The following is a 144179-nucleotide window of genomic DNA, read 5'->3' as shown; positions in this document are numbered from 1 at the left end:
GGAGCACGGTCACGAATGTGAGCTGTTTTGTCTTAAAAAAGGGTTTTGTCTTAACACAGCCCTGCCTTCTCACTGCTGCGAAAACTCGGAGAGGGGAAGGAGAAGCAACAATTAAACCCAAAGAGAGAGTTTCTTACCTCCCCTAGGAGGGACAGCAGGGTGGATCCTTGCTGCGTGTATGTCTGCTTCCCTACAGGTTCACAGGTTCGGCCTGGATCAGGGGACTAGCCTGAGTCTTGGTAGATTGCTGTGTCGCCGGGGACCTCGGTCCACCAAGGCCAGCTTGTTGACCACTACCAGCTGTGAGGCTGGGGAGAAATTCAGGAACCGACGGGCTGCCAAGGAGCCCGGGTCTGCGAGGCAAGCAGAAGTTGAAGGCCTCCCCTTGCTTTTTGGAGGCGACAGAACAACTCATTGGGTGTCACTGGGGCATCCAGGAGGAACACTTTGTCTTTGTCTGTTAAGCTGGATAAGCTCAGCCAAAGTGTCCTTTTTGGATGGCACAACAGGAGGCCCGGAGGCTCAGGTCTGTAATCATACAGATCTCCTCCCAAGTATCTGGGTCTTGGGTTTCCGAGTCCAGTTGCTTCCCCACCTTCTCTTGTAACTCAGTCTAATATGCCAACAAGAAAGAGGTCACGTTGAGAGCTCTAATTTCTTGGGCTGTTGCCTTCTGAAAAACAAAGGCAGTAAAGCGCTCCACCTTCCCAGGGAGTGAGGTGCTGGTAATCCAGTGACGGCTCCACCATGGGAGGGTTTCCAAACCGGGATTCCTCCATATTATACATATCCAGGCTTGGGGTACCGTTAACAAGAATCCTTCTAGTTAGTTTTTCACACAAGCTCTTAGCTTCGCTGAGGCAAGCTAGTACTGCAGGGAGCAGTAACTTTAGCGGAGCTGAATGGGACTGCAGTCTCTTCCCATCGTATATGTCCCTTGAAAGGCGCTGAGCCCCTACAGAAGACAGCCACTCAATGTCAAATATTAGCTTGTGTAAATGGCATACCAAAATATATAGTTAGGAGCCTTGTGGCTAACATCTACTGTAACAGTATTGAGCACTGTATAACCCGATAGCAGTGAGGCTAGTGGGGCATTAGCTCGCTAGCTAGAAGCTACCTCTTGGTGAAAGTATGCCATGGCTAGCTCAGTGCCGGCTTAAATAAACCGAATGACTGAGTTAGCTTTCAGAAAGAGTGCTCCCGCGACCAACAGTGCTGTGAAGGAAGAGATGGTCTGTCTAGTTAACACAATAGGTGAAAGTACATGACATGGCCAAAAGTATGAGGACACCCTTTCAAATTAGTGAATTTAGCTATTTTGCCACACCCGTGGCTGACAGGTGTATAATATTGAGCACACAGGCATGAAATCTCCATAGACAAACATTGACAGTAGAATGGCCCATACTGAAGAGCTCAGTGACATTCAATGCGGCACCATCATGGGATGCCACCTTTCCAACAAGTAAGTTCATCAAATTTCTGCCCTGTTAGAACTGCCCTGATCAACTGTAAGTGCTGTCATTGTGAAGTGGAATGCAGACTGCGAGCCAGGCCTAATCGCACAACATCAGTGCCCAACCTCACTAATGCTCTTGTGGCTGAATGGAAGCAAGTCCCCGCAGCAATGTTCCAACATCTAGTGGAAAGCCTTCCTAGAAGAGTGAAAGCTGTTGTAGCAGCAAAGGGGGGACGAACAACATATTAATGCACATGATTTTGGAATGAGATGTTTGACAAGCAGATGTCCACATACTTTTGTGTAGGTTAACTAGACCAGAGAAGGGAGCTAACAATTCTACCATATTGCAGATAGGGTATGGTAGTGAGTTACTTCATTCTGTAGCTAGGAGACTCCTGATATCTCCAGGAGTGATAAGTATATTTGTTGTCTTTATCTGTTGTCTAGTATTGCATTTTTGCTAGCTGGGGCCCATCATCTTTAAGTGCTGCCTGTCTTCCCAGTACATGGTGTGTGAACTGCTGACTGCTCATAACTTGCAGATGATTGCTGACACATCATTCAAGGTTAAGGGGCAGGGCAATCTGCGACTTGTTTTGGTAATCAGTGGCTTAATTGGAGGGGGAGTGGTTTCTTCTCTCCTAGGAAATCAGCAATTAGTACAGTTAGTGCAGGCAATATGCCTAGCAGAGGTTTCTCAGCGACAGCCGTGTTAGTGGCTGTCGAGTTCTTCGAGTAAGGATGGAAAGGAAAGCTCCACATCACTCTCGCACTTGAGTATCTTACCTAGTTATTTTCTGATGATCTAATTAGCTATTTAGTAGCTTTGGCAACTATGTGTTTTCTTTACCTGTTCACTCCTCTCCCTGTAGGCTTTTCAGACACTCCCCACCCCTTGGCTGCAACCCTTCTAATTTAGTGTACCCTGCGTGCACAACCCATGTAGAATTCTGGGTCTTTGGCGGTGTTTGGAACTGCTAATCTGCGGTCAAAATGCAGAGTTCATCTCAGCTGATGCTGCCCTTCCGTGCCTTGACTTTTTGGTCCTGATGTAGACATGGATCACCCCAGAGAACACTGCTACTACAGCTGCTCTCTTTTCATCTGACTACATTTTCTCTGAGTCCAAGAGCATCTGGTAACGGGGGAGGCACAGGGTTGCTCATTTCTCCTAACTGTAGATGTTCTCTTTTCGCCCTCTCTCACCTGTCCATCTCCTAATTTGAATTCCATGCTGCCACTGTCACTTGTCCACTTAAGCTTAACACTGTTGTCATCTTCCGCCAACCAGGTGCCCTTGGAGAGTTCCTCAATGAGCTTGACACCTTGATAAGCTAATTTCCTGACGATGGCTCACTGCTCTTCGTACTTGGTAACCTCAACTGACGTCTGCTTTCAATTAATTTCTTTCCCAATCCCCTCCAACTCACAAGGCAGACAATACGCTTGACCTCATATTTGCTTGTTCAATGAGAGTTACTTTCTGCTTGGACAGTTGCTTTCATTTGTTATGAATTTTTCATTGACTGGACAATGAAGGAGTGGAACTGCTGTCTCCTCTTCTATCATATCTCCCCCTTCTTTTAAATCCTTCTCTCTCCTGATTCTGCATTTTTGACCCTACTCTCCTCCCTTTCCGCATCCTATGACTTGCACTGTCCCCTTTCATCCTGGCCGGCTCGGCCCTCCCTTCTTGCTCTGTGGCTGTGTGACTTGTTGTACTCTTACAGAACAGGGCTGTGGGCAGCTGAGCGAAAATGGAGGAAAACTGAACTTCCGGAGGACCTATCATCCTTTCACTCCTTCCTCTCTACCTTCACTTCCTCTGTATCTGCTGATTTAAAGCAACTTTTATCACTCTAAATGTCAAGCTTCTGCCTCTAACCAGAGGAAACTGTTTTACACCTTCCTCTCCCTTCTTAATCCTCCACCCTCTCCCTCCCCCACTTTGAAAACAAGGTTGACGACATCTGCTCCTCATTCACTCAGCCTATTGAGTCCACTTGTCCCACTCACAAAGAACTACCCTGCGCCTAGACCTCTTTCTCCCCTCTCTCCAGATGAAATCTTGCGACTAGTGAGATCTGGCCGACTGTCAACCTACCCGCTCGGTTCCATCCCCTCCTCCCTTCTCCAGACCATCTCTGGAGACATTTTCCCATTCCTCACTTCCATCATTAACTCAAAAACTATAGACCTGTATCCTTTCCAAAACACTTGTGTGTGCTGTCTCTGATCAACTCTCTCGTTATCTCGATCTTCTTGACCCTAACCAGTCAGACTTCAAGACAGGTCACGCAGGCAAGACTGCTCTCTTCTCTGTGTCATGGAGGCTCACTGCACTGCCAAAGCTGACTCTCTCTCCTCTGTTCTCCCCCCTCTTGTGACACCCAGGTGGTGACATGCATCTCTGCGTGCCTGGCAGATATCTCAGCTTGGATTTTCTCGCACCACCTCAAGCTCAACAAGATGGTGTTGTTCTTCTTCCCGGGGAAGGCCTGCCCGCTCAGAGCTCTCCATCCTGATTGACAACTCCAATGTCACCCTCCCAGAATGCAAAGAACCTTGGCGTGACCCTGGACAACATCTTGTCATTCTCTGCAAACATCAAAGCAGTAACTCGCTCCTGAAGGTTCATGCTCTACAACCTCCATAGTGTACAACCCTACCTCACACAGGAAGTGTCAGAGGTCCTATTCTGGTCTACTGCAACTCGCTGTTGGCAGAGCTAGGTTGTACTACCTAGCGATCTTAAGATGAATGCACTAACTGTAAGTTGCTCTGGATAAGAGCATCTGCTCAATGACTCAAAAAAGTATTGCAGGCCAACTAGGTCTCAATAGCTAGCAGTGACGCTAGCTACCAATGGAGACTGAGAAGTAGGAAAGGAATTTATACTCGAAAACAAAAGCCTTCCGGTTAGTACTCAACCTCTTGACAAGCTCTGAAGACCTACGCTTGACAGCGATATCCTTCACTATTAGATTAAGCAGACAAACAGGTATCTAGTCAATATGAGGAGAGCTAGAGTAGTGACTCTTTGTGAGGAAGAGAAGCGAGAATAACCAGAGGGTGGGAGAGTGGTTCCTGTCTCCAACAGACACTTTTGATAGGTACTTCCGAGAGAGTAGGCAGTCCTAGCGAACCCCCACGTGAGATATCGAAAAAAAAAATTGAAATAGAACCCTGCTCTGTATATTTCCATCTTCTATCAAAGCAGGTGTTACAATAAAATGTATCTCTGAAGGGTTATGAATAAACCCACAATGTTTACTCGAGTCTGAATCAGCTCAAGTCGGAGGTCCACACCGCTCTCATCCTGCTGAAGCAGAACAGGGCTCACATCACCATCCATTGGCCAATGAAATCATCACAAAAACAGCCCAGGACGACTAGCGCACAGTCACTTGTGATGCCCTCACAGCGCAGCAGGCTTAAAAGTAGACGCCACATCCACCCAGGAGGGCTGTAGATTCCCAGGACCATGTGGTCCAGGCTGGGCCGGCGCTACAATGATGAAGGTAAGTAAATGTAGAGAGAGAGCTTCATTAATAGGAATAAAATCTGAATCTGAATGCCCAGTGTTAAGCACACTCTGTCATCCCCAGCTGACTACACACTCAGGGGACCAGGCAGCTGTATACAAACACAACCACGCACACAAGGACAAATGAGTTGTTCTGCATAAACACACACATGCGAACACAAACAATGTAATTGTAATTGTTTGCATCACACCTTGAGTAACGTTCTCCACGACATTCCAATGAATAAAACCAATCAATAAGCAATTCTTTGTTCCCATTTCTATTTGCCCATCTACATTCTGTATGTGTCTGAGATGGAGAGAATGAGAGGAATTGAACATGTGAGCAGGGGTGAAGGGGGAATAGATAGACATGACAGAAGAGAAGCAGAGATATCTGCTCTGCTTGATGGTTAATTTGTTCCATGTGAGAGACTTATTTGTGGTTCAGGTGTAGTTGTACCTGAAGGGGTTGTTAAATTGGACTAGACAGAATGAAGAACATCTAAGTGAACTTTCCATACTCTACTGAGCATTTTTAATAAAACCAAGAGCTTAGCAAAAAATGGAGAGGCTCACGCATTGTTTTTGGATTTCCGAGCAAAGTTTTAAGTCTCATATGACTCCAGGAGCACAATAGTTTATTGTTGACCTGTGCTACAAGATCCCTTTTATGCCAAATAAATTCACATCATATTCTTTAAGGTTAATGTACGCTGTCAAATATCAGTATATTCACTTCCATCTATACTTTAATGCATTAAGGGCAGGGAGTATAGCTCCACAATGGGCAACATTAAGGATCTCACTCTGATGGATGTCTCCGTCCCCCTACATGACCTCCATACCAAATACAGTACTAGCTACCACCCAGAGGGTGGCTGACCCTGCACTGGAAAGCCTCTGGGTATGAAGGCTTTTGCTCCAGCACCGCACAAAATAAGGTGTGTTAGAGCAGGGTTGGAGGAAGATCCTGCACGCCAGTAGCTCTCCAGGAGGAAGGTTGGAGGAAAGTTGTCCACCCCCTGCTAGTTAAGATGGAAATAAACTTCCATTGGCCTGGTGGTTGTCTCCTCTCCCCCAGGCAGCGCAGCTTCACAGGGCACCAGGCAGAGGGGAGGATTAGTATGAATTTCCTTTTGAATTACTCAGATTCAATTATGCAAGATAATGCAAATACAAGGCCTTTCAGGTCTGTTTTTCTTCTCAGAAATACGCCTCTTTAAATAGCATCCCCTGGATAACTGACACAGCTGCTCATCCTTTAGTCCCACACTTTTCTCTTTGTACTTCGTGTGACATGGGAACGAATGGGCTTCTCTGAAGTGTCTCACTAAAGGGGGGCTAGCATCTTAGGGGTATTACCGGTGCTAATGCTACATAATACAACGAATATCTGGCACTGGCTTCTAACAGAACTCAATATCAAACATTCTGCTGCCATCAAGGCTCGTCCCACTGAGTGTCCTGTTCAGATGAGTCCACTTCCCTGTGTATTGCTTCTGAGACTCAAGAGTGCCCCGAGATATGTTTCTGACTGTCAGCCCCTCTGAAGTCAGTAGAACCTCAGCTATTTCATACAGTCAAGCTAGTAGCTGGGCCTTCAGATGTGGTGTACTGGCAGTCAATCAGAAACATCTCCAAAACATGCAGGGTAAATTAAGCAGACAGTGGAAAATGGAGGAGAGAGGACCGAGTTGAGAAGGGATCAAGAGACAAAGCTTACAGAGAGACAGACATTGATTGAGAAATGGAGACAGAGTGAAACAAATAGCATAAGCAAAGAGTAAAATAATACTGAGTAGAGAGAGAGAAAGATCTAGACCACAGTCTGCACTCTGGTCCCTGTATGGTATTGTTCAGTACATGAGGCTTTATGTCTCAGATTATTCCATGTTCCCACACATACTGTCATAAGAATTATAAAGTCTCTCACCTCCCTTAAAACCCTATCCACACGCTTAACCTCTGTCCAGGGAGACGAGTGTCAGGGTCAACTAGGATTATATCAGAGAGGAACGGAAAGTCTGTGTATTTAACATGTACAGTGCATTCGGAAAGTATTCAGACCCCTTGACTTTTTCCACATTTTGTTACGTTACAGCCTTATTCATATATATTTTTTAATTAATCGTATCAATATTCACACAATAACCCATATAGACAAAGCAAAAACAGGTTTTTAGAAATGTTTGCTAATTTTTTTTTTTTTAATATTTTAAAAATAATAACATTTACATAAGTACTCAGATCATTTACTCAACACTTTGTTGAAGCACCTTGCGCAGCGATTACAGGCTCAAATTTTCTTGGGTATGATGTTACATGGCACATCTGCATTTGGGGAGTTTCTCCCATTTCTTCTCTGCAGAGCCTCTCAAGCTCTGTCAGGGTGGATAGGGAGTGTTGCTGCACAGCTATCTTGGCTGTGTCTTTGTCCTGTTGGAAGGTGAACCTTCACCCCAGTCTGAGGTCCTGAGCACTCTGGAGCAGATTTTTATCAATGATCTTTCTGTACTTTGCTCCGTTCATCTTTTCCTCGATCCTGACTAGTCTCCCAGTCCCGGACTCTGAAAAACATCCCCACAGCATGATGCTGACACCACCATGCTTCACCGTAGGGATGGTGCCAGGTTTCTTCCAGATGTGACGGTTGGCATTCAGGCCAAAGAGTTCAATCTTGGTTTCATCAGACCAGAGAATCTTGTTTCTCGTGTTCTGGGAGTTTTTAGGTACCTTTTGGCAAACTACAAGCGGGCTGTTATGTGCCTTTTACTGAGGAGTGACTTCCGTCTGCCCACTCTACCATAAAGGCCTGATTGGTGGAGTGCTACAGAGATTGTTGTCCTTCTGGAAGGTTCTCCAATCTCCACAAAGGAACTCTAGAGCGCTGTCAGAGTGACCATCGGGTTCTTGATGACCTCCCTGACCAAGGCCCTTCTTCCCCGATTGTTCAGTTTGGCCAGGCAGGCCAGCTATAGGAAGAGTCTTGGTGGTTTCAAACTTGTTCCATTTAAGAATTATGGAGGCGACTGTGTTCTTGGGGACCTTCTATGCTGCTGACATTTTTTTTAGTACCCTTCTCCAGATCTGTGCCTCAACACAATCCTGTCTCGGAGCTCTCTGGACAATTCCCTTCGACCTTATGGTTGGTTTTTGCTCTGACATGCACTGTCAACTGTGGGACCTTATATAGACAGGTGTGTGCCTTTCCAAATCATGTCCAATCAATTGAATTTACCTCCGGTGAACTCCAATCAAGTTGTAGAAACATCTCAAGGAATATCAATGGAAACAAGATACACCCGAGCTCAATTTTGAGTCTCATAGCAAACGGTCTGAATATTTATGTAAAGGTATTTATTTTTTATTTTTAATACATTTACTAAAATTTCAAAATCTGTTTTTGCTTTGTCATTATGGGGTGTTGTATGTAGATTTATGAGATTATAAAAATTAAAAAAACATTTTTAGAATAAGGCTGTAATGTAACAAATTGTGGTCTGAAGGCTGAAGTGTTCCTTTTTACAATGCATTGCAACTACGTGTGTTCAATCCCACAGATAATCTGCTGAGGCTGAACCAAGACACTCCATTGGGTTGACCATCCCACATCAACACTCTTATACTGTACATGAATGCAAACACACATACACGCACATCCCTCTTCTTCTCCTCCTCACTCAATTAAGACTGACTCACCTCTGGTTTGAGAAATGTGTTAACTAACCTCCAGACGAGCTTCAATTCCATACAACACTCCTTCCGTGGCCTCCAACTGCTCTTAAATGCAAGTAAAATAGCAGCACTCACCCGTAGCACGCGCTCCAGCAGGTATATTTCACTGGTCACCCCCAAAGCCAATTCCGCCTTTGGCCGCCTTTCCTTCCAGTTCTCTGCTGCAGATGACTGGAACGAATTGCATAAATCACTGAAGCTGGAGACTCATATCTCCTTCACTAACTTTTAAGCATCAGCTGTCAGAGCAGCTTACAGATCATTGCACCTATACATAGCCCATCTGTAAATAGCCCATCCAACTACCTCATCCCCATATTATTATTATTATTTTTTGCTCCTTTGCACGCCAGTATCTCTACTTGCACATTCATCTTCTGCACATTTATCACTCTACGGCCTATTTACTGCCATACCTCCCTAATCTTACCTCATTTGCACACACTGTACAGACTTTTCTATTGTGTTATTGACTGTACTGTTTGGTTGTGTAACTCTGTGTTGCACTGCTTTGCATTATCTTGTAAATGAGAACTTGTTCTCAACTAGCCTACCTGGTGAAATAAAAAATTGAAAAGTAGAAACAACCCTAGCATGGCTCATATCTACCTTGCCTTCAATAAGTCATCTGGCTGGTCTGAAGACATGAAAGTCATCCATTACGGTGCAGGTCATACACACTCAGGAATACAGACGGGCTATTGACTCTGCTGTGCCAGTCAATAATTTAAGGTGCAAGATTAAAGAGCCCCCAAGTGTGTGTGTTTGTGCATTAATGACAGTCATGGGAAAGTGTACATTTTTCCCTGGTTCCTAGAGTGTGTACTTCTGCCTCGGTCTTCTTCATTTGGTGTTTTCGGCCTGTGAGAGAAAAGGCAGGCAGCACCACTGATGAGGAGGCTGCTGCGTGTGTGAAGGCACAAATGAGAAACTCAAGTCTTCCAGTGTAAGATCAAATCTAGAGGGTGTCTCTCAAATCTAGAGGGTGTCTCTCTACCTGTTCACCGGTATATTGAGGCACATATGGTCAGTGCTTTAGTGCTCTCGCCACCTGGTGGCCATTCTGCCCAATTGAAAACCACTCAGAGATGAACGGAGAATAACGGGCTGATTGGGAGAGACAGGAGAGAGGATGATTTTCCTTTCTCCCCCCCCATCCTTCCAGCAGGATCTCGATGCTCATTGAGGGAATTAACATCAATCCAATTAGCCTCTGGGTAAAACCAGAGACAGAAGAGGAAGCGAGACATCTCACTCGCTCCTTTTTTTCTGGTTCATATACGGTCACTGAACTAACCAGACCAGACCCCGCTGCAATCACATTGGTGTCTATGGTAAACAGCCTGAGTAAGACATCTTAATTTATCTGCCATCTTTGGTAATACTACCTCTCCATTCATATTCATCCACATTTTCTACACTTAAGTATCCAGCATCCATCACTTCTGACATTGATTACATTTGAATTGAGAATAGATCTCTCTCTTGCCTGCCTGGAATTCAAACACAATAATGAGCTATGAAAAAAAAGAGAACACATGGAACTCCTGTCTATCCCTTCCATTGACATACTGTCGCCATCGAGAAGTTACACTCCATGATCTCACATTGGCCTCGTACATTAAGTCAAGGTAGTTGTGCTGCATGGCTACATTTTCACAGCTTATGTTGCCATGTCTTGTCAGGTTCAGGCATAATCATGTGTATTTGTCTGTCAGGTTACCAGATATTCAAATAATTCCCAGAAGGCTTCCTTTAGCATTTTGTTGGTTTAAGAGAATGGGGTATTAACACATACCAGCATATGTCTCGATTAAACAGCTGCCAGTCAAGCAGAAGGCCAACTGTCAATATGTGGTGCTTTGTTAAGTATAAAACGCTTGTTTCTATTGTGTAACTCACTCGGTCTGTGTACAGTCAAAGTCAGCTCTGAGTCTGTCAGGGTGAATGAACACACACAGAGACACAGAGAGAGGGCGAGTGAGAAGAGAAGCATCACACACGCACACTGCCCAAAAAAACAGAGTCATGGCCTCATAGGGGTGAGAAAATAAGGATAAACAAGATAGAATACAGTCATGCATATGGTCTCTTCTTCACACGAATACCAATATCAAGTTCTATTACATATATTTTTTAAAGTGTCTGCCTCCTGAGGCTAAGCACATCAGTATGGTAATGGCAGAATGCATACACAAGTATTTCTCAAAAAATACATGAGAAAGATACAGTAGTATACTGAAAGTAGCAACTTTTTATTTGAGTTACAATTCTTTACATGTAGCCAAAGAATGTCCTCAAAACCAGTACAAACATTTTTTGCCTTGCAGTTGTCTTTTTTTATACATTTTTTGTTTTTTACTTCAAATGACAACTGAGAAATGTTGTATAAAATAAAAATATCAGCTTCAGAAAAGTAGTCTAGCATTCTAACATCCATTAACCACTATTTACAGATGTTTTTATTTACATTCTGAAATTCCATCCATGACCAGATTTGCAAATCAACTCGCAAGAAACATGTCTGTTCGACTGCAGCTCTACAAATCAGAGGGAAATTACATGAAACGGCTATCAGTATAGCTGTCAGTCAAACACTATCTTCTTGGAGGACAAGGACTAGTTATAGTATAGCTGGAAGGATGTTAAGGGGATTCACCACTCAGAGTAGGAAGGTCAGGTCCAACTACACATAAGACACAAAGCCAACCACTGCCACCACTTGTGTAGAGCCGAAAGGATATGCATAAAAAGATATGGTAGCAACTTCACTTTTCCCTCTGTTAGGCTAGGTAGAATTTTACCATCCAGTCCTCAGACCTCCACAAGTACCTAGGGGGTTGGGGCTAGGACAGGGGTCACCAACACAGGGTACTAGGTATATAGGCTTGCAATCCAGCCTTGCAGTAACAATTGATTAGATTTGATCTTTATTATATATATATATATTAATCAGGTGTGTTATTGCAGGACTGGATGGACCCTGCAGCTCTCCAGGACCAGGTGTTCGTTCCGGATAGGCACTACTTGAAGTGGTTAGATACAATGCCCACAGAACAAATGTTACAATATAATAGGCAAAGAACAATCCTTTTCAGTGAGGATTATGCCAGTTGGCTGAGGTTTGGTTATTATTAATGTCAGGCCGGTTTACCAAGGACTCTCTGAGTCTAATAAAACCGTATATACAGCAGTTATTATACCCAGCCACTTCAAGTGACATGTTCAGTGGAACATGTAAAAGGTAAAGAAGTGCACAGAGACTTGAAACATCTTAAGCAGCATCAGATCTGGATCATTAATGGTAAAATAAATACATTAAAACCACAATCATTAAAATCATCTGAACTGCTATTTTAAAAACAAACAAAACTCAATTTCTTTACTGTAAAGTCAAATTGGGAAAGGCAGGAAGGAAAACAATGCCAAGTGCCATTATTTAAAAACAAAGATTTAAATAACATTAACAGTCATCCAGAGCTGCTGAGCTCTTTTAAATCTATTTAGATTGTTAAATGACATGCCATTCTAAGAACTTAAACAAGCATGATGCACTGAAGAAAAAAATATTTCAACAGAGGTGAATTTCGACGTGACAGTAAGCTTATACAGATAATGGACATATTCAGAGCTGAAGCTTAGCTTAGATAGAACTACAGGGGTCTTCCACAATGACCTTCCCTTTGCTACAACCGTCAGAGGCAAACATGTAAATGGCTACACTGATCTTTTGCATTCAACCATTCCACACAACTTAACAGACATTGTTGACACGTGTCCATGAGTGCTATTTTCAAGCTAATCAATGATTACATCCTTGATTCAATATATATATATTTTTTAATACAAAAACTCACTCCACATGCCAGCAGTCTCAAGCTGTCCTCTGCAACTAGGAATCTTACCAGTAGTTGGATGGTGTGAAGATTTAAAACAGCATTGATTAATATCAATGGTACATGTTTACGTGGCTTTGGTTCAGAAAGTGCTGAGTTTGTGTGTCTTGCTCTTCAGAATGAGGACGCAGGTTGAAGCGTTGCCCTGGAACACTGTTGACCTCTGGTGGATTCTCTGTACAGCCCCTCCTGCTGGGGTTGCCAGATCTAGCAGGACCGTTATGTGCAGTCAGAGTGCAAAGAAGGATTAGCTAACAGTGCTCCAGGTAGTCTATGACACGAGAGATGGATTTATGCCCTGTGGTTCCAAATGCACACTGTTGAAAAAGAGAGGGCGGAAAGCAAGTTAGCTTGTATTGTGTTTGTGTGTCTGGTATATATTCTTTTAAGTCATGTGAGACGCTAGGCCATTATCAAAAAGACATTTCCCACTTACAGTGAGGTTCATGAAATTCAAGAACTTCTTCAGCATTTCTGTCATGATGGAGAAATCTCCCTTGGGTAGGTTTCCCCGCACATTAATCACATTAACCTGAGGAGAGATGAGCAAATACACATCAAGTGGCAATCTGCAACATTTTCCTCTCGCCGAAAATATATGTGCAACCAGCTACAAAACCTGAGCAATAACAAGTTTGGTTTTTGAGTCCGGAGACCTCTTGATCAACCCTGCACCGATGTAGGTGGAGCAGAATATCAGTGTCACAATGAGATGTTTAAGGGAGTAGGATACTAGCTTTTCCCACAGATTTCCATTTAGCAATAGGCTACAACGAGACACTTCAGCTTCAAACTAAGTTTTTTTAATGTGAATGTATTGTTTCATTATGTTCTGTTTAATAGCTCACTATTAACACAAGTGAATTCTGAAACAGCATTATGCATCAGTGATCAGGTTCACTTTTATTTTGTAATGTTTCCTTCTAAAGTCCCACTCCTCTTGTACTTGTGTTTGTTCATTGGACAGGACAGAGGTAAAGAGGAAAGAGAGAGTTGCTGAAATAAAAGTGGGCCGGATCCGAACACATGCTGCAGCGGTATATGGAAGCAGCGTCTTAGACCACGATCATGTCCTCTTTAATTCACCATGAACAAAGTACCGCACTGCAGCTGCCTTACCGTTTCACTTATTTGTTAATATGTATACTTTATTTATTTTGTAACTAATATTGTAATAGCCTTTCGCTACACCCGCAATAACATCTGCTAAACACGTGGACATATGTGACCAATACATTTGATTTGACAAGCTTCAACTTCACGCACAAGTGTGAAGCACACTAAGAGATCTGTGATCAAGACAGAAGAATGGCACTGGTTTGAAGAAGCCTATACTTCAATCCTGCAAGCTCAGAAATCAAGCCCTTAATTGATTCATAGAATCAGGTGTGTGGGTGCTGAGATGGAACAAAAGCCTGCACCCCCAATGGCAGGATCGAGGAACAGGGTTATAGGGTATAGCTAATTTGCCGGAAGCTTACCTGACTGCCCTGACACAGACAGCCCAGGAGCAGAGCTGTGTAGGAGGCCACGATGCTGTCCTCCATGTGCTTCCCAGCATGCTGTAGAGCTACAACACCAGAGCGAGAACAACACTCAACATGGAGCAATGATAGCATTGAAAATTGCTGTTGCAAAAATGGGATTTTACACACAGAGACACACATCTTTACCTTTGTTGAGGTCCAGCTCTTCCTCTTCCTCCTCTTTCTTTGTGTCCTTCTCCTTGTCATTTTCACTGTCGTTAGTTTCCGTGGCGACCCACTGGATCTCGCCCGACGTCTCCTGCCACTCCCCGCTCTGGTCCTGGGGTTTGGGCGCCTCACTGATGAGGTTATCAGTCTGCGCCTCGGCCAATATGGCCGCTCGCTCCCGCTCCAGGAAGAACTGTGGACGGAGGAAAAGACAGACACAAAGTCACAAGAGTAACTCAATTTCCTGTGTTATTTGGCCTCATTTCTCTGTAAGTTATTCTGAAGTCGTGATGTAGTTGTAACAAAACTCTTACCTGCACCAGAGCAGCCAGGGCCCCCGAGGAAGAGTCCTTGGTCTTCTCCTCAGCACACTCTGAAGGGGCTTCTGTAGGTGGCTCTGCCCCGTTCTCGATCTCTGTAGAGGCTGGAACTGGTTCAGGGGTCTGGGTTTCATCTCCTCCTGCCTCTCCCTGGCTGCATTCAGGGCTGGTTGTGCTGAACTCCATGTCCACCACACTGTGGCGGTTCTTTGCACTGTACTCCACCAGGTTAATCAGCAGCCCCAAGCCCTGTACCAGCACACACACCGGACGAGAGATGCTGTTAAAAAAAGCACTCAAGGACATACACTTCAATAAGATCCGTAACAAAACATTGTGAGTACAAACAACCCTGAAATTAATACATTGAAGCTTCGGTTTTAATAACTACTTAGTCATTCATTAAGATTAGAGGACTGACAAAATATTTTTGCATTCAAGCTATTGTCAGCGTTCAAGGTCTCCTCAACCTGTGGGCACTTCAAATAAAGTGGGTACAAAGGACCCACATTTTTCAGAGATCGTACAGGTAATTGGATTTGTGTAATCATTTACATAAAGGCCTCTCACACACACACGCTCACCAGGACTCGGATGTCAAAGCGTTGTTCCTGAGGTATGTAGCGTGGGACCCGTAGGACGCAGTTGAGTGCTGTGATGATAAGCTGGTCCTGCTCTCCAGTCTTAGTGCTTCCCCACTCTAAAAACCACAGTACAGTCCATAGTTACCACAGTCCCTCCACCCTGCAGTAGTCAGCTGTGGCCTGAGACCAGTCAGGCTTAAGTACTACAGCCCGAACACACCAAGAAGGTGTGTGTTATGGGGACTCTAGCACAGTTGTGATGAGGTCCGTGGGACAACGGAGAGCAGAGAGCACAAGGCACTAGCTAGGGACCGCAATGCGCTAGCTACAGTGTTGCCGAATGTAGAAGTCGTGCTGATGCAGTGATATTACCATTGTCGTGGGTGAGGTTGAGCAGAACCCCTATGACAGCCCTCATGCAGTCCTCCACGGCCTTGCCCACGTTACTAAAGCTGGAGTGGGGCAGCGCTGTGCCTGACGAACACAAAGAGCTGTTCACCTCCCGGCTGTAGCGCTGGATCATGTCCACACAGTACCGCAAACCTCTGAGTGAGAAATGAGATCATACAAATTAAATGGGACTTCCTTGGCCACCTAAGGGTGTCAAAGCTTCTGAGTCCCAGAAAAACTGAAGGCACAGAGATTTAACACAGGGTCCTTTACAGGGACTGGTCTCTATACTAGTATACTAGAGGTGGGGACTGGGCAGAGCGAGAAGAGGTGGAGTGAAAGATCAGGGCTCAGTCACCAAAAGATGAGCATGTGTTCCAGTCGCGCTCACCTGGCAGAGGACATTATGAGCTGAGAGTCCTTGTAGGCGATCAGGTAGCCCTGGTTCTCTGGGTTCTGGACAGTCACCTGCAATGGAAGGACAGGAAGACATTGAAATGCCTTTTAAAATGGTCAAATAAAAAGTGGTTAGATGAGGCTGAGAGTGCAGTCTATTTACTTTCCCATTTTGTACTCAATGAATGGATTTAAAACATCTGAGCCTACTAACACTCCTTGATGTTGTACTTACACTCTCTAGTACTCTTAGACACCTCTCTGCCCCCCATAGCGACGACACCAGCTTCTCCTTGTCATCCTCTTGGCTCAGGTTCTGGACACATTCTTTTACTGCAGGAGACACACACAATGAATGAATGACTGAATGAATGAACATACATACAGTTGAAGTCAGAAGTTTACATACACTTCGGTTTGAGTCATTATTAATAGAGTCAGATTATTTCACTGCATCACAATTCCGGTGGGTCAGAAGTTGACTGTGCCTTTAAACAGCTTGGGAAATTCCAGAAAATAATGTCATGGCTTTAGAAGCTTCTGATTGACTCAAATGATGCCAATTAACCTATTGGAAGTGTACCTGTGGATGTATTTCAAGGCCTACCTTCAAACTCAGTGCCTCTTTGCTTGACATCATGGGAAAATCAAATGAAATCAGCCAAGACCTCAGAAAATAAATGTAGACCTCCACAAGTCTGGTTCATCCTTGGGAGAAATTTCCAAACGCCCGAAGATACCATGTTCATCTGTACAAACAATAGTACGCAAGTATAAACACCATGGCACCACACAGCCGTCATACCGCTCAGGAAGGAGACGCGGTCCGTCTCCTGGAGATGAACGTAATTTGGTGCGAAAAGTGCAAATCAATCCCAGAACAACAGCAAAGGACCTTGTGAAGATGCTGGAGGAAATGGGCACAAAAGTACCTATATCCACAGTAAAACAAGTCCTACATTGACATAACCTGAAAGGCTGCTCAGCAAGGAAGAAGCCACTGTTCCAAAACAGCCATAAAAATGCCAGACTACAGTTTGCAACAGCACATGGGGACAAAGATTGCACATTTGGAGAAATGTTCTCTGGTCTGATGAAACAAAAATAGAACTGCTTGGCCAAATGACCATCGTTGTGTTTGGGGGAAAAAGGGAGAGCCTTGCAAGCCGAAGAACACCATCCAATCGTGAAGCATGATGTAAACTTCTGACCCATTGGGAATGTGATGGAAGTAATAAAAGCCTAAATAAATCACTCATTACTATTATTCTGATATTTCACATTAAAATAAAGTGGTTTTTACTCGGATTAAATGTCAGAAATTGTGAAACTGAGTTGATATGTATTAGGCTAAGGTGTATGTAAACGTCCGACTTCAACTGTATGTATGTCAGAATAATAGTAGAGAGTGATTTATTTCAGCTTTAATTTCTTTAATTACATTCCCAGTGGGTCAGAAGTTTATATTCACTCAATTAGTATTTGGTAGCATTGCCTTTAAATTGTTTAACTTGGGTAAAATGTTTCAAAAAGTTAGGTAAAAAGTTAGGTGAATTATGGCCCATCCCTCCTGACAGATCTGGTGTAACTGAGTCAGGTTTGTAGGCCTCTTTGCTCGCACATGTTTTTCCAGTTCAGCCCACAAATTCTCTATAGGATTGAGGTAAGGGCTTTGTGATGGCCACTCCAATACCTTGACTTTGTTGTCCTTAAGCCAACTTGCCACAACTTTGGAAGTATGCTTGGGGTCATTGTCCATTTGGAAGACCCATTTGCGACCAAGCTTTAACTTCCTGACTGATGTCTTGAGATGTTGCTTCAATATATCCACATCATTTTCATTCCCCATGAAGCCATCTATTTTGTGAAGTGCACCAGTCCCTCCTGCAGCAAAGCACCCCCACAACATGATGCTGCCACCCCCATGCTTCACAGTTGGGATGGCGTTCTTCAGCTTGCAAGCCTCCCCCTTTTCCCCCAAAACATAACGATGGTCATTTGGCCAAGCAGTTCTGTTTCATCAGACCAGAGGACATTTCTACAAAAAGTACAAATTTGTTTTACAGTGGATTTAGATTTAGACTTTTGTACCCGTTTCCTCCAGCATCTTCACAAGGTTATTTGCTGTTGTTCTGGGATTGATTTGCACTTTTCACACCAAAGTACGTTCATCTCCAGGAGACAGAACGAGTCTCCTTCCTGAGCAGTATGACAGCTAAGTGGTCCCATGGTGTTTATACTTGCATACTACTGTTTGTACAGACGAACGTGGTACCTTCAGGCACTTGGAAATTGATCCCACGGATGAACCAGACAACTGGAGGTAATAAAAAAAAAATCTGAGGTCTTGGCTGATTTCTTTTGATTTTCCCATGATGTCAAGCAAAGAGGCACGGAGTTGGAAGGTAGACCTTGAAATACATCCACAGGTACACCTCCAATTGACTCAAATTATGTCAATTAGCCTATCAGAAGCTTCTAAAGCCATGACATAATTTTCTGTAATTTTCCAAACTGTTTAAAGGCACAGTCAACTTAGTGTATGTAAACTTCTGACCCACTGGAATTGTCTGTAAACAATTGTTGGAAAAATTACTTTTGTCATGTACAAAGTAGATGTCCTAACTGACTCCCCAACTCTACAGTTTGCTAACAAGACATTTGCGGAGTGGTTGAAAAACAAGTTTTAATGACTCCAACCTAACTGTACATATACACACCTACTCCTACAAGGATTTTTCTTTAGTTTTACTATTTTCTACATTGTAGAATAATACTGAAGACATCAAAACTATGAAATAACACATAAGGAATCATGTAGTAGCCAAAAATGTGTTATACAAATCCAAATTTATTTGAGATTCTTCAAATAGCCACCCTTTGCCACTCTTGGCATTCTCTCAAACAGCTTCACCTGGAATGCTTTTCCAACAGTCTTGAAGGAGTTCCCACATATGCTGAGCACTTCTTGGCTGCTTTTTAAAATTATAAACTTGGATTAGCTAACAACATGCCATTGGCACCATCACAGGCATGATGGTTGCTGATAATGGGCCTCTGTACGCCTATGTAGATATTTCATACATTTATAAAAGTAATCTACCGTTTCCAGCTACAATAGTCATTTACAACATTAACAATGTATACATTGTATTTCTGATCAATTTTATGTTATTTTAATGGACAAAAAAGGATTTTCTTTCAAAACAAGGGCATTTCTAAGTGACCCTAAACTTTTGAACGGTAGTGTATATGCCAATGAATATAGCCTAACAAAGTGAGTTGAACTTGATAAGATGCAACTGTCAAATAAAGGAACTAGGACAACTAGAAAAAGTATGCTTCTGGCGCAGAAAGCTGCTCCGACAGTTCAACAGAACATGCACGCACACAAACACCCACCTTTGTCTACAATGTGGTCCAAGCCTCCCAGTAAGCGCAGCTCCTCTTTGAACCAGTCGCCGGCTCTCTTTGAGGTCAGCGACAACAGGGTCTCCATTGCCAAGTGACACGACTGCAAAACAAACAAAATAAAGTGCTGTAGAACTCCAACCCACAATCATCATCAATATAAATATTAAACATAATCATTATTCTGATTGTCCCTGCATACCGTGATGTTCTCCAGGTCCAGGTGCTTGTTGTGGACCGTCTCACACAACTTGCGAATCTTCTCCTTGACCTTGGTCATCTCCTTGGCAGTCAGCTGGTCCTGGTGGTGGCCCGAGTGGTCATGCTCCAGCTCCAACAGTCTGATCATCAACTCCAGACTGGCCCGGTCCAGGTCCATGTTCAACCGGTCTCTGCTTAGAATGTACATTAGAGAGGCCGTACACAGGGCAAGGTTCTGGAGACGAGTGAAGGGAGAGCAGGTAGGGGCAACAATGAGTTCAGAAGCAACTGGTGGCAGGGGAAGTCCTTGAAATCTTTCCCTTATATATTCAAATAGCAAACTTTTAAGTATCTACAGGACAAATAGTAGGTCATGCTGCCACCACAAATAAGCAGAGGGAGGTTAATTGTAACCCTACTGAAGCCCTTTATTTTGGGTCAATTGTGGTTGATTCCTACCGGATGCTGCGGGGCATCATTCAACATCTTGAAGACCTGAGCCACCTTCCCTCTGGCCCGTAGGTGCATCCGGAAACTGGGCATTGCACACCTTGCAGCTAGACTGATTATACTAGACAGAGAGCAAGAGAGGGGGAGGTTGTTTAAAGAAGTTCAGAGGAGAAGAGTACATAGAAGATTAAGTGGACAAGTATAAATAATACTAAATCTGCTCATGTCTTCTAGACTTGAGCATATAGCTGGAAATGTATTGAACGGATGTTAAGTCAGGTAAGATCCTTCCGAGGTGAACAATTTTGAGTGGATTTGTCTTACCTAAGGCACCGTGTGTTGAGTGGCTGGCTGCTCTTCAGGCCAGTCTCCAGGTACTCAAAGTCGTCAGTAAACTCCTGGTTCTCACCAAACTCTACCACATCGTTGAAGTGCTTCACATTATGCACAACAGTGTACAGCTGCAAGGGGGAGCAATAATGACATGATGAGTGACATTTACACAAGCAAATGGTACCGAGCATAGAGCAACAATAACCACATATTTCTTTTTTTGGGGCTGCCTATGTCCAAACAGTAAAATACTTTTAAAAAAAATGTTATATTTACATTTCAGGGATGGAAAAATGTTTGGTGTAATCTTAAACAAGATATAAAGTATGAAGAAAAGATAATCAAATCTATATATTTTGAAAAAACATCCTATTTGAGAATAAAAGTTTAGTCAATAAGAATAAGAATCTAAAATTCAAAAATGATGCATTCAGGAGGATTTTTGCCATGGCATGGGCTCCCATTGATTTTGTTATAATGACAGCATAAGTTATGGCAAAATGTGTAGAATTGCAGGAAATTAGCTTAAAAACGGCTATATTTTGTCATTGCTCCAACAGGAGGGCCTCTACAATGTCCGGTCGGCGACGCCCCCCTCATGCCTTCTGCCACGTCCAACCACCTAAGACTCGTTTTGATCCAGAAAAAAACCCGATATTTAAAATAGAAGGAATATTATCCAATGCAAGTTCCAAAATGTTTCTCTGTGTATTCATGTGTGTCCAGAGAAGGAAAGAAAAGTCACCCAGCATGCAAAGCAGCTCCACTCCATCAGTTCTATTAGCTGACTGGGATAATACCCCCTCATCAAGAACACCGCTGGGAGTAGAAGTGTCTGATCAGGTGTGTGTTTGCTTGCTAGAGATTAGACCATGTCTGTGTTTACTGGCAAGTGATTGGACCTAGCCACGCGATTGTGTGTGTGGCCAAGGAACTGCCCAACGAGATAGCTTAGCTTGAGTCCCAATTGGCAAGGGGGATGTGCAGCTAACCGTCTGGTCAAGAACCAGAAGGCAGATCTGCTAGCTATAGCTAGGCCTTAAAGGGGGGCTGAACTTCCCGATTCGGCTTGGTTATTAAGAAATGCAGCCGCTTGATGAATACTTAGGTGATGCCAGCTGTGGTCAGGATTGAAATAAACCCAACCCAAGGAAAACTGTTACAGTACCCTTCATTTCGTGACATAACATTTTTTCCTATCATCTCGCAAATCTCTGTTTAGGACGAGATTGACTTCATGACCAAAGTTATCCTATTTACACTTTGTCGTACACTCATAACGATGCCACATAGGCCATTTTTTAAACAAGAAGTTGCTTTGTAGTGGCAGTGGTGCTTTAATAAAACAAGATGCTCCTCAGGCCATGGCCAGCCCATGCTGTGTTTTAAATGAACAAAGACAAGCTTTACACTGCGCTCCAAATGGACATTAACAGGCTAAACTGTGTCTGAAATGAATAATGAGACTAATAAATCTCGAACAGCATGCAAACAAGTTGTGAAAATAGCAGATGAGTGTTTGGGGCATGTTTACAGTGAAAAGATAATGTTAACTGTCTTGAGGGCGTGAAGTATCCCCCAGCATGGCTGGCTCACCTCCTTGTGTTCTTTTCTGCATTTGAGGGCCGTGACAATGTCCTGGTAAGGCTGAGTGGGGATGGTCACAGACTTGATGACTTTGGGCGGTGGGGGAGGAGCTTTGAACAGACCGTCATCCTTGTGGGAGTTGGTGTCCTTGCTGCTTCCGCTCAATACGCTGGCCTGGAGAGTCAAAAAGCAGAAAACATTTGAAAAAGTTAAAAAGACAAACAACTTTCATTCCAGTTGCCCTTATCTGAATTGTTTTCAGGTCTTGACTAAACAGAATATGGTTAATATTGATTTAGATTTCCTCCTCTGAAATTTAATTTAGGTGAGGCTGCTATTGGGTTAATGTAGGGCTGCACGATTATTCCAATTTTAATAAACATTGCGATATTGACATGTGCAATATCCATATCGCAAGAGGCTGTGATATTTTGAAGGGAGTGGCTCCTAATCCGTGACCAGATTTTATACACATGAGCACGCAAATTCTCGCAGTATCTAGTGGGAATTTGGGACTTCAAAATGAGATGCAAGGTTCTAATAAGTGCCATTGTGTAGAAATGGCAAAGAAAATACTGTTTGATGAGCTAAGTTAGCTAGCAAGTTATACCAGTTATCAAATAGGTTCTAGCTAGCTTTGCATGCATGGCAGGACCAGTGTTGTCAAAGAAGTTAGACCATCTCTGTTGTCATGTCAACATTACAACTAGAGGTCGACCAATTATGATTTTTATTATGATTATGATTTTTCAACGCTGATACCGATACCGATTACTGGAGGACCAAAAAAGCCGATGCCGATTACGTCGGCCGATTTTTATTTATTTGTAATAATGACAATTACAACAATATTGAATTAACACTTATTTTAACTTCATATAATACATCAATAAAATCAATTTAGCCTCAAGTAGATAATGAAACGTTCAATTTGGTTTAAATAATGCAAAAACAAAGTGTTAGAGAAGAAAGTAAAAGTGCAATATGTGCTATGTAAGAAAGCTAACGTTTCAGTTCCTTGCTCAGAACATGAGAACATATGAAAGCTGGTGGTTCCTTTTAACATGAGTCTTCAATATTCCCAGGTAAGAAGTTTTAGGTTGTAGTTATTATAGGAATTATAGGACTATTTCCCTCAAAACCATTTGTATTTCATTAACCTTTGACTATTGGATGTTCTTATATGCACTTTAGTACTGCCAGTGTAACAGTATAGCTTCCGTCCCTCCTCTCGCTCCAGCAACACAATGACAACAATCACCATCGAAGCAGTGTTACCCATATAGAGCAAGGGGAACAACTACTAGAAGGCTCAGAGCGAGTGACGTTTGAAACGCTATTAGCGCGTGCTAACTAGCTAGCCATTTCACTTCGGTTACACATCTCGGGAGTTGATAGGCTTGAAGTCATAAACAGGGCAATGCTTGACGCACAACGAAGAGCTGCTGGCAAAACGCACGAAAGTGCTGCTTGAATGAATGTTTACGCGCCTGCTTCTGCCTACCACCGCTCAGTCAGATACTTGTATGCTCAGTCAGATTATATGCAACGCAGGACACGTTAGATAATATCTAGTAAGATCATCAACCATGTGTAGTTAACTAGTGATTATGATTGATTGTTTTTTTATAAGATAAGTTTAATGCTAGCTAGCAACTTACCTTGGCTTACAGCATTCGCGTAACAGGCAGTCTCCTTGTGGAGTGCAACGAGAGAGAGGCAGGTCGTTATTGCATTGGACTAGTTAACTAAGGTTGCAAGATTGAATCCGAGCTGACAAGGTGAAAATCGGTCGTTCTGCCCCTGAACGAGGCAGTTAACCCACCGTTCCTAGGCCGTCATTGAAAATAAGAATGTGTTTTTAACTGACTTGCCTAGTTAAATAAAGATATAAAAAATAAAACATTTATATATATATATTTTTTAAATCTGCAAATCGGCGTCCAAAAATACAGATTTCCGATTGTTATGAAAACTTGAAATTGGCCCTAATTAAATCGCCCATTCCGATTAATCGGTCGACCTCTAATTACAACCAGGACGGACTGTCCAATGGGAAGCTAAAATGCCGGCACAGACACAGCTCTCATGCAATGCAAAGACCTTTTATTATCTTTAGTTAATAATAGTCAGTACACATAAATTCACATAGCCATGAGCGAGCATGTCGTAAACTGTAAAGTAGCTAGCTAGATGTGTCATCTCCATTAGCTATACATCTAGCCATCACATAATAAAATGCATACAACAAAATGTCTCAATACACAGCATTTTTTGTCCACAATCTCTCAGAGATTTGGCTCGTAGTTCTTGCACAGGAAAGAAGTGGACAGTTTTCAGGGGCCTACCAGAACACAACAAACAGTAAACAGCGTTGGTAGATAAAAATGGTTAGGGAGAAATCAACCATACGACCACTACAAAGTGTCATCGTATACCCACAGATCAAATTGATTTTAACAGTATTGATAGAGTCCACTAGTTTACTGCAACATGTCACTATTGCATATGACTTGTATATATTAACATATCTGGGAAATCTATGAATCTGTTAGACAGACAGACATTCTCTGTAAGCTGATTTGACAACTGATTTGCATTTCTGGGGTGAGGTGGGGCTAACTAACATAAGAAATGGCAATACAGTATTGAAATAGAACATACTTTGTGAAATCAAATGTCTTCTTACACGAAGATGGGAGAATGCAACCCATCTTACATAAAACCAGTCATTAAAAAAATTATCTGAAGTACACCCCTACCTACTGATCATAAAAAAATGAAGATAATTATACCCCAAAATAGATTGAATGGGCATGTCATTTACACAGTACTGATGAAAAATCTAGAACATTGACCTAAATATGGGTATACGAAAACTACTAGTGGTCACCGGGTTTTTCATTCTTGGTCACTAGCCATCATAAATGTGTATCCCCTCTTCACAAACTTGATGTTGGATGGGTCCCCTTTCCTATGCCCAAAAAAACCCAACTACAGATTTTATGCACTAGCATGCAATGAGATATAGTTTAAGCGGGTATTTACTTTGCAACATGTTTGTCATTGACAAACAAAATATAATTGTATGAGCTATACATCTGTGTACTGCTGTTTTTGTACCCCTCTACTAGCTAGCTAGATGGGGAGGTCCAGTTCCAGAGGCTGTCCGTTCTGCATGCCTTCTTGATTTCGATACAATGTGTCGTCATACGTTTGTGCATGCACACTGGTAGCCTAACTGTCATAGCCATCTTTCTAACCAACTTAGCTCATCAACAAGTATTTTCTTTGCTATTTCTGCACGATGGCACTTATTAAAGCCTTGAATCTTATATGGACCCCACTGTCACCACTGGCCATCTAGCTAGCCACGTAGCCAGCAGGGTTGCATCAGTTTCCATTGGAGTAGAGCTTGCTAGGCTGGCTAGCTAACCGAGCTGATGATCATGTAGAAGCCTATGATGACTAGCTAGCTAATGTCTATATACCATAGTCATGGATTTGCAAAATCAAGAAAATGGTACTGAACGCATGTCAAAATCAAGTTTCTTGCTTAGTGACATTGTGAATATCATATTTTTGGCATTTAATTACTGGTATGTATCTAATCTGGTTTGGGCATGAGGAAATGAGTCCATTTCCAAATTCCCACTAGATACTGCAAGAATTTGCACACTTGGATACAGAGCCTCAGAAATATAAGATCTGGATTATAAGATCCCTCCCTATTTTGAAATGACACTTAGCTGTCTAACATCCGTTTGTTTGGTTTTACTTTATTGCTCGAGTTCCCACTCATTGCTCCTCTTTTTTCTGCTTCCCAGTCCCACACACCAAGCCCCACCCACTGTCACTCTAGCAGGCAGTCGCTCGTGCTCAAGATTCACTCCGCATACATTGAGCAAAGATAAGCATGCAGTCAAGATTTTTTCAAACCAAGAATGGCGCAGCTTTTCACTTTGCTTATTCTGCAAAACGCTAGTTAGTTGATTTTAGCAAGCTGCAGATGTTGCCAAAAATTGTGATAGCTAATGATTAGTATTAGGGGCTAACTAGCTGGCTCGCTAAATCCACTGAGAAACTTTTGCTATAATATACATTGCTATAATATACAGTATCTGTGGGAGTATATCAGCATTGTTTGTGCAACAACTTGTTCTTAGAGAGGAAAAGGCAAAGAATATTCTAAAGAATATGTCTGAATGTACCTATTTAAATCTAATTAGGTTCCCCTTGGAAACACTGACCAACACTTTGCTTCCTACTCTGTCACAACTATAGAATTAAAATACTAGAATAGACATGAACCTTATGATAGTCAAAAGGTCATCCCTTTGGTCAACCATGGTTTTCCAAAGCTGTGAGACATGTAAAATAATGCATTTTAAGAAAGTATCTGCACTATATGTTAGTTAGCTAGCTAGCCAGCCAGTTTAAGAGGAATGATTCCATTAATGTTTCAAATGAACTGCCAATGTGCCAACATTCCATTTAAACAATGCCATCAATCCACAGCCATACACTGGCTGAAATCAGTTGATGGTAGGACATAAAACAAGTTGTAAATGCAACAAGTACTGATATTGTATCAGCAAATAGCACTCAACTTTCCAAGAAAACAAAAAATGAGACATTTATGGTCAGTTTACATATATTTGAAAAAGGCTATTTATACAGAACATTTATATGACCATATTTTAGGTTGACAATTCTATTACACAATTTGATATATCACATGCCTTACTATTATTTTCCTGCATAAGAAAAAAAAACTGGATTATGCCTCTACTGCCATTCATTCCAATTAGACTGGTTGGGATTTATCCCTGAACTTTTAAGGTTTATGACATAGTCCCTCTAGTAATTTAATAGACCAAATCAGAATATCTTTTAACAAAGCCGTTCTGGTAGTTTTGGGTTCCGCCTGTCAAAGCATAGGAAATCATATGCAGACCACCGCCGGACTAGCTAGATTATCTAATGCATAATGAATCTAGTCAGTTTTCTAGCATTTATATACAATCATCAACACTACTCTTGTTATCAAGTGTCCATTTTTCTGGAGGTCAGCCAGAATGCTAGCCAGGGACATGTATTTATATGCATACATTTTTTAAATAATAAATAAACAAACACATAGCCATCCAGCTAGCTCTAATTACAATGTTGGATAGCTAAAATCGGTTCCATCTATCTCACCATATTTTAACTTACCCAATCTTCAGCCACTGGCACTTTGCAGCATCCATTACTCAAAAACAGTAACGTTAGCTAGTTAATGTTAGCTAGCCCATCTGTAGCCCTCAACTACCTAGCTAGTTAGCTAGCTAGCCAAGTTCCAGTTATTGTCGTTATTTTTCAGCCATCTTGTTGGAACACCGAATGACCACAAGCTGCCTGCCAGTGGGTGCAGTAGCTAGCTAGTCCTGCCTTGCCATTACATTGGGTATCTTGCCAGCATGCATGGATGAATGCAGATGTTAGTCATGTAAAGTTAGCAAGCAAAGACAACCTTCGTTTTCAATTAATAAGGTAGCTACATCAGCACACAAATATATCCTTACCCAGTGTCGATGATGGTTCCATAGCCTGCCATTCGCTGAGCTGGGGCTACGAGGTTATCAGGAAGTGTACTAACTAGCTACTTGTCTGGCATAAGCCTACATGTTGACCTATAATCATTGCAATTTGACTGTTTTGCTCTGCTAGCCATCTAGCTACCAGGTTTGGACTAGTTGCCTGCTTAATTGCTAGTAACTGAATGTTATACATAGAAAATAACCTCTGTTTAAAATATTATTATTTCTTGACTGTAATATCCATCTATGAATGAGTGAACAGGAAGGCTACCATTGTTCGTTGTTTATTGAAAACAAACTGGTTTTGGACTTAGTCAACTAATGTGAGGCTGTGTGTCCCGAGTGGCACAGTGGTCTAAGTTGAATGACCATTCTATTCCAGCTTACCCAAGCTGTTTTGATCTAAAATTGCAAGTAAAAATGTAATTACCTTCCAATATCGTGCAGCTCTAGGTCAATGCATTATTCTAGGACAACACATTGTTATCTTCGTGCTAGAGATAGCAAATTCAATAGAGAGAGGGAGAGAGAGAGAGAGAGAATGTGTGTGCCTTGCTAGTGTCCTAGAGTAGTTCTCACCGGAGCAGTGTGCGCGCGGGCCAGGGGTGGCATGGGCATCTCTTCAGGCTCGGGCTGGTTCCAGTGGCGGGCATTGTACACAGCTTTAGCAGGGGACTGCACACAACAAAAACAACCACAGATCCAGGGTAAGTACAGTAGCAGTAGAAATGATGACAGAGGTTTCAGTAGCAGTGGATAGGATTCAACATGAATGCCTAAAACCAAAGACATACTTGACCTGTGTCCTCAGTTTTGGGAACAGTGAGCAAGACACACATCTGACGTGTTGTTATTATTAGCATCATAATCACCATACGAGCGGAATGGTGGAGACTGCTGAACGCAACTTCATAACGTCTACACTTATGACCCTGCATGGCTCGTCTACACTTATGACCCTGCATGGCTCGTCTACACTTATGACCCTGCATGGCTCGTTTCATCAACAAGTTGCTTTCAGAATCAGACTCCAGGACAAAAATGGTCAACTAGACCTAGGTCACTTCTTTAAACATTTACCAGAAACTAGACTACTTCCAAAATAAATACATAAATCCCCTATATTTCCACTCTGAGACATTTATGTTCATCCAATCTTATCATTCTAGCCTATCCAGGTCTGAGGAAGCTCACTTCGTCATTATCAAAACATTAGATCTGATAGAGTGGTGAGTTGGTGATGGAAGGAATACAAAAATCAGAGCTACTTGTATGTCTAAATTATCTTAATTTCCTAGGTAGACCTTTCAGTATGTTCTAACATTGCATTCTAATGAAAAACCATAAATAGATAATGTGACAAATGACATTGGAAATGCTTTTTTGCGCAATTGTTGGTAAAATAACATAGGGTCGGGACAATACCAGTATTGCGATACTCGTTAGTATCGTGACAAGGAAAAAAAACATGATTCAGATTTAACTTTTTGGGAAAACAGCACTAATGTTTGAAACAAACATCTGTTGTCATTCAGATTCATATTCACTATTTATTTATTTTCTAAGCTTATAGCACAATATTTTGCATACAGCAGGTTTTTAAAGAACCAAATAGTTTGGTGAGCTTTGTGTTTCCATGGAAAAAAATATTGCGATACTGGTATCGACCCGGCCCTAGAACAACCCTAACGTCGAAGTAAACTGCAGTCACACAATGCTATGTTGTGTGGTCCACTAGGACATGGAAAAGCATGCACAGTTTATTACTTAGGCTACATATGAAATAAATGGATGTTGAACTTAACAGGGTGGTGAAAGTGCACAGCAATGAACTTGGTGCTCATTTCCCAGAAATATAATTATGTATAAAAGTCTTAATTTGTATAATGGTGACATGATTATCGGTGCTTGTCTGCCAAATAGAATTATTGCGCTCTGATCCATAGTCTCATCATGTACAGTTGAAGTTGGAAGTTCACATACACCTTAGCCAAATACATTTAAACTCAGTTTTTTACAATTCCTGACATTTAATCCTTGTAAACATTCCCTGTCTTAGGTCAGTTAGGATCACAGCTTTATTTTAAGAATGTGAAATGTCAGAATAATAGTAGAGAGTAGAGGTCGACCGATTATGATTTTTCAACGCCGATACCGATTATTGGAGGATCAAAAAAAGCTGATACCGATTAATCTGACTATTTTTTTTGACGTATTTGTAATAATGACAATTACAACAATACTGAATGAACACTATTTTAACTTAAAATAATACATCAATAAAATCAATTTAGCTTAAAATAATTAATGAAACATGTTCAATTTGGTTTAAAAAATGCAAAAGCAAAGAGCTGGAGAAGAAAGTAAAAGTGCAATATGTGTCACGTAAGAAAGCTAACGTTTCAGTACCTTTCTCAGAACAGGAGAACATATGAAAGCTGGTAGCTCCTTTTAACATGAAACTTCAATATTCCCAGGTAAGAAGTTTTAGGTTGTAGTTATTATAGGAATTATAGGACTATTTCCATACCATTTGTATTTCATTAACCTTTGACTATTGGATGTTCTTATAGGCACTTTAGTATTGCAGGTGTAACAGTATAGCTTCCGTCCCTCTCCTCGCTCCTACCTGGGCTCGAACCAGGAACACATCGACAACAGCCACCCTCGAAGCAGCGTTACCCATCGCACCACAAAAGCCGCGGCCCTTGCAGAGCAAAGGGAACAACCACTCCAAGTCTCAGAGCGAGTGACGTTTGAAATGCTATTAGCGCACACCCCGTTAATTAGCTAGTCATTTCACATCGGTTACACCAGCCTAACCTCGGGAGTTGATAGGCTTAAAGTCATAAACAGGTGCTGGCAAACGCACGAAAGTGCTGTTTGAATGAAAGCTTACAAGCCTGCTGGTGCCTACCATCGCTCAGTCAGACTGCTCTATCAAATCATAGACTTAGTTGTAACATGATAGCACATAGAAATACGAGCATTAGGTCATTAATATGGTTGAATCTGGAAACTATCATCTTGAATACAAGACGTTTATTCTTTCAGTTATTTAACTAGGCAAGTCAGTTAAGAACAAAAGTGGGTTAACTGCCTGTTCAGGAGCAGAATGACAGATTTGTACCTTGTCAGCTCAGGGGTTTGAACTTGCAACCTTACGGTTACGAGTCCAACGCTCTAACCACTAGGCTACCCTACCACCCCACTCTAACGGGTGGCATCCTTAACTCTAAATATTCCAATATTCCTGTTACATTGCACAACCTTCAATGTTATGTCATAATTACGTAGCATTCTGCCAAATTAGGTGGCCCAAACTGTTGCAAAAACACTGACTCTGCGTGCAATGAACGCAAGAGAAGTGACACAATTTCACCTGGTTAATATTGCCTGCTAACCTGGATTTCTTTTAGCTAAATATGCAGATTTAAAAATGTATACTTCTGTGTATTGATTTTAAGAAAGGCATTGATGTTTATGGTTAGATACACATTGGAGCAACCATACGCACCGCATCGATTATATGCAACGCAGGACACGCTAGACAAACTAGAAAATATCGTCAACCATGTGCAGTTAACTAGTGATTTTGATTGATTGTTTTTTTATAAGATAAGTTTAATGCTAGCTAGCAACTTACTTAGTTTACTGCATTCGCGTAACAGCAGACTCCTCGTGGAGTGCAATGAGAGGCATTGCCAAGTTACTTGCCAAGTTAAATGAAGATTAAATAAAAAAAGGTGTAAAAGAAATCTGACAAATCGGTGTCCAAAAATACAGATTTCGAGTGTTATGAAAACTTGAAATATGCCCTAATTAATCGGCCATTCCGATTAATCAATTGACCTCTCGTAGATAAATCATTCTATTTAATCTTTTACTTCTTTCATCACATTCACAGAAGTTTACATACACTCAACTAGTATTTGGTAGCCTTCCACGAGCATCCCACAATAAATTGGGTGAATTTTGGCCCATTCCTCCTGACAGAGCTGGTGTAACTGAGTCAGGTTTGTAGGCCTCCTTGCTCGCACACACCTTTTCAGTTCTGCCCACAAATTTTCTATGGGATTGAGGTAAAGGCTTTGTGATGGCCACTCCAATACCATGACTTTGTTGTCCTTAGGCCGTTTTGCCACAACTTTGGAAGTATGCTTGGGGTCATTGTCAATTTGGAAGACCCATTTGCGACCAAGCTTTAACTTCCTGACTGATGTCTTAAGATGTTGCTTCAATATATCCACATAATTTTCCTTTCTCATGAAGCCATCTATTTTGTGAAGTGCACCAGTACCTCCTGCAGCAAAGCACCCCCACAACATGATGCTGCCACCCCCATGCTTCACGGTTGGGATGGTGTTCTTCGGCTTGCAAGCCTCCCCCATATTCCTCCAAACATAACGATGGTCAATATGGCCAAACAGAATGCGTCTCCTTCCTGCTACGTGGTCCCATGGTGTTTATACTTTCATACTATTGTCTTTACAGATGAACGTGGTACCTTCAGGCATTTAGAAATTGCTCCCAAGGATGAACCAGACTTGTGGAGGTCTACATTTTTTTTCTGAGGTCATGGCTGATTTCTTTTGATTTTCCCATGATGTCAACCAAAGAGGCACGGAGTTGGAAGGTAGGGCTTGAAATACATCCACAGGTACACCTCCAATTGCCTCAAATGATGTCAATTAGCCTATCAAAGGTCTAAAGCCATGACATCATTTTCTGGAATTTTCCAAACTGTTTAAAGGCACAATCAACTTAAACTTCTGACTCACTGTTATTGTGATACAGTGAATTGTAACTGAAATAATCTGTCTGTAAACAATTGTTGGAACAATTACTTGTGTCATGCACAAAGTAGATGTCCTAACCGACTTGCCAAAACTATAGTTTGTTAACTTTGTGGAGTCGTTGAAAAACGAGTTTTAATGACTCCATCCTAAGTGTGTGTAAACTTCCGACTTCAACTGTAGCCCATCTCTGCACTGCATCTGCAAGCTGTTGGCTAGAGCGCACTGCCAAGACCAGAGTGGACACATTTACTGTGTTTGTGTGTGTGTGTGCCAAAACCATTGTTCCTGAAAAACTCTACTGTGGGGAGTGCAGTTAATACTTATTATTGGAATTAAAACAAATCTAGTGGTCCTCATTCAAGGCTTAAAATCACTATTTTTGATGGTCAGTCTAGACATGTGTGCTATGACAATAGTGTGACTTTGCGCTTGATTTGGTCAAATGCTTGAGTTGAGGCGAGAGGTTCTTGTGATGTTTCTGAAGATGCATGTAATTAGGCCTATCCCATTCATCTGCCTTGCAAAAAAAGCAGTGTTCTATATCCAGAGACGCAAAGGAGAAGGAATCAATAACAATATCACAGCACAGAAATCCCTTTATTGGGAACGTTCTCCCACTGCTCACCCGTGACTGCTTGAAACATTATTGAACATGTACTCACTCCCCTTAGTGACAGCAATTACATCTGGGTTACCTCATAAGCACCGCTACAAATACACTGTGAATCAAACAACTCTTTCCATACACACACTCCATCTCACACACACATTAAAAAAAAAATCAGACTTCATAGATCCCTCACCTTTTTGGGCCCACTGAAGATCTTCCTGCCAGCCTCCATGGATTTGTCCCCCTGTTTTCCTGAGCGACCCTTCTGCCCTTCAGACCCACCAGGGATCGAGTCATCAGAAAACTCCAGAATATCTGAGGGGGAAACAGCACAATAAGGTGGAATCAACATGATGGAAATACATGTACAATAGAAATCCTGTTACATGTTGAAGGAAAACTGACTAAGTAACGCATCCTATTTAGACTGTATATGACATAGCTTATCAAATCACCTGTGTTTTTCATAGAGCTAAACTCTTTATTGCCTTTAGACAAACACAAACATCAACAGTATATGTCACCTGTACTGCTGCTGCCCTGGCTGTCCTGAGAGTCGCTGGGCTGGGGGCTGTCCACAATAGCTGCCATTGCAGCTGCTGCAGCCTTCTTGGCCTTCCTCTTCTCTTTGGCCTGGGAGCCCTCCTCTTCATCACTGTCGCTCTCGCTGAGGTCGTCAAAGCCAAAGTACTTGATCTTGTAGCTGCTGCTTCCGCCGGCCGCGTGGTCCGCTCCCTCCTCCCCCTCCTGGTCACCTTTATCCTCGAAGCCAAAGAACTCCAGCTTGGTCTCCTTCTTGGTCTTATTCTGGGTGGTTCGGGACCTGACGGTTACAAGAGGAGAATCGATTAATTTCAAATCAGCAGCTGACATTAAAAACACGAAAACAATAGTCAAAGGTTAATTGTCTTCTTAAACAGAACAGGTGCTTAAATCGAGAAAACAGATTCACCTAGGTTTAGATATAGTGGAAACATTTGGTAAACCACATATGAGGGCAAGCCGAGTGTGTATAAGAAGGGACGTTATGCGCTTACCTGTAAATATACAGTTGTACAATATTAAGCAGTATCAAGCATGTCATGAAGGACCAGTGGGAGGCAACTACGGCAAGAGTCTTGAGTGTACGGTCTGGGCCACAGCCAGTGGTGTCGTTTACCTGGTGGGTTTGGCTGGAGGTATGTCTGCCTTCTTCCTCAGCCGTCCCGCCTCCCCCAGGTCAGCAGGGGGTGCGCTGGTGATGAGCTCGTCCATGCTGCGCTCTATGGAGTCCTGGATGGTGACGTTACACACCGACAGGCAGGATGGGTGCAGCACCGTATAGTCCCGTACCCGACCCCTGCCAGCAGGTTTAGTCGCCGGTTTGGCCACTGTTGTGATAGCATTAGTGCAACCCCTGGCAGTGGACACACTTTTGGGAATCAGTGCAGCCGGACTGCTGGTGGCTACGGGCAGTTTGCTGTCGCTAGTAGCAGAAGCATCTAGAACATTGGAGGCCTTGTTTGGCTTGGGCCTGATGTATTTCCTAGTATTGGACGGCCTGAGGAGGAACGGGGAGGGAGGGATGTTGTCAACAACCGGCTCGGCCGGAGACTCGTGTTCAGCACTTTTCATCCCACCTGAGGAGAGCCCATCCTTGGAAGATGAGGACTGGGAGTCCCCACTAAACCCTGGTGCCTCAGCTGAGTCTTTTTCCTGGAGAGGATCCATGCTAGGGGAGGAGGTAGAAAACTCCTGGGTTCCTATTAGGCTCCATTCCACATAGGGGTCCTTGGGCACAGTCTTTGAAACAGAGGACTGAGCAATAGGCTTCTGGTTACTCTCTGATTTATTTCTGAACAAGGACTGTCTACTCTTTTCTGCACCCTCATTGGACAATGTTTGCTTGCCTGTGAGCACAAAAGAGACAAAAAGAGCATGTTAACAAAAAGGAAGCATTATAAGACAAGCATTATATTGTAAATTACGGTTTCAGATTTTGTTCAACACGGTTGTTTGGTTTGTGTCATTTCTAATCAGTAATCTAATTCTAAATGAAAGGGGTACAGGCCTATTGAGACGATGGCGTTGCAGTAAAGCCCGATTTATCTTTAGTGAGCCGTCAGGGACAGATAGAGACGAGATAAGCTGACACAGAAGCTGGCAGCAGAGACTAAAAGCCCACAGGGGAGCCCATCACTTTATCTTCTCCAGAAACATCCACACACCACAGCTATCATCCCCATTATCACAGACACACAGTTTTCCTTCCATAATAATAAAAAAAATGTTTTAAATCGCAATAAATAAAGTGAAATACAAGAGACAGGCAGGTGTTCTTTAGCTACTGTATACACACACACATACACACACACACACAATTATTCTACAAGCACCTGTGGAAACAAAACCAGGTTTCCATCCAACCTTTTAATTCAAGTATAGTACATGTCGGATAATTGTTGTTGTCTTCACAACAGGCCTGATGGAAACACCAAATTTGTCAGTAAACTGATCATCGCTAGACTTCCATGTTCAGGTATTACCATACAAGTCAAAACTAACTCGGCCACTCAGGAACGTTCACTGTCTTATTGGTGAGCAACTCTAGTATAGATTTGGCCTTGTTTTAGAAGGTTATTGTCCTTCTGAAAGGTGAATTAATCTCCCAGTGTCTGGTGGAAAACAGGCTAAACCCAAGATTTCCTCTAGGATTCCCCAGTCCTTAATGATTACAAGCATATCCATAACATGATGCAACCACCACTATGCTTGAAAATATTGAGAGTGGTACTCAGGGACAGAGTACCACTCAGTAGTGTGTTGTATTTGCCCCAAACATAACACTTTGTATTCAAGACAAAAAGTGAACTGCTTTGACACATTTTTGGCAGTATGATTTAAATGCCTTGTTGCAAACAGGATGCATGTTATAGAATATTTTTATTCTGTACAGGCTTCCTTCTTTTCACTCGTTCAATTTTTGAATGACTACCTCATCTCTGTACCCCACACACAATTATCGGTCGAATAGTGATTCAACCACAATAACAGATTCAACCACAAAGACCAGGGAGGTTTTCCAATGCCTCGGAAAGAAGGGCACCTATTGGTAGATGGGTAAAAAAGAAGACATTGAATATCCCTGCACATGATGAAGTTATTAATTACACTTATTGTGGAGAAACTAGAATGTTTTCTACCACAACAATTCAACTCTGTAACTGTTTAAGTCACCATTGGCCACATGGTGAAATCCCTGAATACACCTGTATCTTTGTAGTGACTGCAGGTATTGATACACCATCCAAAGTGTAATTAATAACTGCAGGGTTTTTCATGCTCAACAGTTTACCCTGTGTATCATGAATGGTCCACCATCCAAAGGATATCCAGACAATTTGACAACTGTGTGAAGCATTGGATTCAACATTGGCCAGCATCGCTGTGGAACACTTTTGACACCTTGTAGAGTTCATTCCCTGACGAATTGAGGCTGTTCTGAAGTGGGGACAAGTCAATATTAGGTAGGTGTTTCTAATGTTTGGTATACTCAGTATTTATTGGGACTATATGAATTCTAGCTACTTCTGAAGCACATGTGCCCTAGAAAGTAATATGTAACACTGTAAAAGACATTTCTTTATTATAAAATCTAAAATGTTGATACGAATACCTGTCATTGAAATTACAAAGTAATTTGTGGAAAATTTGGTGTCCACATTGTGTTAAAAAAAAAGATAAAACATTTTAATAAATAAAAAAAGCACAATTTTCCTATTGCGATGCATTACATTTAAAATTGTAGTCTCTTTAAAAACGTCAAGTTTGTGGTGACGACATGCAAGAGATCTGTCATTCATTCATTGATCTCCTGAAGAAGCTATCCTTTCTATTTTCTTTTTGTGCCCCCAAATGCTTGGATATAATGGTAAGGTTACCAGGTTGCCAGCTAGCTAGCCAATGAGGTAATGTGATCAAAGTGTAAACAAATGGTTAACGACACACGAGTCGTTTGAGAACAGCCCACGGCATGGTTAAGATTTTTTTTAAAGCAAGCAATTTTCGCTCTAGTAATGGTGCAAACATGAAGCTATTAAATATGCACTCACCTTTTTTTTCTAAAAACAACAATACAGCGAAGCCTTATCAGTACAACAATTATTGAGATATTTTTGAGATATTATTGAGATATTTTTCCTAGTCGCTCAGTGCTCCCAAAATAAAACTCCTGATCGCACAGCAAAATATTTTGTTGCATATGCAACCAAATTGGTCGCACTTTAGAGCCCTGAAAAAAAGCCACTTTTTTTTTGTAACAAAACCCCAGTAGAGCTGAAAAAGCAATGGAAACCCATTTAACTTGGATTTTTTTTTACGGTACATGGGAATTTAATAGCAAAAGTTATTTTTATGTGCACTACGGCATCAAGCACATCCTTTTATCCACAACAACTCAATTTGACGGAAACATCTCTGGAAAAGCCACATATTGTTTTTATTCAGATTTTAGAATGTTCTCATGAAACTCTGTTGCTAATTGGATGGAAATCTAGCTCGTGACAAAGTGCACACAACATCTCATTCTAAACTTCCGAGAGCATCCTCTCGAATGAACATATCCAACATGTTTATGGCCAACAGTCAGTTATCTGCCATCCAGTTCTTACCTGTAGATGTGCTGTTGGAGTTCCTACTGGTATCCACTGGTACTGTGGCTGTAGCAGAAGGCAGGATACTGGCCTCACCCTCAGCCAGTTTAGACTGGGGCACACCGAAGGAGGTGACAGGCTTGGACTCATCGTCGCTGTCAAAACCAAAAGGATCTTCTGAGCTGTCATCATCCTCAATCCGGGGCCTCTTGAGTAACTCGACTACTTCAGGCTTCAGAGTGGGCCGCTTAGAGCCCAGTTGGGCCTTGTAAGTGGTCTCTCCCCATTTGGTGCTAAGTGTGGCCTTGTTGGAGAAGACCTCTTCAAATTTGGAGTTTGCCTCCCCTCCCTTACGGCTGTAGGTTTTACCAAATCTGGATGTCATGGTGATTGATGTTACATATTCTCTGTAACACCAGAAAACAATATTAGTTTATCAATATTTATCTCACACAAAGCTGGGGGAGGGTGTGTAGGTCTACAGGCAAAATAGGTTGAATGTTTTTCCCTGACTATTTGTGATCAGACAATTAGCATACCTACAGATAGCTAATAAACTGGAGGGGGTCACATACTGCATTTATCTAGCCAACAGATCCGACCCGCTTGCATACAACTGCACTAGGGTCGGAACGTCTTCCAGTGTAGATTAAGGCACAGCGGAGCCGATGAGAAATGCTAAATAGTCTACCTCCCTACCTACAACTGAAAAAAAAAAAGCTATCATGATTGTGCTGCTCAGTCTCCTCTCACTCACGTGACTCTGCTGCCCGCTGCACTGCTCACTCAACACACACACCCTCTCCCCCCCACCACCACCACTCACGCAACAGCCTGCTTCGCTGCCTGAGTCAGCAACAGCAGGTAACAGTAAAATACGAAACAAATATTAATAATGAGAAAGGCACATTATCCTTAGTGTTAAACCAAGAAGATGGAACGACTGCTAGTTTTTCTCAGAAACTGCCATTTTAGTCCTCATGTTAGCTAGCAGTATACACAGCAGCCATTATGAAATGGCACCAAATTGAACAACAAAGGAGCTGGTTGGCTGACACTGCCATTCCAAAATGGCTGCTGTGACTTCCATAACCTAGCATGAGGACGAAAAGGACAATTTCAGGTCATGTGAGTGAGAGGAGACAGAGCAGCAAGCGTGCACATCGTGACAGCTTTTTACCAGTTGTAAGTAGGTAGGCTAATTAGCTTGTCATTAGAGATGCCCATGTCCAATGGTCAGTGCTATCCGGGATCCTTGGGACGCCTCTACCCTAAACTAGAGGTCGACCGATTAATCGGAATGGTTGCATTTCTGCATTTTTGGACACCGATTGTGGCTGATTTAAAAAATAAAAAATAAAACATTTAAACCTTTTATTTAACCAGGCAAGTCAGTTCAGAACACATTCTTATTTTCAATGACGGCCTAGGAACGGTGGGTTAACTGCCTTGTTCAGGGGCAGAACGACAGATTTTTACCTTGTCAGTGCTGAGATTTGATCTTGCAACCTTCCGGTTACTAGTCCAACGCTCTAACCACCTGCCTTACATTGCACTCCACGAGGAGCCTGCGTGGCAGGCTGACTACCTGTTACACGAGTGCAGCAAGAAGCCAAGGTAAGTTGCTAGCTAGCATTAAACTTATAAATAACTATCAATCTTCACATAATCACTAGTTAACTACACATGGTTGATGATATTACTAGTTTATCTAGCTTGTCCTGCGTTGCATATAATCCATTCGGTGCCTGTTAATTTCTCATCTAATCACAGCCTACTTCGCCAAACAGGTGATGTTCGTGAAAAAAGCCCTGTCGTTGCACCAATGTGTACCTACCCATAACATCAATGCCTTTATTTAAAATCAATACACAAGTATATATTTTTAAACCTGCATATTTAGTTAATATTGCCTGCAAACATTACATTAATTTTAACTAGGGAAATAAGGTCACTTCTCTTGCGTTCCGTGCAAGAAGCCAGGGTATATGCAGCAGTTTGGGTCGCCTGGCTCGTTGCGAACTGTGTGAAGACCATTTATTCCTAACAAAGACCGTAATTAATTTGCCAGAACTGTACATAATTATGACATAACATTGAAGGTTGTACAATGTAAGAGCAATATTTAGACTTTGGGATGCCACCTGTTAGATAAAATACGGAACGGTTCCGTATTTCACTGAAAGGATAAATATTTTGTTTTAGAAATTATAGTTTCCCGATTTGACCATATTAATGACCTAAGGCTCGTATTTCTGTGTGTTATTATGTTGTAATTAAGTCTATGATTTGATAGAGCAGTCTGACTGAGCAGTGGTAGGCAGCAGCAGGCTCGTAAGCATTCATTCAAACATCACTTTCGTGTGTTTTCCAGAAGCTCTTCGCTGTGCTTCAAGCATTGAGCTGTTTATGACTTCAAGCCTATCAACTCCCGAGATTAGGCTGGTGTAACCGATGTGAAATGGCTAGCTAGTTAGCGGGGTGACGTCACTCGCTCTGAGACCTTGAAGTAATTGTTCCCCTTGCTCTGCAAGGGCCGCGGCTTTTGTGGAGCAATGGATAACGATGCTTTGAGGGTGGCTGTTGTCGATGTGTTCCTTGTTCGAGTCCTGGAAGCTATACTGTTACACTGGCAATACTAAAGTGCCTATAAAAACATCCAATAGTCAAAAGGTATATGAAATTCAAATGGTATAGAGAGAAATAGTCCTATAATAACTACAACCTAAAACTTCTTACCTGGGAATATTGAAGACTCATGTTAAAAAGGAACCACCAGCTTTCATATGTTCTCATGTTCTGAGCAAGGAACTTAAACGTTAGCTTTTTTTACATGGCACATATTGCACTTTTACTTTCTTCTCCAACACTTTGTTTTTGCATTATTTAAACCAAATTGAACATGTTTAATTATTTATTTGAGGCTAAATTGATTTTTATGTATTATAGTAAGTTAAAATAAGTGTTCATTCAGTATTGTTGTAATTGTCATTATTACAAATAAAAAAATATAAAAAATAATTAAATAAATAAAATGAGTCCTATTAATCGGTATCTGTCTTTTTTGGGCCTCCAATAATCGGTATCGGTGCTGAAAAAAAAACATAATCGGTAGACCTCTAATGTAGACCAATCAGGGGCTAGTCTAACTGAATCTAGCTAAGCAAACCATCAAAGTTGAATTACAATCATAAACCCACTTTTGTCATTTCATTGGCATAAGCTACTGACAAGTCAATCCCGCAAACGGGACATTTACAACAATTTGTACTTTGTAGTCTCAACATCTGGCACATAATAACGGCACAATTACCAGAAAACAGCAGGCGGGAGCGACACTGTGTGCTAGCTAGTTAACTAGCATGCTAGCTAGCATATGGTGTCCCTAACTAGCTAACATACGGGTTGTGTTAGCGGGAGGACTCCGGGAGGCAGGGGCAGAAAAAAAGTCAGATAATACTTTTATTTCCCTTTTGAACCACATTCAAAAGTTTCACAAGCATGAGGATGCCATGTTCGAGGCGAGGGGTGGTTCATGCAGGAACCAATAGGTTGCACCCCAAATTGCACACTATTGGGTCCTTGGGATATACATTTGTGCTAGACCTGGCAACCCTGCTCTACAGTGTCTTTAATCTACACACCCACTTAAGCTTCATGTCCACCAGACTCGTCAAATTCTTTGCATTCTGGCAGAAGTCATTCAGTGTCAATGGAGCCGTCCGCAAAGCTACGTTTGGGATGCCACATTAGGCTGCAGTGTGTTCTGTGGAGTGCTCAATATTTTCAACTCGTGCGCTGCATTTCCATGCAGTGGTACAAACAGAAGTTCATAAAAGTTCCATGGTCGGGATGGAACCATACAGAGGCCAAATGATGATGACTATTGTGTAGTTAGAGAGGAGAAGATACATACACTGGCTGAATGACTGGAAATGTGTCTGGTAAGAATGACACAATTCAACATTACTACACTTGGGTAGTGTGCCCTGTTGGCTAGTTTTCACAAAACCATCCAACAGAATGGTGTGCAAAATGAATATGCACAGAACTGTTCTGTGTGTAATTTAGCATGCCATCATGCCGGGCAAGCTAGTGATTTGAAAAAAAAAAAATTACTATCTTTGGGAACAACCAGTTTAATGTATTGATGTTGCTAGAGATGAGTGACAGATGAATAGAAACAAACTAGATTAATTGTTGTAAATGTGCCCTTGTGCACGCCGTCTGTTTGTAGCTCTGTCAGCCTATGAAACCAGTAGGTCGATAGGAAAATAACTTCATCCATTCTAATTATTAGCTATGGTCGAAAATGATCTTTTACATGCTGCATGCAACCCGTTCTGCATCAAGTACGGGAAACACGGTCTAGACATCCAGCAAAAACACAAGGCATTAGTCTGTTCGACCCTAATGCAGCTGTAAGCAAACGGGTCTGATCTGCTGGCTACATACTTAACGGTGTGAGTTAGTTAACGTTAGCCTTTTAACACTATATTTAGCATTTATCACTAACAGTTATAGCTATTTAGCTAGTTCTAAATTTCCTCATTGATGTAGCATAGCCAGCTAACTGGCTAGTTAGCTAACTACACAACTTTGACTGAGTTAGTAATTGCAAACCATGGCACGACTGGCTGGTTGATTGGGCCAATGCAAGGATAAGCTAGGCAGTTGTGAAGAAGAGCGACATAACAGCCATTAGCAAGATGGTTTAGAAACGCTGTCATTAGTTAGTTAACGTTAGTTAGCCATGTTTACATTTTAGCCTAGTTAGCTACATTTTCTAACGTTAGCTAGCCAGTAAACGCAGCCTTGAAGATGATTGGTTATTTTCTGTAACAAAACGTGTGGAAATGTATTTCTCAAAATTAGCAATGTTACACATTAAAACAAGACATGGTGCGATATCGCTAACACCGGAAAAACACTCAACTCAGACAGTGGGACCGCTTCTTCTGCACCCGGCTAGGCCTCTTCTTAGACTTCGGCGTAATCACACAAAACAAGCGTTAACTCCGTGCAAAGATAGCCACAGTTTACAAACACGATACAGGATGTACCAATGGGGAAAACTGCGCTTATAGCGGTACATAGATGACCGGCATTGTTTTAAATTCTTTCCGGATTCTGGACTTTATTTATTTTGTAGTGCCAATGACTCCCATTCTTCTGCTTCTTCTTCGTGTGGTTTTCCAGCAGACTAGACGCTTTCTTCTTCGATGAGGTTTAACTGCAGTTGGCATCCAATAAATGTTGCATTACAGCCACCTATTAGACTGGAGTACTCCCTTATACTTTGCTTGAATAAAGAAATACCCTACCATCAAACACGACACTCACAAAAAATGAATAATAATACAAAATAACACCACCCTACTCCACTATTTAAATCTACTACTTCAGGCCAACAGCCTGAAAGGATGGGAAACCACCACTTAACACACCCTGTAAGTCTTCTGACATCAAGTCTCACACACTCAAATACCACTCTGCAGCTGCCACCACAAACTCAATTTTCTGCGACTCATATTCCATCCCTGCAGTACAGGTGATAACCATTCCTATAAATGCTAAAATGCCAATTTTACTGAAACATACAATACCAGTCATTCAAGGGTTTTTATTTATTTTTTACTGTTTTCTACATTGTAGAATAATAGTGAAGACGTCAAACTATGAAATAACACATATCATGTAGTAACCAAAAAAGTGTTAAACATATATTTGAGATTCTTCAAAGTAGCCACCTTTTGCCTTGATGTCAGCTTTGCACACTCTTGGCATTCTCTCAACCAGCTTCATGTGGAATGCTTTTCCAACAGTCTTGAAGGAGTTCCCACATATGCTGAGCACTTGTTGGCTGCTTTTCCTTCAATCTGTGGTCCAACTCATCCCAAACTATCTCAATTGGGTTGAGGTCGGGTGATTGTGGAGGCCAGGTCATCTGATGCAGCACTCCATCACTCTCCTTCTTGGTCAAATAGCCCTTACACAGCCTGGAGGTGTGTTGGGTCATTGCCCTGTTGAAAAACAAATGATAGTCCCACTAAGCGCAAACCAGATAAGATGGTGTGTCGATGCAGAATGCTGTGGTAGCCATGTCATGCTGGTTAAGTGTGCCTTGAATTCTAAATAAATCACCAACAGTGTTACCAGCTAAGAACCATCACACCTCCTGCTCAATGCATCACGGTGGTAACCACGCATGCAGAGATCATCCGTTCACCTACTCTGCATCTCACAAAGACACGGTGGTTGAAACCAAAATTCTCACATTTGGACTCATCAGACCAAAGGACAGATTTCCGCCAGTCTAATGTCCATTGCTCATGTTTTTTGGCCCAGGCAAGTCTCTTCTTATTATTGGTGTTTTTTAGTAGTGGTTTCTTTGCAGCAATTCGATAATGAAGGCCTAATTCACGCAGTCTTCTCTGAACAGTTGATGTTGAGATGTGTCTGTTACTTGAACTCTGTGAAGCATTTATTTGGGCTGCAATTTCTGAGGCTGGTATCTGTAACTCTAATGAACTTTTTCTCTGCTGCAGAGGGAACTCTGGGTTTTCCTTTCCTGTGGCGGTTCTCATGAGAGCCAGTTTCATCATAGCGCTTGATTGTTTGTTCAAGTGCAGTCACAAAAACCTTCAAAGTTCTTGAAATGTTCCAGATTGACTGACCTTCATGTCTTAAAGTAATGATGGACTGTCATTTCTCTTTGTTTATTTGAGCTGTTCTTGCCATAATATGGACTTGGCTTTTTACCAAATAGGGCTATCTTCTGTGTACCACCCCTACCTTGTCACAACACAACTGATTGGCTCAAACGCATTAAAAAGGAAAGAAATTCCACAAATTAACTTTTAACATGGCACACCTGTTAATTGAAATGCATTCCAGGGGACTACCTCATGAAGCTGGTTGAGAGAATGCCAAGAGTGTGCAAAGCTGCCATCAAGGAAAATGGTGGCTACTTTGAAGAATCTCAAATTTTAAATATATTTTGATTTGTTTAACACTTTTTTGGTTACTATGTGATTCAATTCATGTTATTTCAAGGTGTTGATGTCTTCACTGTTATTCTACAATGTAGGAAATAGTAAAAAAAAAAAAATAAATAAAAACCTTGAATGAGTAGGTGTGTCCAAACTTTTGACTGGTAGTGTATATCACTTGTTGGTTGATCTCTCTGTACTGGTATAGATCTACTACTCACACCACTCCTCACAGGATCCCTCCGTCTTGACCAATTTTCCTCTTCACTGCCTCAGCGATGACAACTTCCATACTACTCCAACCCTGGAAACCTCAACCTGCCTCTCTCACACGGGACATTTCTGATCCCCAGCCCCATGGGTACCTTTACAATTAACACATACCAATACTTTCCCCAATGCTACACATTCCTTTGTCTCATGCCCTTCTGCACACTTCTCATACCTAGGAACCTCCCTCCCACACACTGCTGCCACATGCCCATAAGCTCGACACCTGTAACAACATAATGTATTTGGCACAAAAGCTTGTACATGACAACTTATATAGCTTAACATCACTTGGTCGGGCAAACACTCAACATCAAAACTCAAAAGAACAGACAACGACTCTTCTGTTTCACCACTCATGCCACCCTGTCTGCGTCGCACTAAACGACGAGCATCACAAACACCGGGAATCTTCCCCTTCAGCTGGTCAACTTTTACATTTATCACTACCCCAGTAATCACTCCTTTCAATTACGCGCCCTTTTCTTGAGAGCAAAACAATTCACATCTCTTGCACCCACTTGTTAACATGGGGGGCCTGCTCCCTCTGATCAGCAGAAACACAAACAATTATCACAAGACTACTTCTGGTTACCCTCACCGATTCCACAGCACCCAACTCTGTTTTCACACACACTGAAACTACAAATGGATCAGTCAAAAGGCAAGGGTCCACTTTTTCCAAAAACTTCAGTCCTAGGGCTCCCGAGTGGCACAGCAATCTAAGGCACTGCATCTCAGTGCTAGAGGCATCAGTACAGACCCTGGTTCAATTCCAGGCTGAATCACAACCGGCTGTGATTGGGAGTCCCATAGGGCGGCACACCATTGGCCCAGTGTTGTCCGGGTTAGGTATTGGATGGGGTAGACCGTAATTGTAAATAAGAATTTGTTCTTAACTGACTTGCCTAGTTAAATAAAAGTCAAATAAATGTTTTTTTTGTCACAGACTCATCTTTATCCCGACCCTCGGGCTCCGGGAACTTCACCACACCTACCACCTCCGAAACTTTGCCCTCATTCACTTCCATTTCTCCTCCTGTCTTCAGCTCACTCTGCTTACACTTTCTATTATTCTTATTTAACAAACCACCTCCTTTTCCCCCGCAATTTTTAACTGACTCAAGCTCGCCCTCTTCCTCCCTCCCTCTCTTAGACCATCTCTGCCTCTCTTTTTCCCTCCATTCCTCCTCCGTCTCCTTATGATAATATTGCACTTCTCCTGAAATACATCTTGTTCTTGCCTTCTGAAGGGACGCAATTTAATCGGCTGTCACAATCTCCGTACAATCAGCACAAACCCCTCGGGATGTATCGCTCGCCAGTGCATCCCACTTATAAAGCAGCTGCCTTGTGTTGATGTTCTTCTTTATCAATAGCTACCGCGACGCATTAATATTTTAAACAACCACGCTCTTCCAACCGCCATCCACTGTCTCGCTTCCTTCAGCCTCCCTTTCCTTGACCCAACACCTTCATCTTCTTCTTTGTAGGGGTTTTACAGCGAACTACATCCAAAAGTTGTATTGCTGCCTCCTACTGTGTGGGATGAAAATAAAAGACCCCAAAAGACAACAATTGCAGCATGTGGATAAAAATACTCATACTGACAACCAGAAAGTCACTCAATATGCTCTATCAGTCCGCTAATACAGGACTTGTAAAAGCTCGGTGCACTACTTCTGGGGGGGTGGGAGGAGGGGGGTACTTAGGAGCCTGGGATGGGGACACATCTTCTGTTGCTAATAACCCTTGCAACTCTTCCACTGAATTCATGAAGCCCCAAATACTTTCCCGCCGCAGCCACAATGATGTCCAATTTCTTCGACTTCCATGCTTACTTGAGCCTTGCAGTTTATCACAGTTGCAATGAATGCCACAAAATCCACTTTCTTTACATACAGCATGTCTGGTTTTCTTAGTTGACAAACATTCACTATGGGCTATGGTGCATTCACAACCATCTCTTAAACACTAGTGTCACTTTCTCTCTCAATACTTTTGATTGCCTCCACATAGGAGATCCAATTGACCACCCTAACTTTAGCCACCTTAACTTCCTTCACCCTTAGAGAGCACTCCATGAACACTGGGTCATGATCCCCACCACAATTGCAACATGGCCGTTCTTCACTTCGATCTCTCCATATACTCCTTCCATCTGCACACATTTGAAACAATTTTGCATTGTTGTGGTTTTGACACAAAAGATCTTACTCCTTACCTCTTATATTCTAGCTTTACATGCGTAGGGGTGTATTCACTATAAAAAACAAATGGTCCCTCGGACATACTGCTGCAAGGTCACCCCAGTTATCACTCCTTTTAGCTTTGCTTTGCTGCAGAGAGCAAAGCAGGACAAAACTCTCATCTCGAGTCGCGAAACGCATTGGCCCTCTCCCTCTGGGCAGCAGACACAAAAAATAACCACAAGTCCACTTCTGGATACTTTGACGAATTGATATAACCTTCTTCACCCAGTCTGATACCACAAACAGATTGGCCAAAATGCCTCTCTATCATGGTTGACAACTCCACGGTGTTCGCCTCCCAGAGCGAAAAGAACCTTGGTGTGACCCTGGACAACACCCTTTTGTTCTCTGAAAACCATCAAAGTAGTGGCTCGATCCTGCAGGTTCATGCTCTACAACATCTGTACCCCTGCAAGTTATCCAGAATGCTGCAGCCCGCCTGGTGTTCAACCTTCCTAAATTCTCCCATGTCACCCCGCTCTTCCGCACACTCCATTGGCTTCCAGTCGAAGCTCGCATCCACTACAAGACCGTGGTACTTGCCCATGGAGCAGCAAGAGGAACTGCCCCTCTTTACCTTCAGGGTCTGTTCAAACTTTACACCCCAACCCAGAGGTTCTGCCACCTCTGGTCTCTTGGCACTCCCATACCTATGGGAGGGCAACTACCGCTCTGCCCAGTCCAAGCTCTTCTCTGTCCTGGCACCCCAGTGATATGTGGTTGTCTCACTTAGCTATCTTAAGATGAATGCACTAACTGTACATTGCTGTGGATAAGAGTGTCTGCTAAATGACTCAAATGTAAATGTCCTGGATTCAGTTTCTCCACGAATCATACTCCCACTGGGCCATCTCAGGTATTTTCCTTATCATTGGGGTGTGGCTTGGAAGTCTTCACCTCACCTGTCGGCGCAAGTTCCTCGTCTTCACTTCTGTCAGGTTCAATTTCTGAGAGTTCACTCTCCGTTGACTGTTCAGGGTTTTCAGGAGCGTAACACACTTCCGGCTCCGACAGAGGTGGCCGCCTCGCTTCGCGTTCCTAGGAAACTATGCAGTTTTTTGTTTTTTTACGTTTTATTTCTTACATTAGTACCCCAGGTCATCTTAGGTTTCATTACATACAGTCGAGAAGAACTACTGAATATAAGATCAGCGTCAACTCACCATCAGTACGACCAAGAATATGATTTTCACGAAGCGGATCCTGTGTTCTGCCTTTCAACCAGGACAACGGAATGGATCCCATGCGGCGACCCAAAAAATCGACTCCGTAAAAGAGGGAAACGAGGCGGTCTTCTGGTCAGACTCCGGAGACGGGCACATCGTGCACCACTCCCTAGCATTCTTCTCGCCAATGTCCAGTCTCTTGACAACAAGGTTGATGAAATCCGAGCAAGGGTAGCATTCCAGAGGGATGTCAGAGACTAACGTTCTTTGCTTCACGGAAACATGGCTCACTGGAGAGACGCTATCGGAGGCGGTGCAGCCAGCGGGTTTCTCCACGCATCGCGCCGACAGAAACAAACATCTTTCTGGTAAGAAGAGGGGCGGGGGCGTATGCCTTATGGCTAACGAGACATGGTGTGATGAAAGAAACATACAGGAACTCAAATCCTCCTGCTGACCTGATTTAGAATTCCTCACAATCAAATGTCGACCACATTATCTACCAAGAGAATTCTCTTCAATTATAATCACAGCCGTATATATCCCCCCCAAGCAGACACATCTATGGCTCTGAACGAACTTTATTTGACTCTTTGCAAACTGGAATCCATTTATGCGGAGGCTGCATTCATTGTAGCTGGGGATTTTAACAAGGCTAATCTGAAAACAAGACCCCCTAAATTTTATCAGCATATCGGTTGCGCAACCAGGGGTGGAAAAACCTTGGATTATTGTTACTCTAACTTCCGCGACGCATATAAGGCCCTGCCCCGCCCTCCTTTCGGAAAAGCTGAACACGACTCCATTTTGTCGATCCCTGCCTACAGACAGAAACTAAAAAAAGAAGCTCCCACGCTGAGGTCTGTTCAACGCTGGTCTGACCAAGCTGACTCCACACTCCAAGACTGCTTCCATCACGTGGACTGGGAGATGTTTCGTATTGCGTCAGATAACAACATTGACGAATAAGCTGATTCGGTGTGCGATTTCATTAGAACGTGCGTTGAAGATGTCGTTCCCATAGCAACGATTAAAACATTCCCTAACCAGAAACCGTGGATTGATGGCAGCATTCGCGTGAAACTGAAAGTGCGAACCACTGCTTTTAATCAGGGCAAGGTGACTGGTAACATGACCGAATACAAACAGTGCAGCTATTCCTCCGCAAGGCTATCAAACAAGCTAAGCGCCAGTACAGAGACAAAGTAGAATCTCAATTCAACGGCTCAGACACAAGAGGTATGTGGCAGGGTCTACAGTCAATCACGGACTACAAGAAGAAAACCAGCCCAGTCACGGACCAGGATGTCTTGCTCCCAGGCAGACTAAATAACTTTTTGCCCGCTTTGAGGACAATACAGTGCCACTGACACGGCCTGCAACGAAAACATGCGGACTCTCCTTCACTGCAGCCGAGGTGAGTAAGACATTTAAACGTGTTAACCCTCGCAAGGCTGCAGGCCCAGACGGCATCCCCAGCCGCGCCCAGAGCATGCGCAGACCAGCTGGCCGGTGTGTTTACGGACATATTCAATCAATCCCTATACCAGTCTGCTGTTCCCACATGCTTCAAGAGGGCCACCATAGTTCCTGTTCCCAAGAAAGCTAAGGTACCTGAGCTAAACGACTACCGCCCGTAGCACTCACTTCCGTCATCATGAAGTGCTTTGAGAGACTAGTCAAGGACCATATCACCTCCACCCTACCTGACACCCTAGACCCACTCCAATTTGCTTAACGCCCAAATAGGTCCACAGACGATGCAATCCAACCACACTGCACACTGCCCTAACCCATCTGGACAAGAGGAATACCTATGTGAGAATGCTGTTCATCGACTACAGCTTGGCATTCAACACCATAGTACCCTCCAAGCTCGTCATCGCCCTGTGCAACTGGGTACTGGACTTCCTGACGGGCCGCCCCCAGGTGGTGAGGGTAGGCAACAACATCTCCACCCCGCTGATCCTCAACACTGGGGCCCCACAAGGGTGCGTTCTGAGCCCTCTCCTGTACTCCCTGTTCACCCACGACTGCGTGGCCACGCACGCCTCCAACTCAATCATCAAGTTTGCGGACGACACAACAGTGGTAGGCTTGATTACCAACAACGAAGAGACGGCCTACAGGGAGGAGGTGAGGGCCCTCGGAGTGTGGTGTCAGAAAAATAACCTCACACTCAACGTCAACAAAACTAAGGAGATGATTGTGGACTTGAAACAGGAGGGAACACCCCCCTATCCACATCGATGGAACAGTAGTGGAGAGGGTAGCAAGTTTTAAGTTCCTCGGCATACACATCACAGACAAACTGAATTGGCCCACTCACACAGACAGCATCGTGAAGAAGGCGCAGCAGCGCCTCTTCAACCTCAGGAGGCTGAAGAAATTTGGCTTGTCACCAAAAGCACTCACAAACTTCTACAGATGCACAATCGAGAGCATCCTGGCGGTCTGCATCACCGCCTGGTACGGCAACTGCTCCCCCACAACCGTAAGGCTCTCCAGAGGGTAGTGAGGTCTGCACAACGCATCACCGGGGGCAAACTACCTGCCCTCCAGGACACCTACACCACCCGTTGTTACAGGAAGGCCATAAAGATCATCAAGGACAACAACCACCCGAGCCACTGCCTGTTCACCCCGCTATCATCCAGAAGGCGAGGTCAGTACAGGTGCATCAAAGCTGGGACCGAGAGACTGAAAAACAGCTTCTATCTCATTGGCATCAGACTGTTAAACAGCCACCACTAACATTGAGTGGCTGCTGCCAACACACTGACACTGACACTGACTCAACTCCAGCCACTTTAATAATGGGAATTGATGGGAAATTATGTAAAATATATCACTAGCCACTTTAAACAATGCTACCTAATATAATGTTACATACCCCACATTATTCATCTCATATGCATATGTATATACTGTACTCTATATCATCTACTGCATCCTTATGTAATACATGTATCACTAGCCACTTTAACTATGCCACTTTGTTTACATACTCATCTCATATGTATATACTGTACTCGATACCATCTACTGTATCTTGCCTATGCTGCTCTGTACCATCACTCATTCATATATCTTTATGTACATATTCTTTATCCCCTTACACTGTGTATAAGACAGTAGTTTTGGAATTGTTAGTTAGATTACTTGTTGGTTATTACTGCATTGTCGGAACTAGAAGCACAAGCATTTCGCTACACTCGCATTAACATCTGCTAACCATGTGTATGTGACAAATAAAATTTGATTTGATTTGTAATTATCTCAAAATGACAATGTCCTTGGCTTGTATTTCGCAGATGTTGCTTTGGGTTTTGAACATCGTGCCTTTATTTTTGCTTTGCGTCTTCTCGCCATCCACCATCTTCTTCCTTTCTGGCCTCGGCCTCCTCCGATGCAGTTTTCATCACCTAAGGACTGCAATTAAAATGTACACTCCTGTTTCCTTCGGACACAGCCAAGAAAATCAGTCACTTCACCGCAAGATAACAGTTGACCAACCATCAAATGGAATGTTTTCTAGTACCCCAACGACTTTGATGCGTTGTGATAGTAAACGTGTGTGATTGCATAAAAACGGACAGAAAACCCACAGTTCTGCTGAAGTCTACTGCCCACAGTGTGGAATGAGCACACAACTACGGTAACATTACCAGAAATTTGAGATGTTTGTCAAATGTAAATCTTAAAGTTCTTCTTTGACATTAAAAGAAAAAATAGCCCCTGTTGTCTTCGTAGACCATGTGCATTTCAAACTTGTCTTTAAAAAAAATTCTGGCAAATTACTGATACTGATTTGTACAGTATACCCCCTTTTATAATAAATAAACAGCACCACTATCTTCAGCCAAAGAAACAAGAAAAAGAAGAATGGATAATCCACAAACTCACATGATATGATCAATTACTGACACAATTAACAAACTGGCTGAAAATGAATAAACTTCATGGCAGGTTGTGTAATTATACCAACTGTAACCTAGGGCCTATATGTCAGGGTTCCCCAACTGGCGTCCCAAGGGTCGAATTGTGGTTTTATTAGCCCTCCAAGTTTTCTGAGCAAAAAAATTACTTTTTATAGAATTTTTTTATTGTTGGACATAAAATAATTTAAAAACAAGTGATTTCAATTGAATAAATCAGTTCCCAAGCATTCCCACTCTTAATAGAGAGACATGTGATTGGATACAAATGTAAGCAGGGTTTGAAATGACTATGTTTTAGTCAACCATTTATATCTATTTGGACTTCTTGCGGTTCATTTGCAGCCTACAAATTATTTGTAATTATGTTCCGGCCCCCGACCATCCGCTAGAGAAGAAATTGCCCCGTGGCTGAATCTAGTTGATGATCTGTGCGCTGAGTAGAAGTTGGAAAAAAAATTGTGGCATGTGTAAGAAAGTACAAGCATTGGCACTGAACTGGGACCCAGAGGTTTTTAAATGAACACTGCTTCATGAACATCTCTGAGGCAAGTTGTACCAACTGTATCAACACTGAAATTACTAGTTATTAGTCAGACTTTAATTACATGGAACAATTTTATGGCATGTAGGCCTACATCTGAACAACGAGAGGACAGCTTTTTGTTAATGACTACACAATAACAAAAACAGAGGGGAGCTCATGTGGAACATGACTCATTGTGACTGGTAGAGATTCCCACGGGACTAATTTTAAACACAGGTCTCATAACCCCTAGAATTCAGTTTAGCTCAGCTATGTGCATGACATCACATAGCGAAGGTTGACCCTAAGTTATTTCAAACTCCAAAGCAAAGTATTTGGATCAGTACCTCTGACCTATGGGCCCCTACATCAGGCTAACAAGGTCTATATGATCAACTGAAACCATTTCTGAGTTAAACATGGACAATGGTTAGTGATGTTACGTTTGATACGGAGCTCCGAGGCATGCGTCGAAATCGCTAAGCAGTATACTTCAAAGCAGAGTGTCGATGCCTTTATCACTTTATCAGAAGCACGTGATCAATGACGTCCGAAGCTTCATTTAGTTGAACCTGATTGGTTTGGTGTTGGTTTTGGTAGAAGACAAAAAGGCTACGCTGCACAAGTGCTACGGCATGTGGGATGTTATGTTGAAAAATGTGTCTGTTCTAAATGATTTTGACCAGCAGGTGCCACTACTGTACACTGTTGATCAAAGCCTAGAGTAATGAACCTATTTTTGACACAATTGACTGGAAAGCCACAATGCTTCAGGAAGCTTTGTTTCCCCATCACTAACAATTCTGAGTCTAGGTAGCTACATTTAAAAGGCTCCATTTTACACTAGAAGGTCTGAGCCATTTTTGTATCTAGATCCATCTCTGAGTTTGAAACACAATTTACCAATGTAAGGCAATTAACTCATATTGACACAGCTGAGGGGTAGCCTAAGAAGCATGCTAGATCTACGAAGGGTTCTCTAAAACTAACCAGCTTCAGATTCCAGCTCAGACTTCACCCGAATTATGACGGTGGATATTGCTTGTCTGACCGTCCCTTCGCCCATGATTATAAGGGCCATTCTGATCCAACCATAAATTCATACACATTTTACCCCTGGATGGAGAGGATAGAAATTCAATATGTAGCTAGATGTAGAAGGCTAATGTTAACTAGCTGGCTAATCGCTAACGTTGCCCATGAAAGGAAGTTAGGCTAGCGAGCAAGTATTTTAGACAGGTAGCCTATGACAACAAGAGACAACATGTTTTTTACTACTTGCACACACACACACACACACAAATCAAAACCATGGACACCAATATCATATTTAGCTAGCAATCGTTTTTAGTATATTTTAGTTGTCATTGTATTAGATTAAGCATAGCTAGGTGATTTGATGATGTTGTAGTTTGTAGAAGTGGAAATGGTGCTGTAATAGGAGGCAGCTGCTGTTTTCTTTGCGACTTGTGGTTTCTAAATTAGTTGTTTAGTAATCTAAACATTAACTTGATGGACCATGTTGTAGGTCATGTAACTATCTGTTACACGCAATAGATGTTGCTCTCCAGTTCAAATCAAATCAAATCAAATTTATTTATATAGCCCTTCGTACATCAGCTGATATCTCAAAGTGCTGTACAGAAACCCAGCCTAAAACCCCAAACAGTAAGCAATGCAGGTGTAGAAGCACGGTGGCTAGGAAAAACTCCCTAGAAAGGCCAAAACCTAGGAAGAAACCTAGAGAGGAACCAGGCTATGTGGGGTGGCCAGTCCTCTTCTGGCTGTGCCGGGTGGAGATTATAACAGAACATGGCCAAGATGTTCAAATGTTCATAAATGACCAGCATGGTCGAATAATAATAAGGCAGAACAGTTGAAACTGGAGCAGCAGCACAGTCAGGTGGAAGTTGAAACTGGAGCAGCAGCATGGCCAGGTGGACTGGGGACAGCAAGGAGTCATCATGTCAGGTAGTCCTGGGGCATGGTCCTAGGGCTCAGGTCAGTTGAAACTGGAACAGCAGCATGGCCAGGTGGACTGGGGACAGCAAGGAGTCATCATGTCAGGTAGTCCTGGGGCATGGTCCTAGGGCTCAGGTCCTCCGAGAGAGAGAAAGAGAGAAGGAGAGAATTAGAGAACGCACACTTAGATTCACACAGGACACCGAATAGGACAGGAGAAGTACTCCAGATATAACAAACTAACCCCAGCCCCGCGACACATAAACTACTGCAGCATAAATACTGGAGGCTGAGACAGGAGGGGTCAGGAGACACTGTGGCCCCATCCGAGGACACCCCCGGACAGGGCCAAACAGGAAGGATATAACCCCACCCACTTTGCCAAAGCACAGCCCCCACACCACTAGAGGGATATCTTCAACCACCAACTTACCATCCTGAGACAAGGCTGAGTATAGCCCACAAAGATCTCCGCCACGGCACAACCCAAGGGGGGCGCGCCAACCCAGACAGGATGACCACAACAGTGAATCAACCCACTCAGGTGACGCACCCCCTCCAGGGACGGCATGAGAGAGCCGCAGTAAGCCAGTGACTCAGCCCCTGTAATAGGGTTAGAGGCAGAGAATCCCAGTGGAAAGAGAAGAACCGGCCAGGCAGAGACAGCAAGGGAGGTTCGTTGCTCCAGAGCCTTTCCGTTCACCTTCCCACTCCTGGGCCAGACTACACTCAATCATATGACCCACTGAAGAGATGAGTCTTCAGTAAAGACTTAAAGGTTGAGACCGAGTTTGCGTCTCTGACATGGGTAGGCAGACCGTTCCATAAAAATGGAGCTCTATAGGAGAAAGCCCTGCCTCCAGCTGTTTGCTTAGAAATTCTAGGGACAATTAGGAGGCCTGCGTCTTGTGACCGTAGCGTACGTGTAGGTATGTACGGCAGGACCAAATCAGAGAGATAGATAGGAGCAAGCCCATGTAATGCTTTGTAGGTTAGCAGTAAAACCTTGAAATAAGCCCTTGCTTTGACAGGAAGCCAGAGTAGAGAGGCTAGCACTGGAGTAATATGATCAAATTTTTTGGTTCTAGTCAGGATTCTAGCAGCCGTATTTAGCACTAACTGAAGTTTATTTAGTGCTTTATCCGGGTAGCCGGAAAATAGAGCATTGCAGTAGTCTAACCTAGAAGTGACAAAAGCATGGATTAATTTTTCTGCATCATTTTTGGACAGAAAGTTTCTGATTTTTGCAATGTTACGTAGATGGAAAAAAGCTGTCCTTGAAATGGTCTTGATATGTTCTTCAAAAGAGAGATCAGGGTCCAGAGTAACGCCGAGGTCCTTCACAGTTTTATTTGAGATGACTGTACAACCATTAAGATTAATTGTCAGATTCAACAGAAGATCTCTTTGTTTCTTGGGACCTAGAACAAGCATCTCTGTTTTGTCCGAGTTTAATAGTAGAAAGTTTGCAGCCATCCACTTCCTTATGTCTGAAACACATGCTTCTAGCGAGGGCAATTTTGGGGCTTCACCATGTTTCATTGAAATGTACAGCTGTGTGTCATCTGCATAGCAGTGAAAGTCTACATTATGTTTTCGAATAACATCCCCAAGAGGTAAAATATATAGTGAAAACAATAGTGGTCCTAAACCGGAACCTTGAGGAACACCGAAATTTACAGTTGATTTGTCAGAGGACAAACCATTCACAGAGACAAACTGATATCTTTCCGACAGATAAGATCTAAACCAGGCCAGAACATGTCCGTGTAGACCAATTTGGGTTTCCAATATCTCCAAATGAATGTGGTGATCGATGGTATCAAAAGCAGCACTAAGGTCTAGGAGCACGAGGACAGATGCAGAGCCTCGGTCCGATGCCATTAAAATGTCATTTACCACCTTCGCAAGTGCCGTCTCAGTGCTATGATGGGGTCTAAAACCAGACTGAAGCATTTCGTATACATTGTTTGTCTTCAGGAAGGCAGTGAGTTGCTGAGCAACAGCCTTCTCTAAAATTTTTGAGAGGAATGGAAGATTCGATATAGGCCGATAGTTTTTATATTTTCTGGGTCAAGGTTTGGCTTTTTCAAGAGAGGCTTTATTACTGCCACTTTTAGTGAGTTTGGTACACATCCAGTGGATAGAGAGCCGTTTATTATGTTCAACATAGGAGGGCCAAGCACAGGAAGCAGCTCTTTCAGTAGTTTAGTTGGAATAGGGTCCAGTATGCAGCTTGAAGGTTTAGAGGCCATGATTATTTTCATCATTGTGTCAAGAGATATAGTACTAAAACACTTGAGCGTCTCTCTTGATCCTAGGTCCTGGCAGAGTTGTGCAGACTCAGGACAACTGAGGTTTGGAGGAATACGCAGGTTTAAAGAGAATTCCGTAATTTGCTTTCTAATAATCATAATCTTTTCCTCAAAGAAGTTCATGAATTTATCACTGCTAAAGTGAAAGTCATCCTCTCTTGGGGAATGCTGCTTTTTAGTTAGCTTTGCGACAGTATCAAAAAAAGGAATTTCGGATTGTTCTTATTTTCCTCAATTAAGTTAGAAAAATAGGATGATCGAGCAGCAGTAAGGGCTCTTCGGTACTGCACGGTACCGTCCTTCCAAGCTAGTCGGAAGACTTCCAGTTTGGTGTGGCGCCATTTCCGTTCCAATTTTCTGGAAGCTTGCTTCAGAGCTCGGGTATTTTCTGTGTACCAGGGAGCTAGTTTCTTATGAGAATTTTTTTTAGTTTTTAGGGGTGCAACTGCATCTAGGGTATTGCACAAGGTTAAATTGAGATCCTCAGTTAGGTGGTTAACTGATTTTTGTCCTCTGGCGTCCTTGGGTAGGCAGAGGGAGTCTGGAAGGGCATCAAGGAATCTTTGTGTTGTCTGTGAATTTATAGCACGACTTTTGATGTTCCTTGGTTGGGGTCTGAGCAGATTATTTGTTGCAATTGCAAATGTAATAAAATGGTGGTTTTAAATAAATAAAACAGTTTTGTGATGAAACAAAAGTGTGGTTGAATATATTCTGCTACTGTGTCTCCTTATTGTCTCGGCCTTAGGCCTATATACAGTATCAATGTTGGAAGGCATGTGAACAAACAGGTTATAGAGCAAACAAAGCAATTATCACAACACATAAACTCAGCAAAAAAATAAACATCCTCTCACTGTCAACTGTCTTTATTGTCAGCAATCTTAACATGTGTAAATATTTGTATGAACATAAGATTCAACAACTGAGATTTAAACTGAACAAGTTCCACAGACATGTGACTAACAGAAATGGAATAATGTGTCCCTGAACAAAGGTAGGGTCAAAATGAAAAGTAACAGTCAGTATATGGTGTGGCCACCAGCTGCATTAAGTACTGCAGTGCATCTCCTCCTCATGGACTGCACCAGATTTGCCAGCTCTTGCTGTGAGATGTTACCCCACTCTTCCACCAAGGCACCTGCAAGTTCCCGGACATTTCTGGGGGGAATGGCCCTAGCCCTCACCCTCCGATCCAACAGGTCCCAGAACGGGCAGTATGGCTGGTGGCATTGTCATGCTGGAGGGTCATGTCAGGATGAGCCTGCAGGAACAATACCGCATGAGGGAGGAGGATGTCTTCCCTGTTATGCACAGCTTTGAGTTTTCCTGCAATGACAACAAGCTCAGTCCGATGATGTGGTGACACACCGCCCCAGACCATGACCGACCCTCCACCTCCAAATCTATCCCGCTCCAGTGTACAGGCCTCAGTGTCACACTCATTCCTTTGACGATAAACGTGAATCCGACCGCTGGCAAGACAAAACCGTGAGTGAAGAGCACTTTTTGCCTGTCCTGTCTGGTCCAGCGACGGTGGGTTGCTGCCCATAGGCGACGTTGTTGCCGGTGATGTCTGGTGAGGACCTGCCTTACAACAGGCCTACAAGCCCTCAGTCCAGCCTCTCTCAGCCTATTGCGGGCAGTCAGAGCACTGATGGAGGGATTGTGCATAACTGGTGTAACTCGGGCAGTTGTTGTTGCCATCCTGTACCTGTCCAGCTGTGTGATGTTTGGATGTACCGATCCTGTGCAGGTGTTACACGTGGTGTGCCACTGCAAGCACGATCAGCTGTCCATCCTGTCTCCTCGTTGCGCTGTCTTAGGCGTCTCACAGTAAGGACATTGCAATTTATTGCCCTGGCCACATCTGCAGTCCTCATGCCTCCTTGCAGCATGCCTAAGGCACGTTCACGCAGAGTCAGTAGAAAGGCCTCTTTAGTGTCCTAAGTTTTCATAACTGTGACCCTAATTGCCTACCGTCTGTAAGCTGTTAGTGTCTTAACGACCGTTCCACAGGTGCATGTTCATTGATTGTTTATGGTTCATTGAACAAACATGGGAAACAGTGTTTAAACCCTTTACAATGAAGATCTGTGAAGTTAATAGGGTTTTTATGAATTATCTTTGAAAGACAGGGTCCTGAAGAAGGGACGTTTCTTTTTTTGCTGAGTTTAGGTTGTAGTAAGACTTTTTTTCTGGCTTGGCTTTCCCAGTGATTTTACCCACACACTGGCAGTTTTAGGAAATGTTTTTCTTCCTGTAAGCATTACATGGCAAGGCAGGTATTTTGATAGCGTACAGGACTGCAGGCCAGAAGGTTGTGGGACAACCGTGAACAAGAGTAGGCGTGGAAAGATCTCCTTTAAAGTAAAAGCATTGCATGGGTATCTCATCATATTTGCAGATCAGAGAAAAAATGGCACTTTATAAAAATGTCATGCAATTCTATCAAGAAAAACTTATACCACACAAGTTACTGAAATTACAGGCTAAGAATGGGTAGAGAGATAGAGATGTGTACATCTTATCATACTTCTCCAATGCCAAATGTCTTGTTAGTAATGAAACTGTCCCTGTTTGCAAATAATTAAATCTACAACATCATTAGGAATCTGAACATGGGTGTCAAGTAGCCTAGGTTGCGGGATCAATTCCCTGAGTTGACATGGTAAAAATCTGTTATTCTGTCCTTGAGCTAACTCACTGTTCCCTGGGTGCTGTGGATGTTGATTAAGGTAGCCCCTTGCATCTCTTTGATTCAGAGGGGTTGGGTTAAATGTGGAAGACATAATCCAAATGTTCAACTGACTAGGTATCCTACTTTCAAAAGTTAGGCCTATCTTTGCACCCAAGACAGGCAATGCCTACAGATGAATGTGAGTTTTAACTGCTGGCTACTCTTCCATAGCTTAACCCAATGAGAGAAGGTCACACGTGTTTCCCTAAAAGCTGTCTCAGTTTAAACATCTGTTTGTCATTGTACAGAATTTGTCATTGTACAGAAATAGGCTCCAACACAAATCCCTCTTGTTGTTTGTAAGTCTAATTAAAATGAAGCCAGTTTAAATGAATTATGACTACTTGAATTTGCCTACTTTCAGCACCATGAGCTGTCCATTTCTGATTGAATGTGCCATGTCTGCTGCTTCAAGTTTCAGCAGCACAATGTAGGTTACTCAAATATGTCTTATTTTCAGGTCAATAACTATGATAAATAGGCTTACATCATTGGCAAAAAACATATTGTTTTTAATAAAAATCAATATAGGAGTAGCACGTTATCAAAGTTGACCTCTGGTCGTTATCTTCGCGCTCTCCTTCTCAAACTGAACAGAACATAAACTGCGTCCTAGATTATTTTCAAGATTATTTCCCCTACTAAAATACTTAATCAGTCGTCTTCATCACATGAAGGGGATGATGACACCATCTTTGTGAGAGGGAGGCTTTCTGATTTCATTGGTACTCAACTCGTGGCTCAGACACTTCATTCAGGATAAATGGAGTTAGCCCAAAGTTAGCCTGCCCCGGTGCAGGTTAGTTCTGAAGCAGGTTATTTTATTCATTGTCATAGAAATTGACTTGGCTAAAAGGTGAGCCACTTTCGTATGATCAGTTATCCCGAGTTGAACTCAGAGTTGATCAAAGTTACCTCGCTAACTCCTCAATTCTGCTTCGTAGGATACCCCTCAGGGCTAGTAGACAAAGCTTACAAAAAAAGGGTTCCAAAAGGGTTCTTCGGCTGTCCCCATAGGAGAACCCTTTTTTGGCTCCAGGTAGAAACTTTTTGGTTCAAGGTGAAACACTTTTGGGTTCCATCTAGAACCCTCTGTGGAAAGGGCTATGCATGGAACCTAAAAGGGTTCTACCTGGAACCAAATAACATTATTCAAAGGCATCTATGGGGACAGCCTAAGAACCCATTTAGGTTCTAGATGGTAGAGAAATTAGTTAATGCCCTCATGAATCATGACCCTTATGACTGATGGTTTGGGCACAAACCCTGGCAGAGCATTAGTAGACTTCATACATAGGCACACCCTTCCCTTCACAGCTGAATCCACAACTACACTCATGGAGTGACATATGCATGATGTTTTCACTGTCTCTGGGTCAGTTAGCAACCCCACTGGAACAATGTTTTTGCAGAGTGAAGGCTATCAATGCAACACTTTGAAACATCTGTGTGACCGAGACAGAAAAAGTGAAGTGTTTTGATTCTGTGTACCAGGATGTAGTGTTTCATAGAACCGTGAGATGGCAGCAGTTGCTTAACATGTTTCCTTTTTACTGTACTTGAAAATGCACTACAACATCTAATGTATCATGTTATATAAGCTCTCCTCTTCATGTTACTCTGATGTGTAGCATGTGAATACTAAATTGGGAAGATTAAAATCCTGAGCCTCACCCTCTGCACTATCTCCTCTAGGTGTGATTAAGTGGTCTTGGTCATGTTATTCATCCACTGAAATCAGTTAGAATCTAGGCCTACACCAACTGAACTCCAGCATTTTTGGGATACTATAGGGCTATTTTTTTCACCTTAATTTATTCAACATAAAAACTATGAATATTAATTTCTCAAGTCTTATTTTTTTACATGTTGTTTGGAACAATATACTCTTCAAACACATCAAATTTCCAGAGTGGGCTCTCTGGTACTTTTAATTATATTACCAATTTCACACATAGAAATGTACATTACAGGTTATTAACCAATCACAGTCCTCTTTTAGGATTGCATATTCTGAAAATCACCAGCAGAGGGAGGTCTCTTTGAATCCATTTTCCCATTCACTCTATTGGTGCTCATAAAATTCATCAGAGCTTCAGAATTAGCAGAGAGCCCACTCTGTGAATTTGATGTACTTGTAGAGTATATTGTTGCAAACAGTAAGTCTTAAAATGAACTAAATCTAAATCTACTTTTGAGATATTAATATTAATATTTTTAATGTTGAATATGAATAAATCAATGGGAAATGTGTCGATTCTGAACTAAAATACTTGATATGTTACAACACACTATAAGGAGTATAATGACACTAAGATGTTGTCTGTATCATTTACGGTGTGTTCATGTGAGTGTCTCATCTGTAGGACCTTGTCTGGATTACGTGTATGACCATTATCCTCTCTGTGAGGTCAGCCCAACTGCCACAGCAGGCCAGTATCAAACCCTTATGGGGGCAGTAAAACTAAATATAAAACAGCCCCACATCAATTTTATGTCCTCCTTGTGAGTGTGTGTGTGTGTGTGTGTGTGTGTGTCATGGCTAAGCTCATACACATGCAAAGAAAATATTGTAAGTCTAATCTCAGTCAGGGAGCAGTCCATCACAGTGTGTGTGTGTGTGTATGTGTGTGTGTGAGTGAGTGAGTGAGTGAGTGAGTGAGTGAGTGAGTGAGTGAGTGAGTGAGTGAGTGAGTGAGTGAGTGAGTGAGTGAGTGAGTGAGTGAGTGAGTGCGATACAGAAAGAGAGGTGGGGAGAGAAAGTGCTTGAAAAAGATTGTGATACGTGAGCTCTTCAGATTGATCCTTTCAACTCCAACATCAAAGTTACCATCATAAAACACTTAAGACTTTATTCTCTTCTCTGTAAATGTCATCAACAAATACACCATAAAACTACAGTACTTAGAATAGGAATTTAGAAAAAAATAATTGCACAACTCGCTCAGAGCTGCTCTCTACATTGTTTTACATTGCCACGGTGGGCCTCCATCTGAAAAATCAGTCAGTATAAAAAAAACACAGAACAAACAAGTCAAAACAGGTCAACTAGCTAGTGTTTAACAGTTAACAGTACTAGAAGCGTACAATAATAAAAGTGTAATACACATGGATGAGGAAGTACAACTCTGCTGAGATGCTCTATACAATCGTTCCTTTTCAAGGCGGAGTCCAGGTGCATGATGCCACAAAGCCCTAAAGGCCACAGATTGGGGCGCGATTAAACACACATGTCCATATAAGATCCATTGGTGATGCTAATGAGCATCAGCTCATGGGTGGGGCTGGGGAGTCAGGGGTCGATCTCCATGGGAACGATGGTGATGATGACATCCTCGTTACTACGGCGCACCACCACCTGCAGCGTGGCATCCTTCTTGATGATGTTGCTCACGTCGGTTGCAGAGGAAATCCGCTGGGCGTTGATGGAGATGATGACATCATGCTCCTTCAGACCGCCACTAAGAGAGGAGGAACACAGCAGAATGAGAACTACAGGAACAAACATGCTTGATAGAACGGTTAGCTATAATAATAAGATTGTTATTTCAAGGTATTGATTGCTCTTTATTGCACCTACATTCAGAATGGATTCCATTGGCCGGGTTGCCTTTATATTTCTTGTTAGAAGGTAAATATAGTTCACACATTATTTGATGCTTTAATCTGTAGAAGAGGACAAATGTGTTGGAATGAACTGAAATCTGCGGCAGGTAGCCAAGCGGTTAAGAGCGTTTGGCCAGTAACCGTAAAGGTCGCTGGTTCGAATCCCCGAGCCGACTAGGCGAAAATAAAAATCGGCCGATGTGCCCTTGAGCAAGGCATTTAACCCTAATTGTTCCTGTAAGTGGCTCTGGATAAGAGTCTAAATGACAACATATATGTATCCTTCATCAGGACCACAATAATTAGTCAGGGGAAAGTGCTTTGCGCAACACACTCCCACAGACCAAACACACCCGGAATAGAAATCTAGTAAAACCAAATTACACAAAGAATGGAGTGGTTCCCAGAAGTGATATCAAAGCCTCCACTTTCACACAACTACTCTCCCACCACCACTGATAATACTTCCACATTCCCCTCATTGTATTCAGGCTAACAGGACTAACACTTACACCACCAATGAGACACAGAAGGCCTAATATAAGAACTAGGGCAGGGTGAGAGGGACCAGGAAAACCACAGCAAACCCCTTGCTACTTGAGGGATGAATGGAATAGCTGACCTCAGCGTCTCTGCAACCACAACCCTTCTCTGGTAGAACTGTGGTCACCAGAGATGATCACACTGAATGTGCTGCTGAGGATGTGGGAGGAGGATGATTTTTGAGTGGGTGAACAAGCAATGTTTTACTAAGGGGGGTTGTGTGTGTGTGTGCATTTGCACGTGAAAATGGGAGAGAGAGTGTGTGAATGTAAGTGGGTTTTTGTGGGGAGAGTTGGGCGTTGAAGGTCTATATACATTTTAAACGTGTACATACAGTGGAAAGAACCAAAGACAATACCCCTGAGCACATAAAATGTCAGACAACTTGTCCTCACACTCATAAGAAACTCATATTACTGGTGAGATGGAGTGTGTTTGTACTTTCTTTCCCTGTTAGTTTGTACTTACGCTGCGGCCGGCGTTTTGGAGATCACCTCCATGACGTACGCTCCAGAGGTGATATCAGGGAAGTCTTTGTGTCGCACCTTTAGCTCCTTGGTCAACCTAGAGAGTGAAGGGGAAGAAATTAAGTAACCCATTAGGGAAAAGTGCTTAGTTGTCTGTTTCCAACTGAAATGCAGTTTACCAGGCCCAGTTCAAATATGTTATTTTTGACAGCTTTGGATAACTACATTCTCCAGTTTAGTGCACACTTTCACAGTCTCAAGTCTTTCATTGTATTTATCAGGAGTTGACAAAAGAAAACGTCCCATCCTTTTCATGACAAATATTAGGATCTACTTACGCTGGAGTGAGTGTCATCATCCTCACACCAATGTATCTCTTCTTTGCCCCAGCTCTTCCTAAGGGAACACAATAAGAAGGAGAAAAACAATCAGGAAGAGGGCAGCTCTTTAATCATATGCAAAAGGGGTTTCCTTTTGACTCGAAGAATATCTGGGTGATTCTGAGGCTGGGTCAAATCAAATGTTATTTGTCACATGCTTTGTAAACCACAGGTGTGGACTAACAGTGAAATGTTTACTTCTGGGCCCTTTCCAACAATGCAGAGAGAAAGAAAATAGAGAAATAATAGAAAAGAAAAACACATCATACTAAAAGTAACAATAGATACACAATCCATAATGATAACTTGGCTATATTCAAGGGGTACCAGTACAGAGTCGATTTGCAGGGGTACGAGGTAATTGAGGTAGACATGTACATATAACTAGGAATAAAGTGACAGATAGTAAACAGTAGCAGCAGCGTATGTGATGAGTCAAAAACGTTAGTGCAAAAAAGGTCAATGCAGATAGTCTGTGTAGCTATTTGGTTAACTATTTAACTAACTATTTAGCAGTCTTATGACTTGGGAGTAGAAGCTGTTCAAGGCCCTGTTGGTTCCAGACATGGTGCATCGGTACCACTTGCCGTGCGGTAGCAGAGAGAACAGTATGACTTGGGTGGCTGGAGTCTGAACATTTTTAGGGCCTTCCTCTGACACCGCCTGGTATATATAGGTCCTGGATGGCAGGGAGCTCGGCCCCAGTAATGTACAAGCAGTTGCCATACCTCCCTATAGGCTGTCTCATCGTTGTTGGTGATCAGGCCTACTGTACCACCGTTGTGTCGTCTGCAAACTTAATGATGGTGTTGGCGTGGCCACCCACGACTGCGTGTGTGGTCACGCAGTCGTGGGTGAACAAGGAGTACAGGAGGGACTATGCATGCACCCCTGAGGGGCCCCCGTGTTGAGGGTCAGCGCAGCAGATGTGTTGTTGCCTACCCTTACCACCTGGTAGCATCCTGTCAGAAACTCCAGGATCCAGTTGCAGAGGGAGGCATTCAGTCCCAGGGTCCTTAGTGATGAGCTAGGTGGGCACTATGATGATGTTGAAAACTGTTCCTTTTGTCCAAGTGAGAAAGGGCTGTGTGGAGCAGTGTTGTCATTAGGCCTGGACTGCTGGGGCTTCAGCCCCAGATGTTTTTGGTCCAAAAAACATATTTTTCACAAAATGTTTTTCACATTTCAGTCTATGAGATTCCTATAACTACACATCACTTGTGAGATGCAGTATACTGGCAATTTTTTATGACAAAAATAAACAATACAATATACTGCACTAGGCAGTAGGCACTGCAATAAGCCTTTTGTGTCACAATGCCTGCTGTGATTGGTCAAGATTTCACAAGACAGTGGACTGCTCATGTCCCTTGACCCCTTGCCCACCCTTACAGCACTAGTTAGATAGATGTCAATGTCATCACTCAGCAAAACGCATGTCACTCAGTCAGAGTTTTCAGCATAGCACAGAGCGAATATGGATATTTTGAACTTCTTCCGAAAGAGAGGCAAAAAAGTAAGCCGGTTGAAATCAGCAATGAATGAGGTGGAGCGGACTGAACAGTCAAACTGCAGCTAAGCAGCAGCAGATTTAGCCACATGTTTGTGCAGGGTTGGTGGTAGCTAACTAGCTAATCTCCTTTAGCGTAAGGGCTGGCTAATGCTAATGAGCTAGCCTTTAGCGCTCAGCATCCTAAAGCTATTGAGTGTCATTCAGAGTTATTTAACAGTATATTTAGTGAATGGGCAAGCAAAGAATGTTGATATAAGTCGTATTAGGACAAGTGTTTATTTACTGCGAGTGTATTTAATGGGTTTCGTATCTGTAGCTAGCTTGGATGGCTAGCCACTTCGGTAGCTACTGACTGGCTAGCTAGCTGAGACCTAAGACATTTTTCTGACTGAAGCACATACAGTATCTGTGGACTGAAGCTCAACTTTACTACAACATTATATTTAACCTTTTATTGCAGTGGGCTAAATCAGGGTCGCACAGAGTGTTTCTTGGTAGTCTTAAACTAATCTACTTTGAAACAAAAGTATATACCTCACACACATGGTTATGGGCTTCAAAAAAGAAGACACCTGTACCATGTCAGATATAGAATTGAAATGTATTCAATTTTGAGTTTGCATCCTAATATTACACTTTATACACATAGCAGAAGAATGAAATATAACAAAACCATTTGACATAGAAACACCGGATTTTGGTCCGTTAAAAAAATATATGTTCATTAATTATGAAATTATGAAAAATATTAAGAAAATCCCACTCATGAGGCCACTAGAGGGCACTTTGGTTATCCGACTGCAGGAAAGGCTACCCCTGTTGAAAATGATCAATGTTGAGTTGGTAGAACTGACTAAATTAAATGAATCACAGAGGTCTTATAACCTATTCCATTCTAAAGGTAAACATGCTTGGCTCATGTCTGTTATTTCCATATAGGCTAAGTAACTATTTGTAAAAAAAACCTGCCCATTAGTAACTTTAAAGACAACTACACCTATAAACCAAGTTCTCATTTATAAAACAGCTTATGTGGCATTGATATGAGTCAGAAACATGTATTGTACTGTCAAAATTGACTAAAAACAGTAAATAGGATAATTTTGGGAATAAAGTCAGTCTCATCCAAAACAGAGTTTTGTGAGACTTGAGGTCGTGACTTCATAAATTATGGTTGGGTTTGTTTCAATCCCTCCTACATGCCCACAGCACACAAGTAGGCAGCACACAAGTAATCATCAATTCGGAGTGCAGCTGCACGCGGCATGATCTTAAATCCTGTGGTAAATTTGGGTTGACTTTGAATATCCCTATGGTGCTAGTTAGGGACAATCGGTTAATTACAAAATGTAATGGGACAACATGTTAAAATTCCAATAGCTCCAAATATCAATTACTTAAAAACCTCAAACCAACTATACATTTCAAAAATGCATACATAAATATGGAAATGAGAAAAAATGAAAAGGTGTGCAACATGAAAATATTGTCTCATTTACATTCATTTATTGATGGTCCCTAACTTGCCCGAGAGATAGGATATCCAAATTCAGTCAGGTTGTACACCAGCTGGCTGAAGCTAATTGGCTAAATAATTTGGCTAACTCTTCCCACCAGCGAACACACACAGGAGACACCCACATCAAACCACACCCCGAAACCAACTCACATTTGAATTCAGTCATGGACGCTAGCATTTCTTAATAAACTAAATCTATAATGCAGTCACCCTTTAAAACTAACTAATGACATGCTGCACCTCTACCTTGAGACCTTTCTGATGAGGCAGACAAGAAAAAAAGCGATGTAAAGAAAGCGATGTAGAGAGGCAGAGGAGGGGTGAGCACACAGTAGACAGTATCACTTAAAGCTGCTCTATGGATTCTAATTACGAAACAGTTTGTATGTGTGCGTGTGTCCCTCTCAGTTTGTGTTTGAAGTTGTTGAGTGGTTTTTGGCAATACACTGTAGATGTATGTGTTCCAGAGTAGAGGCCCCCACAGTAGCAACTGTAATTGAGTACTGGCAGTGTCTGCTGTGGCAGGTAGGAAGGTAGAATTTACCTGAACATTTCCTAAGCTCTAAATGTTCTAATCTCTGTGTTCGTGTCAAAATGCGCCAAATTCAAGCATTTAGCTGTTGAAATTCTTCTTTGGGGGCCAGGGAAAAATGCCCCTGGACGACCCTACTGGCTTTGGGCCCGAATGTCTTCAAATCCAAGAAATGCCCCTGGTGTAAGAGTGCAATAGAGATTGGTGATCTGTGTATCTTTCTTTACAAATTGGATTGGGTCCAGGGTGTCTGGGATGATGGTGTTGATGCGAGCCATGGAATATGCTTAGTTATAATGGGGTCTGAATCAAAATGTCTGTAAGTGTTTATGGTTATCCTCAAAACATGGCTAACATGCTGACCAGACCGGACACGTCGTGTGCGCGAGCGTCGCAAAATAAATGTAGAAATCCATGTTATTCAATTATTGCACACACACTGCTCGCGCGCGGCAACGAGCGCCTGCGATGCCCAGGGCTAAAATATAACTCCTTTCTATTTCTGACGCAGATCGCGCTGCAAGTCCTGCCTCTCCCATCTCCTCATTGGTTTATAGAAGCAGGTACCCATGTGCCATCTCCTCATTGGTTATACCCATGTGGGTGATTGAAAGACAAAATGTTTTGCAGGTTGTCGTGGAAATACTGTGTAGGTGCCAATCACCATTTAAATTCAAAGAGGAAAAAGCCTGGAAGGAGGAAAGGTGACTAAACTATTTGGTTGTCCATTTTATGTGTGGATTCATTGTCGGAGTAGAGGACCTTGTGCATTTCAGGTAAAATAACAACTCAATGTTTATATTCCAGGACAAATTAGCTAGCAACAGCAAGCTAGCTAAATAGGACAAATTAGCTAGCGAAATAGGACAAATTAGCTAGCAAGTGCAAGCTAACTAGCTAAATTGCCAGACATATTTAATGCTTTTTGACCTGTCCCCAAATTCATGTCGTTGGTTCAGAGTTTGTTTTGATATTTTAACCTGTGTGTCGTGATTGCGTTTGGTGTAGGGGGACAAAATACATTTATGCACGATAGCGCACGATGGCTCAAGCGCAGCCGGTTTAGGTTCCGTGTAAACAGGACCATACACTAGGGGGACATATTTAGATGTTATACCCAGGATGATTATAGGGATTCAACGTCCTACCTCGGGACTGTCTGTCGTAGGATTCAGTCAGGAACTCTCTGATCTTATCGGAGGGAATGGCGAAAGAAATACCAGCTGTCACTTTCAGAGTGTTGATCCCGATCACTTCACCATCCTACAATAACGCCGTCAATAATGAAGTCAATAATACAATCATCCAACAACAATATACAATAGTCAATTTAGTGTCTGAAAACCACACAGTGACACACTAATAACACTAACACAATCACACATTTGCATTTTCAAACTAGAATGTGCCATCATGCAGACACAGTGTCTGCCTTCTATTAGACATGTAGAACTACTGTTTAACTGTCAATAAACAAAGAGTATTCTCACCAGATTCACCAGAGGGCCTCCTGAATTACCATACTGTCAACAAAAAAAGGACATCACTTCAGTTCTCAGTTCACAATCCTTTGGGATGTGTGTGTATGTGTGTGCATGTGTTCACAGACTCACATTGATAATAGCGTCAGTCTGAATGTATTCCATTTCAGAGTTGCGTAGGCCCAGCTCCTTGCCCCCTCGTTGGGTTGTGCTGACTATCCCTGTGGTAACTGTGTTCTGGAGGGAGAAGGGGCTTCCGATGGCCACCACAAACTCCCCAGGCCTCAGGTCTGACGAAAGCCCCAACATCAGCACAGGAAGCTTGATCTGTAGGGGGGACAAGTTAGGGAGGGCATATTTATTTACAGCATTAATATTTACAGTGAAGCTAAAGTCCTTCAAGCACAATTCCATAGACCCTTCCAATTCTTCTCACTCTATGGTCAGTCCACCCCCTCAACAGTGCATCTATTTTATAAGTGACTACTGGCCGGTACCTCATGAAACAGTACAAATCCATTTATGTTAAACTCAGGGACCACAGACTCCATGGCTAGGCAACCATGACAAGCCAGAGACAGTGCCTAGACAGACAGACAGAGGGTATATTTATCCAGCCACAGTTTCTCTCTGCATGAAATAATTTCCATTCCGTCCAGTCATAGCCAATGAGTGAATGGTCCTAGCCAAAGCGTCACTGCATCACGTTGAGCCGATAGTGCCCACCATGAATTCCCTGACAACAGCACCATCTTGAGACCTTTCCCATGTGTTCCTTGTATCCATTTTGTTTACCCTGGGTTATAAATAGAGTCACCGTGTGGGAAGCTAAGGTAACTGAGACTGACTGGCCAACAAGCCAAAGATCTACACAGCCAAAAGTCTCTGTATGCAAACACCAAAACACGCCCTGTCGTCAACTACCCAGGCGTATTCATATTGCCATCATGAAATATGATAACGCTACATTCCCCTTTCCAATATAGTGTATACACATGTTGATTGGCATCCCTACACAACATTAGAGTCATGTTTTACTGCTGACTGTTGCCTACAATAGCTGAATAGGCCTACAAATAGTATTAATCCATAAAAATGGATGTAAATTATAAGACGCCATTTTAGCTTGCAGGAACTCGATGTGAACTCGGCCCGAGTTGTAGCGCGTAACTGAGTGCGTAACTGAGGGGAACTTTTCACATCCCCCAATCCCACCTTCTCTTCCTCCCCCCTCTCAGTCCCTTCATCCAGACATGACACCGGAATAGCAGTCTGAACTGCTATTCAGTCTGTGACTCCCCACCCTCACACTCACTCACACACACACACATACACACACGCGAACAAAGACACACACACGTTTGTTTTACTATCCTTGTGGGGACCAAACAATTGATTACCATTCAAAATCCTATTTTGCCTAAACCCTAACCCTAACCTTAACCTCAAACACTAAACCGAACCATAATTCGAACCCTTACCCTAATTGTAACCCTAAACCTAACCCCTAAGCCTAAAATAGCATGTTTCCTTGTGGGGACCGGCGAAATGTCCCCACTTGTCTGAATTTTCTTTGTTTTGTTATCTTTGTGAGGAAATACACACACACACCGCCCCTACCCCGACCTGACCAGGGTGAGGGGATAACCAGATAGAAAAGGCACACGGTGGCAAGAGGAGTTCAGGTGAGTCTTAGTCACTGAGACCGTCAGGACTGGTTGTCTGCCAGCTGCTTGCTGTGGTGATAGTGGTAATAACAGCGTGATTGTTATACAATCGACTGGTGCTTATTGAAATGTCTCGGCCTAGTGAATGATGAAAACACATCTTGACACACACCTGCACATATCCATCTGCTTACACACAATGCTGCCACTGTCTTGAGGGCGGTACAGTCATGCTTACACATATTCACTCATAAACTGTGAATGCCTAGACTAGCTGATATGAGCCCTTTGACAGTGGGAGTGTCTGTGTGTCAATAGGCACAAAGGAAACATTAAATGCAGTGACTCTTCATGTGTGATGACTGTTAGTCTAGCTATCACCTACTAACCACTTGGAGCTACTTTTTTGTCTTTGTGGATTCCGTGTCATATACTGTATATGTAATTTTTGGTGGTTCTGACCTTCACTTGACCATAAGTGACTCACCAGGTTATTTTGAACTATGGGCTGGTCTTAATGCCTTAACACTCATCCCCAACATTTACCACACTACAGTGTGCGGTGATGAAGATAATAAAAGTCCTGGACTGTGAGAAGCTTCCGTACTGTTCTTGCCGGACTGCCTGTAGTGAGTCAGAACCAAGTATATCAGCATTAAGTCACTAGTGGGTGAGAGGGCGCAAAAGCCAACTGCACAGACAGTTTTTTTTCCTTCATGGTCCTAGATCTTACCGGATTTATCTACCAACAGTTTTTACACATTAAGAAGAGGTGGTTGAAGGTAGAAGACGAGGAGCAGGAAACCCTCTCCTGCATTGGCCGCCCCCCCGACATCATGCGAGATGCTTTCAGTTAAAGGCACTAATACCTGGTCCTCAGTCTCAAGTTAAAACTTTTTAATTGAAATTTCAACCACTCTATTCTTAAACAATGAATGTTTTCCAAGCTCTTGATAGCTTCATACATAACTGAGAATGGCACAATTTCAGATTTTAATAGAGGCTGAGATAGTGACAGAGACAGTATACTTCAACAGCCAACCAGAAAAAGTATTGCATGACAGGGGCACCTAGAAGTGGTGGTATCATTCCAGATATTCATATATTCATCATCTCTAGAAAATTGTACAGTACATCTAGAGTGTCTGCTATGGCAGTGGGTGGAAGGACAGGGAAAATGCCTCCTTTGTTGCCATAGACGAGCCTTTGTTTCATATTACAGCTTTGGCAGTTTGGAATCGCTTTTAAAACCTACTACATTAACTATTTTATGACTTGAGCCTAGGTGCAAACTTGTTTTGTCAAGCTTCATGCTGTGATGGACTGTCACTAATAGTTTAAAAGGCACACGCAAATATATGAAAACGGGTTAATTTGACTTAACTCAACAAATTCACAACTGTAAACTGACACCAACACAGCTGGCACCCGTTAGTTCAAAGAGACATGCTAGTGAAATACATACACCCTTTGTTTGGTGATTAAACCTATTACAACTTCTGCGGTCTTTACTGTGGTCACTACTGTGTTCTTCCTATAGGGGAAATCAAGGCAGTGGGTATTATGTTATCTTTGTAGCACTGTGCTACCATGCAGAGATCATACTGTAGGTATCATGGGGAGGACTAGCAAGTGGTGTGACTGTTGGTGGGTGTACAGTACTTTGGCTACACGTGAACTTTTAGCCCAAGTGTTGTGCCACAATGAATAAAGAGGAGCGTGATCCGACATGCTCACACCTGTAGAACCATCAGCTCTGGGGATCGGCATTGGCTGAGGGGTGGCAGGAAACGTATGTGTGTGAGCTCAACATAACAGCTAGTTTCAGGGAAAGAGTTACGCGCGGACCCTAACTATATCACAGGGGCTGGGGAAAATCTATGTCATAAGAAAAAGAAATGTCCCTTCCCTCACGGATTGCTAGCCATCTGAACAATATTTAATAGCATAGGCTAGTTAATATAAACACCTTTCAACCATACTGGCTAACCTAACCTTCACTGATATCGGACAGAAAAACAATATGCGCACATTGTTGTAAATATCCCAGCCAACACGTGGTCAAAAGCTCCCTCTGTGTTTCCTTCAGGTTTACAGACACCCTGGATGACATCTCACTGACGGCGGCTAGACGCCACACACTTTTGATTTCTGGGCCATGCGGACCAGACGAGATGCGGTTGGGATGTTTGGGTCTCTCTTCCCTGCATCGCTGGCTTGGAAAACAACCACCTACAAACTAGGCCAAGTCTGCAGCATGGAATAGAAGAGCAAGGCCAGTTGGCTTTCCTTGGCCCTCGTCCGCACACGCTGCATCCAAATGGATGAGAACGATTGTGGGAGAGCGAGTGAAATGGAGGATGAGACGAGGATGTGATTCATTTACCCTCTGCTTCTTTCTAGAAGAACACCACTTTTTCCACAAGATGAGGAGCAGAGCATGTCCTGGATGACTGCTAAACCAATAAGAGCTAATGCATTTAGTGATGATGATTTGGCGTCCTCTTTTGGCCAGGTATGTTTAATCGCAATCAGTCTGTCGACATGACTTCCTCAGTTTTTATTGGCACTGCCCAAATTGAGGACATCGTCAGTGAACTATTGTGTATGAGAGACAAGTTAGGCAGTGAGTTGATAGGGTTAACAAGCTGCTCCTTCCCCTACATGATGACCTCTCTCAATATCTTCCTAGCGCCACATCACACAGAGAACTCATTAGCCTATTAGCACACTTAGCTTTCCAGACATATGGAACTGTTTCCCTCTCTTCCTATCCCACTCTCTTTCTGTCAGAAAGGAGTGTAGCACTTTTTCCCTTCCCATCCTCTGAAGTCCCAGCTGCTGCAGACAGACTAATGTCTTCCCCAGAGACGGGGGTATACCACACCACACCACAACCCAGGAACGGACCAACCCAGCCACCAATAAACTCTGCTTCTCATGGAGCACCGAGGGGGAAGAAAGGGTATTCTACATCCAAAAAGTACATTTTCAAAGCTCACATGTGTGATTGATTCTTTCTTAGTGGGCTTATATGCACTACAAAGTTTGACAATAGTAACCTCTACTCATAATGACTCCCAATTGAAGCAAGAGAGATACAGAGAAGGAGGGAGAGTGAGGAAAAGATGGAAAGAGATGAATACTTAAGAGTACAGACCTGAAGCACTGAGGACAAAACTGTGACGACTGACTATATTTTCCCTTACATTTCAAATTAAGAAATTCCAACTTTCCCTTTATTTTTCCGTCTAATTATCTCCCTCCCTCTCTCATCCTCTAATTTCTCTTTCACTGACTCTTTCCCTCACAAACACCCTCCCCTACCCCCTGTATCATTAGCATTAGGGATGTGCTGTCCCCCATGGAACTGGGTAGACACTGTCTCACATAGAAGGGACAACTGGGGCAAAGATTTCAGCAGCTGGCTCAACAAATTGAGCCATTTTGTGACTAAACATAAAAAAATAAGAAATGATATTCCCAAACAAAGATAAATGGCATAAAACACAATGGGAAAAATACTTTGGAGTACCTTAAATGATGTCATGGGCAGAAAACCCAATTAATCTCCATTGAAGGTAATGGGTTATCGATAACAAACCTTTCGATATTGCCAATCATTTTAACGATTATTTCACTCGTAAAGTGGAAAAACTCAGAAGTGAAATGACAACATTGAACAGTGAACAATCTTTTTTTTTTTTTTATCAAATATCTAATAATGAAAGAGAAGGATGGCTGTTTTGAATTTGGTCAAGTTAGTGTGGGAGAGGTGGGGAAAGTATTGTAATCCATCACTAATGATAAGCCACCAGATATGGGAAACTATTGAGAATGGTAGCAGACTGGATGTGCCAATCCTATTCTCTATATCTTTAACCAAAGCCTAAAGGAGTGTGGGTGCCCACAGGCGTGGAAGGAAGCGAAAGTAATTCACTGCCTAAAAATAGTAAAGCACCCTTTGCTGGCTCTAACAGCCGACCAGTCAGTTTTCTGCCTGTTCTTAGTAAACTGATGGAGAGGATTGTTTGACCAATAATATTTTTTCAACTACTGACTTTCAGCATGCCTACAGAGAAGGGTATTCAACTTGTACTGCACTGACTCAGATGACAGATGATTAAAATAAATGGATATTAAGATAATAGTTGGAACTGTATTGTTAGATTTCAGTGCAGCCTTTGATGTTATTGATCCTAAATTGTTATTGAAAAAAACTCACTTGCTATAGCTTTGCATCACCCGCCATCACATGTTTGGTGAGTTATTTATTCAATAGAACCCACAGTGTGTTCCTCAATGGAAGCTTCTCTAACATCAGATATCTACAGTGCCAAATCCCTCAGGGCAGTTGCCTTGGGCCATTACTATTCTCTATTTTTACAAATGATTTGCGACTGATCTGAAGCTAGAATGACTATGTATGCTGATGATTCCACACTCTACATGTCAGTAGCCAAAACCAGTGAGCTCACTGAGATTCTAATAAGGAGCTACAGTCCGTATCAGAATAGGTAAACTGGTTTTAAATAGATCTAAAACTAGAAGCATTGTATTCGTGTTACGTTCTGACCTTTATTTCCTTTGTTTTGTATTTATTTAGTTGGTCAGGGCGTGAGTTGGGTGGGCAGTCTATGTTTGATTTTCTATGATTTGGGATTTCTATGTTTCGGCCTAGTATGGTTCTCAATCAGAGGCAGGTGTCATTAGTTAGTCTCTGATTGAGAATCATACTTAGGTAGCCTGGGTTGCACTGTTTGTTGGTGGGTGATTGTCTATGTTGATTGCTTGTTTCAGCGCAGTTTGCATTAGCTTCACGGTTGTTATTTCGTTTATTGTTTTTGTATAGGGTTTCAGTGTTTTCTGTCTTAAAATGAATGATGAACACATACCACGCCGCATTTTGGTCCTCCGATCCATCTCGCCTCTCCTCTTCAGATGAAGAGGAGGACGACCGTGACAATTCAGTTCAAAACATTCTCTAACACCTAAACTGGAGTTGTACATAAAGGGTGTGACCATTGCGCAAGTTGAGGAAGCTAAAACCCTAGGTATAACATTGGATTGTCAATTGTTACATTTTTTTAATTTAACCTTTAAGTAGGGAAGTCAATTGTGCGCCACCCTATGGGACTACCAACCACGGTCAGTTGTGATACAGCCTGGATTTGAACCAGGGTGTCTAGTGACGCCTCTAGCACTGCCTTAGACTGCTGCGCCACTCGGGAGCCCAAATTATCATGTTCAAGTCATATTGAAAAAGTTGATCTGAAGAAGGGGAGGGATATATGTCTGTTATTAAAAATAAGTCCTGTGTTTTTGACACACAAATCAACTGTACTAGCTATTAAGGTTCTGGTCCCATCTTGATTATTGGCTGGTAATATGGTCCAGTGCAGCAAAGAGAGACATTGCAAAGCTGCAGCTGGCTCAAAACAGAGCAGCAGGCCTTTCCATTAACTGCACATACAGAACTAACATCAACAACATGCATGCAAGTCTTTCCTGGTTGAGGGTTGACGAGAGATTAACGGCTTCTCTTCTAGATTTCATGAGAAATATTACTGTGACTTAAATTCCAGATTGTCTGCATAATCAAACAACATACATAGCATACAACACCCATACATACTCCACAAAACATGCCACCAGGGGTCTCTTCACAGTCCCCATGTTCAAAACGAGTTCATGGCATGATACAGAGCTATCATCGCATGGAACTCCCTTCCACCTCCAATTACTCAAGCAAACCGCAAAATTACCTTTAAAAACAGATTAAATAACTCCTGGGACTGTGATGGGGACACAAACAAACACAGACACACTCTAACACACAAATATATATATATTTGTATTGTTTGTATTATTTTTGTTGTTGTATTGTTTGTATATCAATGGTGTGACTGTCCTTGATTATCAGTGTATCAGTGTTTTGTTACTTGTCACGTTTTGTGTTTTTTGTGGACCCCAGGAAGAGTAGCTGCTACTTATGCAAAAGATAATGGGGATCCAAATCAACTAAATATAAAGAAGTCTTAGCTATGGAGCCACAATGGGGCCCCGGGTGTATGGTCAATCCACAATCAGCGCTGGGCTGTCATGGTCCACCAGTCGTTGGGTGGTAGGTAGTCTTTACCACCATGGAACAAAGCATTTGACTTTTCAGTGTCTTGCAACTGGTCCTGTTTTGAGAACTATAATATTTATGCTGGTTTTCATTACAACAACTATTTCCATCCATAATCTTTTCTTCAGACATTGATGGATCACTGCCTTGGGTCTGATATCACCTGACTGTTGTCTAGCATAGGTCTTGAATGTAGACCTGAGAATATAGCACAGTGGTCTTCCAGGGCCAGTATGGGGAACCAATGTAGGCTGCATAAAAGAAAACAGAACCTTGTGCTTGTCTTGACATTTTGGGCTGATGCAGTGTGTAGCCCTGTTCTTGTCGTGAGTGTCTTTTCAGCTGTGCATTGAAGCAAGGGAAAGCTTGGTGAGGCATTCTGCTGTGCAGTTACTCCTAGCCCGTGGCTTTGACTAGGTGCCAGGCATTCCTTCATATGGTTGTCGACTAGGATTCATGTGGGATGTGTATCCCGCTGGTCCACAAAGCAACAGCCTCTAAATATTACTGTACTTTCCCGTGGCAAACACCTTACATGGCCTGTAAGGCCATTTATGAGCAAAACTTTTGCAATCCAAACTATTTTCTCATTGGAGCATAACATGGGTTTTCATCTGCTGTTAATGAGTCTTTGCGGTATATTTCTGAGAATCGTTGTGTAATGACTGCTGTTTTATTAAGTATTTTTCTTCTGAATGCCATTTGCCAAAAGCATTTACAAGGACCATTTGGTTGCATCACTCAAACAATCACCTCTCTATGTTATCAAGCTGAACAACACTTTTCTATCAATAACATCTTGCAATTCTGACTCCCCTGCTGTTTTATAGGGAATAATATTGAGTAATTGTTGTTCAATTGTTGCTCACGTTGCCAACGGTGTCTCGATATGCAGTTGTAAAATATAGGAAAGTACGGCACCAAGATGGCTGCTGTTGACCTGGAAGGCTGTATTTAAAATCCAATCTGCTTCCCGGGTGTTGAAACTGTCAATGTCATTCCCACACACTCTCATAGGCAGGAATGAAAAAGGACTGAAGCGTGGGAGCTACTGTGTAAAGTCACACTCCTCAAACCCACTATTTATGCTGCTTATACTATTCCATAAAGTTTCCATTTGAAGAAATAATGTGACAATCTTTGTGAAGGAGTGGGTGGCACACACAGGCAAACTAACATGTTGCAAATGTTTCTAACTGCAAACCCATTCCTTATGCCTCTGTTTGGCTCCTATGTTAACTATTGATGTGGTAGGTTGTTTGAATAAAGTTATTTCAATTTGATTTGTAACTATGACCTCTAGTGACCACTCTTACTGGTGAGTCGATCTTGAGGAGTGCGATGTCGGACTTCTCATCCACGTCTTTGATCTTGGCGTCGTAGGTGGCGCCGCTCTTCAGCTCCACCTTTACTCTATGCTTATTGGCCACAACGTGGGCGTTGGTCACGATCTGTCCATCCTCCGACACCACGAACCCTGAGCCACTGGCCACCGCCACCTCCCTCTTAGAATATGCCATCCTGAGCGAGAGGGAGGGGAAGATAGATAGAGAGAGAGAGAGAGGTAGAAAGGGAAAGAGATACAGAGAAAGGGAAAGAAAGAGATGCAGAGAGAGAGAGATACATTTATAGAGAAAGGGAGGAATAGAAATAGGGAGAAGGGTGATGGAGAGACAGGGGATATGGAGAAAGAGAATGAGAGGCAGAGATAATGAAAAAGGATAAGTACTTAAGTGTTGTCCCAACTAGTGTATTCTTACATCCAGGTGGGTCGTAAAGCTCTGGTATTTGTCTACAGATATTCAAGGACCTACACACACACACACACACACAGCTCTTACTTGCGGTAGAGTTCGATGTGAACCACGGCCGGAGCGATCATCTCCACCACGTCAGCGATGAAGTTGTATTTGTGTCTCAGACTGTTAGGGTTGTCCTGGGCTAGAAATACAACAAAGACAGGATGTTGCAATAAGAATTTACTCACCAGAAACACAAATACAATGACAAAATGTAACAGCAGTGCAAGAATAAGTCCAGCATATGAAACTGGTAATTATCTGAAGAGAAAGGGAACGATGACAGTTTGTGGCATAGACACTATCCTGTGTTTGTGTCTGTAAGTGCCTTTTGAAGTCTTCTGTAAGAAGACAAGTCAGGAAATGTTGATGATATACCGTGTAATTATATCATGCTGTCTTTTTCCAGGTTGTGAATTAAGCCTTTTCTGAAGATTATCATAGACATTTTTGCTTTTTAAATCGGCAATCTGTGATTGTAACATACATTATTTATATTTTTTACTTTTGAATTAATATACACTCTGTGGCCAGTTTATTAGGTAAACCCATCCCAGGTTGGACACCCCTTTACCTCCAGAACAGCCAGAATTCTTTGTGGCATGGAAACATTGCGCAATAGGTATCGAGATGTAAGGTGTGCCAGGAAAACATTTCTCACACCCTTACACCACCAGCCTGTACCATTGACACCAGGCACGATGGGGCCATGGACTCATGCTGCTTACGCCAAATCCTGACTCTGCCATCAGCATGACGTAACAGGAAACGGGATTCATCGGAACAGGCAATGTTTTTTCACTCCTCAATTGCACAGTGTTGGTGATCGTGTGCCCACTGGAGCCACTTCTTGTTTTTAGCTGGTAGGAGTGGAAGCCGGTGTGGTCGTCTGCTGCAATAGCCCATCCATGACAAGGACTTACTAGTTGTGCGTTCCGAGATGCCGCTCTGCATATTACTGTTGTACTGCGCCGTTATTTGCTTCTTTGTGGTTCGCCTTTTAGCTTGCACGATTCTTGCCATTCTCCTTCAACCTCTCATTAATGAGCTGTTTTTCGCCCACAGGACTGCCGCTGACTGGATGTTTTTGTTTGTCGCACCATTCTCTGTAAATCCTAGACACTGTTGTGTGTGAAAAGCCCAGGAGGCCGGCCGTTTCTGAGATACTGGAACCGGTGCGCTTGGCACCAATGATCATACCATGCTCAAAGCTGCTTAGGTCACTCGTTTTTCCCATTTTAACGTTCAATCGAACAGTAACTGAATGCCTCTATGCCTGTCTGCCTGCTTTACCTAGAAAGCCACAACCACGCAAACCTTTTTCGTGAATGGGGTGATTCTTGAAGAATATAACTTAAAAATGCCTCATGAGCTTAGTTCAACTGTTGTACCCGATCAGAAACCCCAAATATAAGATTGTTTACAAACTGGAGTAAAACAATGTAATTGTAAACAAACATTGACTATGTAACCTCAAAACATGGTTAAAACTATAATTTTGACATCATGGATGGTCATTCCTTGCTTTCATAGCTCTAGTCTATGAATGTGAGAGAGGTTACATTTCTCCAACCCAATTCCTGAGCTGTTGACCAAAACCGAGGTGGGGTGTCCGCTTTGTTATTATTTGAACTGCAGATTGCCCATTTAAGTAAATACAACAATCATGCTTTTAACAACTCTTATCTTTCCACATCCTCTTCAAATAATTATGTTAAAAACATGGAAAGAGAGCACAAAATATGTTTTGTCGTACAACCCCACACCTTGCTGTAGTGGACTTATAAAGGTTGTTAAATTCAATTATATTATGTGCCATCCAATGCAAAGTGGTGTGCATTAACATAGAAGAATAGGTCTACCAATGATTAGAAGTTACTCCGAAATCTTTTTTAGTCAAACTTTAAAGTTACTAAAAAAAAACGTTCTACTTGAGGCCCAAGACAGGTGTAGAATGAGCCTGACATACTGCACTTAATTATACGTTCAGAATACCCTATTTCTTTCCTGTTCAAGAGGGGAAATTCCTAAATGGAATTCATATTTCATATCGTCAGCATAGCTGTAATTTCCCCCCAAAATAAGGGGGTCATATAGCATGATAACTTCAGGCAACTTGTTTCATTTTAGTCTAACAAAAGCCAATATTAAAACTTCATCCATGAATGACTGGGTTTGTTACTCCCAATAGTATCTTAAATCAAATCAAATTGTATTAGCCACATGCGCCGAATACAACAGGTGTCGACCTTACAGTGAAAATACTTACCTACGAGCCCCCAACCAACAATGCAGATTCAAAAAATATAAGAAAATATAAGAATAAGATATAAAAGTAACAAGTAATTAAAGAGCAGCAGTAAAAACAACAATAGTGTGACTACATACAGGGGGTACCGGAGTCAATGTGTGGGGGCACCGGTTAGTTGAGGTAGTATGTACATGTAGGTAGTTATTGAAGTGAACATGCATTGAAGTGACAATGCAAATAGTCTGGGTAGCCATTTGATTAGATGTTCAGCAGTCTTATGGCTTGGGGGTAGAAGCTGTTTAGAAGCCTCTTGGACCTAGACTTGGCACTCCGGTAACGCTTGCTGTGCGGTAGCAGAGAGAACAGTCTATTACTAGGGTGGCTGGAGTCTTTGACAATTTTTAGGGCCTTCCTCTGACATCGCCTGGTATAGAGGTCCTGGATGGCAGCAAGCTTGGCCCCAGTGATGTACAGGGCCGTTCGCACTATCCTCTGTAGTGCCTTGCGGTCGGAGGCTGATGTGATGCAACCAGTCAGGATGCTCTCGATGGTGCAGCTGTAGAACCTGTTGAGGATCTGAGGACCCATGCCAAATCTTTTCAGTCTCCTGAGGGGGAGTAGGTTTTGTCGTGCCCTCTTCACGACTGTCTTGGTGTGCTTTGACCATGTTAGTTTGTTGGTGATGTGGACACCAAGGAACTTGAAGCTCTCAACCTGCTCCACTGCAGTCCTGTCGATGAGAATGGGGGCGTGCTCGGTCCTCTTTTTCCTGTAGTCCACAATTATCTCCTTTGTCTTGATCACGTTGAGGGAGAGGTTGTTGTCCTAGCACCACATGGCCAGGTCTCTGACCTCCTCCCTATAGGTTGTCTCATCGTTGTCGGTGATCAGGCCCACCGCTGTTGTGTTATCGGCAAATTGGATTGGGTCTAGGGTTTCTGGGATAATGGTGTTGATGTGAGCCATGACCAGCCTTTCAAAGCACTTCATGGCTACAGATGTGAGTGCTACGGATCGGTAGTCATTTAGGCAGGTTACCTTAATGTTCTTGGGCACAGGCACAATGGTGTTTTGCTTGAAACATGTTAGTATTACAGACTCGGACAGGGAGAGGTTGAAAATGTTAGTGAAGACACTTGCCAGTTGGTCAGCGCATGCTTGTTGTACAGGTTCTGGTAATCCATCTGGCCCTGAGGCCTTGTGAATGTTGACCTGTTTAAAGGTCTTACTTACATCGGATGCGGAGAGCATGATCTTACACAGTCTTACGGAACAGCTGGTGCTCTCATGCATATTTCAGTGTTATTTGCCTCGAAGCGAGCATAGAAGTAGTTTAGCTCATCTGGTAGGCTTGTGTCACTGGGCAGCTCTCGGCTGTGCTTCCCTTTGTAGTCTGTAATCGTTTGCAAGCCCTGCCACATCCGACGAGCATTTGAGCTAAGCTGGTGTAGTACAATTCGAGTAGATCTGCAATGAAGGTCAGGGTCTGAAGTATTCTCCTTAAAGTTTAAAACAAGAAAATCACGGAATGGAAAAGAACATAGCTCAAACACAATGGGATTGGACAGTAGGGATAAGTCTCACATCTAGACCTAAGATCAGTCTGAAGTCTCTCTAGAGAGGTCATAATTTACAACCTGTCTTCTTCACTTCTCAACGTTATGATGATACCTGGCTCTCCCTCTTGACAGACATACCTGATTTGTTTCCACAGACACATCATTGCAGTGGAAATGAAGGAGAGTGGGTTTGTGCCAGTTGATGACGAAACCTTTCTTGCGGACTTGGGAAAATCACAAACCAGATGTAGTCAGTGTGCGCTCCTTCCATAGCAGTGTAAGGTACTGTTGCCTTGTACGTAGACCGTGACAGGTTATTTATTAATGAGACACTGTCGGAGGAGCTGGGGTTCAGATCAGGTCAACGCCAGATGGAATGAAGTCGACCACGAGACAAATCAAAAAGCATATGGACCAAGGATGGAGAGCATCTACTTAAACCTGGGCGGCAGGTAGCCAAGTAGTTAGAGCATTGGGCCAGTAACCAAAAGGTTGGTGAATCGAATCCCCGAGCTGCCAAGGTCAAAATCTGTCATTCTGCCCCTGAACAAGGCAGTTAACCCACTATCCCTAGGCTGTCATTGTAAAGGAGGAATTTGTTCTTAACTGACTTGCATAGTTAAATAATGGTTAAAAAAAAAAAAATTAACTCCAAAATCGTGAATATCATTGGAATGCCTATGAAAAACGACTATCAGTTTTTACTGTTCTGAAATAGAGGACATCTGCATAAGCTTCCTTACAGAATTATATACTGTATAAGTTTAGTCGACCCACATTCACTGGCAATATTTATTTCAATGTTGAATTGTGTCAAATAAAATATACTTAAAAAGGTCCTACAAACAAATAGTTAAACTGAGACAAATGGCTTTTTGATTTGAGTGCTCAATCCCCAGGCAGGCATGATTTACTACAGACTGAGACAGAGGAAGAGAGAGGGGTACCATCAGAAGCAAAGAAAAGCCTATCGTCATCTAAGGATGAAAGGGGGGGATACCTAGTCAGTTGTACAACAATGCATTCAACTGAAATGTGTCTTCCGCACTGAACCCAACCCCTCTGAATCAGAGAGGTGTGGGGAGATGTCTTAAACAGCATCCATGGCACCCATGAAACATTTGGTTAAATGCCTTGCTCGGGGACAGAACAACAGATTTTTACCTTTCGGTTACTGGCAAAACACTCCTACCCTGCAGGCTACATGTTAGTCATGTCTTTTCTGGCTCCCTGAATGGTGGTCCACATTGTCTTATCAGTTACCTTCATCTGGCCTGGCTGTCTGGCAGAGTGGCCGTGCCCTCAACTTTGTGCCCTCAACTTTACCTCTTCAGAAGTGGGGGAACTGGGGGAAAGAGTAGAGGAGGATGGAGCCACATTTTCTCTCTACATGTCTCGTTATGTCTATGCAACATGTAGCAACACACAAAACCACTCAAATGCTCATGAAACAATGAGCTTCTTTAGATAGTCATGATCTCCAAGGGCCAGCTCAGTAACCTCCTCTCAAAGAGACATTCCACCCAGGTATGTATCTCTCCCTCTAATTAGACACACTCCAACTCACTAACCTCATCAAGAAACCAAACTTCACTCTTGTATCAAGCACTCCCCAACACACACCAGTCTGCGTGTTACTTTATGAGAGTTTCCCTAAGGAAGCTGCTCTTCCTTATCCCCATCCTACATGCAGAGGGATTGGGTTGCAGTGTCAGATGGATTGCATTCCTTCTGCAGTATTACTGTAATTCGCGAAGGCTGTGATGCAGCAAATGCATTGTCTGCACTGAATACACATTCACTAAGCCTTCGAGAGAGTCCCTAAGTCAAAGGAAACATAGTCACTGAGCTCTGTGAACATACACAGAAAAGCACAATCCCAATTCAATCCCCGGTCACTGTCCCTAGGGCCTAGACCCTTGCTGATGAACTGAAAGTGTGAAACTAGAAAGGGTATAGTCTAGAGGACTGGGTAGTGAACTACAGTCTGGGAATGTGCCTTATATTTGGGATCAGAGACTGGGAAAGGAATGGGGAAAGAAATATGGAGAATGATAAAGCAGAGGAAGGAGTAAACTAGGTTCTCTTCAAATTGCCGACATATTTTCATGAGTATATTCTAGACTCCACATAAAGAAAATATGCACATTTTCTCCACCAATGGTACAGTATGTTTCCACCAAATGGACTTGTTGCAGATAAAAATCACTGCGTGATGATGTAGTGAACACAAAATATATTTTTCCGCTTAATTTCTCATGTACCGAATACAAATCTAAAGTTCAATGTGTTTCCATTGCATTTTCAACTCTACCCATAGTTTTGTCACAAAAACTGTTGCGTTAAATACCAAATGGCCTCCTCCGGTCTTGGTACATGCGCTCTAGCAAACAGCTCGCAGACAGTACCGGTAGGCTGGGCAGGTTGGCTAGTCTACAAGACGAGATTCACCTATTATGAATAACAGCAAGAATATTCGTATTTGTGAAACGGCAGTCAAGCATCGATCATCATGTCACCAGAATGGGACCTTCAACATTTATTAGAAAGGAGCATCATGCTCATACGTCACCCTGTGAAGTTCATCATCATTTATTTAATCTATAGCCTGAAAACTGCATGGTTTCCCGAGTCATAGTGGGAGGACCACACACCATATCATCGCATGACTCCAAATGTACTTTCGATATGATAGTTATTATATCAATATTTGCACATAAAGGGGTTTCCAATGCCATTTCCTGCATAATTCATTTTAACAACACAAAAAGATCCCACCATACAGAACAAACACATTATCTGTAGGCATTTATAAAATTACACCAAAACCTCCTGTTTCCATCACAACTGTCGTGATTTAAACTTTTTTTTTAATACAATATGACTTGACTCCCTGAAACTGTGGATGGAAACATGGTTATAGAGAAAGAAAGAAAGAAACAGGGGAAGAGTGGCAAAAGCGAGGCAGAGACGAGGAGGCTGGGAGGAAAAATGTGCACAGTCAGCATACTGTATATGAGCCACCAAGCATAATCAAAGACAATTCACATTCCCCATTGAACGCGACCAATTAACTTTCATTTGATTTGAAAGCACATCAACACAGCTTGCCATTGTAAAAGCAGCAATCCCCAATCACTCACCAGAGATATGCATAATGTTGCTGTTCCTTTGGGTGTGAATTTAAATGAATGAAAAGGTTGTTCTCAACATCCTAAAGTCAACATTTGTATTATCTTACCTCTTGGAAAATACAAATAAATCTAAAACTAGTTTTTGCAGGTCATATATGCCAGTCTGTGACTAAATGAGTTGAGAAAACACAAGAGGGGCCCATGGGACAGCAACATTTTACCTAAATCATGTGCCACTTCAAACAACTTGCATTAATCAACAACTTCAGAAACTAGATGCAAATTACATCATGTACCAAGTGTAATTTCATGTGTTTGCTTTAAGTGAGGCCAGTAGTCTGGAGCCTCTCTTTACTTGGCCAGAGGCCTTCATGTAGCTTGGCACAGAGCTGCACTTTGCTTTTTTAGGCTGACTGGAGCTGGAGAAGAGCTGGATCAAGTATTTGCATCCCAAATGTTTGCTCAATCACGGAGGAGACACTCTCAGACATAACTTTGGCCTGCCTTGTGTGTCCTCATGTTGGAAAAGGTATACACATGGAGACTTTCAAAAAGCTTCAGATAGCCTTCTGCACACTTACATTAACTGTCTGACAATGAAGCAGCATTTTGAAAACAAATACTGTGATATGCACTGGGCACATGCACACACACAGCAGCTGGCGCAGTGAAAGTGTCCTCGCCTAGAGGTGGATTCTGCTACAGGTGTTGCGGCGTGGTCCAACTATAAGAACTAAACACATCAGACATACACACAGTTAAAGAACACAGTTAAATAACCATTGATCTCTCTAGCACCAGTGGGTGAGGTGTGAGCGTAAAGGTCGTCTCTGCATCATCCTCCTCAGAGTCATTCACATTTTGAAAATGTTAGGAACAGATGCAGTGCCAATATTTGTACATGAATTTCTACAACTTATAGTTGGTATGACATTAAGTCATTAATATTGTGTGCCTTTGACATTTAAAAATATTGTCCCATTTACATTATGTAATGTAAATGGGACCTTTTATATTTATTTGATTTAACCAGGCAAGTCAGTTAAGAACAAATTCTTATTTTCAATGACAGCCTAGGAACAGTGGGTTAACTGCCTGTTCAGGGGCAGAACGACAGATTTGTACCTTGTCAGCACGGGGGTTTGAACTTGCAACCTTCCGGTTACTAGTCCAACGCTCTAACCACTAGGCTACCCTGCCGCACCATAGAGATATTGAATGTCAACACAAATTGACCACTGCATTATGATTGGGTCGTGTGAAGCTGTAATCCGAATGGATGATTACTTGGGTGCTGCCAGAAAAACTGATATGGTAACCTTCATACCTTGACATATCATTTTTTCCTATCAGCTCGCAAATCTCAGTTTTGGACGAGGCCGACTTTATGACCAAAATGATCCTATTTATACTTAGTAGTCAATTTTGACACTAGAATATTCTGACTCATATCGATGCCACATAGAACATTTTCAAAATGAGAAGTTGCTTTTTATGGTCTGTTGCTCTTTAATGATATCTGGGTGAGAGTGACTTACTTACTGCACTGTTGGAGATAGCAAAATGTTTGTGTTTCTACACCCGCAATAACATCTGATAAACATGTGTATATGACAAATAAACATTTTAAATCAATGGGGGCCCACTGTATTACTACAAGTTTAGATTGCTAAAAATTGCTAGCTGACATGGCTAATTGAGTGACTGTCAGTGATTGACATTACAAGAGAAAAACTGCTGATGCACAACCAAATGTTGAAATTTCTACTATTCTAATGTTGCTTATGCCCAGACAAACCTTGTAAAAATATGTTGAAATTATACTTTTGAAACAACGTCAGATGCTCAACGTTATAGCCAGTAGCAGAAGAAAAAAACATCTGGGCAGCACCTCCCACTGGAGAGTTGATCTATCAACAGCTCTTCATTTGATCTCCCATCCAGGGTTTTAACCAAGCCCAGCCCTGATAATCCACTAGGCTATATGACAAGCCCAGCCCTGATAATCCACTAGGCTATATGACACAAGCCCAGCCCTGATAATCCACTAGGCTATAAAACACAAGCCCAGCCATGATAATCCACTAGGCTATATGACACAAACCCAGCCCTGATAATCCACTAGGCTATATGACAAGCCCAGCCCTGATAATCCACTAGGCTATATGACAAGCCCAGCCATGATAATCCACTAGGCTATATGACAAGCCCAGCCCTGATAATCCACTAGGCTATATGACACAAACCCAGCCATGATAATCCACTAGGCTATATGACACAAGCCCAGCCCTGATAATCCACTAGGCTATATGACACAAACCCAGCCATGATAATCCACTAGGCTATATGACACAAGCCCAGCCCTGATAATCCACTAGGCTATATGACACAAGCCCGGCCCTGATAATCCACTAGGCTATATGACACAAGCCCAGCCCTGATAATCCACTAGGCTATATGACACAAACCCAGCCCTGATAATCCACTAGGCTATATGACAAGCCCAGCCCTGATAATCCACTAGGCTATATGACACAAGCCCGGCCCTGATAATCCACTAGGCTATATGACACAAGCCCAGCCCTGATAATCCACTAGGCTATATGACAAACCCAGCCATGATAATTCACAAGGCTATATGACACAATGCTCTAGCAATGACAAAGTTGAGGAGGGAAATAGCAACCCCTTAAAAGGTTGCCACAAATTGTTAATGTTATATTTCATAACAAAAACATATCTGGGATGGATAGACGGTCTGGTTTATGTTGAGTCACACTGATTCTGATTACAAGCGTCTTAGATTGCAGCTCAAATCAAATCAAATTTTATTTGTCACATACACATGGTTAGCAGATGTTAATGCGAGTGTAACGAAATGCTTGTGCTTCTAGTTCCGACAATGCAGTAATAACCAACAAGTAATCTAACTAACAATTTCAAAACTACTGTCTTATACACAGTGTAAGGGGATAAAGAATATGTACATAAAGATATATGAATGAGTGATGGTACAGAGCAGCATAGGCAAGATACAGTAGATGGTATCGAGTACAGTATATACATATGAGATGAGTATGTAAACAAAGTGGCATAGTTAAAGTGGCTAGTGATACATGTATTACATAAGGATGCAGTAGATGATATAGAGTACAGTATATACGTATGCAAATGAGAGGAATAATGTAGGGTATGTAACATTATATTAGGTAGCATTGTTTAAAGTGGCTAGTGATATATTTTACATCATTTCCCATCAATTCCCATTATTAAAGTGGCTGGAGTTGAGTCAGTGTCAGTGTCAGTGTGTTGGCAGCAGCCACTCAATGTTAGTGGTGGCTGTTTAACAGTCTGATGGCCTTGAGATAGAAGCTGTTTTTTAGTCTCGGTCCCAGCTTTGATGCACCTGTACTGACCTCGCCTTCTGGATGATAGCGGGGTGAACAGGCAGTGGCTCGGGTGGTTGTTGTCCTTGATGATCTTTATGTCCTTCCTGTAACATCGGGTGGTGTAGGTGTCCTGGAGGGCAGGTAGTTTGCCCCCGGTGATGCGTTGTGCAGACCTCACTACCCTCTGGAGAGCCTTACGGTTGTGGGCGGAGCAGTTGCCGTACCAGGCGGTGATGCAGCCCGCCAGGATGCTCTCGATTGTGCATCTGTAGAAGTTTGTGAGTGCTTTTGGTGACAAGCCAAATTTCTTCAGCCTCCTGAGGTTGAAGAGGCGCTGCTGCGCCTTCTTCACGATGCTGTCTGTGTGAGTGGACCAATTCAGTTTGTCTGTGATGTGTATGCCGAGGAACTTAAAACTTGCTACCCTCTCCACTACTGTTCCATCGATGTGGATAGGGGGGTGTTCCCTCTGCTGTTTCCTGAAGTCCACAATCATCTCCTTAGTTTTGTTGACGTTGAGTGTGAGGTTATTTTCCTGACACCACACTCCGAGGGCCCTCACCTCCTCCCTGTAGGCCGTCTCGTCGTTGTTGGTAATCAAGCCTACACTGTTGTGTCGTCCACAAACTTGATGATTGAGTTGGAGGCGTGCGTGGCCACGCAGTTGTGGGTGAACAGGGAGTACAGGAGAGGGCTCAGAACGCACCCTTGTGGGGCCCCAGTGTTGAGGATCAGCGGGGTGGAGATGTTGTTGCCTACCCTCACCACCTGGGGGCGGCCCGTCAGGAAGTCCAGTACCCAGTTGCACAGGGCGGGGTCGAGACCCAGGGTCTCGAGCTTGATGACGAGCTTGGAGGGTACTATGGTGTTGAATGCCGAGCTGTAGTCGATGAACAGCATTCTCACATAGGTATTCCTCTTGTCCAGATGGGTTAGGGCAGTGTGCAGTGTGGTTGAGATTGCATCGTCTGTGGACCTATTTGGGCGGTAAGCAAATTGGAGTGGGTCTAGGGTGTCAGGTAGGGTGGAGGTGATATGGTCCTTGACTAGTCTCTCAAAGCACTTCATGATGACGGAAGTGAGTGCTACGGGGCGGTAGTCGTTTAGCTCAGTTACCTTAGCTTTCTTGGGAACAGGAACAATGGTGGCCCTCTTGAAGCATGTGGGAACAGCAGACTGGTATAGGGATTGATTGAATATGTCCGTAAACACACCGGCCAGCTGGTCTGCGCATGCTCTAAGGGCGCGGCTGGGGATGCCGTCTGGGCCTGCAGCCTTGCGTGGGTTAACACATTTAAATGTCTTACTCACCTCGGCTGCAGTGAAGGAGAGTCCGCATGTTTTCGTTGCAGGCCGTGTCAGTGGCACTGTATTGTCCTCAAAGCGGGCAAAAAGTTATTTAGTCTGCCTGGGAGCAAGACATCCTGGTCCATGACTGGGCTGGTTTTCTTCTTGTAGTCCGTGATTGACTGTAGACCCTGCCACATACCTCTTGTGTCTGAGCCGTTGAATTGAGATTCTACTTTGTCTCTGTACTGGCGCTTAGCTTGTTTGATAGCCTTGCGGAGGGAATAGCTGCACTGTTTGTATTCGGTCATGTTACCAGTCACCTTGCCCTGATTAAAAGCAGTGGTTCGTGCTTTCAGTTTCACACGAATGCTGCCATCAATCCACGGTTTCTGGTTAGGGAATGTTTTAATTGTTGCTATGGGAATGACATCTTCAACGCACGTTCTAATGAACTCGCACACCGAATCAGCGTATTCGTCAATGTTGTTATCTGACGCAATACGAAACATCTCCCAGTCCACGTGATGGAAGCAGTCTTGGAGTGTGGAGTCAGCTTGGTCAGACCAGCGTTGAACAGACCTCAGCGTGGGAGCTTCTTTTTTTAGTTTCTGTCTGTAGGCAGGGATCAACAAAATGGAGTCGTGGTCAGCTTTTCCGAAAGGAGGGCGGGGCAGGGCCTTATATGCCTCGCGGAAGTTAGAGTAACAATGATCCAAGGTTTTTCCACCCCTGGGTGCGCAATCGATATGCTGATAAAATTTAGGGAGCTGCACTGGCTGAAACTGAGGACTCACAGAGTAGAGTCCATCCAAAAGGTAGTGTTTTTATACTAAAAGGAAGCTACAAAGTTTTAATGCAAGCAAACACACACTGACCATGGTGTACAGATCACTTACAGAGTGTTTTAACCTTCAACATCTTCTGGTATGAGAATGTTTCAGTAAGAAACAGGAGTAAACTGGCACAAGTTGTCTATCAGGCCAGCAAAATAGTCGGCGGCAAATCAGCCACAACTCCAAAAACTGTACACACAGAACTTTACAAGGAAAGCACTTCAGGTCACCCACAAGTGGCATGCCTTCATCCAAATGATGCCGTCCGTTCGAAGAACAAAAGGTGCCACTTGCAAGGAAGAATGGCATTAAAGGCCCATATACATTTCCACACCATGAGGTTGGAATAATACTATGAAATTGTGAAAATTATGATAATACCATTTTAGTGTAAAAGCTGCTTGAAAAGGCCTGACATTTTAGCCTATTTTAGTGGGATGGATTTGTGGCCAATGGTGACATCACCAATAAGAAAGAGTTCCAAACCTCTCTGCAAATAATAGCTAAATTCTTGCTTGAGAAATTGCCCTTTGCTGAGAAGCTATTTTTGTTTCTCATTGACCATTTCATTGAAAACAATCACAGTAAGATACTTCATTGTTACCCAGAAATGATTAGCATTGGACCTTTAAGAAATAATTTATCCCCTCCGCAGAGACAATCCTAAATAAGATTCTGATGAACTGACGTGAGTTAATGCTCAATGTGTGTAATGTGTATGTTTTATGTCTGTTTTTATATTTTTTATGTAAGTGAGAGCGCCAAAGACAATTTTCCATTCTGTGTAACTTAATGGACAATTTTTCTAATCTAATCCTGGAAATTAATATAGGCAACAAGTCAGCAACAATGACCTACTGCAATAAATGCAACGTTGTTCATCCATCCTCAGTTTTCTGACATCACAACAATTCAACTCCGGAACTGTTTTAAAATCACCATTGGCCTCATGTTGAAATCCCTGAGCAGTTTCCTTCCTCTCCGACAACTGAGTTAGGAAAAACGCCTGTATCTTTGTAGCGACTGGGTGTATTGATACACCATCTTAAGCCTAATTAATAATTTCACCATGCTCAAAGGGATATTCAGCTTCTGCTTTATTTATTTTTGCATACTGTATCTACAACCAGTGTCTATCTTTGCAAGGCATTGAAAAACCTCCCTGGTCTGTGCTTTAAATTCAGTAGTCGATTGAGGTACCCTAATAGGGTAGGGTGCCATTATCAAATCATGTTAACCACTATTATTGAAAATGGAATGAGTCCATGCAACTTAATATGCAATTTGTTGAGCACATTTTAATTTCTACAAACCAAATTTCCAAATAATTTAACATTATTGGGTATTGTGTGTAGATCAGTGACATAAAATCTTGATTTAATCAATTTCAAATTCAGACTAACACAATCAATTGTTGTTTTGAGGGCGCCCCAAACAAAAGAGTATACTTGGCTTGACATTCATTCAGAATAGCCGTAATTCTTCATTTCTCAAAGGAAAAACATCAACCAATTTCCAATAACTGTTGATATCTAGTGGAAGCCATAGGAACTGGCTTCCACTAGTTTTGTTATACTCACATACATTCTTCAAACAATTTTAGAAACTTCAGAGTGTTTTCTATCCAAATCTACTAATAATATGCATATCATAGCTTCTGGGCCTGAGTAGCAGGCAGTTTACTTTGGGCACACTTTTCATCCGGATGTCAAAATATCACCCCCTATCCCAAAGAAGATTTATAGCCAGCATGAGAAGAAGAAGAAAACAGCCTGGGGAGCACCTCCTACTGGAGAGTTAATCTATAAACAGCTATTCATTTGATCTCCCATCCAGGGTTTTAACCAAGCCCAGCTCTGCTTAGCTTTGAAGTTTGTCACTGACTACAACCAATGTGGTATCATGAGAACGATTATTGACAGTTATTTTAATAGCTAAATATATTCACTAATGCTATCAGTCATTTCATAGGGTAGATTTAACAGGGGAAATTAAACTTAACCATACTTTATAAATCATACAGTATAACAACAACGATACTATTTTGGACTATATAGCATTTTCAACGTCATCAACAGCTGGTGTTTCAATTCAACCCAGGGTTCAACTTAAAATAGACAATACATATAGGGGGCCTAGGTTTTTAAGCTTAGGTTGATTTCAAAAGTAATCTGCAAGTTAATCATTGTGTTGGATTCACATCTCCATCTCAACCAAAAATCAAAGTTAAAGAATAGGAATAAATCAAACTTTATTTAAAGTGCATTTCAAGTTTAATTAGATTTAGTCCTATTCTTTAACACACAGTTGAAGTCGAAAATATACATACACCTTAGCCAAATACATTTAAAAACTCAGGTTTTCACAATTCCTGACATTTAATCCCAGTAAAAAGTCCCTGTCTTAGGTCAGTTAGGATCAACACTTTATTTTAAGAATGTGAAATGTCAGAATAATAGTAGAGAGAATGATTTATTTCAGCTATTATTTCTTTCATCACATTCCCAGTGGGTCAGAAGTTTACATACACTCAATTAGTATTTTGTTGCATTGCCTGTAAATTGTTTAACTTGGGTCAAACGTTTTGGGTAGCCTTCCACAAGCTTCCCACAAAAAAAGTTGGGTGAATTTTGGCCCATTCCTCCTGACATAGCTGACGTAACTGAGTCAGGTTTGTAGGCCTCCTTGCTCGCACACGCTTTTTCAGTTCTGCCCACATATTTTCTATAGGATTGAGGTCAGGGATTTGTGATGACCAATCCAATAACTTGACTTTGTTGTCCTTAAGCCATTTTGCCACAACTTTGGAAGTATGCTTGGGGTCATTGCCCATTTGGAAGACTCATTTGCCACCAAGCTTTACCTTCCTGACTGATGTCTTGAGATGTTGCTTCAATATATCCACGTAATTTTACTCCTCATGATGCCATCTATTTTATGAAGTTCACCAGTCCCTCCTGCAGCAAAGCACCCCCGCAACATGATGCTGCCACCCCCGTGCTTTACGGTTGGGATGGTGTTCTTCGTCTTGCAAACCTTCCCCTTTCCCTCCAAACATAACGATGGTCATTATGGCCAAACAGTTCTATTTTTGTTTCATCAGACCAGAGGACATTTCTCCAAAAAGTATGATATTTGTCCCCATGTGGAGTTGCAAACCGTAGTCTGGCTTTTTTATGGCGGTTTAGGAGCAGTGGCTTCTTCCTTACTGAGCGGCCTTTCAGGTTATGTCGATATAGGACTCGTTTTACTGTGGATATAGATACTTTTGTACCTGTTTCCTCCAGCATCTTCACAAGGTCCTTTGCTTTTGTTCTGGGATTGATTTGCACTTTTCGCACCAAAGAACGTCTAGGAGACAGAACGTGTCTTCTTCCTGAGTGGTATGATGGCTGCGTGGTCCCATGGGGTTTATACTTACGTTCATCTGTACAAACAATAGTACGCGGTACCTTCAGGCATTTGGAAATTGCTCCCAAGGATGAACCAGACTTGTGGAGGTCTACAATTGTTTTCTGAGGTCTTGGCTGACTTCTTTTGATTTTCCCATGATGTCAAGCAAAGAGGCACTGAGTTTGAAGGTAGGCCTTGAAATACATCCACAGGTACTTCTCCAAATGACTCAAATGATGTCAAATAGCCTTTCAGAAGCTTCTAAAGCCATGACATCATTTTGCAGAATTTTGTGGAGTGGTTGAAAAAACGTGCTTTAATGACTCCAACTTAAGGGTATGTAAACTTCCGACTTCAACTGTAGATGTTTGGTTGAGATGGAGACGTGAATCCAACATACAGTAAGTATCAATCACTAATTTGTCGACAAACTGGAATCAAAGCAAGACTAAGTCAGTGACATAGAATATACATCTTCAAATGTTGATATTTGGTTGCGTTGAGAACCAAACACAATTCAATATCACTTTTGCAATACAGTAAATAACTTGTCGACAAGTTAATAGGCTAACAAATTCTATGTTGGATTCATGTCTTCAACTAAATAAATAAAAAAGTTTTAAAAAAAGATTAAGCCAGTGGCTCAGATGTAACTATCCCAGCATTAAATGTTGATATTTGTTTGTGTTGTCCACCAAACAATTCAATATTACTTTTGTAATACAGTTAAAAGCCTGAAACTAAGGCTCTCTTACCTAACAGTATTTATCCAACCTTCAAATGAGTAACATCCACAGCCACATTTTGAGGCTAGCCTACTGTAGTCTAGCTATAAATCTTTTCTTATGTAATAATAGAAAGTGTGCATGTTCAAGATAGCATGCAAAGGTCGCAGGTCTGTGGAGATCTTCTCAATTGCTTTAATAATTTGTGAAGAGTCTTGAACAGCATTGATCACTTGCACTATATACTTTCAATGTAAGTACTCAACCCCTTTGTTATGGCAAGCCTAAATAAATTCAGGAGTAAAAATGTGCTAAACAAATTGCATGGACTCATTTGGTGTTCAACAATAGGGTGTCATTAATAAATCATAAAAAAATAAAAATAAACACCATCTTTGTACCCCACACATACAGTACAATTATCTGTATGGTCCCTCAATCAAGTAGTGAATTTCAAGCACATATTACACCAAAGACCAGGAAGGTTTTTCAATGCCTCAAAGAGACACCGGATGCTAGATACAGTATGTAAAAAAAATAAAAAGCAGACGCTGAATATCCCTTGGTGCATGGGGAAGTTATTAATTAGGCTTTAGACGGTGTATCAATACACCCAGTCACTACAAAGATACAGGCATCCTTCCCAACTCATTTGCCGGAGAGGAAGGACACTGCTCATGGATTTCACCGTAAGGACAATGGTGATTTTAACAGTTACAGAGTTCAATGGTTGTGATATAAGAAAACAGAGGATGGTCAACAAGATCGTAGTTACTCCACAACACTAACCTAAATGGCAGAGTGAATATAAGGAAGCCTGTAGAGAATAAAATATTGCAAAATATGCATACTGTTTGCAACAAGGCACTTAAGAAATACTGCAAAAAATGTGGCAAAGAAATTAAGTTTTTGTCCTGAATATAAAATGTTATGTTTGGGACAAATCCAACACAACACATCACTGAGTATGACTTCATATTTTCAAGCATGGTGGTGGCTGCATCATGTTATGGGTATGCTTGTCATCTGCAAGGACTAGGGAGGTTTTTTTAGGATAAAAAGAAACCAAATAGCACGGACAAAATCCTAGAGGAAAACCTGATTCATTCTGCTTTCCAGCAGACACTGGGATGACAAATTCACCTTTCAGCAGGACAATAACCTAAAACACAAGTCCAAATCTACACTGGAGTTTCTTACCAAGATGACATTGAATGTTCCTGAGTGGCTGAGTTACAGTTGACTTAAATTGGCTTGAAAATAAATGGCTGTCTAGCAATGATCAACTTGACAGAGCTTAAAGAATTTAGAAAAGAATGGGCAAATATTGTACTATCCTCATGTGCAAAGCTCTTAGAAACGTACCCAAAGAGACTCACAGCTGTAATCACCGCCAAAAGTGCTTTTACAAAGTATTAACTCAGGGGTGTGAATACTAATGTAAATGTGATATTTCTGTATTTCAATACATTTGTAAACATTTCTAAAAACGTGTTTTCACTTTTTCATTGTGGGGTATTGTGTGTAGATGGATGAAAAAAATATATTTTCAATTCAGGCTGTAACACAACAAAATGTGGAGTAAGTCAAGGGGTATAAATACTTTCTAAAGACATTGTATTTGCGTCTATAGCTGAGTTACACTAGCACTGATTTAAAGTTAGGAACCCACCAAAAGGACTGATAAAACAATTAGCACATTCAAGTGGTGGAATGAAAGAATATGCCTAATAAATAAGTTACCTTTTCCACAAGCTCCCCGTTGAATGAACAGAACAGGTGGCTGCTGAAGTTTCAGCGCCCGGTTGCTGACTCTCTTGAGCTCGCAGATGTTACGATATGATACACCGTCGCTGCCACATACAGGGTCGGTAGTTTTGCAGGCGCAAACGCCGCTCTTCCCTCTTCTTCTGACGGTGGCAGAGTAGCTCACTCCGCCCGATACCGAACACTCCAACCCCTCTGCACACACCGGGTCTCCAAGCTTCCCATTGCCGCCGCACGCTTCGCCCTCTCCAGAGGCGCACACCGGGCAGCAGTTGCAGTGGTCGAGGATTTTTCCTGCTAAGCACTCAACTGGCATACGTGGGCACATCGCCTTGTCACAACGACTGGGACAGCCGATAACGTACCTATTTGAGATCTGTGCTTCGGCAGGTAGGGATGCCAAGCAAACGGTTACGCACAATAGTGACCAAAACATGGTGGATTACTGTGAAACGGACTGTTGCCCAAAAATTGTGAAGTAAACAAAAAGTGTCAGAGTTACTCTAAAACTTGCATTACGTTTGAATATGTTAGCTGAAAATTGTAGAGCAGAGCAGCCACTGCAGATACAGCGGGATTTGGAAAGCTCCACTTCCACTGCGCACCAATATGAGATTTAGCGTTTTTTTAGCTGGCACTGCATTTTTAAAGCCTATTCAATTCCACATGACCCGGCACACTTTCCAGACAATAAGACGCATTGCAATTGGTGTATGAGTGTGACGCCCTAACGCTTCGGTATTTATTTATTTTTCATTTAGGCCTATTTGAATTAATTATAGGCTTAACTTGGAATATGTTACACTTATAGAATATACAGTGGATCGAAGTACTGGACTGGCCTGAATGACTAGACCCTTTGAACAGGCTGGACGAACCCACGATGGTAGTTAGATACAGTGCATTCGGAAAGTATTCAAACCCCTTGACTTTTTCCACATTTTGTTAGCTATAGCCTGACTCAAAATGGATTACAACGTTTTGGATTACAACGATATTTTGGCAAATCTCTAAACAAATAAAACTCAAATTTAAGTATTTCTCAGTACTTTGTTGAAGCACCTTTGGCAGCGATTACAGCCTCAGGTCTTCTTGGGTATGATGCTACAAGCTTGGTACACCTGTATTTGGGGAGTTTCTCCCATTCTTCTATGCAGATCCTATCAAGCTCTGTCACTGGACAGCTATTTTCAGGTCTCTCCAGAGATGTTTGATCGGGTTCATGTCCGGGCCACTCAAGGACATTCAGAGACTTGTCCCGAAGCCACTCCTGCATTGTCTTGGCTGTGCGCTTAGGGTAGTTGTCCTGTTAGAAAGTGAATCTTCACCCCAGTCTGAGGTCCTGAGCGCTCTGGAGCAGGTTTTCATCAAGGATATCTCTGTACTTTGCTCCGTTCATCTCGATCCTGACTAGTGTCCTAGTCCCTGCCGCTAAAAAACATCTCCACAGCTTGATGCTGCCACCACCATACATCACCATAGGGATGGTGACAGATTTCCTCCAGACGTAACTCTTGGCATTTAGGACAGTGTTAAATCTTGGTTTCATCAGACTAGAGAATCTTGTTTCTCATGGTCTGAGAATCCTTTAGGTGCCTTTTGTCAAACTCCAAGCGGGCTGTCATGTGCCTTTCACTGAGGAATGGCTTCAGTCTAGCCACTCTACCAAAAAGGCCTGATTGGTAGAGTACTGCAGAGAAGGTTGCCCTTCTGGAAGGTTCTCCCATCTCCATAGAGGAGAGGACCTTCTCCTCTGATTGCTCAGTTTGGCCGGGTGGCCAGTTCTAGGAAGAGTCTTTGTGGTTTCAAACTTCTTCCATTTAAGAATGATGGAGGGCACTGTGTTTTGGGGGACCTTCAATGCTGCAGAAATGTTTTGGTACTCTTCCCCAGATCTATGCCTCGATAAAATCCTGTCTTGACGCTCTACAGACAATTATTTTGACCTCATGGCTTGGTTTCTGCTCTGACATGCACTGTCAACTGAGTGACCTTATATAGACAGTTGTGTGACTTTCCAAATCATGTCCAGTCAATTGAATTTACTACAGGTGGACTCCAATTAAGCTGTAGAAACGTCTCAAGGATGATCAATGGAAAAAGGATGCACCTGAGCTCAATTTCGAGTCTCATAGCAGGGTCTGTATTATGTAAATAAGGTATGTTTTTTTTATTTTGAATACATTTGCAAAAAAAAATCTAAAAACTTGTTTTCACTTTGTCATTGTGGGGGTTAGAGACAGCAGGTGCGGTAGAGAGAAAGTCCAAAACAGGAGGTCCGGGACAAGGTAGCACGTCCAGTGAATAGGTCAGGGTTCCATAGCCGCAGGCAGAACAGTTGAAACTGGAGCAGCAGCATGCCCAGGTGGACTGGGGACAGCAAGGAGTCATCGGGCCAGATAGTCCTGAGGCATGGTCCTTGGGCTCAGGTCCTCAGAGAGATGAGAGTAAGAGAGAATTAGAGGGATCATACTTAAATTCACACAGGACACCGGATAAAACATGAGAAATACTCCAGATATAACAGACTGACCCTAGCCCCCCAACATAAACTATTGCAGCACAAATACTGGAGGCTGAGACAGGAGGGGTCGGGAGACACTGTGGCCCTGTCCAACGATACCCCCAGACAGGGCCAAACAGGCAGGATATAACCCCACCCACTTTGCCAAGGCACAGCCCCCACACCACTAGAGGGATATCTTCAACCACCAACCTACTACCCTGAGACAAGGCTGGGTATAGCCCACGAAGACCTCCCCCACGGCACGAACCCGAGGGGGGAGCCAACCCAAACAGGAAGATCAACCCAATCAAGTGACGCACCCCTCCTAGGGATGGCATGGAAGAGCACCAGTAAGCCAGTGACTCAGCCCCCGTAATAGGGTTAGAGTCAGAGAAACCCGGTAGAGAGAGGGGAACCGGCCAGGCAGAGACAGCAAGGGTGGTTCGTCGCTCCAGTGCCTTTCCGTTCACCTTCACACCCCTGGGGCAGACTACACTCAATCATAGGCCCTACTGAAGAGATGTCTTCAATAAAGACTTAAAGGTCGAGACAGAGTCTGCGTCTCTCCGATGGATAGGCAGACCATTCCATAAAAATGGAGCTCTATAGGAGAAAGCCCTGCCTCCAGCTGTTTGTTTAGAAATTCTAGGGACAGTAAGGAGGCCTGCATCTTGTGACCGTAACTTTCAAGGGTAAAAGTAAAAGTACTTGGTTTTAAATATACTTAAGTATCAAAAGTAAAAGTATAAATCATTTCAAATTCCTTATTTAAAAACCAGACGGGCAACATTTTCTTGTGTTTTAAATGTTTTATTTACAGATAGCCAGGGGCACACTCAGAAATTACTAATAAACAAAGAATGTTTGTTTAGTGAGTCCGCCAGATCAGAGGCAGAATTGGATGATTTTCCTGTCCTGCTAAGCATTCAAAATGTAATGAGTACTTTTGGGTGTCAAGGAAAATGTATGGAGTAAAAAGTACATTTTACATTTACTCTATACATTTTCCCTGACACCCAAAAGTACTCATTACATTTTGAATGCTAATAATTAAGATAAGATAATTGTCTTTACTATTTAGATATTTGTATTACTTTTACTTCACTACATTCTAAAAATCTAAATAGTAAAGTACATATACCCCAAAAAAACAACTTAGTAGTACTTTAAAGTATTTTTACTTAATTACTTTACACCCCTGGTCATTAAGCATGTATATAGGTCTGCCAGGGAGATTATGGAGTTTCAGCCCTAAACATCCAGTTCTTTACTGTTCCCTATACGAACTAGTCACTCTTAGCAACTTACTCAACTCATGTAATTAGGCTACAAAAACAACATCGAGTGATGGTGTGAGGGGTTTTATGGTGGCTGTGGGTTATAAGCAAGTTATAAAATCATTATTGCTCAATCTTATTAAAAAAATACACAATTTCTTCATTAATTAATTATGCCATGTGTGGTCAGAAATGAACAAAACTAAACAGAAACCAATGAGGGGAACTTGGGTGGGGATGAATCATAATCAATTTTGTAAGCAAAGCTAACATTCAAAGCTTTTCATTTCAACAAACATTGATCCTATGATAATTAGCAAACTGTTCTTCGTGGTATTCTAACAGAAATCCAAACAGTTTTCTGAAGTTGCACATATTGAAGATTAAATAAATTGTTATTGGAGGAAATATAGGCCAATTGCATGTGTGAGAAGCGGAAATTCCTATGTTATAGCTAGTGGCTTATATAGTGTAGTGAACAACACAGCTCTGTTACGTTAGATGCCTGTGGTGGGCTGTAAAAGATCCAGCAAACAATGGACCAATGAATCACGGTCATAAACCGCTCTCACATACGATTGGTTATGGGATATTTTAATGACTACGGTTTAATGAGGTGGTTGGACCAATACTCATGGCCCAGGCATTGGGATGGAGGTTGCCTAGGGCCCCCGTGTGGTGCTATGGGGCTTGCCTACCATCCTCCTCCGTCCCAATGGAGAGGGTCCTGTTTTCATAATGGTTCACTTTGCCCTTGCATTGCTAAGAAGAGGGGAGTTCATGACATTTGGTGTTGTAAACACTCTTGCCATTTGAATGTATTTTGTGAAAATGACATGGCAACCTATAGGGTCAATATCAACCCAATAAAACACCTTTGGATGAAATCGACTTTAGGTTACACCCTAATAAGTCAAAATAAAGCAAGACAAATCTCAACTTGGACACATTGTTGGTGTGATGTATCATTCTGCATGAGTACATGCAAAGGTCTCTTAGGGCCAACTGCAGCTTTATTTGTCTCTCAGAAGCCCCACAAAAGCCCGTTGTAGGCCAATAAAGGCAGAGAGACTGAGCTACTCCAGGCGCTGAGAGCCGTACCGGCCCACAGTCTATCCAGATGTTGTTTTTGTTGTCCACAAGCAACTGTATGACATCACTGTAACCGTGGGCCTCCATTCAACCACACACAACTTATATCACACACTGCTCACACAGAACACCAAACAATGTTGACTGCTAACTGACTATTACAAAAGGTCAGTCTGTTATAGGAGCGAGTTGTAGTGACAGTTCTACTCTGGGAAGAAAGCTAAATGTTAATATTTCACCACCAGGGGGCAGAGTAGTCATACAATTAACTATTAGGCTGAGTAACAGAGGTAGAACCATTTCTTAGTATTTAGCCAGGTTTATGATTTCATAGAATTGAAATTGTCTGGGTCATCTGGATTTAGTCCTTGATTTTATTTGTGTAAATGGCAAGTGGGAAAGTTGGATGAGCAGATCATGAGCCGCTGCTCATCTAGGTTGAACAGAATTGCAATAATTCAAATCAACACATGAGCATTTTCTAAGTGTTTATTTCTTTCAAGTCATTCACATAATAAATAGTGACAATTAAAATCTAGTACACAAGACAAAATGGATTAGAACAGCTTTGTTTTTTAATAGAATTTATGCAGGCACTTGAGCAGCTGTATGGTTTTGCAGAACCACTAATGAAATCTATTGAAATACGACCATTGAGTAGCATGGTTGGGTTGACCTTCACTACCTTGCAATACAGGCACAGGGAAGTTCAAACGGAAATATACATCTAAACACATATTACAACATAAAATAAAATAATCCCAACAAACTGTCACCAAAGAAAACCATGTTTTCACACACGCAGAACAAAGCAGTCAGTGTCAATTTTGTCATAACTAAACAAAATCGGGCAGCAGTCACTAAAAAAAAAGTTGTTAAAGCCACTGTTCAGTATACAGGTATGAAGAGGTCAGGGGTCAAGCATGTTGGTGGCCAGTAGGAGTATTAATTTAAACATCTCTGCAAGACAATGACCATCCTTACCCTAGAAGTAACTGCTTTTCACTTTGGTCCCTTAATGAAGCCACCCCGCTCTGTTGCACAACTCACTCTCTCACCGAAGTCCTATTGGTACAAATCCAAACCCCATTACAGTACCCAGCAGGATTAGGATTAGGCAAATGTACATGGCTTGGTTTAGAACTGGACAGTCCTCTCGTACCAGTCCAGTGTTTACCAACAACTTTCTAACTGTAATAATATGGTGTGGGGAGAGTGGGATTGTTGTAGGTTTTAAAGTCAGATAAAGAAAATGTATGTTAGAATAATGTGGTCATACACCATAAATTAAAGTAAATAACTAAAGACAACATTAGTTCAATAAAAACAACAGTGACTGCATGAAATGAACAGGTGTGATTAGTTCTATGTTACTTGACAACTATTCAGTCATTAGAGAATATAGCTTGCTGCCTTAAAGACGCAGTGCAGTCAAAAACATGATTTTTCTGTGTTTTGTATATATTTCCACACTATGAGGTTGGAATAATACTTTGAAATTGGGAAGCTAATGCAAGTTGGTGGGATGAGATTGGCTTGCCTGGTGATGGTATAAATGAATAAACTACAAACAAAAAGGAGTTTCAAACTTCTGCCAGTAACAGATGGTTTTCAGGTTAGATATCCCTCCCATTAGGGTCTTCCAATTATGCCCCTCACTCAGACCACTCCCAGAAAGACTAAGCAAAAATCTTGATTGAGAAATAGCCCTTTGCTAAGAAGCTATTTTTGTAATTTTAACAGTAATGCACTTAATTGTTACCCAGAAATTCGTTGATATTGAGATAAATGTTGCATTGGACCTTTAAAAATATCCACTTACTAGCTTGCTTGGCACAGAGTGGTATAACATATTAGCCTCACAAATGTCTGAATTAATCTGTGTGAGTCCACGTAGTCATGAGCTGCAGGTATACACTGAGTGCACAAAACAATAGGAACACCTGCTCTTTCCATGACAGACTGACCAGGTGAATCCAGGTAAAAGCTATGATCCCTTATTGATGTCACATGTTAAGTCCACGTCAGACAGTGTAGATGAAGGGATTTTTAAGCCTTGAGACAATTGAGACATGGGTTGTGTATGTGTGCCATTCAGAGGGAGAATGGGCAAGACAAAAGATTGAAGTGCCTTTGAATAGGGTATGGTCGGTGCCAGGTGCACCAGTTTGAGTGGGTAAGAACTACAACGCTGTTGGGTTTCTCGTGTGTATCAAGAATGTTCCATCACCCAAAGGACATCCAGCCAACTGAACAACTGTGGGAAGCATTGGAGTAAACATGGGTTAGAATCCCTGTGGAACACTTTCGACACCTTCGACTCCATGCACTGACCAATTGAGGCTGTTTTGAGGGCAAAAGGGGATGAAACTTAATATCAGGAAGGTGTTCCTCATGTTTCGTACACTCGGTGTGTATATTTTAAATCAACATAAAAAGTTTTCTAAACTGAATTAACCCTATTAAATAAATAAGAACAGAGCAAGCAGGTGGGAGACAATGGCAAATAGCGCAGAATTTTTGGTGTAGAGTTCAGTGTGAATCTCACCCTCCCAGCCCACACAGAGACAGCGGATTCCAGGACTTCATGTGAGTGTCCACATGCCTTGACCACTGAGTAGATGCCTAACAATGATGAAAATGAGAGAACAGAACCACCCTGTCTCATTGTCTGAGTGACCTCCAACTCTAATGTGACTAGGGTTGACTAGCTGGGGTAGATTAACAGCTTCACGAACAGGGGGTTGAGATGGTTAGAAGTCAGACACATTATACAGACCAAATTTGGCTTGGAATTCAGTGCCTGCTTTCTGTCATTTCCATCCAGATTACTTCTGTTCAGTTTTGTGGAAATGAGACAAGCGGCCCAATGTTCAGCTACTCTCAGATATTCAAAAGCATTCTTCTCATTTCCCCCGTTGTCATACAGCCTCTACTCTGTAGCCCACCCCCTCTGCCAGGTTATGGGGTAGTGTGGGGGTAGTTCATGGGTCAGACTTCGCTGACCGGCAAGTCGTCAGCGTCCAGGTCAAGGGGGGGTTCAGGTGGGTAGGGCTCGAAGCTGCTGCGCCGTCTCCATGGCGACTCGAGGGCAGTGTCGGCAGTCACTTGGACAGGCGTGTCTCCTGCAGGGACAGTCGGGCGTGGTTGGGTCGCGGCAGGAGGCTCATGAAGTGCTCGCTGTCCCACGCAAGGCTCCGAGCGTGCACTGCCCGCGACAGAAGGGCACCCTGGGTAGGGTGGCACTGCAGATATGGGCGAGCGAGGGACGGGGGGCCCCGGTTGGCTGCGGTAGAATGTGGAAGGGGAGGAACGGCCACAGTGCTCCTGCTGAGAGAGGAGGGAGGGGTGTGTCCCACAGAATCACAGTCAGATGGGAAACATGGTGAGTTGTGAATAGAGCCCGTGCCAGACTTTTGGTGTAGCGGCTGATGCAGCAGCAGTGGTAGTAGTAGAAGTAGTGGTAGTAGTAGAAGTAGTGGTAGCCGCAGTTGCAGACCGTAGAAGTGCTAGCAGAGCAGTGACGGGTGCAGTGGTAGTGAAAAGCAGAAGAAGTGGTAGTGCTCATTTTTTTAAAGCTAGTATTTCACTGTCAGATTTCAATCTCTGTAAAAAAAAAAAAACAAGAGGGGGTGGGGAATAAAGTAAGTAAAAAAGAAAAACATGTCAGTGACCAGTTGGTGTTGTTATTGGGAGGCAACATACGCAGCTGCACCTACTTACCCAATCCATTTACCCAGGAAACATAGTTAGTGACAGATACTTAAATAACTCCTGATTGCCTTTGCTGGCTATTAAAAAATATATTTTCTCCCAAATCTGCTGTGCAAAGCATCACCAAAATCATCATAATTCTGCATCATGCAGCTGGGCACAGAACATTTGCCAAAACATATGTGCATGACTTGAAGCAGACCATGCAACGGAAACACCTACACCGCAACGGCTTATGTGTGAGTAAACAAAGGGCTGAGTGATTCTTCAAGTATGCCAGGGCGGTTAGTTTAAGAGCTTCAGAGTACATGTGCTTATACAGAAGTCGTCATCATACAAATATGCAGAACACAAAACACACCAACAGCTAAACTGTTTTTTGATGTTAAGAAGACTAGGGTTTAGTTCCCAAAGACAACATTCATTCAGACTTGCACGTTGTCTTGGCTTAGAAAATGAGAAGTTAACTGGGTTATGCAAGTCAACAGTTTGAGAGAGTAAACACACATACAGGCAGCGGACAGGAGGTAGAACTAGAGACAGGCAGGATGTGAGACATCTAAGACAGGTACACAGCTGCAGGAGACTGCAGAGAGAAAGAAAGACAAGGAGAGTCAGAGACATATGAAGAGATATGACAGGACAGAGACAGAGACAGGAAACAGGTCTGTGCAAGAGCTTTCATCACTGTACAAGAGAGGCATTAGTGTGTGTGTGTGTGTGTGTGTGTGTGTAGTAAGGGTTTCAAAGTTACAGAGGGATGTTTAAAAAGTTGTCATCTTCAACAATGGTGACAACAGCAAGAATAGCAAGAAGTGGGAGTGAGTGGGGTGTGGAAGTGAATGGGAGGTTGTGACTAGCTGCAGAGGTCCAGGGAGGTTAAGCTACATTAAGTCAAGGGAATGAGTTTATGGGACTAACCCCAGGGCTGAGGTAGAGCGTGAAGAGGAAGACAGGAAAAGCAAAGAAGCAGAGGTAGAGGAGAGGAGGACTTTGAGTTGGAAGTTATGGAATGGGCAGCGGGGTGGAGGGGTTAAAGCCCACACAGGGAGGGACATGTACAGTTTGGTTTTTAGGGAGGCAGATGGGTGACTCTCCAGTCCACACCATGACATAAAAAAACAAAAAGTGAGTGAAAACCAACAGTATATAGAAGGCACTTTGGGGTACAGGAGCTGACATACGTGCTGCACTCCCCGATTCGGGCCGTATACCTCTGTATACAGGGGTTTGACAGCCGTCTGGCCTGCCGCATCTGCAACAACACAGTGGACAGCTGGATTAGAGCAGGCTGGGGAGGGCCAGCCTAGCCCACAGTACAGGGGGAAGAGAGGGAGTGGTAGAAAGAGAAGTATACATGTGGAGCAGGGTTTCCGTTAGTCGGTAATAGCCTGCTTTTGGCCGATAAAAAAAATTAAAAGCTGATAAATCAAATTGGCGCAAGCCAACTGTCCGGGAGAATAAAAAAATCCCATTGCAAAATGCTTTCTAGACTATTCATTAATGGAAATACCCGTCAATGTCATGCTTATTGGTCGATGGGTTCATTTGCATAATTTGGTGGAATTAAATTGGCACAGCATAAAGATACAGAGCCTAGTTTAATCTCTCAGACAGTGCGAGAGCTGCTGCTACAACTCCTGGAGTGAAATTAGCTTTTATAATCCCAATCACTGTGAAACAATTCTTAATAAAATTGTGTGTTCACTGCTTTGATTGCCACCATTAAAAAGAGCTGATATTTTTATTTCAACTGATAATAAAATTTGATTTGATTTAATTGAAGCACACTTCCCATTCAAGTGGATATAACGGTAGGCAAGCTTCAGCGCGCCACACACCACTTTGCAATGATCTGGAAACAGTATGCATTTTTTTTTTAAACATATGCTTAATTGTTTGAAACCTGAATGTTGTACTACATATTCTGAGGCTTGTTTACCTAGCTTCAAAGTAGCCTAGCCAAAAGATGACCAAACGTGGAGGCAAATATTTTATCAAGTCTTCCATATGCCATTGAAACCAGTAGCCTATTTCTCTCATGTTCTACTGGCTTTCAAATCAATTATCTTTCATTGTCCAGCAGCCAAAAGATTTCCTCTCTTTTTTTGTAAGATTTCATTTTGTTGTCAAACAAACCTAAAACAGACAAAAGACAACAGACAGACGCACGCAAACTTCGACATCGCATCTGCCCAGACCCACGTTTCCACCACCACAATCTCCAGTGCCTGCAATACTCTACTCCACATGGCCTCAAACTGCGCCACTCTGCCCTTCTCTGTCACCCACACCCTTTCAATCTTCAAATAATAATGCATTTGATTCTTCCACCATCCCAACAATGCAGGATCACTTGATTTTCAGTTAAGCAAAAGTTTTCTACATGATTGATGAGAAAAGTACAGTACAACCCATTGGGTCTCAACCAACCCTCATATGCCATGTCTTAAAATATGCAGACAGAATTAAAGTGTATATTGTAAAACTTCTGACAGCCAACTTTCTAACTCCGCCCATTACGTTCAGACTTTACAGCACTCCCAGAAGGCATGGATCATCGAGTCAGTGTTGGTTTTACACTTATGACATGATTCAACCGTTGTGCTGTAGAATTTCTGAATTTTGTCTCCTGTATAATACATTCTGTACATTAGTCAATACTGGATTAAGCATACATTTTAATTAACTATCATTTCGTTAGTTTTGTTCCAATACTCCATCTTGTGCCGATATCAGATCCTTTTAGGTCTTGGTACCAGTAGTTGATATTTTTTTCTAAGAGACTGTCAGTTGGATAGGATCTCTGCAAGGTTTAGTATATCTTATCTATCATATGAGTATCATTTTCTGGCTCAAATAGAATTCCCCCAACATTGCTCTGATATCCGAAAGATTTTAGATCGAAATGTAGTGATATGAAACTTGCATGTATTTGAAAATATCTACATTGGTCAGTCCAAAATTGCTTTTTAATTCTGTCATGGAAATAATTGTATTTCCTATTACCAAGTAATTTACAGTTTCTATGCCTTTAGTTTTCCATGTGGGACAATTTATCTGTGAATTTTTAAAAGCTATCCAAGGATTGTTCCATAGGGGTGTGTTTTTAGGGAGTGGTATTGATTCTTGTAGAATCCGTTACATTTTCTAACATATTTTTATCATGTTCTTTGCTCCATCATTTGAAAACAGACCTCCCCATTTTCAGACAGATATTTTCATCTCAGTCTCATGAAACCGCTCACATGTGCAGTGCGCTTTTGACTACAGTGTTTTACTGTTAACTGCATTATGCAACGAACATCAGCAAGTCGTCTACTGCCTTGTGCACATTGCTGCACCTATAATGTGAACAAATAATAGTTGATCAACATTTTGAGCTAAATGTTCTGCTCTGTTGCATCAGCCTCATTGCTTTTTTAAAATGTTTTTGACGTAGTCTAGGCTACATGAATATTGATGTATCTTCCCACAACTGTCCCAGAGTTTGTTTGGAATACGCCATTTCTTTCTCGCACAAAACGACAAGCTGAACAATAGAATAGGTACACTTTTCTACTACGGGGGATAGTAGAGGGGACATGGACTAGTGATGTTGCTGTTCATTACTCGTCTTGTTGGCTGAGGAAAAGTACATGTGGACAGTTATTCTAACATCTTCAAACGCACAACAGAAGTCGTCGTTGCATCCTTGACTTGCATGTTCCGTTAAGATGAATTACCATCATCTAAATGTGATCTGTCATTTTGGGCATCCACAGTGGGTGGATGCCCTTATCAGGTTACGCACCCAATGGATACATTTCTCAAATGTCCAGTAAATTAAAATGCTGCCGGTCAAATGTCCGGTGCCACAGTTTTCTAATGGAAACCCAAATGTGGCGATTGCCTATGCAATGCCACGAAGAGGGCAAACACCTACAGTAGGAGGGGGACCTGTGTGAGGATGCCAACCTCTACCCTCTGCAGTCAGTACAGAATGTGACATACTTTTCACTCCTCCCTGCATCCTCACTGTTTGTGTGTGTGTGGTGTGTGTCTGAGCCATCGCTCTTGGCTTGGGCTGCCATGAACATGTGAAACAAATGGAGATCAGATCAGTTTGTGTTGCTACTAAGGGCCAGAGAGACAGGAGACTGGCCAGAAGTGACAGCGCATGCAGTAGCCCTATAAACCCAGTGGCCTGCTGGGTGGTTACATACTGTGGCTGCAGATCTCCCAGGTCCCCGCTGGGCTACGATGGCACCAGAGACAGCCTTGATCCAGCTGTGCATCTCCTCTGGACTGTCAGCCTGCAAAGAAAGAGGAGACGGGGGAGGATGAGGGAGGGGGGTGGAGGAAGGGAGTGGGGATAAGGGGCAAATAGTAAAGTGGGTGAGGGAAAAAATATACCGAAGGGGTAAAATTCTTGACATTAATCTACACCAGAGACGGGCAACTGGCTGCCAGCCTGTGGATCAATTTTCCCAAAATATATTTCAAAACATTACTGGGGTTCTCAATTTACGGTTGAGTTACAATAGTAGAATACACAAGGTGCGATTTTGAAATGTAGTTGTGCATCAGCAGTTTTTTTTTGTGTTATGTCAGTCACAGGTTTACATTTATTGTCACAAGTCTTGTCCTGGAGGGAGAACTGAGCGATATCCCCTTCGATAGGCCTTCTGCTAAATCAAAATTACCTATAAAATTACCAAAAAATTCATGAAAACAAAAATGAGCTTTTTGATCTTAATTTGAAGTTAGGCATTAGGGTTAGCAGTGTGGTTAAGGGTAGGTTTAAAATCAGATTATATGACTTTGTGGCTGTGCCAGCTAGTGACCAGTGCAGAGCTGCTTTCAGAACACGATTCATTATCACTCAATTAGCCCATGTCAGCAATGTTTTTGGGGGGGATTGGAAAATTAGTCTGGCTAGCGATCTAAACTTGTCGTAATCATGGTTGAATTACTGACCGGTGGGGCCCCAATGATTTTATATCACACTCACTCAGATATTATATTAACATGGTAGAGGGCAGGGCAAAATCTGTAGAATTGCAGGGAATTAGCCTAAAAATGCTAACATTTCTCTGCACCCTATGTCAAAATGTGTAGAATTGCAGGAAATGAGCTGTAAAACTGCAAATTGTCCCGCAAGGTGAAATCGGGGAGGGAACTGTGGACCTGTCGCTGTACGTGATATCTCAGACAGCACTGGACCGATTCTGATGAAATTTGGGTAAATTATGCGTCTTACCATAGAGAGCCAGCATTTACAAAAATACACTGATTGGCCCAAGGCAGGAGCTATCGTAATTAACTGAAATGTATTAGGTCACACGTGATATCTCAATTGGCCCAAAGGGGGACGACCATAGATTCTATTAAATTACCAGAGGGGCTATGTTATAAACCCTCCAAGTTCCAGAATGGGGTGAAAATGGCAGACATATTAGTCAGGGAGAATATCAAACCAGTCTAACTGGAATGAATGGCTGTAGAGGCAAAATCCTGATTTTATTTATGCAGGAGATATCAGAAATTGCGTAATATAATTTGTCAACCTAAAACATTGTCGTATACTCATAAATACAGTTTGTACTGGTTTTACTCATTTTCTGTATAAATAGCCTTTAAAATATATGTAAACAGACCATACGTCTCAATTTTTGTATGATAAAATATCAGTACATGTTGTATTTACAACTTGTCTATCATCGACTGAATTCAGCCAGTGTATGGTTGTGGGTCCCCCGGGTGGTACGCCAGCGGCCACTCCAGCCCCTCATCAGTAGTTCAGATTTTTTGTGGCCCCACCAAATTTGCCCATCCCTGATTTAGACATTATGTAATAGTGTGTTGGTAAAAAGATGTTGGGTCTCTTCTCACCTGGATGTAAAAAGTCCTAGAAGTGGTGACGACCTCAAAGAGATTATCCCTCATCATGATGTCACTGGAAATACAAATCCAACAGTGATCAAAATCAAAGTTGGCTACATGCCAAATGTAGGTAGATGTAGAGGCTACGTTCTACCATGACAATGTTGAGAGTTGTGTAGTACCTCTGTTTGCACTCCTGAACTTTGTGGACCTCCTTCAATGGAATCATTCTCAGAGGCTCCTTCTCCTGAAGAGAGAGGGGGAGCGGTTCAAGAAAATGAAAAATAACATTTTAAAGAGCCCAAAATGTATAACATACTGCTATAACGTGTGCTATGACACTTGCTCCACAGTCTTTAGGAACCATCTTTGTTGAGTAAAACCAACTTTCAAGACCTTATTGATACAGTATATTTGGAAGACAAGGGAGAAAGACTGTCCACACCAAATAGACACATGCTGGTGCAAAATATAGGCAAGCATGGAAGTGCTTTGTGGAGTGTGTGTGTGTGCATGCGTGGTAGGGCACAGAGACAGGGGCATGCTAGGACATGTGTAGCAATGGCACAAGATTCCAAGGACTTGAGGTGGAGCGTGTCAGGACAAGAGGACAAACCCAGTGTGAGTGTGTGAGTGCGTGTAATAAGTCATTCCGGTATTCTTTCCAGTGTTAATGAAAATTGCTTACCAGATCTGATTTGAAGTAACTCATGGTGTTATCCTCCAGTAAGAAATATCTTCTTTTCCAATTTCTCATCTAGGGGAAAAAAATGCAATTTACTTCCTCATACTCATGGCCTCATACTTTAACCTAAAGTACCCCAAACTCAGAGCCTCTCACTGTACCCCACCATAGTCCATTACACACACCACAGCTCCCTGCTTCACACAGTATCCAGACTTGATGACCGCCCGGTCCTGGGTTGGCCTGCCCAGGAAGTATGGCAGCTGGCTGTACGACCTCCGCAGCAACTCACGCTCCGAACCCTCCTGGCCCTCTCCCCCTTCCTGCTGTTGGAGGGAAATACACCAAAGGTGATTTACATCCACAACATCTCAGTTAAATTTACAACTTATAAGAGGCTGACTAGGTAAGGCAATATCTAGTGAGGCCGAGTTATGGGGGTAGACATAAGTCATTATGTCTAAAGAAGGACCCTAAAGAAGGACTGTAGATGCTCAAACTATCAACTGCAACTCTATTGACATGCAACTAGGGCGGCTAGCCTTGGCTACCTGCGTCTGGGTGATGATGGGAACTCCCCCAATGATGTCAGTCCTGTAGGAGACCTGCTTCTTGGGTCCCAGGATGTCCAGAAGTGCTTTCTGGTTCTCCACATTCTGTTGGGCATTACATGACTTTGGCACCTGCAAGAGAAAACAGTGTGACAAACATTCATAACATGTACAGTAGACCTCTATTCTGTGACTGTTTCTGTGTATGTTGGTTAATCACTTCTGCAGACATCCTCTCCTGTTTCTAGCCCTTTTTGAGGTTGGAGAGATTCCAAGATTAGAGTGGGAGTACTGCACAGCTCCCCAAATCAAGGGCAAAAAGGTCTACCAACAATACACCATCCTGAGTCACTCTCTGACTCACACACACAAGTGAAATCTTGAGTTTTTACTCACTTTAACATGAAATATTCAGTCATGAACAGGAAATCATTGTTTTCTAAAGAGGACTAGGCTGGGTCTTCAGGTCCTTAGTAATAGAAGACAGTGCAGAATTGAGTGAGACTCACAGTGATTTTGGTGGCCTTGTTGAGAGCATTCACCCATTCCACCAGGTCCTGCTGATCATTGGCCTGGAGGAAGAATTTCCTCATGCCAGCATTGATGACTGAGAAAGAGGAAGGGAAAGGCAAAGAAAGAGAAGACAATAGTGAGTGACCCAATTCAAAAGTTGACAACATAAAACACTGTAGCTTAATTAGAGCTTGGTTGAGAGGGAAGAGGAAGGATTGTCTGCTGTTACTAATAAGACGAGGCATAGCAGGAGCATTGGGTCCATTATATGAGAGTGGAAAATGGCATCAAAGCCATCAGCAGCCCTACCCATCCCCTTTGTAATGACCATTCATCTCCAATGTTAACAAAAAAGGGCTGGAGGCCATCACAAATCACACACGCACTTGTCAATCACAAAGGGTTTTTAGGTCAATTCCTGATTCCGGCACAGAGAGCACTCCTGTCTCCATATATCGTTATCTCTTAATTATTTAATCCCCAACTTCCTCTCCTTTTCGCCTTCTCCCCTTCTGATCAATGTGTTAAATTACATTATAGCCGAGCTTACCAGACGGGCTAAATGCCTTTTAGAGCACCAGCTGTTCCGGACGACTCTGTGATCACGCTCTCCATAGCCAATGTGAACAAGACCTTTAAACAGGCCGCGGGGCCAGACCGATTACCAGGACATGTACTCAGAGCATGCGCGGACCAACAGGCAATAGTCTTCACCAATATTTTCAACCTCTCCCTGACCGAGTCTGTAATACCTACAAGTTTCAAGCAGACCACCATAGTTCATGTGCCCAAGAAAGCGAAGGTAACCTGCCTAAATGACTACTGCCCGTAGCACTCATGCCGGTAGCCATGAAATGCTTTAAAAAGCTGGTCATCAACACCATCATCCCGGAAACCCTAGACCCACTCCAATTCGCATACCGCCCCAACAGATCCACAGATGACACAATCTCAATCAAGACCCCAGTAGTAAAGACCTCCCTCCACTCCCAGTTTGTAAGGGTAGGCAACAACACCTCTGCCATGCTGATCATCAACACGGGGGCCCCTCAGGGGTGAGTGCTTAGTCCCCTCCTGTACTCCATGTACACCCATGACTGCATGGCCAAGCACAACTTAAACACCATCATCACTAAGTCTCTCTCTCAGCGTGATTCATCACTCCAGAGAACACGTTTCTATTGCTCCAGAGAGCTTTACACCACTACAGCCGACGCTTGGAATTGCACATGATGATTTTAGGCTTGTGTGAAGCTACTTGGCCATAGAAACCCATTTTATGTTTGTCTATGGAGAATGCATGGCTGGTTGCTCAATTTTATACACGTCAGCAACAGGTGTGGCTGAAATAGCCAAATTCACTCATTTGAAGGGGTGTTCACATACTTTTGAATATATAGTGTATGACAATCTGGATACCGCCCAAGCCTAGATAAAATTACAAATTAATTTAAATATTGTTTGGGATGATTTACCCACAGATTACCCATTATATTGACCAGATACCGCTCTAACATTGAAAATACATTCAAAAATGGAAAACAGTCAGGCGGAGGCAAGATCAGGTGGGCCAATGAGGGCTACATGCTTGTGAACAAAACGCACAATTCTGATAGTGTTTCTTCTCAAAGTTAAATCAGTACACTCATAACAACCTAAGCATTACAAAACATCTATACAATCAAATAAGCCACATGTAGCAAATAAGCCATAAAATGTTTTATCCAAATTCGACACTCATTGACCGTCAATACAAAAACAGCACCTGCTGGAGAAGACAGATTTTGGGCTCTTATTATCCCTCTAACTTCGCCGCCTTCTCTCCATTTTAACCTATTTTCTTCCAACAGGAAATCCGGTTGACTGCCTCCAATCTTTAAAATGTTCCTGAAGGTATCCTGTATTAGTGTACCAAGCTTGATACTTGCATCATAAAAAGGAACAATTATTTCATCTGCAGGACTAGAGATAACATGACTGACAAGGTGTTAATGGCCCGCAAGTGGTTTTGGAACAGCCTGCGACAGTTTAATAATATAAAATGCGACCCACCAACAGAGATGCATCCAGACCAGCGCGCAATGGAAGGAAAAAAACGTTATGCCGGTAATATGGGTGACAACTTTTGAGACAAGTGGCTCTCTGTAGTAATGGTGCAACCACCATAGTCACGAATCTGTGCTCTAGGGCACTGAGAAACAGCGGTACAGCGAAGCCTAATCATTACAAAGGTTATCTGGCACAGCAAAATATTTGACAATAAAATGGTTGCACTTTAGAGTCCTTCTCACAAGTCATGTCCACACAAATCCCACAGTGATAGAAACTGAAAGCAGAGAGAACATCCCCATTGATTGAACATTAATGCTGTGGAATAAATGAGTGATTCAATGAGTGGGAGAGAATCAGTAACAGGCAGACATGGCATGGGCATTTTGTTAAACATACTGAGACAAGTAGACCATGGAATAAAATAAGATTAGGCTATTAATCTAAATGTGCTAAAATGGTATCTGACAGGGGTGTGTATGCCATGTTACCACAAACAATTTACCCCACTTTAAGCTGTACCAACAGTCTGGCTGAAGAGGTGTGTACCAAAGGTGGTGGGGGTTATCAATAGAAGTGAATAACAAGCTGGGAGAGGTCGTCTAAGATCTGACTCACAGCTGCAATCACACACAAAAAACGTGTGTGGTTGAGTCACACAGCAGCATCAGAGCCACGACTAGGCTTAGGCGGTATCCAGATTGTCATACCAACGTTGTGCCACCAAGATATTCGGAAATAGCGGAACTCAACACAGGTGCACTATTTTCAAACCCCACTGATCCACTGACCTATTTTAAGGACATATATGCCAGCTTATAAAGCTATACAAATAATAAAACAAATTGTTATACTCCGTTTCATGCACAAAACAAACATTGGGGATTCTCTCTCTCAAGTGAAGCTTGATTTTGGAAGAAGCTAACCCCTTCGCTAGACAGTCAACTAGCTACTAAATGATCAAACCAAATGCACAATTGCAAAGCATTTAGCACATTTCAGACTTAACTTAATGTTAAAAAATATTTAGCTGGCAAACATGTAGTTGTGAATTCCATACTGTAACTAAATCACCTGGCGTGTACTGCACAACAGTGAGTGACTCACAAGGCTCTCTCGTAATTGTGTGCTTTTAAAACAAACATCACCTAACTGGGGACTACTGGTAAGCTTCAAATTGAAAAATGTATCTCCTACCGTATTGCACAAGAGGACTGCAGGTATTTACATAAAACCAGTTAAATGTAAATCTGCGTAACCCCCAAAAGTTGTTTATAATGAGATGGCCATAAACAATAACTAGTAATGCTGCATACTCAAATAAAAAAGGTTAAAATCTCATCTTTCTGGTAAAAAGAAAAATGTTAAACTGCTGAGGTGTAGTCACTTTTGAGGACACAAGTTCAAGTATAAATATGAAATATTTTATGATGCATATCCTATTCAACAAAACTGTATGAACAAGGCTTGAACGGACCTGTATGCTTTATAAATATAGTGTCAAATTATAAAATTATTAAGATTTCACCTTCCTTATAACTGCAAAATACATATTTGTATGTTAAGTGTTAAAGAAACATTGCATATTTTCTCTCTTGATCAAACCGTCTGCCCCCATCGCTGTGAACGGCTCACAGAGCTCTAGCTTGGCTTCCTGAACTTGCTAGGAACTGACCTTTCATCCCATTAATATTGTCCTAAAAGTATTTTTTTTATCTGATTTATTTTAGATGAATGGCTAGAAATCAATCTCTGAATATGCTACAGTGATGAAACCACTCTCTCCTACTGCACTACATTGTAAGGATTGCACGCATATGCTTTGTCAGTTGGGAGTTCAGCCAAGAGTTGATGGAAAGTCGGAAGAGCGAATTAAATGGTACGAGGGACATCCCAGATACAAGTGGTTTCAGATCTCACATCCTACGTCACGCGGGATTTTAAAAAAATAATGTACACTACTGTGTCTGTTGGGAACTAGGGCTATCGCTCATTTCGATCTATGGTGTCCACAGATTAATTTATAAGCAAAGATGTCGGTCGGAACTGGTACCAGAACAGCGCAGGTCCCCCAAACGTGGGATTTCACATTTAAGAGGTTAAAAAGTAGTTACAAATATTCAAATGTATTAAAAAAACTTCAAAATAAATAGTTAACGGTATTGATATTATTGAAAAAATATATAAAACATACAGTGTCTATTTCCAAATATGCCACTATAAGGTATACCACCCAAGTCTAAAAGCCAATTTATGCCTGATGTGGCAATACGGTCCTGAGGCTCCGGACAGAGGGTGCGATGCAACTGCAGAACCTCTGGAGGCTTGTGAAGGCCATCAAGCTCTGTACTTCATGGCTGTGCGCCTCACAAATGTTTTAGCAATGCGGAGGGCTCTGTATAGCTGCACACTGACATGATTGGTTGACGGTAGGTGGGGCTGTACGTCCTGTATAAACACAAACTCACATCTGTGACAACAGCTCTGCACCACAAAGTACTAGTAGTATGAATGCCCTGACTTCTACGGAGGCCGCATCGCAGTAAATGCTGTACGGCCAATGCAGATGCCGGAATGACCATAAAATCGTCTTTAAATGCTGACACACACACACCTGAACCAGATAAACCAAGAGGGCAAGAAGGGACCTTATACAGTAAGTACCCTGGTCAGCTGCTACCCTGCATACCTCTGTTGAACCTAAGCAGGGATGTCCTTAGCATGCCAAGGGGAAAGCATGCCAAGGGGAAAGCATGCAGAGGTGAAAGAGGTGAGAGAAGGGCAAGTATGCATTCCTCCCTCAGGTTCAAGTTAATCTAAACACTCTAGCCTTGTGTACATAGTGGCATCTGTCAGGGCAGACAGATGGTCATTGTCAATCCTGAAAAGATATAAATGTATTGCTGGACAGAAACATGGACTCAGCTACCCCCATATGTATTCATCATTTGGCCAATTCAGCTTAACACAACTGGGGAAAAAGAGCCCATGGCCATATAAACTTTATTTCAATTTTTATTATTTCACCTTTATTTAACCAGGTAGGCTAGTTGAGAACAAGTTCTCATGTGCAACTGCGACCTGGCCAAGATAAAGCAAAGCAGTTTTGACACATACAAAACAGAGTTACACATGGAATAAACAAACATACAGTCAATAATACAGTAGAAAAGTATATATACAGTATGTGCAAATGAGGTAAGATAAGAGAGGTAAGGCAATAAATAGGCCATGGTGGCAAAGTTATTACAATATAGCAATTAAACACTGGAATGGTAGATGTGCAGAAGATGAATACGCAAGTAGAGATACTGGGGTTCAAAGGAGCAAGATAAATACATCTAGAACTAAGTTTACAGAATCTGTGGCTATGGTTTATAAATACTGAAGAGGTCATAAAAAGCCCAGCCAAGTTGCAAACATTTCCATATGAATTGAGCAGAGGAAAGAGAATAGTTATTCTCAAAACAATCTTACCAAAGCAAAACTCCGCCTTTGGTCTTTGCTTAGTGGCGTCGCTGACCTACGAGGCAAGAGAAGTACAAAAACCACAATTAACGACTGCTCACAGTGAACGTACACAGAGAATTTAAAACACCTGCTCTTTCCATGACAGAGTGACCAGGTGAACGCTCGGATTCCTTACTGATGTTAAATCCACTTCAAATCAGTGTAGATGAGGGGAAGAAGCCAGGTTAAAGAAATATTAAATGCCAGGCACATTGGTTTGTGTCTGGGGGAGGGGGGTTCAACTCAATATTAGGAAGATGGTCTTAATGTTTGGTTTACTCAGTGTATATTAATATCCCTTTTTTCAACAAGCACCTATCGAGACTGTATAAAATCAATGATGTGCAAATTCATAAGCAAATCTCTTACCTTGGAGATGTATGTGAGTTTGAGTGAGCCAACACAGTCCGCACCAATGGGCAGGTTCTATTTGAGAAATAGTTAGGTGAGGAACTATTATACAGCATCGAATACTGTAAATTGTTATAAACCCTGATGCAAACCATGACCTTATATGCGGGGTGCTCTCATATTATGCATTTGGGGTATTCTAATAAGAGACAGTGGGTTACGAGGGAACTTCAACAAAAAATGAGAACAAAAGTGGATTTAAGCTACATTGTTCAGTTATTAAGATTCTGATTGAACTTAGATTTTCTCTATTAAATGAACATGGAGGAATTATTCACTCTCCGCAAAAAGGCATGAATAACTTACATTTTAGCACACTCGCTAAGTCTGTAAAGATTGTAGCGCTGGCACAGGGAGGAGGAGCTTCATTTCCAAATACACAGGGGGGTGTCACCAAAGCCGTGTTTTATTCATTAGGTATGTCATAGTTATTTTTCAAAGATGCATTATGATGCATTACAAGCGCAAAACATTTGAACAAAAACAACAATTTTGACATTAAGCGGGGCCATTTCGCATAACAATTATGTGTAAAAATATCATGGCTATATACAGGGAGTAACAGTACTGAGTCAATGTGCTGGGGTAATTGAGGTAGCTACACAATATATTCAAAAGTATGTGGACACCCCTTCAAATTAGTGGATTTGGCTATTTGTGTATAAAAAGTGACTACACAGCCTTTCAATCCCCATCAACAAACAAGGGCTCAGTGACATTCAACACGGCACCATCATAGGATGACACCAACTAGTCAGTTTGTCCATTTTTTTGCCCTGCTAGAGCTGCACCTGTAAGTGCTGTTATTGTGAAGTGGAAAGTCTAGGAGCAACAACGGCTCAGCCGCAAAAAGGTAGGCCACACAAGCTCACAAAACAGGACCACCAAGTGCTAAAGCGTGTAAAATTCATGTCCTCGGATGCAACACTCGCTACAGAGTTCCAAACTGCCTCTGGAAGCAACATCAGCACATTAACTGTTTGTCAGGTGCTTCATGAAAAGGATTTCCATGGCTGAGCACAAGCCTAAGATCACCACGTGCAATGCCAAGCGTCGGCTGGAGTGGTGTAAAGCTCACCGCCATTGGACTCTGGAGCAGTGGAAACGCATTCCCTGGAGTGATGCATTACGCTTCACAATCTGAAGTATCTGGTTTTGGCGGATGCCAGGAGACCGCTACCTGCCCGAATTCATAGTGCCAGTTGTAAAGTTCAGTGGAGGAGGAATAATGGTCTGGGGCTGTTTTTCATGGTTCGGGCTAGGCCCCTTAGTTCCAGTGAAGGGAAATCTTGACGCTACAGCATAAAATGACATTCTAGACGACTCCATGCTTCCAACATTGTGGCAATAGTTTGGGGAAGGCCCTTTCCTGTTTCAGCATGACAACACCCCGTGAGGTCCACACAGAAAAGGTTTGTCGAGATGAACTGGCCTGCACAGAACCCTGCCCTTGCTTCCAGACAAACTAAACACCTTCTTTGCCCGATATGAAGATAATATAGTGCCACAGACGCAGCCCGCTACCAAGGACTGAGAGCTGTCCTTCTCCGTGGCCGACGCGAGTAAAACCCCCACAAGCTGCCAGCCTAGACGGCATCCCAAGCCGAGTCCTCAGAAAATGCGCAGACCAGCTGGCTGGTGTGTATACGGACATATTCAATGTCCCCACATGCTTCAAGATGGCCACCATTGCTCCTGTACCCAAGAATGCAAAGGTAACTTAACTAATCGCCCCATAGAACTCACTTCTGTCATCATGAAGTGCTTTGAGAGACTAGTCAAGGATCACATCACCTCCACCTTACCTGTCACCCTAGACCCTCTTCAATTGGCTAACCACCCCAATAGGTCCACAGACGATGCAATCGCCATCACACTGCACAATCCCATCTGGACATGAGAAATACCTATGTAAGAATGCTGTTCAGTATTAAGCTTGAGGCCCTGGGTCTCAACCCCACCCTGTGTAATTGGGTCATGGACTTCCTGACAGGCCACCTCCAGGTGGTGAAGGTAGGAAACAACATCTCCACCCCGCTGATCCTCAACACTGGGGCCCCAAAAGGGTGCGTGCTTAGCCCCCTCCTGTACTCCCTGTTCACTCATGATTGCGTGGCCATGCACGCCTCCAACTTAATCATCAAGTTTGCAGAAGACAACAGTAGTAGGCTTGATTACCAACAATGAGACAGGGAGGTGGTGAGGGCTCTCGGAATATGGTGTCAGGAAAATAACCTCTCACTCAACATCAACAAAACAAAGGAGATGATCGTGGACTTCGGGAAACAGCAGATGTTAGAATTGTTCTTCGACTTGGACGGAGTATTTTGTGTAGACCGTTGACAAAATAAAAATACAATTCAATCCATTTCAATCCCACTTTGTAACAACAAAATGTGGAAAAGGCAAGGGGTGTGAATGCTTTCTGAAGGCACTGTACGTATTGTATGGTCACTGTGGGGACAACATTGTTAATGCACTCATTAAGTCTTAAAAGTCTAAGCTGACATTTGGAATTGTTTTAAGGTCACACCATGGATAATTATGATATTTGATTATGAATTTAAGGATCAATTTAGGTATTTAAAAAATTGTTGTTAAATTATTTGATCAAATATTGAATTTGGCCTTTACTACTATAGTAAACTGAGCAAAAAAAGTAACGTCCTCGCACTGTCAACTGCATTTATTTTCAGCAAACTTAACATGTGTAAATATTTGTATGAACATGAGAAGATTCAACAACAGACATAAACTGAACAAGTTCGACAGACATGTGACTAACAATAATGGAATAGTGTGTCCCTGAACAAAGGGGGGATCAAAATCAAAAGTCAGTCAGTATCTGGTGTGGCCACCAGCTGCATTAAGTACTGCAGTGCATCTCCTCCTCGTGGACTACACCAGATTTTCCAGTTCTTACTGTGAGATGTTACCCCACTCTTCCACTAAGGCACCTGCAAGTTCCCGGACATTTCTGGGGGGGGGGGGGATGGCCCTAGCCCTCACCCTCCTATCCAACAGGTCCCAAACGTGCTCAATGGGATTAAGATCCAGGCTCTTCTCTGGCCATGGCAGAACACTGACATTCCTGTCTTGCAGGAAATCACGCACAGAACAAGCAGTATGGCTGCTTGTCTTTTCAGCACCATGGTGTGAATCCTTACCACTGCTACACCTGGCTATCAGCAGAACCTTGTCTGGCAGCGAAACAGTTTATTCAGCCTCATTTACTGCCTTTAAAAAAAAACATAGCTGATCAGAATTCAGAACATGGGCCGTTCTTACAGTATTCTCCTGTACACAAAGTCAGTACCATAGGATAAATAAAGGGGGCATATAATTGAAGTTCTTATAATATTCAATGATGAAGTTTTTCTAAAACAGGCTACATGTGCGCCACCAAGTCAAAACAGTAGGCTAAGTTATGAGGGAAAGGGACCAAATTACTGGGTTGAGGCACATGGGCTATTAACAGCTTAATACACAGCATACACTTAGTAATACTGTCTTTGCTACAGTATACATATTTCACTGGCATATTACATAATTTATGCAGCAGCATACAAGACATTTTTGGACTCACCTTGTTGTACGGTGCTCACTTGAACAAGGTTGGCACGGCAGTCATTCTTGTTGTCAAATTTTGTCATCAAACTTTGTCAAAGTCTGGATTTATGGTGCTTTCAAGACAACTGGGAACTCAGAAAAAAAACGAGGTCGAATCATGATGTCAATGATCTTCAGCTCTAGAAAGAGGCCAGAGTTCCCCACTTGGAATTCCAAGTAGGATGACCATTCAAAACGTATTTCCCCAGTCAGAGCTAGTCTTCCCCCCCCTCTGTTGTCTTGAACTCACTGAAATCTGAGATTTCCCAGTTCCCAGTTTCCATTTGTTTTGAGCGAGGTAGAAGTCATGCTTGATTGGCCATAATGTCAATGTATTCAACCTTTTCTGGTCCATGGTGTTGCATGTTTATCCTTTTAAGCTTGGAAAAAACCCAGACTTGGACCACATGCCCTCTCCCCTGTATAGCAGGCTAGTGATTGCTTTGCAACATTTGCAGTTAGCCACCGATTCTTTCCAAACCAATCATTTTTGAATATGCGATTACCAACTCGTATCGATGAGCACCGATACGTTATATCTTCAATTTCTCTTCATATGACAAAGATTGAAAAATATTTGCCAGTAGATTGTCGACTTGATTCATGATGATGCCTGCTTGTCTAGCCTGCTAGCTAAGCTTTTGAAAGTATGATGTTGACATGATCAGTCCAATCAAAGCTACGGTAGATATAACGTGATTTGATGTCATTTTATCTGTGGCCAATTTTTTTTTTTTACCTTTATTTAACCAGGTAGGCCAAGATAAAGCAAAGCAGTTCGACAGATACAACGACACAGAGTTATACATGGAGTAAAACAAACATACAGTCAATAATACAGTATAAACAAGTCTATATACAATGTGAGCAAATGAGGTGAGAAGGGAGGTAAAGGCAAAAAAGGCCATGGTGGCAAAGTAAATACAATATAGCAAGTAAAACACTGGAATGGTAGTTTTGCAATGGAAGAATGTGCAAAGTAGAAATAAAAATGGGGTGCAAAGGAGCAAAATTAATTAATTAATTAAATACAGTTGGGAAAGAGGTAGTTGTTTGGGCTAAATTATAGGTGGGCTATGTACAGGTGCAGTAATCTGTGAGCTGCTCTGACAGTTGGTGCTTAAAGCTAGTGAGGGAGATAAGTGTTTCCAGTTTCAGAGATTTTTGTAGTTCGTTCCAGTCATTGGCAGCAGAGAACTGGAAGGAGAGGCGGCCAAAGAAAGAATTGGTTTTGGGGGTGACTAGAGAGATACCTGCTGGAGCGTGTGCTACAGGTGGGAGATGCTATGGTGACCAGCGAGCTGAGATAAGGGGGGACTTTACCTAGCAGGGTCTTGTAGATGACATGGAGCCAGTGGGTTTGGCGACGAGTATGAAGCGAGGGCCAGCCAACGAGAGCGTACAGGTCGCAATGGTGGGTAGAATATGGGGCTTTGGTGACAAAACGGATTGCACTGTGATAGACTGCATCCAATTTGTTGAGTAGGGTATTGGAGGCTATTTTGTAAATGACATCGCCAAAGTCGAGGATTGGTAGGATGGTCAGTTTTACAAGGGTATGTATGGCAGCATGAGTGAAGGATGCTTTGTTGCGAAATAGGAAGCCAATTCTAGATTTAACTTTGGATTGGAGATGTTTGATATGGGTCTGGAAGGAGAGTTTACAATCTAACCAGACACCTAAGTATTTGTAGTTGTCCACGTATTCTAAGTCAGAGCCGTCCAGAGTAGTGATGTTGGACAGGCGGGTAGGTGCAGGTAGCGATCGGTTGAAGAGCATGCATTTAGTTTTACTTGTATTTAAGAGCAATTGGAGGCCACGGAAGGAGAGTTGTATGGCATTGAAGCTTGCCTGGAGGGTTGTTAACACAGTGTCCAAAGAAGGGCCGGAAGTATACAGAATGGTGTCGTCTGCGTAGAGGTGGATCAGAGACTCACCAGCAGCAAGAGCGACCTCATTGATGTATACAGAGAATGAGTCGGTCCAAGAATTGAACCCTCTGGCACCCCCATAGAGACTGCCAGAGGTCCGGGACAGCAGACCCTCCGATTTGACACACTGAACTCTATCAGAGAAGTAGTTGGTGAACCAGGCGAGGCAATCATTTGAGAAACCAAGGCTGTCGAGTCTGCCGATGAGGATGTGGTGATTGACAGAGTCGAAAGCCTTGGCCAGATCAATGAATACGGCTGCACAGTAATGTTTCTTATCGATGGCGGTTAAGATATCGTTTAGGACCTTGAGCGTGGCTGAGGTGCACCCATGACCAGCTCTGAAACCAGATTGCATAGCAGAGAAGGTATGGTGAGATTCGAAATGGTCGGTAATCTGTTTGTTGACTTGGCTTTCGAAGACCTTAGAAAGGCATGGTAGGATAGATATAGGGTCTGTAGCAGTTTGGGTCAAGAGTGTCCCCCTTTGAAGAGGGGGATGACCGCAGCTGCTTTCCAATCTTTGGGAATCTCAGACGACACGAAAGAGAGGTTGAACAGGCTAGTAATAGGGGTGGCAACAATTTCGGCAGATAATTTTAGAAAGGGTCCAGATTGTCTAGCCCGGCTGATTTGTAGGGGTCCAGATTTTGCAGCTCTTTCAGAACATCAGCTGAATGGATTTGGGAGAAGGAGAAATGGGGAAGGCTTGGGCGAGTTGCTGTTGGGGGTGCAGTGCTGTTGACCGGGGTAGGAGTAGCCAGGTGGAAAGCATGGCCAGCCGTAGAAAAATGCTTATTGAAATTCTCAATTATGGTGGATTTATCAGTGGTGACAGTGTTTCCTATCTTCAGTGCAGTGGGCAGCAATGACCTTGAGCCTTCTTGGATGGACACTTCTAATATAAATCTATGGCAGCACCCAAGGGGCTTGAACTTTCTACCTCTCCCTGTAGATTTTGCGCTGAGTGTCCCCAAGAGTGACAGAACACTGAGCCATTTCCGGCACAACTAGAGAACATAAGAAAACCCCTACGCTGTGTATTTTCTGCTGACTGCCCCACCACAACAGAAAGCACTGAGCAAGGCTGAAACACCTCCATTTTGGAGCTGCCTTTAGAAAGAAAATAAGAGACCATAGTTGTCTTTGGCCTTATTAACTTGTATGTGGTGCAATTAACTTTGACATTGTTTGCAAACTGATATGTGACATGTATTAACACCAAAAATAACATGCAAAAACAGGAAACAAAAAATATATTTGTTTTAGCTAAACAGGTGGGGCTGAAAACAGGTGGCTCTGCCCCACATGCCCTGAATGGCGGGTCGCAACTGCTTACTAGTAATACAAGTATTGTTTTTGAAACATTACAAAGCACGCTCATCTGTTTTTTGTTTTTGGTGTAATAATGGCACAAACATGTTTGCTGGTAAAACATCTCAGTGGCTGGTAGATTTGTAAACAAAAAAGTTAGTGTCGGGCCCTGAAGTGATCTATTTTGTTATCAAAGCTCTAGTTTTGAAATAGAATATGGTCTGAGAAGAACAATATTGGCAGGCGAGGCATATAGCCATATAGCCAAACTGTGATAATGTATTGGGCCTACTGCACAAACCACATTCCTACAGAACTATTTTTATTTGGTAAATGCAAAAAAAAGCTTTTAGTCTGTGAAAGTGATCTTTACTCACAAAAAGTTTGGTGACCACCGCTCTAGGGGTTTAAAGATTTAAAGAAGGCAATGAGTGATGTGTTAAACTCCTCAATGTTATAAGATGAATCAAGGAACATATTCCAGTCTGTGCTGGTCCTGTAGCTTAGCATCTGCTTCATCGGACCACTTAATTCTTAAAAGGAGTATAGGGGGGGGGGGTTTAAAGGGTGTGTGTCGATCACCAGATCTCAACCCAATTGAACACTTATGTGGGGCCATATAAAATCTGCGAAATGGAAAACACGGACGGAATCACGGAATCGAGAGAATAATATGTAATTCAACAATATTAAAACATTTATTTAAACTTAACAATTAAAAATAAAGTTTATAATAAGACATGAACAGAATGCATCAGTGACTTGGATTTCCTGCATCTTTTTGAAGTGGCAACGAGTCCCCCTCTGTGTATGTACAGTGTGCACAGCTACCACTGTGTAGCCGTTAGCAATAATGCTAATGAAAAATCTTCTGGTAGATGGAAAGGCTTTCCCAAAAACAGTTCAATGTTAACTACAAAGTAGCCTATGCTTACCTGGCAGAATAAAATCATGATTATTTGCCTCAACTCTACCATCACGTGCGCTACAAAAACACCATTAACCAACAGCCTCTTGCTATGTGCGTACTGGAATTAATGAGCACATAAAAATTTAAAAAATCTAAAACCTAAAACGTAGTTTCCTGATGTGGTTAAGAATTGTAGTCAACATAGAAAAACAACTCAATTGGATGTTCTATTTAAAAAAAAGTGTGATTTTGCAAGAAAAAAGCTGGGGGGTAAACAGAAACCTGGAAAGATAAAAAGGACTTTGGGGGGGAATTTAAAAAAAACAAAAAGACTTTTACAGGGCCCTACTTGTTGGAGATTCTTCAGCGGCACCTGAGACAGCGTCTTCCACCACCACCAACAAAACACCAAATGATAAAAGGCAATGTGGAAGACTAGTGGTGCATCCCTCCAATAGAGTTCCAGACACTTTTAGAAACCATGCCAAATTGCATTGAAGCTGTTCTGGCGGCTTGTGGTGGCACAACACCCTATTATTTTGGCAGTTACCTGTAATATTTCAAAATGCCCATCCCTGAAAGTAACATCCATAATGCTAACAGCTAATGCTCGCCAGCTGTCCTACTGTATGTTACCTGAGGGTTATCCATGTACCACACCAGGCTGCCCGGCTGGGTGTCCAGGATGAAGTAGCGGCGCAGGAACTTCCCACTGCTCTCGTTTTCCTCGATGTCCAGGAAGCCACAGATCCGGTTCTGCCGATCCACGTAAGGCATCTCCAGGGCTGGCACATTCCCTGACCCAGGGGCCGGGAGAGAGGAGGAGAAGCGGTTAGATGGAGGAGAGCCTGGAGGGAGGGAAGAGAGGGAAGTGAGTGGATAAGGTGTAATGAAGAGTTGTCCAGTCCAGTGTTCTCTGGCAAGCCTTGGCAGCCTCTCAGCCACCTGGTACTAGGATCGTGTGACAAACTTAAACTCTATCTCATTTATCCCTTTCCATGTAATCAGTTTCCTTCTGTCACCTACTCTACCATCCCCCCATATCCTTTTTTCTCTTCCCTCCCTTCACATCTGGTAAGCCTTTGCCGTCTACCCAAGCCTTTCTTTCGCCTCTACAAACTCAAAGCTGAGAATTAGCTGAGAAATCATTTCATAGACGGTAACTTGACTGAGAAGAGTTTCATTTCCAGTACAGACCTGGAGCTCAGTCAACATCTCAACAACCAGATACTCTGAGGAGCTGGGTTGAGCAATATTGATTAACTCAAAGACTGAGCAGCCAGCCAACCAACATCTCCTGGTGGTTCAAATGACTCATTTTGATTTCAACTCTCCAAATCAAGACTAGTGAAAGCTTACAACATGTAGGTAAACGTAAAACTTGTGTGGATATAATACTGCACACATTGCTGTAGCATGGTTAAACTGTCATCTAGGGATGCAAATTTCTGTCAATTTTGCTGCTGACTAACTGACCCTCGTTAACTGCTCAACAAAATGGTTACATTTTTTCCAAACAGTAAAATGAAGTGACCAACAGAAAATACTATCAGAGATCTGTATAAAATGACGGGATGCTTATGTTTTCGCCCTATGAACGGGAATCATACCAAGGTGGGAAGGCAGGCGACAAGCTTAGGCCCAAAATAAGCCATAGAAAATGCATTGGACTTATTTTGGACAGAGAGTGAAACCTCTTGCTTCGCCTCTTCCTCTCTGAAACTATGCATGTATACAAGGATGCCATTAAGCTCTTATTAAGAGCTTAATGGAAACAGTGAAAAGGCTATTGCCTATTATTGAACATGAAACTCCTGTAATGAAGCACCTAATATAAAACATTTTCAAAACACTTGTCCAAATGCAATTTGCAGAAATACCATTTCTAAACTGCACACCTAATGTGAGTAGTTCCACTTGACAGATGAACATTTCCATTAGAAACTTAGAAAGAAATATGACTAGGACTGTGCTTTTTCGCTTCTGGACAACAAAAGAAAGTTGATATGAAAACCAATAAAACAGGAGAAAAATGCTGGTTAACGGCATGAGCAATTCTTTATAAAATAATTATAATTGCCTCTACATTTCTATGGATGGATTTTTGCAAGGCTACTTTGGAGCAAGGTAAGACTTACCTTATAAGTAAAGTAAAACGTTCAGGTTTCAAACAATTATACTGCCTCAAGCTCACATTGCAAAGTGGTGGGAGGTGCGCTGATAGTCAAAGGTAGGCAGGCTATAGCCTATGCATCCGAATGAAGAACGGGAGGTTCGCAAACTAACCTACAGACCGATATGCATGACAAGTCAAACGTATTTCCGCTGGCTAACCGATTAACATCCCTACTGTCATCATTTCTGATTGAAGGAATTGGCATGAAACAGACCTTATGGTGTCCACGATAAAGGACCCTCTTTCTCTCCCTCCCTCTGATTCAGAGAAAGAGTCCAGGACATTATGAGCAGTATGTGGGAGGATAAGGGGGACAAAAGGCCTGCTTGTTGTGCATTGTGTAAAGGGGTGACGTCAGGGCTAGCCTCCGCATCCACTGGAGTCATTCCATAGACACACACACACGCTTGAAAAACACCCAGTCAGGGCTGATCCTAAACATCAGCTTTAAAAGAGTGTATGAAGGTGAGGTTCAGACTAGCCTGAGATGTTTCTTGGTCAACAGTGACACACACACTTCCAGTAATATCCTCTTGGGGAGATTTCAATAGTGCTGCAACATGTAGGCCTATAACTCCAATTGACACTGACTGTGTCAGGCTTCAGAGGGTTGGTGGAAATACAATTCATATTCTGAACATCTCTGAAACTCAGACAATACCTTTGATGATACAGTGAAACGCTTACAGAAAATACAAATGCCAGTGGTGGTGTTGCATTCAGAGCCACATGCCTGTAAAGATTAGAGAGGATCTCATGTTAATTAAATACTGTTGAAGTAATATGGCTACAGGCTCAACATCTGCCTCACCTAAAGCCCATTCTTGTGGGAAGCTGCTTTCATCAAGCTGCCCACTCAAGAAAAACATTCATACCGTAACCAGTGCCTGCAACCTGGCTCAGTCAACCTACCAGTGTAGTTACAAAAAACTAGGGTTGGAAACTTTCCAGTAAAGTTCCAGAATTTTTCCCAGAAATTTTCCATGGGAAGTGCGGGAATTTTGGGAATTTTGCTTAAATTCATCAAAAGAGTCTTATGGCATATTTTGGTTAAACTATCTCCAATTCAATTGGAACACTCTGCATGCACAGTGCATTCTTCAATAACATGTGCAGTGCACTCGTCCAACACATGTACAGCTGATTCTCAAGATCTTGCACACTAATGAGATGCTATTGAGCCCACATTAGTACACTGTCTGAGCCAAGGACTACATGCTTTCTGGTAAGTTTTGATTACAATACTGGGTGGGGTAAATATATTTTATATGACTCCAAAGTTTCAAAAACTGTTAAAATAATGTCTGTGAGTATAACAGAACTGAAATGGCAGGCAAAATTGGGATTTGTTTTATGTTTATAGTTTTCCCATTGACTGCCTATACAGATTCCATTGACTTAGTACTCAAATTGCACTTCCTATGGCTTCCACTAGATGTCAACAGTCTATAGAAATCGTTTTAGGCTTGTATTCTGAAAAATGAGGGAGTAAGACCACTCTGAATGAGTGGACACTGCAGTGTCCCAGAGGTTTATCATGCCCACGACCGAGAGTGCGCCTTTCTTGTTTTAACCTTTTGTCCAGTTGAAATATTATTGATTATTATGACTAAAAACAACCTGAGGATTGACTATAAACATCGTTTGACATGTTTCTACGAACTTTACTGATACTTTTCGTATTTTTCGTCTGCCTGTTGTGACTGCCTTTAAGCCTGTGGATTACTGAACAAGACGTGCAAACAAAACTGAGGTTTTTGGATATAAAGAGGGACTTTATCGAACAAAACTAACATTTATTGAGTAAATGGGAGTCTTGTGAGTGCAACCATATGAAGATCAAAGTGATTCATTTTATCGCCATTTCTGAATTGTGTAACTCCTCTACTTGGTAACTGTTTGTAATGATTTGTCTGCTGGACACTGTTCTCAGATAATCGCATGGTATGCTTTCGCCGTAAAGCCTTTTTGAAATCTGATGGTTTAACAAGGATTAACAAGAAGTTCATCTTTAAACTGATGTATAACACTTGTATGTTTTATTAATTTTTATAATGAGTATTTGTTTTTGAATTTGGCGCTCTGCAATTTCACTGGATGTTGGCCAGGTGGGACGCTACCGTCCCACACCCCCTAGAGAGGTTAACAATTTCTGCTAATTCGTTAATGCTACCATGTGGTTTTTTAAATAAATGTTTTATTTCACCTTCTATTTAACCAGGTAGGCTAGATGCAAATGAGAACTTGTTGTCAACTGCGACCTGGCCAAGATAAAGCAAAGCAGTTCGACACATACAGAGTTACACATAGAATAAACAAACATACAATCAATAATACAGAGGGAGAATCTATATACAGCATGTGCAAGTGAGGTAGGGCAATAAATAGGCCATGGTGGCAAAGTAATTACAATATAGCAATTAAACACAGGAATGGTAGGATGTGCAGAGGATGAATGTGCAAGTTGAGATACTGGGGTGCAAAGGAGCAAGACAAATAAATAAATAACAGTATGGGGATGAGGTAGATTATTATTTAAATTTTTTTAACCTTTATTTAACTCGTCAAGTCAGTTAAGAACACATTCTTATTTTCAATGACGGCCTAGGAACAGTGGGTTAACTGCCCAATCAGGGGCAAAACCTTGTACCTTGTCAGCTCAGGGGTTTGAACTTGCAACATTCCGGTTACTAGTCCAGCGCTCTAACCACTAGGCTACCCTGCCGCCCCAGATTGGATGGGCTATTTACAGATGAGCTATGTACAGGTGCAGTGATATGCTCTCACAGCTGGTGCTTAAAGCTAGTGAGGCAGGTAAGAGTCTCCAGCTTCAGAGATTTTTGCAGTTCGTTCCAGTCATTGGCAGCAGAGAACTGGAAGGAGAGGCAGCCAAAGGAAGAATTGGCTTTGGGGGTGACTAGTGAAATATACCTGCTGGAGCGCGTGCTACGGGTGTGTGCTGCTATGGTGACCAGTGAGCTGAGATAAGGCGGGGCTTTACCTAGAAGAGACTTGTAGATGACCTGGAGCTAGTGGGTTAGGCGACGAGTATGAAGCGAGGGCCAGCCAAAGAGAGCATACAGATCGCAGTGGTGGGTAGTATATGGGGCTTTGGTGACAAAACGTATGGCACTGTGATAACAAATTGGATGCAGTCTGAGTAGAATGTTGGAGGCTATTTTGTAAATGACATCGCCGAAGTCAAGGATCGGTAGGATGGTCAGTTTTACGAGGGTATGTTTGGCAGCATGAGTGAAGGATGCTTTGTTGCGAAATAGGAAGCCGATTGTAGATTTAATTTTAGATTGGAGATGCTTAATATGCGTCTGGAAGGAGAGTTTACAGTCTAACCAGACACCTAAGTATTTGTAGTTGTCCACATATTCTAAGTCAGAACCGTCCAGAGTAGTGATGCTGGACGGAAAGGCAGGTGCGGGCAGTGGTCGGTTGAAGAGCATGCATTTAGTTTTACTTGCATTTAAGAGCAGTTGGAGGCCCTGGGAGGAGAGTTGTATGGCATTGAATCTCATCTGGAGGTTAGTTAACACAACGTCCAACGAAGGGCCAGATGTATACAGAATGGTGTCGTCTGCGTAGAGGTGGATCAAAGAATCACCAGCAGCGAGAGCGACATCATTGATGTCTACAGAGAAGAGAGTCGGCCCGAGAGCTGAACCTTGTGGCACCCCCATAGAGACTGCCAGAGGTCCGGACAACAGGCCCTCCGATTTGACATACTGTCCTCTATCGGAGAAGTAGTTTGTGAAACAAGCGAGGCAATCATTTGAGAAACCAAGGCTGTTGAGTCTGCCAATAAGAATGTTGTGATTGACAGAGTCAAAATCCTTTTAGCTTGCTTGAGCCTACTTACTGAGTGTTAATTCACCCGTTTCCATATATTTAATTTTAAAACATTTATCTTACAAAGTAGTTGTTTAATCTAACTTTTCTAATCTTTACAGGAAAACGCCACGGGCACTACCTGATGTGTGGAGACATTTCACTGCAGCTAACGTAGAAGGAAAAGCTGTGCACATTTGCAAATACTGTGCCAAATCATATGTGAAGAATGCAACAAAGATGCAGAATCATCTGGCCAAGTGCATAAAGTTCCCTCAGCGCTCACAACAAGCAACCTCTGACAAAAGTCCCTCTATTTATATTTGAGGTGAAAATGATGAATCAGACACCTTATCGATAGAAACAGCTCATGGTCATCAATAGCATGGATATCGATAGCAACAGCTCAAGTTTATTTTAACTCAATGGAGGAACGTAGTCAGAAATGCTGATGAAAGTCTTGCTCGAGCTGTGTATGCAACTGGTTCACCTCTGATGCGCACAAGCAATGTGTATTGGAAGAGATTCCTGAATGTTCTTCACCCAGCATACACCCCTCCAACCAAACATGCTTAATCCACTAATTTGCTGGATACAGAGTTCAACAGAGTTCAAGTGAAGGTCAAGCAAATCATATACTTCCAAGCAAGGGCTTTGGGATGGAGTTGCAATATGGCAGTCGTGGCCACATATCTCATCAGCTACCTGGTGGAAGGGACTTTGTGGATCTGAGGCTCTTTCCCGTTGCCTCCATCATCCTCTAAATCCCACCAACATCAGCCGCCTCAGAGAGCAACTGGTCCTTGTTTGGGAACACATACATCAATGCAACAGGTTGACCAATACAAGGTTTGAAAAATTGGTGGCCACCCGGGGAAATGAGTCTTTTTGAGCCTGACAACGAGCCATCCTCAACAAGGTTGGAAAGTGACAGTGAAGAGAGGCCTCAGAGTTCATGATGTTCAAGGCAAAATACATTAAAGCCAAGATAATGGACCCTTGACAATCAACCGTTCTCTATTGTAGGTGATGTTGGCTTTCGCCGACTGATCGAGCACTGTTACACACTACCAAGTGCACTGTTTTTCAGAAGTTGCCCTACCGGAGTTACACAGTAATGGTGTCACTGCTATTAGCTTCACAACATACATACTATGTAATGCCGTTTGGGTCTTTGCGTGTCAAAAAAGTTACAGTAGCACTGTCAAAGCTGTACAAAAAAAGTCTGCAAACAAGCAAACACCGGCCACGAACGATGTTTACACAATACCGCGTTGCTAATTAAGCATCATTTGATCGACCGCAACTTCTGGGGTAGCTAGCTTCAGCTTGGTACCTAGCTAGCACCAACTGCAGTCATTTTCATTATTCTTAGCAATGATTTAGGAATCCTTGTGAATAAGTATTAGCTAGGTTGCCACTTGTCGTTCGCCTAATGAAATTGAACTTCAGTACATAAATAAATAGCCAGCTACTTAATCCTGTTGCACAAAGCTAACGTTGCAAGCAGTCAGCTAGCTTCATCTGTCTAGTTAACACGTTGCAGTCGAGCATATCTTTTTTTAAACTAGCCACAATAAGGACTGGGCACAAAGTGGAATTTGTGGTTTGCCTTCAAAATAAAAGTGTCTTTGACAGTGATGCAAATGAATACAAATAGTAGAATTATGCCATACTTTTATTTTGAAGGCTAACCATAAAGTCTACTATTGTGGCTAGCTTCACATAAGAACTGTCTTATAAATTGGGGTTATTTTAGATGATGACACCTAGCTATATAGTTAGCTAGCTAACTATAGCTACTGAAACAGATTGTTGTTTTGCTTTGTTTTTGGGGAAGAACATTGTTTGCATCCATAGGCTACCTATATTTTTTTAATGACCAGCACTATAGGTGTGTGAGAACTTTACCAGCATCATAGCATACGTATCATTGAATCGTTGTGACATATGAAATACGAGTGAGTGTAATCAGTGTGTAATTAGCAAGTTAAAAAAATGTATGAACACGTTAAATTATCATGTAATGTGCAGTCATATTCAGGTCCTGATTGGTCAATAGTCTTATTTGACACGTCAAATAGTGCTAAATTGTATCTTTGTTGACACATAAAGACCCAAACGGTGTTTCATAGAAATCCTGGTTGAGAATGAAAAGACTGAACAAATGAACAACGAAACAGAACCGCAAGTAAGTAAAAGAAATCGGTTTTGATGATGTCTTACTGGTAATGGGTAATCAGTTAAGAACAAATTCTTATTTACAATGACGACCTACCCCCGGCCAAACCCGGACGACACTGGGCCAATTGTGTGCCGCCATATGGGACTCCCAATCGGGGCCGGATGTGATACAGCCTGGATTCGAACCAGGGTCTGTAGTGATGTCTCTTGCACTGAGATGCAGTGCCTTAGACCGATGCGTCAATGTGTGTGTGTTAACTATTTAACTGTACTAGAAAGCTTATAAAAATGTTAATATCGGTTATTGGTTTCTTTGGCAAGGAAAATATTGGAATCGGTATCGGCCAAAAATGTTATACCGGTGCATCACTAGTGAAGTCAACTCATTTAAAGTTCAATTCATAGCTAAATGTTTTTTTTTTAATGTTTTATATTGGAAGGATTTAATCATTAGCAATTATGTTTACTTATGATAAGGTAAAAGGTTGATGTTTCTGTCTCCATATGATATGGCAAATATATACACAATGAAAAAAACATCTGCATTTAAATGGTAATAATATAATTTGCATATATTTATGATAATTCCCATATTCCGGGTAATGCCCACGGAAAGTTTCCACCTCTGAATATTCCCCAAAATATGCAACCCTACAAACAGCACAGGAATGAAATCAACATGTATTGATCACATCCCACAGCAGAAATGTGCTTGAAATTGCTTATCCCAATTACGAATAAGCATGCACCCATTAAGAAAAGGACTGTAAAAACTGTTAAACCCCTGTGAATTGATGAGGAATTGAATAATTATATGGTTGAGAGGGATGAGGCAAAAGGAATGGCAAATAAGTCTGGCTGCACAAACGATTGGCAAACGTACTGAAAATTTAAAAAAATCATGTGACTAAACTATATAAAAATAAAAAACCACACTATGAAACAAAGATAAATGACAAAGAATGATAGAAAAAAGCTTTAGAGGACCTTCAATTAAATTTTGGGGAAAAAGGAAAATTCAACAACATTATTCATTGAATCAGATGACTCATTCATCACAAAACCGACTTATATTGCCAACTACTTGAATAATTTTTCATTGGCAAGATTAGCACACTTAGGCATGACATGCCAGCAACAAATGATGAGACTACAGATCCAAGTATATTTGAACAAATTATGAAAGACAAGAACTGTAATTTTGACTTCCATAACGTGAGTGTGGAAGAGGTGAACATATTTTTGTTGTCTATCAACAATGACAAGCTACTGGTGTTTGACAACTTGGAAGGAAAATTACTGCGGATAATAGCAGACGATATCGTCACTCCTATTTGCCACATCTTCAATTTAAGCCTACTAGAAACTGTGTGCCCTCAGGCCTGGAGGGAAGCAAAAATCATTCTTAACTGACTTGCCTAGTTAAATAAAAGTTTAAAACATTTAAAAATGTGATACAACAGTAGCTAAGATGGGGAGAAGTTTGTCCATAATAAAGCACTGCTCTACCTTTTTAACATCACTATCAACAAGGCAGCTCCTACAGACTCTAGTTTTGTCGCACCTGGACTACTGTTCAGTCGTGTGGTGAGGTACCACAAAGAAGAAATTAGGAAAATTGCAAATGGCTCAGAACAAGGCAGCACGACTGGCCCTTGGATGTACACAGAGAGCAAACATCAACATGTCAATCTCTCCTGGCTCAAAGTAGAGGAGAGATTGACTTCATCACTACTTGTATTTGTGAGAAGTATTGACATGTTGAAAGCACCGCGCTGTCTGTTTAAACAACTAGCACACATCTCAGACACCCATGCGTAACCCACAAGACATGACACCAGAAGTCTCCTCACAGTCCACAAGTCCAGCACAGACTATGGGAGGCACACAGTACTACATAGAGCCATGACTACATCAAACTGTATTCCACATCAGGTAACTGATGCAAGCAGTAGAATCAGATTTTAAAAAACAAAAATACACCTTATGGAACAGCGGGGACTGTGAAGCAACACCAACATAGGCACAGAGACATGCATACACACATGATAACATACACACTATACAATCACGTGCACATGGATTTTGTATTGTAGATATGTGGTAGAGGAGTAGGGGCCTGAGGGCACACACACAGTGTTGTGAAATCTGTTATGTTTTGTAATGTTTAAAAATTATATAACTGCCTTAATTTTGCCAGACCCCAGAAAGAGTAGCTGCTGTCTTGGCAGGAGCTAATGTGGATCCATAAATACAAATGACAAGCAACAGCCTCTGTTTTGTGCAGAAAAACTGGGGTTTTCGATGTGTGAGGGAATAGAGCGCTCAAAAACTGAGATGGAAGAGGGCAAGCTATAGACTGCAGAGCCACCATGTTAGAAAGGTCAAACAAGAAGGTCAGAGGGGGGAGTGAACCGAACCATAGACTCTGGGCTTAGTCCTAACTCGAACATCAGCATCCACACTCATTCTTCGTATGTGAGAGAATGCTTTGTCCCCCATTGGTAACCAAGTGGCCGGGCAATAAAATAGCACCAAAGTAGAGGGGAAGGAAGGGAGGGAGAAAGTAAAAAAGATCATGGAGGAAGTGAGAGACAGGAGAATTATGGAAACAGTAAAAAAGTGATGATGGGGTGAGGGCTTGTGGAACAATGGCTACCTACTGTGTCATTGTGAGTAATATCCAAACTATCTATCTATATATTATTATATCTATATAATTATATCTATATATTATTATTAATATATATCTATATTTGCCTCTCCCCTTCACCATAAGTTTCCACCTAACTGCATTAATTTCTGGTATGCTTCTTTCAGATCATAGCGAAGTCAGTCACAAATTAAATGAGCCATGGGCTCGGCTCCTGCTGCAGATCAAATGTATTATATAAAGCCCTTTTTACATTTGCAGTTGTCACAAAGTGCTTTATAGACACCCAGCCTAAAATTCCAAATAGCAAGCTATGCAGAGGCAGAAGCAGAAGAAAAGGTAGGAAGGTCACAGGGATGCCAAGGGAGATGCATCACGACTAGAGGTCGACCGATTAATCGGAATGGCCGATTCAAGTTTTCATAACAATCTGAAATCGGTATATTTTTGAACACCGAATTTTATTTATTTTTTAACACCTTTATTTAACTAGGCAAGTCAGTTAAGAACACATTATTTCAATGACAGCCTAGGAACGGTGAGTTAACTGCCTTGTACAGGGGCAGAACGACCGATTTTTACCTTGTCAGCTCAGCGATTCAATCTTGCAATCCTACCATCGCTCAGTCAGACTGCTCTATCAAATCAGATTTAATTATAACATAATAACACAGAAATACGAGCCTTAGATCATTAATATGGTCGAATCCGGAAACTATCATCTCAAAACCAAGACGTTTATCCTTTCAGTGAAATACGGAACCGTTCCGTATTTTATCTAATGGGTGGCATCCATAACTCTAAATATTCCTGTTACATTGCACAACCTTCAATGTTATGTCATAATTACGTAAAATTCAGGCAAATTAGGCGGCCCAAACTGTTGCATATCGACCGAATCTGCATGCAATGAATGCAAGAGAAGTGACACAATTTCACATGGTTAATATTGCCTGCTAACCTGGATTTCTTTTAGCAAAATATGCAGGTTTAAAAATATATACTTCTGTGTATTGATTTTAAGAAAGGCATTGATGTTTATGATTAGGTACACATTGGAGCAAGACAGTCCTTTTTCGCGAATACGCACCGCATCGATTATATGCAACGCAGGACACGCTAGATAAACTAGTAATATCATCAACCATGTGTAGTTAACTAGTGATTATGATTGATTGTTTTGTATAAGATAAGTTTAATGCTAGCTAGCAACTTACCTTGGCTTCTTACTGCATTCACGTAACAGGCAGTCTCCTCGTGGAGTGTAATGTATTCAGGTGGTTAGAGCGTTGGACTAGTTAACTGTAAGGTTGCAACATTGAATCCCCGAGCTGACAAGGTAAAAATCTGTCATTCTGCCCCTGGACATGGCAGTTAACCCACCGTTCCTAGGCCGTCATTGAAAATAAGAATGTGTTCTTAACGGACTTGCATAGTTAAATAAAGGATAAATAAAGGTGTAAAAAAATAATAATAATCGGCGTCCAGAAATACAGATTTCCGATTGTTATGAAAACTTGAAATCGGCCCTAATTAATCAGCCATTCCGATTAATCGGTCAACCTCTAATCACGACCAAGTCAATCGCCGCAGTCCACCCACCAAACATTGTTAAAACTATAGCTGGATGGTCTCAAAATACACTACAACAGCAATGCATTGCGATAACGCATATGAATATGAATTGCTGAGCGCTAATGTGACAAGACAGAGGTGCATGTGTGGTGTTTTGGCAATTAGCATTTGTAATACCTGTGGCTTGCTCACTCCACTGTGTTAATTCAATTTACAGGTCAATTCAATTCTGTTTGCAGGCTAGCTTTTGTCCATATTACATTTTTGAGAGGGACCTTGTAATGTCTCACAAAAGGCCTGGGCTCGAACAACACACTAAAACACACTCGAGGCAAGAGTGGCACAGAACCCCCTTCTCTCTTGGTCCTAAAAAATTGTCCTGTAAATTGGATGATGTGGTCCATCATATAGGCAGTATTTGATGCAAGAAAATACTGTATGAATCAATAGTAGGTTACATCACATGCCTAACAGGTTGGTTAGTGTTAACAAAAATATTGCCTTTGTTATTTTATAGCGAAAACAGCTTCTCTATACAATTCTGCTGTCATGCAAGGCAGCAAAACAAGTGTAATAGGATATCTGAAAGTGCCCCTAGCAAAGCTTGAGATAAACCCAGTGTAGTGTGTCTATTCAACACTGATTAACCACAATAATAGTCTGACCTAGCAGCAACCAGAAGCATACCCGAACGAATGACAGAACTTGTGAAAAACCTCAAGAGGTTGCACAAAACCACACCATAACACAACAGTGACAGGTTGTGTATTCACCACTATTTTTGACCTTGCTATTATGACCATGGTTTACTACACTTCCTGACCAAATCGCTGCTCACCATGAACTGGAGATGCAGCTGTCGAGTAAAGAGATCAAACAGATTTGAGTAGAGGCACATTTCATAGTTGGCAGTAGACCCTATGGAATATAACCGAGGTATTTTTCTGACTGTAAAACAGAGGGAGAGTACATCCTTATTGGCACCCAATGCCCTATAGGCTAGTAGTGCAAAGTAGTGAATGAATCTGGTCGAGCACGTGAGGCAAACTTTGGACCTGAATGACTTGAATTCATGTGTTTTTATATATAAGAAGTGTAAACGTCATCAAGAGAGCTAATTTAGTACAACCGTCTTGGCTAGTAAGGTAGATAGCTAATTAACCCCATCATAACTTAAAATATAGCAACTGTGTAAAGTAACTAGCTAACGTTAGCTAGGAGGCCCATACTAAATGCAAATGACTGGGCTGCAGTAACGTTAGTTTGGCTGAACAAACCTTAGTTATAACGAATTGCAGATAGTGGCTTTTAATTACGTTATGAAATAGCTAACGTTAAAAGGCTAGCGCTAACTTGACAGCTAAAAACAACACTTCACATGTAGTTAGTAGCTATCAGTTCTAGCTAGCGAACGCGTTATCTAGTTAACTACAACCAGCCAAGTTAGTCGGGATATAGCTAGCTAACGTTAACTTGTTAAGCAAATAATACAGCGGCTTGACGTTCTCAGTAGTTAGTTATTATTAACCTGGCTCAGAATGAGCTCTGACATCTGGATGACGTTAGCTGGTAAGCATAACATTAGCCAACAACCCATGGCACGTTCAAAACGCACTTCAAATGCTAGCCAGTTCACGTCGAAGCCTTTACTATAGCTTGGTAACTAGCTAGCTACCAATACGTCAATCTCAAATAAACTCTACATTGGTATTTGGCGGCTTGCAACTTACACAAGTTGTCTTCACGCAGGAGTGCTTGATTCAGCCTAGCCCATTCCCTCGTCCTGTGCTGGGGCAAACAGGCTGCCGTTAGCGTAGGCTAACTATGTCAAATAATGCGTTTATGCCCCATCTAGCGTCCAAAAGAAGAACTGCGTTTTTTTTAATGCAAAGCCAAAGACTTGATATATTGGTCAAAGAAAGCTCCATCACCGTTGCCCGCTATTACGCTCATGGCTCCTTTGAGAAACTTGCCGGATCTTATTGCGATCACATCAACTAGACACAAACGTTAGTAGCCTACTCTCATATCATGTCGTATACAACACAGGCATAGCACACATTGGCCTATCATATGCAGCAGCTAGGCCCAGTATTCTCAAATTGATGATCAAACACCTGCAACAATTTAACAATCTAACAAATATTATTTCAACAATTAATCTAATTGGCATATCTAATGTAAATAGCAGTAAGCAAATACAAGGATAAATGTATCCCACTGCTGTGCTTTTCAGTTGACCCTAGGCCAATGCATAGGGTAATACTACCATTTACCAGGATAATGCAGTTTAGTCCGACTCTATGTACTGTACAGTGCCTTCAGAAAGTATTCAAACCACTGTTTCCACATTTTTGTTGTGTTACAAAGCAGAATTAAAATGGATGTAATTGTCAATGATCTACAGAAAATACTCTGTAATGTCAAAGTGTAAGAAACATTCTAACGTTTGTAAAAAAATTAATGTAAAAATGATTGAAACATAAAACACCAGCATTTCTTGATTAGAGTCAATACATGTTAGAATCACCTTTGGCAGTGATTACTGCTGTGAGTCTCCTGGATTGTGCAACATTTATCCATTATTATTTTCAAGAATCTTCCAGCTCTGTCAAGTTGGTTGTTGATCATTGCTAGACAACCATTTTTAGTTGATGCCATTCATCCTTATTAGACACCTGAGTCAACATGGCTGCACAAACAAGATGTTCTCATCTATAGTGGAAACATTGTACAGCTGCAGTAGCAGGATGATTTCCAGACACATCTATGGGCCTCCTGCTCTTAGTGTAAGTTGTAAATTGTAGAAAGCATAATGCCATTGCACAACACTCCTAAACCCCTCATTTTAACAACACATCATACTTGTTGTTCTGATGTGTATAATGACAAGCATCCAGAAGCTGCACTTGATGCATTTATGAAATTGTTTCTTCCAGTTATTGATAAGCATGCACCTACTACAAATATTTTTAAATCACACTTAGTACAAAACTCCAAACTGGTCACACTTTTAACCAGTGGTGTAAAGTACTAAAGAAAAATACTTTAAAGTACTACTTAAGTAGTTTTTATTAGGTATCTGTACTTTACTTTACTATTTATATTTTTGGCTATTTTTACTTCACTACATTCCTAAATAAACTTCTTACACAATAATGTACACTTTCCATACATTTTCCCTGAAACCTAAAAGTACTTTTCAATGCTTAGTAGGACTCACTCACTTATCAAGAAAACATCTCTGGTCACCCCTACTGCCTCTGATCTGCAGGACTCACTAAACACAAATGCTTAGTTTGTAAATGATGTCTGCATGTTGTAGTGTGCCCCTGGCTATCGGTAAAAAAAAATGCTATTTTAAAAAAAAGTTGTGATCTTATTATTATCAATTTTAAATTGATACTTTTACTTTTGATACTTTAGTATGTTTCAAATCAAATACTTTTAGACTTTTACTCAAGTAATATTTTTCTTGGTGACTTTCACCTCTACTTGAGTCATTTTCTCTTAATAGATCTTTACTTTTACTCAAGTATGACAATTGTGTACTTTTTCCACCACTGCTTTTAACACACCCAGTCTTTCATTCATTTGGATTCATATGGATTGTAAACATCTCTCACAACACAACAATTTATTCAAAATAGGTTTATTGTGAAATATAATGAGAACATTGTTTTAATCCCCAAAACACAACATAATTATATATTTTAAATTGAGTTGTTTTAACTACCAGTTAATCCAATAGCAAACAATGCAAGATACATGTTTTAAATCGCCCTTATAAGTGCTGAAGCAATATGATACAGTATTGTAAATGACCGCAGATTACACAGTTTTCACATTAGGCAATACACTTACATTAGCCAAAAAATTGACAGAAAATCTATAATTTCCATAATATCTATCCAATTTATAATCAAAGGTGTGATCAATGAAGACATCATCTACAATCATTCATACAAATAGAAACTGTATTTTTCAGATATAATTGCAACATATGTGTACTGTCTGTAATCAAATATAATACATTAATTGAAACAAATTACATTAATGAA

General features: G+C 42.1%; 3 protein-coding genes across 13 annotated transcripts; all 3 read right to left on the bottom strand.

The window, feature by feature from the left end:
- Positions 1–10963: 10963 nt before the first annotated feature.
- Positions 10964–42832, bottom strand: LOC112254894 (wings apart-like protein homolog). The gene is made up of 20 exons (XM_024427861.1): positions 42550–42832; positions 37632–38020; positions 34142–34871; positions 33507–33805; positions 33176–33297; positions 28153–28248; positions 22001–22165; positions 20396–20532; positions 20081–20192; positions 19623–19856; positions 19412–19523; positions 16245–16342; positions 16005–16081; positions 15596–15768; positions 15224–15339; positions 14634–14888; positions 14299–14512; positions 14107–14195; positions 13062–13157; positions 10964–12942 (listed from the first exon to the last, which is right to left on the bottom strand). Exons 2-20 carry the CDS (start codon positions 37996–37998, stop codon positions 12877–12879), a joined length of 3558 nt encoding a protein of 1185 aa, XP_024283629.1. The 5' UTR covers positions 37999–38020; positions 42550–42832; the 3' UTR covers positions 10964–12876.
- Positions 42833–62600: 19768 nt separating this feature from the next.
- On the bottom strand, positions 62601–98431 carry LOC112254855 (serine protease HTRA1A-like). Its single transcript, XM_024427775.2, has 9 exons — positions 97729–98431; positions 79454–79553; positions 78929–79133; positions 69948–70142; positions 69825–69857; positions 69483–69597; positions 64729–64786; positions 64392–64487; positions 62601–63235 (listed from the first exon to the last, which is right to left on the bottom strand). The coding sequence occupies exons 1-9, from the start codon at positions 98186–98188 to the stop codon at positions 63067–63069; spliced, it is 1431 nt and encodes a 476-aa protein (XP_024283543.1). The 5' UTR covers positions 98189–98431; the 3' UTR covers positions 62601–63066.
- A 1693-nt stretch (positions 98432–100124) lies between these two features.
- On the bottom strand, positions 100125–141955 carry LOC112254863 (pleckstrin homology domain-containing family A member 1). 11 transcript variants are annotated; one of them, XM_042324259.1, is made up of 14 exons: positions 141849–141955; positions 128327–128538; positions 119884–119940; positions 119482–119527; positions 113952–114049; positions 113443–113574; positions 113053–113217; positions 112895–112963; positions 112389–112453; positions 112216–112279; positions 110547–110636; positions 107526–107596; positions 106853–106927; positions 105434–105957 (listed from the first exon to the last, which is right to left on the bottom strand). In XM_042324259.1, the coding sequence occupies exons 2-14, from the start codon at positions 128465–128467 to the stop codon at positions 105732–105734; spliced, it is 1299 nt and encodes a 432-aa protein (XP_042180193.1). In that variant the 5' UTR covers positions 128468–128538; positions 141849–141955; the 3' UTR covers positions 105434–105731. The 11 variants fall into 11 exon arrangements, with proteins under 11 accessions (XP_042180227.1, XP_042180193.1, XP_024283553.1 ...); XM_024427785.2 differs by having other exon boundaries at positions 113077–113217; XM_042324264.1 differs by lacking the exon at positions 141849–141955 and adding an exon at positions 129829–130048.
- Between the last annotated feature and the right edge of the window lie 2224 nt (positions 141956–144179).

This window comes from Oncorhynchus tshawytscha, linkage group LG01 (assembly GCF_018296145.1).
Source record: "Oncorhynchus tshawytscha isolate Ot180627B linkage group LG01, Otsh_v2.0, whole genome shotgun sequence".
Lineage (NCBI taxonomy): Eukaryota > Metazoa > Chordata > Actinopteri > Salmoniformes > Salmonidae > Oncorhynchus > Oncorhynchus tshawytscha.
Note: the sequence above shows the minus strand (reverse complement) of the source record. Positions and strands in the feature narration are given on the sequence as shown.

What these genes read in the sequence shown, in the direction of transcription:
- LOC112254894 (XM_024427861.1), bottom strand. Translation starts at nt 37,998, where the DNA reads ATGACATCCAGATTTGGTAAAACCTACAGCCGTAAGGGAGGGGAGGCA. An exon ending in GCAGAAAAGAACACAAGGAG is followed by an intron (nt 20,533 to 22,000) that starts GTGAGCCAGCCA and finishes TCCCCCTTGCAG; the next exon opens with CTGTACACTGTTGTGCATAA. An exon ending in CAACCTCACCCACGACAATG is followed by an intron (nt 15,340 to 15,595) that starts GTAATATCACTG and finishes TGTGGTTTTTAG; the next exon opens with AGTGGGGAAGCACTAAGACT.
- LOC112254863 (XM_042324259.1), bottom strand. Translation starts at nt 128,467, where the DNA reads ATGCCTTACGTGGATCGGCAGAACCGGATCTGTGGCTTCCTGGACATC. An exon ending in GGTACATGGATAACCCTCAG is followed by an intron (nt 119,941 to 128,326) that starts GTAACATACAGT and finishes TTTCTCAAATAG; the next exon opens with AACCTGCCCATTGGTGCGGA. An exon ending in CTAGGACTTTTTACATCCAG is followed by an intron (nt 110,637 to 112,215) that starts GTGAGAAGAGAC and finishes CTTTCTTTGCAG; the next exon opens with GCTGACAGTCCAGAGGAGAT.
- LOC112254855 (XM_024427775.2), bottom strand. Translation starts at nt 98,188, where the DNA reads ATGTTTTGGTCACTATTGTGCGTAACCGTTTGCTTGGCATCCCTACCT. An exon ending in ACGGGGAGCTTGTGGAAAAG is followed by an intron (nt 79,554 to 97,728) that starts GTAACTTATTTA and finishes TTGTATTTCTAG; the next exon opens with CCCAGGACAACCCTAACAGT. An exon ending in TCCAAAACGCCGGCCGCAGC is followed by an intron (nt 63,236 to 64,391) that starts GTAAGTACAAAC and finishes CTCCTCTCTTAG; the next exon opens with TGGCGGTCTGAAGGAGCATG.